This window comes from Plodia interpunctella, chromosome 15, assembly GCF_027563975.2.
Source record: "Plodia interpunctella isolate USDA-ARS_2022_Savannah chromosome 15, ilPloInte3.2, whole genome shotgun sequence".
Lineage (NCBI taxonomy): Eukaryota > Metazoa > Arthropoda > Insecta > Lepidoptera > Pyralidae > Plodia > Plodia interpunctella.
This window is the reverse complement of record NC_071308.1, coordinates 2,476,700-2,613,267: the sequence shown is the minus strand read 5'-3', so window position 1 is coordinate 2,613,267 and position 136,568 is coordinate 2,476,700. Positions and strand designations below refer to the sequence as shown.

Sequence of the window (136,568 nt, the reverse complement as noted above, 5' to 3'; positions counted from 1 at the left end):
CATTCTCAAGATCTACAAAGTTAGATCTACAAAGATCGGCATCTCGACTGTTCTCAAAGTACATTCTAAAGCTGTATTGTCTCACGTACTGCAAGCTGGAACGATTGCATCGCACCTCTGATCTTGCATTGTTGATGCACCTGTACTGAGACAATAGCGTTATCTGAGGAATAGTTTGGTACCATAACAAAAGGTAATTCTGAGACCAGACCTTAGGAGTTGTCAACTATTGTCGATTTTCGCTTAGGAATTTTGGGAAAACTGTATGTCATGAAAATATTTCGATTTAGGCTGTTTATCTATAGAAACTATAAGTAAGTACATGTAAGAGGTATATAAAAGCGAAAGACATTTCTCAGTACCACGAAATCTCGAAAACTACTATTACAATATTATGGCTAAAAGACGTCTGCTAAGAAAGGATTTTTAGAAATTCCATTCCTAACAGGGAGAACGTGGGCGAAGCTGCGAGAAAAAGCTACACATATATACAATACTCTTTGTTACAATTTTAATAAACATTACTAAAAATAGTTAAAAAATATAAAAAGCAGTAGGTATACAATAGCGAACTTATCGCGGCTATTAAAGTCCGCTTTCCTACTTTTGCGTCTACACTTCAAACTGTCGTCGGCATCCCTAGTTTTCAGACCATAATTGGCACTATATCTTAGGTTATATACCAACGGTCTGTAAGTACTTTAAAAAACAAAATATTACATCAGCATTCATAATTTAATTTCAATTAATCCAATGTCTTTACGTGTACATATTATGTAATGATTAGAACTAAAATATAATCTTAGTAAAGTCACATTAAGATAACATTTGTCATATTGCAAAATACTCGAATCCGTGTAGCGATAAATCCGTATCATTATTTGCCTTATGTCTACATACAAATACGGGCGATGAACTAATGATAAACAAACAGGTACCTAAACATTGCATGTGGTTCGTATTTATTTATATTATTATATATACTATTTAGTTCCTATCATCCTAGACATGTAGTCAGCCTTAGAATAGACGCTACTACACACTACTCCATATATGTGGATTTCGTTTGATTGTTTATATACAATAATATCATTCCTAAGGAGGGTTAACGTCAGATAGGCCGCCGGTTGTATTGGAATTTCATTTTTTTTTTCAATTAGGAACAAGCGAAGCGAAAATGTTTAGGTCTATCTTTGATTTGCAAGCTATATTATATTATTGTCAAGCTATAAATGAGTTGTGTTATTGACTAAAATAATGTTGACATTTGCTTTAATTTTACTCTACAACAAAAACAAAAATGTTAAAAAACGAACAATATGCGGCTATGCTTAGTTGCACCCACGAAATAATAAACTTCACATTATTTTTCCGTGGTTGCATCAGTCAACTTTCAACTTTAGATGAAATGGGGTACTTTATCGTTTTTCTGTGCAGGTTAAAGTTAACGTCAAAGTTAATGCTAAGCATCCTTAATGACGTGCGTGGTGAAAGGGTCTGCCAAAATGCACGTCCCAGAACTAATAAGTAACAATTAAATAATAAAACAATTATTTACGGCGTGAATTGTAGTTACTCGTATTTTCATGGCTGATGGCAACAGGCACTAATGCATCAGGATATGGTAGCCAAATAGTTAAATTATAAGCATTATTCGTATATGTACATAGCAAACTAGTTTTAGACCGTGGCTTCACCCTCGTGCATTGCCCTTCTAAACAAAGAATCAAAGTAAAACCTGAGTAATTTGATTGTTTACTTTGATTATCAATATCTCGAGATCTAAGCAACTTATCGCGAAGAAACATAGATCAGATTTTAAGTTATCTTCTATAGAACTATGAATACCGCATCAAATTCCATCCAGCAGTTTTAGTGTTTAAAACATTTTTTTTGTTTCAGATTTGAATAAGTGTCTCATTTTACGCTGATTTGATTAGAAATTATTATTCCAGGACGTAACCACACGCTACACAATCTGGAATGGTTCGTCGAATCGACAATTCTAATTGGAAAAAAAAAAAAAAATTACGACTGCTAATTTGAACACAATAAATAACTAAAGCATAACAAAGCAAAACGGATGTCAATGCGAGATAACGTGGAATCGAAATGCAGCTTACCTATGTAATTACCTGTGATAGTTATTACAGTAACGGCGTAATTATATCGGAAACTGGGACACGCTAATGGATCTATTTGATACCGCTCCTGTATTTGCTTATGTTTATAAATATTTGTGCTTCTTACTGCCTTTAAATAAAAATAGATACATATATGAGACGGAGGTAGAAATGATAATTAAAAAATAAATATATTAGGACAAATCACACAGATTTAGCTAGCCCCAAAGTAAGTTAGAGACTTGTGTTATGGGATACTAACTCAACGATACTATATTTTAGAACAGATGCATATATAGATAAATATCCAAGACCCGGGCCAATCAGGAAAAGATCATTTTCCATTATGACCCGACCGGGGTTCGAACGCGCCTCACGGTTCAGAGGCAACTTTACCACTGCGCCACCGAGGTCGTCAAAGAAGGGACGAAACGAAATTACCTAAAAAGGATCTACGCTAACATCTACGCTAAAAATTGTAACGTACAGTACGCGAAATCAAACTGTCTTGTTGTTCAATAAGTTAACAAAAGAATTAAAATTGGAGATATTTAAATCACGACTTAAGAGAAATATTGTTAGAATAATGTTATTATTAAGTTGATGACTGTCAGTTTGTCTGTCTGATGACAGTTGATTTAGGAAATATGATAGATTATAATTAAGTAGGTGCATATTATTTTGTATGTAATTTTGTTTTTGCTTTATTGGTGTAATTTTATTTAATGTGATCAGTATAATTATTAATTTTAATACAATGAGAATTGTTTATGAATAAATGAATTTTATTATAGGTAGGTGTAGTTAGAAATTTTTTGTTTTTATTTTTCACAATTTGTACTTACAAAATTGGGAAAATTATTTCGCAATTTGTTAATTAATTTTAGATATTATAAACAGTAGCGTTTTGTAGCGAAATTAAAACTAAAAAAAATGATTTTTTTTTGTATTTATTACGTTCATACAAAAGTCGTAGAACAAAAGATGTTAGTCTCTATGTACCTTATGCGCCTTTGAAAGGTTATGCGTTAGACCAGTAACCCTGTATAAATGGTCTAACTTAAAATCTGGTATAGGTTTCATCGCAATATTAAATCCAAATAGTTCTTACGTATTTATTAATTAGCTGCGCCTTCGTTTGCGTGCGCGGTTCTAAATAAGTATGATATGATTATGATAGAGAAAAGCTATTTTAATTTACTGATCTAAGCCCCATTACTAAGTTGCGCCCGGCGTTCTCCGTTGCGTTGACGTCTAAAATTTAAAAAATTGTTGATTTGTAATCTACATCATTAGATAAGTTGGAATAGACTTAGAAATTAAAAAAAATATACATTGTACAAACTTGACCCTTCTTCAGTGTTATAATATGTATTAATTTTGAACGACCATCCGAAATATATTTAGTAAAATGTACTTCAAAATATATAACTTTACGCCCGCATACTCACAAGTAAGATTAATTTCATGACGTGGGAACATTGTTGTTCGAATTGATCCTATTTAGGTTAATGGTCTTAATGTGTGTTGTCGAAGTGATTGCGTAAGATCAGACGTTCGCGCCATCAATTAGAATGAAGCATTTAATACAGAGGAACATACTCACAGACCTATATATTAATCTTAAACTGGTACGGGACCATTTTCTCTGCTTTAGAATAAAAATTAGAACTGGTAAGTATTTTATTAAGATTAAGTTGTGCGGTAAGTGTCAAGTAATGTGTTACAGTAGAAGAAATTTAAAGAAAAAAAAGTCCATCGATTTACAAAAATAAAAATAGGTATGTAATTATAGTATATAATTCTGTTCGGAGGGCGATGTACTCTGGATGCATTTCATTTCTCACTATCGAGTCTATTCGAAGAACCAATCACGTTGCGGTGTGGTTATCGTTGCGTCACAATGGCGCACTGTGATTGGTTAGCTGCGTCGCTCTATCAATCGTCTCGATGGTTCTCACTATCGAGACGAGATGTAGGTTCTTGACGTTATGAAAAAATTAATGTGTGGCTAAAGTTCTTACAACTAAGGATGCTAAAAACAAAAAAGTGGAGAAAATAATGTAGGAAAGCGGATTCTGGGCTCCGACACTTAACGTCTGCTGAATAAACCGTGACAACTGTCACCAAAATATAAAAATTTAGAATTATAATAAATAAGAAAATATACATATTAAGTATAATCTGATTAGCACATTTTATGGATCGCACGTTTCCTTATTAAGACTTATCAAATCTTATGTATTGGATCCTTATCCATGCCCGTAAAAAGAGAGTATTGTATGAGTATCATGATACAATAAGGATAGCTCATTATGCGGCGCTTGCTAGGGTGGTTTGTTCCTCTTGGTACTATTCCTTTGCGTCAAAAAAAAAACAGAAAAGAAATATAGAAAAGTATGTCTCTAAACGTCTCTCTCAGTTTTGTGTGTTCCCAGTGGCTGTGAAGCTGTGAAGCCCGCGGTCAGCGTAAAAGAATAATGTTAAATGAAGATTTGACTGTGATTTTACGTGGCCGTGTGTTAGACGAATGCTACCTATTATTCTTATCAGCTGCCGAAGCTGTGTATCCATTTATTATGTTACCTCCTTTGACATCCACGGTAAGAAATGTAGTGGGCTTCTGTGGCCTAATGGTCATCATGCCGGACTGCTAAACTGGGGGTTCCGGGTTCGAACCCCGGTCAGGTCAACATGGAAAATGATCTTTTTCAGATTGACCTGGGTCTTGGATGTGTATTTATATATATTTATGTGTTATAAAATATAGTATCGTTGAGTTAGTACCCGATAACACCCCCACCGACGGGTTCCCATCTTGTCGCGATGGTGGGGCTTAGTAACCGGGGGGGCTGGTCTGACACAACCAGCCACCCCGGTGAACCAAGAGGAACCCAAGGCCAGAGACTTTGGTGGGTGCTCTGGGCCTGGTGGACGGTCCCCTCGGTAGTACTGCCATTGGCTGGTGACCCGCCACCAGCCTGTGGATGTGGAAACTAGAGGGGACCAGAGGTGGGGTCGCGGGGTTTTGCCCTCCGCGACCACAGCGCGGCCGTGGCGCTGAACACGGTGCGGTGGGGCTGCAGGGGAAGAGGAGAGTCGGTATGTCTCTCGACGATCCCCCCTGTCCTCTGCGGCCGAAGGGTGGCAGCCTCTGTATCGGGCGTAATGTGTGGGGTGTCACCTGCCTATCACCTCTTGCGCCCGTACAGAGGCAGACTTGGGTGCCCTGTGGCACCCAGGATTTTGTTGTGTGTCCTATGTGTGTTGTGACCGCTGGTCCCTTCAGGACCAGTGGTCGATCAGGTTTCTGACTGGTGTGCGGAGTGGGCTTGATGGTCCGCGCCACGCTCGCGGGGCGTAATGGGCGGGTGGTTAGCACTTGTGCTTGCTGCCCGCCCAGGTCGGGGCCGAAAGGCCGGCCGGGGGGGGGCGTCGCAGTGAAATGCCTAGCGACCCCGTGACGTCGTGACGGTTTAGTGGGTAGGCTGGGCCGACTAGCGGCCCAGGAGTCCCACACTCAGTGCGTAACAAGCATTCCTCTGGGTAAACAAAAAAAAAAGTTCTTCTTTTTCAGTCGTAGTCTTCATTTCTGAAGGTCGTGCCCGTTGTGGAAAGCCTTGATTGAGGAATCGACGAGCCCTCTCCACGCCTTCCTATCGTCAGCTTGTCGTGGTTCAAATATATTTGTCCAAAAATATATTGAGAAGCTTAAACTAATTTAAACAGTATTGGTTCCAATTATGCCAGAAAGGACTATTAACCATTATTGCTTCTTGTTCATCCTAAAAGGAAGTACCAAGAGGAGTAAACCTCTGTAACAACAGAGTCTAACAAGCAGAACATCACAGCGGCAGTGTATAGAATGCTCATTTTGTTGAGACTGCCTCCAATCACTGGTTATCGTTTTTGCGATACACTTGACCCTTATAAGATAACTTGATATTATTAAGTAATTCTGCACTTTTTGCACTCTGTTTATTATTCTACGACTTATGCCGGCTTCACTCGAGAAAAACTTCTTCTTGACTCTATCTATTAAAAACTCATATCAATCCGTCGCTCAGTTTTAAAGAGCTAAGCATACAGACAGCGGGAAGCGACTTTGTTTTATATTATGTAGTGATGTTGTTTTTTAAAGCTAATCGCTTCTTTAAATGCATTTGATTTTCATAATGTTAACACAAAGAGCCGAGGTCAAACAAGACTCCAGTGTGTTCAATCCTTCTTCATAGTCGTATTCCTCATGGCTGAGTGTCGTGGTCATTACATGGAAAGAAACACACGTAACAACTTTCTTGTCATTATTAATGGAGTGGTTTGCCTTCTCCATGTGTTCAATGTTTATATAAAAATAAGGTTAGGAATTTAAAGATATCATCATAAATTTATTTGCATTTGGAGTAAGCAATTAACGGTCTTAATCCTTATCATTAGGTACATATTATAAAACAAAGTTCTCTGCCGCATCTGTCTGTCTACTCGCGATAAACTAAAAAATGAAGGCACGGATTTTAATGCGGTTTTAACCCCCGATGCATAAAGAGGGATGTTATAAGTTTGACCGATATGTGTCTGTCTGTGTACGTGTCACCGTAGCTCATAAACGGGTGAACCGATTTGCTTTGATAGCTAATTTTTATGCGGTGGACCTTAGATATGTTTGATCAAAATCGGTTTAGCCATTCAAAACTTATAGCGAAATGAATATTGAAAGTAAGATTTTTTTTTATTTGTCTAACAAATAAATTTGTCACCAAATATAGTGTGATTTCTAAGGAAGGCTTAGGTATATAATTTATTATGTTTTTACCCGAGCGAAGCCGGGACGGGCCGCTAGTATAATAGTATATCTGAGGAACAGAACAAGTTTGAGTTTTTAACCAACTATATGAAGTAAGCCATGAAAATTAAATCGAAAACGAATTTCATGAATGGTCGATCCAATTTATCACAGCGTCTTAATCTGCTCCTGAATAATAATGGTAGCATTGATCAGTTTGATCCCGAATGGGTTATTGCTATCAATTATCTAAATCCAATAAGCTGTTCAGTAGTGCAGCCAGTGCCCAATAATATGGGCTAATATTATCAATGTAATTGGAGATTTACTCAGTCCAGAAATATGTAAATATTAGCTGTTGTTCGTGAATTCGCACGCGGTATTTCCACGGGAACAGTTATTTTTTCGGGATGAAAAATCCTATGTTCTTATCCATATTTCAAACTACATGTATGCAAATGTTCAAGAAGATTGGTTGAGCTGATAGAGCGTGAAGAGGAACAAATAAACCCGCGACTATAATAGAATAGTAATTTTTTTTGTGATTAATGTGTTTACCACCAACATTTTTGTGTTGCCAATTGTGAGTCGTTTTTAGTCGTCATTTTAACATGTTTTTCATACAAACTTTCACCCCCCATTAAAGTTTCGAAGAGAAATTTGTAACTGAATCGGTGAAAACAGATCGGCCGGAACGTTAGAGGTTCAGTTGTGATGTACGAGTAGCTGAAGTTGTCAACGCGGCAAGGCGCCTGAGCCTCGACGCTGACTGGGAAGCAACCGGAAAGCTAACCAAAAATTACATTTGAGAAAGGACAAATAGAAGTCCAATATCTATAATACACTACACATAAAGACTGATTTATTAGTATTGATTCGAGCAGCGATTGTGCGAGTGATTGCTTGACCTGCGTTATCGACGTCCTGTATTGAATGACATTTATTGTTTAGATTTATGTGAGATGGATTCCGTGAGATTTGGAATGTTACTGAGACTGATTCTGTGATTTGATGTGTCTCTCGTCTGAGCGTTTTCCCGGTTTCTTTATCAGCCGTTGAGCGTCGGGGCCCAGGTGATTCTTTAATATAATAAATATGAAAGTGTGTTTATTTGTCTTTCACTTCAAAACAGAGTATTGAATTTAACATGGACATAGTTGGAGAGCTGAAGTGACACGGAATCCTTTTTGCTACGTACGGAGTCGCGGGCAGTTGGTTATCATGTACTTAAACATTATTGATACTGTCTTGTCGGTGGATTGTTTCAACTCAATCATATTTTAGATGTTGAAACGACACGAGACGTCTGTCTTCTCTTTTAGTTCACTCACATAACTCTTTTGTTTCCAAAGTCTAGATTAAGGAGACCGAGATTTACTTATCATATAATATCGATAAATTTCCAAATAGGGCATCGTTTAAAATAAACATAAGAATTAAAATTCCAATGAAAAAGGTACAATCGACAGCACATTAACTTAGAAATTGATTTCAAATTTGCCACTAATACTATAGCATAGAGAGCCATGCAGGGTAACTAAACATGCAGTCGGCTATACAGTTATTGAAATATCAATTCAATCCAAAGATAATAACAAGTCCAAAGATAATATTTCGAAGTACATGTCCGATTGAGATCGATATAAATATCTCCTTGGAAGTATTCGGACAGAGTAATAAAGCAAATTGTGCGTAAAATTAAGCCAGCTCTGAAATATGGCTCCCGGGAACTTCGGAGATGACTTTTATACGGAACCTGCATCTAAGAATAATGTTAGCTAGCTTTTCGTTCAGAATTCAGAATTTTATTTGTAAATTGACGTATATTTCTGAGCATAAGTAGAGTGGTTTGCACCAGTCAACTGTAACCTGTACCGTCGTCGTTTTATTGTGAGTGATTGCTTGCTTCGCCGTCATCAAAAATGCCGTATGTGGTGTTTTTTTACATAATAAAATAATTAATATATTAGAACAAATCTCACAGATTGAGCTAGCCCCAAAGTAAGTCAGACTTGTCGAGACTTGTGTTATGGGATACTAACTCAACGGCACTATATTTTATAACAAATACGTATATAGATAAACATCCAAGACCCGGGCCAATCAGAAAAAGACATATCATCATGACCCGACCGGAGATCGAACCCGGGACCTCTCGGTTCAGAGGCAAGCACTTTACCACTGCGCCACCAAGGTCGTCAAAGTTTTTTTACATAGGTTCATGTTCAGTTCATGTCAAAGTTGACTGGTGCAATATACTCTCATAGTGATAGATTTGGGGGATGATGATTACCCATATTACTGCTTGATAGTTTTTTCAAAATTCTCATGTATTATTTAATTAAAAAAGATTATGTTTAGCTACTATTGCGTGCCGTATTTTCTGAACGTTTAAAATATTTTTTTTAACTTGTGCAAAAAAGAGTTTTATATTTTTTGTAATCGATACCAGGGTGACAGAAGCGATAAGGAATTTGCTGCAAGTAGAATCCGCAGGGCTGAGCCGCGTCAGCGAAGTTGAATTTAACGCTCGACTTAACTTGGTCTGACGGTCAGATCGGTTTAAAGGAACTTTCATGCAGTTTTAATTAATTTTATTTTTTTTTTCCTACCAAATAAGAGTAGTTGATGCCCTATGTTGCTAATAGTTGACCTGACACTTTGAAGAAAAAAATATGTCACACTAGTGTCACATATGGTTATGTTTAATAAATAGTAATATTTTCAACATTTCGCGTATCAAACAAGAAAAAACAGAAAATAGGACCCTGAGCTCCAACTATTGTTGACTAAGGATGAAACTGGTAAAGTAGGTGAGACAAAAACACTCTCCCTCAAATCTGAACGATTTCCCGGTTTCTTTCCCGTCGTTGAGCGTTGGAGCCCAGAGCAAATGTTTGAGATATATATATATATATATATTTAAATAAAACTTTGATGACTGTGTATAGTGTATAAGAGCCTTTACATAGCATCGCGCAGGCATGTCCGTTAATGTTCTGTTCGGACGTATTATTTCACGTTTCGATAAAGTGCCTGATAGCTCGACACTAGCTTTCGAGCGTGACTTTATTCGGAATAGTGTAAAATCCGACAAGCACTAATAGTTATTAGTCTGGAGTTTTGTTAACTTTGCATTTAATTAGCTGATAACATACGATATAACAACATAATTAAGCAGTAGTATAATATTGGTTTGACCTGACATCAATATGGACAATCTACTACTTCGGCCTTGCTCAAGCAAATATTTGGCAAATATATGTCGTCTTTCCATCTCATTTGTGGTCTTCCTGCATGCTTTCTGCCCCAAGGTCTCTACTCCAACAACCATCAAAATCAAAATCTAATCATTTATATATCTATCTCGACTAATCGCGAGACAAAATGCATAAAAAGCTTGCCGATATAAATAAAAAAAACATACAGAAAGCAAAAAAAAAACGGACATAAACATGCTACGACATAAAACACCAAAATTTTAATATAAATCAGTTTAGTTAATATTCCATCGCTCGAACGCGCTAAACTTTTAAATCCCCCTGAATTAATGATCTCCTAAACACTTGAAAACAATCACATTCTTAAGAAATTCGCCTTTATCTGGCTCGAGCGCAGGCCTAAAGGTTCGATTAAAACTACAAAGGTTTCTGGTACATTTATTCAGGAAAGTTAGTTTTGCAACGAGTTTCCGAGTTCTTTGGCAGCCCTTACCGTGGGTTTGTTCATTCTCTCTATCATCTCAGCGTGTCGCGGTTCCTTCCTTAGTCGTAAAGCGTCGGAACCCCGGGTCCGCTATTGTACTTTTTCTTCTCCAAGTCGCACGGTCTTAGTCATCTCTTATGATGCACAAAAATTTGTAGGATTTTTTATTCGCTTTGGAAATAATTTATTCATTTTACTCGTATGTACAGTGTGGCATTCGCATTCAAGAGGAGGTGCTACCTAAGTTCTAATGAAATGTTAATATGTCCAACCAAGTGCAGATGTGTTTCAAATAAATAAATTTCTGCGTTAGTTATATCTTTATTCCTTTTTTATATTTATTCACATACAATATAGAGAATATAAAATATAGTTTTTTTTATACAACGCAAACATAATCTCTTACGAGATTTACGGTGCATCGGAATATGCCGTATCTTAGTTTTAAGCAAATTATTATATTAGTTATGAATACAACACTTTAAAAACATAATATTCTTAGCCTTTTTGCCAACGAATGTCAATGAAATTTCAATTATACCTTCCTATTCAGTTAGTTTAAATGTGAAAGTTTTGAAGTAATTATTACTTAGTTATTCAAGTTTTCTAATAATTATTAATAGGATAAGAACTGGCGACCGGCTTAAAAATCACAATCGAATTTTAAATATTTTTTTAAGTTTTACACTGACCCCGAGCTTCATGGAGTCACAGCCCCGAACGCAGCTGGGAACATACGGAGATGAGACAGGGAGATAAAATAGAATAATAACGATATTTATTTAGTTTGTGGGATAAAACAATAATATTTTTAAAATAGTTTAAAAAATGTTATTTTCAATCTTCAGGATTTTATTTATTTAAAACTTTAGTATAAAAAATATACAAGCCATATGGTATTATCTACCAGTCAATTATAAGACCAAGCAGAAATAACATTGTGATGTGATAAAGTGCATCTAATAAATAGAAAACTCATTCACACAAATAAATTAATACGAAAAATGAATAAACTGTTGCTCATTCCAATGGTAGGGCTTCGTCAAAAAGTTTGCATCCTTCGATGCCGTCGACTGCTCCCCCTGGCGAGATACGTGACCCATTTAAATCTTTAAGCCATCGATTAGGTGTTGCTATGCCAGTTCGAGGAACTAGCCAAGTCTCTAGAGTGTGAAGATTGTTATAACGATTCTGAATAATTTACCCTTTTTTTCACTTTTATTATTGAAATGAAAACATTTTAGCGGCGTTGTGCACGTTTTGTGATGGCAAAAAAATGTTAAACTTGCGTCAGGACATGTGACATCGAAAATTCGTAAGACGTCAAAAATTTACAACGTTAATATTCAAGTTTTCACTCCTGCCGGCACTCCCTGAGAACAATTCGTTTTTTTTATTAAGCAGGCAAATAGTAATGTAGTCTACCTGATAGAAAGTAGTCACTGGAGTCTATGCACGACTGCAACCACCAGGGGTCAACGGTCCTGCAACACTTTTGCTGTCTTTTGCCACTTCACCCTGTAATTACACTGCCTCTCTCACCCTTCAAACCGGAACAAAATAATGTAAGCAAGCGGCAGAAATTGTATATTACGTACTATTAATATTAATACAAGTAACATATACGTACATCATATTAGTACGTTATGCAATTACTAGCAGCGTATAGTATTTACTAAATACTGTCTGCGGAGTAATTCAGCATTGGAATAGGAGCAACTCTAAACCACACACGAATTTTCGAAAAAACCTGACTAAAAATATTACTCTGCACTTAGTCCGCGAAAAAACTTTGATATGCACAAGTTTACAACTCCCCAAGCATGTTTTACTGGAAGCTAAAAAACACCGCACAGGAGCACATTACAGTTCCCAACTGGACTTAGCAAAACATCATTAGCGAAGTTAGGCACTAAAAACTTTCATATTAATCGTAAATAGAAGTGAAGTTGGCGCTGTAAAAACGTACGCTGCCGAATGGTGGCGCCACTTACGTTTCAATTCCGAAAATTTAATTCGGCGGCAAGTTTGTTCGGCAAAAATGCGGCGGCGCTAGTGCGTTCCAATTTCAAATTTATTGGGAAACGTCGTAGTCACTAACGAACCTTTTTGTAACACATACGGGGTGCTAAAATAGAAAGTAAACGACACACACACTCGATGGTAAATATTGTATATCGACTTTTTGAAAGAGACGTTCGGGTAATTTTTGTTACGCAGCATAACATCATTCAGTCAGGGTACCGAAACACTGAAATAAAAATTATTTGTCGTAAGTGGCCTTAAAAAGTCACTATATAAGTAGAAATGATGCTTTATAACACAAATGTGGTATAATTATACCACATTTAGATAAATAGATTTTGATGTAAAGCATCATTTCTGATATATCATCATCATTGCTGATATTCATCTATTAATCATATTCAAATGTCTAAATTGTGAAATATAGTTAATAAACTATTATATTTAACAATTTAGACATTTTAGACAGTAAAATATGTTGCACTATATTTTACTGAGTCACTCGGTATACAATAGAACAATACTTTAATCAGGTGTTATCAAAATTATTGTCTCAAAAATGTAGTCAAGTATTTTCGTTACAAAGTTGGCAGATTTTCTTTGTAAGGTTTGAAAATTTCATTTAGTTCAATGGCAAATGGCAGGCTCACTAACGAAGCTCTTTGTTACACCTGCGGGACCTGCACACGTGAAGTGTGGACACGGCTTTACTACGTTAGTCAGAGAGCACTAAATTACAAAAATAAAAGATAAAAAAAATTAAAGAAATAATTATACAAATACAGTATAAAGAGTAAAATAAAAAAATAAAAAACAGGCAATAAAAAATATACAAATATAGACTTTATCCTTTGACGGGGTTGACAGAGTCAATGGTTGCGAAACCCGACAGATTGCTAGCCCATTGCTTATGACACTTTTACAAAAGATAAAGATAAAAGATATTTTATTTGCACGTGTAAATCAATCTGGCAATACAATCTGCGCGGTATGTTTTTGTTTCCCCCAGACCAGCGTAGAAAGATTTAAATGTAACGTTTAAGTTAATGGTCTGACGAATAAATAAATGAAATTAAAGAAAAATAAAAGCGTCGGCGCTTGTTAAAGTATTTTGTTTGATGACGAACAACTTCCAAATATTTGGCCTTAAATGATTATCAATTTATTATCATTCGTTCATTTTCTTAGACATCAATTAAATAGTACTCTCATCTCATTTGAGCGTTTTATGAACTGCCTGTCACAGACATGATAGGGATCAATACTGTCGAATGAGATTTTTTCGCCGTGTGTTTCGTAGCTTTGAGAATTATAATCACAAAAATTTGAAATAGTGTCTGTGGAGTTTTAATTTTGGAATGAACATTTTATTTTTACTATTTAAAAAAAAAACTTATTTCCTTGGTGAAGTTTAAAAGCCGCATCACGTCTTTCTAACTTGATGGTGACACAAAACCTGGCGCAGCCATTATTTTAGGCTTTGCTGACCATTCTCTCGTTACCTGGCCAGATTTATAAAAAGGCTCCGTGGAACCGGCGGGAATTTCATTTGTCCCGGCCTGCGACAGACTGCAGACGGGTTTGATTTAAAAAGTTAAAAGCGTTATGTACAAAGTTAAACGTATAAAACTAAATGTGCTCTTGACTGCACAATAAATAAAAATGTACATAAAATTATAATACAAGCATCCAAACACGAAAACTATGCATTAAGAGAATTATGTGTGTAGAGGAAGCGAGTGAGATTTGTCAAGTGGCAAATTGAAGTACCTGCCATCGTCTACCCCTATTGGAACAGGCGTGTTATATATAATTATATATGTATTTGTGTATTATAATTTTTTTTACTGATTTTTCAAGAAGATAAAGTTATAGCTAAGTGATTGGCATAGTCATTTTGCAGAGTGTGGAGCCGCGGAAACAGCTAGTTATAGTCAGTTTTAGAAGTTCTAATACGGTGTCTTCTGAAAGTCGATTTTAATGATTCTGTCGTCTTTGTAAGTCATTTGGACATATTATGTGAGTGTTTGGTTTAATATATAAACGGGTTGTATTATATATTATATATTAAGTATAGACGTTTCATAGAAAATTTTGTAACAATCAAAACCTGTCCGCATATTTGAAGAAGCCAAAATTTTGACACAAAAATCGAATAGATACGCCGCATTTTTACCCAAAATTTTCAACCATACATCGGGGAAAAAATGCAGACATTTTCCAATATCGCGTCTGAAATAATATGTACAATTATTGTTTTAATATTCTGTATTGCTGGTATTTTTTTGTGTAATGTTCATTATTTTATTGATAAAGATTTGTATATCACACCATAAAAATATATGAAATTAATGAAATAGAACAATACAAATTATATATACACTTCAAAAAAATTTTATTTTATTTTTTACGGAACTGAGTTTTGAGTTTTAGAAAGTTGAAACAACTGAAAATGTGTCTCGGGAATGTGCTTGATTAGGGAGAAAGAGAGAGTCGAGAGGAGAAAAAGTAGTTTAAAGGATATATATAATAATCCTAAGTTTATCCTAAAAACAAATAACCTTTTATGAATTGTCCCAAACATAACGCAAATATTTTATCATGTCTCCGAGAAAACATCTGAATAAGTCGTCAGCTAAGCTAAGCTCGATCAAAGCGCTCGTGTCAACTCCGAAATTAATTCCAGTTTGTATAAGTCATTTTTGTGCTGAAAATTAAACATTCCCCTTTTAATTTTTAACATGGCACAGATTTTTGTCTATTATCTGTACTGTAGAGGTAATATTTACTCATTTATGTAGCAAACAACGCTGCTTTACAAGAGCGCGCGACGTATTCTTGATTTATAAATTCTTCTGTTTTGAAAAAAATAATCTAGACATATATTTCAATTACTAGAATTTTGAGATAAAAAGTGTTTTCCGTGTCATATTCCGTCCAGTAGATTTTGCGTGAAAGATTAACAAATACACAAACATCCTCCCAAACTTTCGCATTTATAATGTTAGAAAGACTACGTTTAAAACCAAAATCTAAATATGTGATAGATTTTCGGTAAAGTGTACAACAAGAAAAACTAGTTGTGGAATATTGTAAGAAAGTCTAATTAAGAAAACTAAAAGTGTAGATGGATCATTAGACGAAGATTTAAAGTTGGTTGGAAAGTCCATTAAAAAAAAAAAAACTCAATCATTAAACGACCATCATTAAAAACTATAATTTTAAAACAACTTTTGTTAAGAAATGATCACCACAAACTATGTATGGACTCATTTCTATGTATCATTTTCGATGAGTCCAAAATATAATTTCATTATTGTTATGTCTCTGAAAGCATTGTCATTATCACATTAATTTCACTGACAGCCTTCGCCTAAAATAGTCATCGAAACAGATAAATTACATCAGTATAATTTTTTTCATAGTGGAACTTTGATACTCGTATATAAAACTTTTATGCGTTATTCGAAGTGGAATCCATACAAAATGTATATAACAATATAAAACGCCCCCTCTTTTATAACGTGTGTCAACTTAAGATAAAACAAAAACAACTTTATTCGTTTACACACATTCAAACAATAACGACAAAGTAACTTTTCTATTTAATCCCGCCCAGGGGTGTGGTTTTATCAAAGTTTAAAGTTAAGGAGATGGCACGGCCCAGATAGACGTAATACGCGAAGTTTGGTAAGGTGTTTTCTCCGAGGACTGATGAGAATGATACAGAGCTAAATAAAATATATAAAATATATTTATTTCAGGCTACACGCCACATATTCACACAACTGACAAGCACAAATGACGTAAAATATAAATAAACACTCAAATACAATAAAGCAAAATATTACAACAATACCTAAATCAAAATATAGCGAAGAGTAATGAAAAATGTAGGTTTATTTTTAATTGAAATATATTTGTTGTGTTAAGAAATCATCGGGATAATTATAGACTATGTTTACACCCTTATAAAACGGCATTACTCAGTAAATGGCACCTAAAATTTGTAACAAAAATCCGCAACAACAAATTAAAGATCAGAATTTAAATTTATTTAAAAAGCCCCTCAAGTCCTTGCTGATTGATAAATGTCATTATAATTTGATTTTTTAAATGATAGATTTAGATTAAAATTTAGTTAATTCAATTACTTTTATTTATTTGATTTTGTTTTGTGTGATGATAGCAAGCTCTCCTCCATTTTCATGCCCGTGGACGGTGAAACATGTTGTATTAAGTTTTTCATTTAACACCACATTGTAAAAAAAATTGTAAACTCATGTTTTTGCAAATAAATAATCTTTGTCTTTATTATATAGTAACTTTATTAATTGAATAAAGAAACAAGTTATATTTTTGGTGCGAGTTACAGAATCATTGGTTTAATCAGAATTTAAGACTAGATAAGTCACAAAAAAGTGAAATTTTATATAGAATTAGGTTTCTTTGTTTGTGACAATTTACACACAGAATAAATAAATTTATCTTTAAATTTTGAAAACATCCAATAATGTCTAATTGATCTCAAACGTCTAAAGGTACCGTATAATATTAGCCGAGATATGGAGTGGTCATATTCTCAACCAAACGCCTCTAAAAGGACACTAAATTCGACTAAATAAGTAATTGATAAATGCAGTGATATTTTTGCACCTATTAAACATACAAACTACCATAAAACATTTTTTCACGAGCGCTCAAACAAGACAAACGTTTGTCGTAGCATTTCGTAGCACTCTTGTAGCTAGCTCGTAGCACCACTCGTAGCCGCTACAAAGTCAGTTTCCCACTCGCTACAACAGATGTCGCTACTAGTTTCTTATTGAAATGAAACGCACCTTTAGTTTCGCAACACTATGTAAAATATTTGATAGTATTATCAATATCGGTATGCATCAACAAAATAAATGATAACTTATGTTATGTTATATGTACAGGAATTGTATTTAGTACGCTGCGGGCGCCCGTGGCAGACGCACGAATGAACGGGAGGCTTATGCGAATTTTCGGAAAAAATCGTAACAACACGGGGCAAAAATAAAGTAAATCGAAAACATATTACATTTTTTCATAGTTCAGTGCAAAGTGTGATTATTTGGGATTAGGATTCATATTGTGTTATCATTTTAAATAATAATTTGATAGAGTATTTGAAAATGGTAAGTCATTTTTCAATTATCAATAGGAATAAATAATAATGAGTATGAACTATTGTGACCGATAAAACATTTTAGTTTTATTTAAAAATATTTTATGTGGAAAAATATTTTATATTCACATATCGTTCAGTGCATAGTGTATTTATTTGGGAAACCGATTCATATTGTTTGTGTTTCATGTTAAATAATTTTGAAATATTTGTTTCAAGCCAATGCGATTTACTGATATCTAAACTTTTACATTTAAACAAAATCTTCGTCTCGTGATTTGTCCCTATGTATATATTGATATGCCCCGTGGTGGACTAAAAAACGTCAGGCCGGTGGTGGCTGGTCGTAAAATCACAACACTGAGACTTAAAGGTATACTTTGCAACCTAGATTGCAACTGTGAACACGCTCAGTTGACGGAGAAAGAGAGAGAGAGACAGATATATAAAATAATACGGAACAAAATATAACTAGTCTTTGTAAGTTTTTTATTTATTAGTCACGATTTGAGATCTAAATTATCATGAGATAATAGTTTAAACGAGTTTCATTTGGCATTTCTTCTCAGCAGTGGTCACTTCTCGTATGACAATTATTTAGAATATGACGTGAAAAAATACATGTGAAGGCCTAATTTCTGAATTAATGATTTGAACTGATTGAATTTAGTCTGGCATTATTCTGCTATCCGTTACGTGCGCGATCGCGACGACAGCGTACAGATTAAAATCAAAGTTGACTGGTGCAACCGACCCTAGAAGAAACTTCAGAGTTGAACACAGACGTCCCTACAATATTTATGAGCGCCATTTCCTTTCAATCAAACGTAACGACCTCCGTCAAACAACAATATGTAATTGAAAAATCCATATGCTTTCAACCGATTACGTCAATCAAAGTGAGGGTTCGTGATCCATCAATCGGTTTCATTTCTTGTTTCAACGAAATATTGTACATTCAAAATAAATATACTCTTGTGTATTTATTACAGTATAATTACGGCTTGTTTTATCGCTTGATGATAAAGTAACTGATAGTTTATATGTAACATATCTAGTTATATACATATATCTAGTTACATGGCTAGTTGACGTATTTTGTTTTGATGACTGTTGGAAGGCCTTTATTATATTAATAGAAACACCAGTGATAAAAATACTGTGATAATGCCAATGCTTTCAAAGATGTGACAAAAATAGAATCACACATTTTTGGACACGTCCTAATGCTCCATACTACATGACACGAACAAGTGACGTCACAACTCGGTAAAATGTTCGCAAAGGCGAAAAGCTGTTTGTTCGACAGCTACATTAAATATTACGTTTATGGTTATTCATGTTAGTTTTTTTATGAACAAATTTTGTTTCTTATGATGGTTGAGTTTGTCTTTATAATTTCATACCTTTTGAAAATGGACTTTAGAGCATTTAGTGACCTTTTCTATGTACCTATTATATTTTTTTAATTAAAAAAAATATTAAGAAAATTGACTCTCCAACCATCTTATCTGCAGTTACCAATGTATCTGCAGCTTCGTATTAGCTGTATTATTACATCATATTGATCCTAATCCTACAATATATATATTAGTAGAATGTGATAAAACAGACCTGTACTAAGTAGGGTAATTTTTTAACATGATAATATCTGCACAAATTTATTGAACTGACATGGATGATGAAATTTGGATACCGACCAAAGGATTGGACACGTCTTGTGTAGATTGGCAAATTACGTAGGGCAAATAACAAATGCCGTTCCCGATTGGCCCTGGAAGTACAGGAAATCGAAGATGCTATGAGCGAAATAGAGACGAAAAAGTAGGCAAGCAGACCCTGGGCTTCGAGCCTTCGACGCTCAACGTCTAAGGAAGGAACCGAGAAAACGCTTAGATGAGAACACTAGCGGCCAATATATCGGGGTTAGTATCTTCATAAGTCCATTAATTCACCGCTAATTGCTGGAATGACTATATCTGAAAAAGATCAAGACTGTAAGAAGTCTTTGTCTAAAATTTACAAGGTAGCAAAACAACTGGTTATCTAAATGGCTATATCGTTAACCGACCACATTTTAACATCACTGGACAGGCAAAATTACAAGTACACTCACGGTTAAATAAAAAAACAAGCACTTAACAAATCTTTAATTGAAATAAATCAGTTTACCAACTAAACAAACTTAACATTATATTTTATTAAAAACGGGGTCGGCTCGGGTAAAACTATAACAAATTATGCATGTAAATCTTCCTCAGATATCACACTTTCTATAGGTGAAAACCGTACATAAATTCGTCCGGTAGTTTTTGAGTTTATCGCGTTCATACAGACGCGACTTCTTGTTATAATATGAAAATATTTTTTTAATGTTTTTTTGATGATGCATATACTGAACATTTCCTCGAACCTGTAATATATTTGTAGTTCCGGTACTTAGTATTATATTATATTGTACCGGAACCCCAAAAAGGCCCGTCAATAGTGTATTGGTATTCACCTACTCGGATGGTTGGTTCACTAAAGCATAGCACCGAGATCGCTTTCAGAGCCCCTATAGGCCCCCTCCCTTTCAGTCTTTTGTCAGGCCTGCTCACAATTAATATCCGACGTATTGTGTACGCTTATGAAGTTATTGATACGTTGATATTGCTATGGACGGAAAAATAAATGGGTGCATAGATTGTTTTACCGGGCGAATACTGGACAGTATTCGCCCGGATTCTGCACAAACAATCCATCAATTTGTTGGGTTCGCGTTGGACTGTTTGGGCAAATACTAAGCGTTAACACATGCATAGTGTGTAATACAAAAGATAATATTGTTTATCTGAGAATAGCGTGTGTTCTGCTATAGTGTGTGGTTCCGCCCTAGAATAGGACCACTCTATATCATCCCGTGGATGTAGTACGAGGCGACTAAAGGACACATAGCCGAAGCAGCTGATAAGCAACAATATAATTCTCAAGGACTTCAAGCAGGCGGCCTGTTGTGTAATAACAGCCGAATCTTCAAAATGTTAAGGTTATATTTTACGCTGATTCCGGGATTAACGGCATCACAGCCTCGAACGCAACCGGGAACGAACAACGTGAGACAGAGATTGTTGTACAGAATCCCATAAACGTCCCACCTAAAAAGAAAATCGATGTATAAATAAATAAAACATACTTAGAAGAAGCATCGAATGAAATCTTCCCGGGTTATTTTTCGGCGATTTCAAATTAGGGTTTTTTCATGAAAATCTCTTCATGTGATTACGCTATAGGGTCGAGTGAAAAGACCTTTCAGACCCTTGGATTTGTTGAGTGTATGTATTTTGTCGTTTCGAGTGGTCTTTTGGCTTATTTTAAAACCTGTCCTTTGAAAACACACTAAGTAGTAGGGAAAACCCAATATCCTAATGCATACTTCGGATAAATTAATTGAGTTTACAAACATGTCGAACAGATAAATTGGATTAACGTCTGAAGTAAAAAAATAAATACATTAGAAACTGGTTTGTTGAATATAATTATTTTTTTTACATATAGGCTGCATAAATGCATATTTAAACCATTTCTCGTTTAAGATATGGCTAAATCACTCTAATAATAAATACAACGTTCAGGATAAAAAGGTTCGTTTCATTAATAAAAAGATATTTTCTCATGGTTCTGACACAAAAAGAACTGGAAGGAGAATCGATGTGTCATCAAGCATATTATGCATGCCAGTGATCGTATAAACGACTTAAATTTTTAATTCACGTCTTTGGAGAAAAGGCTGCGGTGAAGTTTGTTCTTCTTAACCTGCGCTTTGGAAGTCGGCGGTAGATATTAGTTTAAGTAATTTTCAGAAGTCAATATGTGACGTAGGTATATCATCTTAAATTGAATAAAGAGTTTCGAATTTAAATTTAATGATAAAGTATAGTCTAAGTGAAGTCAGTAAATAATTAAATATTTTTGCGAAAAAATATCAGACAACGTTGTGTCCTTATTAACAATTCCGATGAAATTACTCGAGTGAAAACGAAAAAAAAAAACATTTCGGAAATGATATCTTATTCATTTCTTAAATAACACTTAGAAGGGGAGGTGATTGATATAGAATATCTTAGTGAGATTCGTCAAAACGTCCCCCTCCCCTCTTCGAAATGCGACGAAAATATGAACACAAAAAAAAATATCTTCTTCGTAACCTTTTTTATAATTTTGCGACATAAATTTGTCGTGGATAAATGGTCCGCACGTGATAGGGCAAAATTCTGGTAAAATAGTGACAGTTGAAAAATTGTGCCATTATAAATAATGTAATGATGTGTAGGGTGGTTGTACTACTGGAACGATTTTGTTGACTCAACCGTATTTACACGACTGCGCGAAAAAAGAGTGTTATATTTTCAGGATTCATCAAAATAAAAAAAATATATATTTACTTTACATATTACAATTTGACATATAAAGCTACTGTTCTGTTCATGTAAGAATTTATTTATAGATACCATTGATTTAACTGTTTATTGGATTTGACGTTTGGTTTGCGTGTTGGAGACGAAAACGTAGAAAAGCGGATCCAGGACTCCGACTGAAACCTAGAATACGCTCAGATTAAAGCGAATAACACTTTATTTTAGAAAAATACAAGTCACACACAAAATGGGTTTCGTTCAGCATTGTGTCTTAGCGTGAACCGGGACGCTGGCAGTTTCGCGAATAACAAAGTATAAACTAAAATTTAAAACATTAAAACCAAAAAAAGGAAAGAAAAAAATCTAACATTTTTATTATAAGTTGTAAAAAGATTATATAACACATCGGCCATCTTCACTGTGTGTCAGTTAACAAACAAGTTGTAGCATCTTGATGGAGGATGTGGGAACGCGAGTCTTGACTGCACCATGTGGAGAGCTTGTCAAACACAACGATACGACTACAGGGCAGCTCAAATAGTGCGTGCACTATTTTCTACAATCATGGTCGTTTAACTACTAAAAACTGGCGTGTGGTTCCGCCCTAGAATAGTACCACTCTGTATCCCTTCGTCCATGAACGGCGACTATAGGACTCATAGCCTAACTGCTATTAGCATTCCAAATATAGTAAATATTTATCAAAATTATTAATTACTAACCCCTCGTCCCGGCTTCGCTCGGGTAAAACCATATATCACTCCTGAAGTTTTCCCCTATCTCTGTGTCAAATTTCATCAAAATTGGTTCAGTAGCTTTTGAGTTTATTAATTAGGATTCGATATACATGACTGGATTTTTATTGCAGTAAATAAAAGCACTCATAATAACAATGCAATGTTCGCGCATTCGCGTCGACATATGTCTGAGTTCGGCGACAGTGTGGAGCTGCTATAAAACTCGACTGAGCACTAGCGTTATACTTGCGGGTGTGTAAATTCCGGAGTCCGGAATTCTGATAAATATGATTCTACAAGAAAAAATCATAGATATAGAAAGGGAAAAAATCTCTTCTAAATTCACCAGTAAACCGATGCGTTAATAAAGTTTAACCTTTTTTCTCAGTTTTAAACATAATATTGTTTTGGAATGCGGTAAATTACCGTTATCATAAAATTATCGTAAATATATCCATGGGTAAAACTAGTATACAACTGACATAAACTAAACGCACACAGAATTCCGTTTGCGAAGCCGGCAAACCTATAATTCTTCGGTTATCCTGTACGTCTCATCAAACTTTCACGGTATTTTTACGCAACACATCGAGAATTCTCGATTCGCACACTTCAATATTATTGGAAATACTCGGACCCGAATTGCTACTTTAAACGCTGGTAAACAAAAGCACAAACTAAATAATTTTTCTCTTTTTTATCATACTTATTTATGTGACGATGACAACAATTGCCAAAGACATTCTAAAATTTTTGTGAATTTAGAATGTCTTAGACAGGCTCTAAAATTTTTGTGAATTTGAGCAAATCACAAAAAAAAAACACTTCGTGTAATAATTTTAATTTAAGTAAATACTTATTTTTCGTAAAATAAAATTAATTCAAACAAACATAAATGGAAATTAAAATCATGCAAGATATATTTAGTTTTCTCTTTTCTTTCCGTATGACAAGGAATATGATTTTAAATGTGAGAATAAGTAACATTGCTTTTAAAAATAACACTTGCCAACTCAGAAAGTCGTACGCGAATATAAGCCCGTAGATTCTGAAAGTAAATTATATTATATTACGTGTACGTATTTTCAGTATAGTAGCGACTTAGTTCATAGAGTATATGATCGGTGGCTTATTTATTTATAGAAGCTTTACACGAATGAAATAATATAACTTCTCCTTGAATACTCATAAAAGTATTGAATTACTGAATTAAAATATTGAAAAGCTTAGGTACAATCAACAGCACATCAACGTATCCAAATTTATTGCAAACTCGCCGCTATTACCGCGTCAAGCAGCGTTACTTCATGTACCTGTTGTTTCATTTCTATCGATGGTAGGAAAAAAAAACACCGAAGGATTTCTTTCGTGTTGAGCAACAGACAAAGAAAAAATACGAAATGAGTCTCTCATTATTATGTGTTGGTACTGGTTGTTTTGTTATAATATATATTGTATACTGTAGGCGTATGTTCCATATTATTTATTTTTAGGGTTATCTGTATGACCCAAATGTTGACTGTTAGATAACGCTTTTAGCATTAAGTCAAGGTATCGTACCAACTATCATAAATATATGTACTCTTGCGCAATAATGCTAAAGTAAATAAAACGAGCAAAAATTAAAAAAGAAACCCGTCTGTACTGGAAAAACAAATGCATTTCACAAAGTCCAATTGCGTTGCACAGGCGCCATGTTTGTTTTTAACGGCACCCAACTAAGAACACTCGAGCAGCCAGGACGAATGTAACGATACCTTAATTATGTAAATCAGTTCAGCGGTTTTGGAGATATGAGATTATAAAGAATATCATATGATCTATGCATACGAAATACGCGCGAAAAATAATACCCTTCCCTTGCAGTCGGGTAAAAATACCTTACTAAAGGAGTCTGAAATGATTCTCCGACAATTGCTTCGTTTACGAACGTTTCGTCCACAGAATGTTTCGACATCTGGCTTTAGAACGACAGAAACCTTCGTCTACGAACGATTCGCCGACAGAATGTCTCCTCTATTCTCGCAATTGTTGGAGAACCGTTTCAGACTCTACTAAAGTCTAAAATCACTGATCTGAATTAAATAGTAAAAACTTTTACAATATAACCTTCAATATTAAACAGCTCATACCTATAATGTGCCGTGTGGTTGTATTTCTATAGACGGAACAATAAATATATGTAATAACAATAAATATATGTAATATAAAAGAAAATTTAGTAGATATTGCTTTTTCAAGGTTGGCGAGCAGCTTACAAAAGGGACATATAGCCTAGGCAGCTCATAGGCATCAATCGCATTCCTATAGAGCGGTTGCAAAGTCGATCGATAATCGAAAGCGGTTGATAGCGGAATCTATGTTCATAGTTTTACTGTTTTATTTTTCACGCTAAATGGCATCGCGGCGTCACAGCCTCGAACGAAATGGGAAACTTGCGGGGATGAGAGGGTTTAAACTGCCGAAATATTTTACCCTTTTCGTATTTAACGTGTCTCAATATGTCTCATCTAGTTTATTCTATCTTCTGTCAATGAAACCGCCTCTAACGAGGGAGAATATATGCGCATATATTTTGTAGTGCTCGATTGAATGCCACTGTGGCCCGATTTGTAGGATTATACTGTAGCTGGTTGTCAATCTTGGAGAGAGAGAGAGATATATATATATATATAGTGGTAAAGTGCTTGCCTCTCTGAACCGAGAGGTCCCGGGTCCTATCCCCGATCGGGTCAAGATGGAAAATCATCTTTTTCTGATTGGCCCGTGTCATGGATGTTTATCTACATATGTATTTGTTATAAAATATAGTACCGTTGAGTTAGCATCCCATTACACAAGTGTCGAACTTACTTTGGGGCTTGCTCAATCTGTGTGATTTGTCCTAATATATTTATATGATGCCATGGGGTTCCGACAGCTTGGAAATCTCCAGGCAAATTAACTTTAAACAACTAACTTTTGGATATCGTTAATTTTTTCACACATTTGATTTTCCCGGTTGTTTCCTCAGCCACAAAACATTGAAGTGGGAAGGTTGGTTTTCGAACAATGTCTTCACTATTATACTTCAGATTTCATTCAAGTCAAAGCTAAGCCTCGATCGGGTTTATAGAATATGCAAGTGGTAGATAAATCGGTAACTTACTTTAATCAATATTATTCTGAATAATGACAGAAATCATTCGTGTAGCTATTACGTTACTTCCTACCAGGCAGTCAAAATATGTCTCTTTTTAATTATTAAACACCCATAACGCCTTGACTAACTGGTATTTTATATTAATTTTAATATCAAAACTTTCTTCGCTGATACTGTAGTTAGTTTTCAAAGGAATAGGTGGGTGAATTTCACGAGCGTTTAAAATTCTGCCGCGGGCTGTCACTAGTGTTTATTAAATTATACCATACACAGTAATCAATTTAATTATCCTATTTTATAATAAGTAAAGTACTGGTACAATGTTAATTCTATAAATGTTTAATTTAAAAAAAAATAAAATTAATTCAAGTAAAAAATGCGACACTTTCAAACTGTCGTGAAACTCACCGGGTGAATTTCACGACTGCTTGAACGCGGCGTGTAGCGTTTCATTAGTGTCGCACATTTTTTGAATAAAGAATTATTATTTTTTAATTCATCATTTATAAAATAACATTGTACCAGTACTTTACTTATATATAAAATAGGATAATTAAATTGATTACTGTGTATGGTACAATTTAATAAACATTAATGATAGCCCAAGGCGGCGTTGAAAACGCTCGTGAAATTCACCCACCCGGTGCCTTAAATGTTTTCTCGATTTATAATATTTTTTTGTTGTATAGTTAGCGAATCAAATATAATTTTAAAACAAAATTTCGTCACCAGCACCGGCTGATGAACACGACCGATGTCCAAATGGTTATCGAAGTGTCACACACAACTCGTCCATCCGTAATATTTTTAAACGGCTTTCGGCGAAATAACTGTATTCTGATATATCTTTAGTGGAAAACCGTTGAAGCTTCCATTTTATACGCGTCGAACTCTTGATAAATTACGTGTACAGTCAAAAGTTACCCGGTGTCCTAGTTAAACGATGAAACTAGGCATGACGCTGTGCGTATTTGAGTAATTACGACAACAACATATACCACAAGTAAAGCATTTGACATTCAAACAAATAAATATATGATAATGTCACGTAAATAACTGATTATATGACAAAGACATAATGTGATCCCTATTCGTCATATAAACGTTTTAAATTTTGTATTTAAGTAATTTTACTACGATAGTCGAATTCTAACGTTTTCACAATCAAATTATATGTTTGAGATTGTTATTAAAACATTTGCTTAACAATGGCTTATGGTTTTAAGTTCAATTAAAATGCGCAAACTTCCCCTTTTATAAACGTTTCAAAATCAAAATCAATCAAATAATTTGTGGCCGTCCAAATCAAAAGGGACCTTATGGCGGCTAGCACTTAGGTTTATTGCCGTTGTTGGAATACAAAACAACGGCAATAATGGCATAAGTGCCGAGCGCCATAAGGTCCCTTTTGATTTGGACGGCCATATTTATTTATTAATTAGGCCTTTACAGGCCCTTTTTCACGTCGTATTCTAAATGAAACAATATTTACCAAAGCTACAAACTACTAGTTTGTAATTTTATTATAAACGTTATGATGGCGTTATAAGAAGACATGTAGGTGCACTGCGCCGCGTCAAGTTGCCTTGCCGCGTGTGTCGCTCATCCAGGACCTCGGGTCAAAAGTTAGAAACCGCTCGATTTAACTTCCTACGATTATACATTTATGTGTCGGTTAACTTCGAGGCTTTGAGTATTAATGTGGTATCAAATATTGATTTTGTACTCGTACATTCCATGTTTAATTAACAAACGAATATTGATATTGCTTTGGCATAATTGGACGACCTCGGTGGCGCAGTGGTAAAGTTATTGCCACTGAACCGAGAGGTCCCGGGTTCGATCCCCGGTCGGGTCATGATGGAAAATGATCTTTTTCTGATTGACCCGGGTCTTGGATGTTTATCTATATATGTATTTGTTATAAAATATAGTATCGTTGAGTTAGTATCATACAGGTCTCGAACTTATTTTGGGGCTAGCTCAATCTGTGTGATTTGTCCTAATATATTTATTTATTTATTAATGATTGTAGATTGGTAGATCGAATGATTAATTGAATATAGATACGGGACACAGACACAGGGACAGGACAGCAGAGGGTGGCGTACGCGAAGATAGGTCTATGCTCAGCAGCGGACAGAAAAGAACTAAAATCACGATGATGATAATGATGGGACACAGTACGGTCCATTTATTTGAATCTGTCGCTGACGTTTCTATGGTGTCGCTGGCTTTATAAACGAAAATATTTCATTTTCGTTCATTCTCGGTAATAATCGCGGCTTTGAGATAGCGAGAACCCGGGTTCAGCGTAAAAAAAATACCTTACAGTTTTCAAGATTTGTTTGTGATTTTACGACATGCCGCTTAACATACGTCAACCCTCTTTGGTAATGTTATTGTTGCCTATTTGCTGTCAAGGCTATTGTCCCTTAGTTGCCTCGTACGACATTCATGTGAGGGTATAAAGTGGTTCTATTCTAAAGTGGGATCACACTCCGCTAAATTTATAATTAATTAACTAATTACAGAGATTTGTGGAAAAAACAACGGAAGTCCTTTGCCCAGCAGTGGAACATGGCGACTAAAGAAAGGTCGAGTAAAGTATAAAATATCAAAGACCTGGAACAAATATTACTGTAATATTCCGCGATAAAATACTCAAGGAAATCTCACATCTTAGGGAGTGAAAAATGGTCACGCTGCGAACCCACGCTGAGCCGGGAAGAAAGAGACGGCAAGACATATTACACCTATTGTCATCTATATACAAATGTATTTATTTCTGTAAGCATAGTAGATATGAAAATGGCTTGTAATTTATGTTTGTTTGATTTGTTGTTACCGAAAAATCTATGATAATGTGGGTTGTCATTGCTCTAAAAATGCAAATTACGCCATTTTATCTAAACGACGCCCGCGCAGGTTGAAGTTAATAACATTTTTGATAGACGTAAAATCGACAAATTGTCGAATATGTGACGAAATTTTTATCTTGCACAAAGTATATTGATGACACCTCTTTGCGTCAGATTGAATGCACTACTTGTCGCTTAGATTAAATGGTGTATATAGCGTTTTTGGACAGGTTAAAGTTAACGTCAACATAGACAGGTGCAACGCATCCTAATGATGAGTTGCAGTCAATTTCAGCGTTGACTTTAACCTGCTCGTCGCTGACATTTAGGTAGACAAAAAAGGCGTTTTTCTGCGCACGTTAAAGTTAACGCAACCTAAGTAAGAAAAACAACAGATTGCATTATTAGGAGATTGCCAATTCCCTGACAAAACCTCAAGACATTACTAGTTTAGACATACACCTGTATAAATGTCCCACACATATCACTTTCCACACTGCGGCGGCACACGCCGCTAATTCCAAAACCGAATGTAGGTCGACACTACATCACAAACACTATTTGCAATAAAAACGGACACAATACAGAAGCTTACAACTGTCATAATTGTTATGTATACAGGCAAATAGTTCACAAAGAAATATTGAATCAATTTGTTTGCCGATCCTAACGGGACATGGTCGTATAAATCATGTATGACTGTGAAATATTAGCGTCCGGAACGCAACTCTTTGCTAGGCTATTGTGACGGCGAATGCGATTTGCATTGTCGGTAGATTAGTTTTTGGTTGTAACGGCTTGTGTTTTCCGCCACTCAAATCCGTATAAAGTGTGAGGTGCGTCAATCAAAGACAAGCTTTTAACAAGTGCTTTTCCAAAGCGGCTCGCGAATTTTATACAATTCAGTACACGTGGCACAACATTTTTAATAATATAAAAATTGATAAACAATAAGTTTTACTGTCATCCTTATTTTATCATACTTATTATTTATTCGCCAACCAATCGTTATAATGATCTTAAAGTAATTTGTTATACCTAATAGTACTTATCTTTTGTAAGATATCCCTTGTCAATATATTTTTATACAATTTCGCGTTGTACTAGATTTTAAGACTATTAATACATAATTTGTATTATTTACCACAAATCTAGAATTTTAATTGTAGTATTTGTGAATCGTTATCGATTCAAGATATTCTAAAATTCACACAAAACCCTATTGAATATTTTGCAGTAAGACATAATCGAACTCCATCGAACATAGTACTGCCGAAAACCTATTCCAGTACAAATATCGGTCACATATCATGTTCATTGCACCATATCTCGAACGTGTCCATAGCTTCGAACGTTTAGACGCGACGACAAAATTGGCTGTCCTCTACGCGAAATAGATTGGCGCACTTACAACATTCTCATGCGTACCATATAGTCTTTATCCGTAAGACGTAAAGCTCTGTTTTGTTTGCACAAATGTAGTAAGTAAGTTTGTAGCTGTAACCGTATAATAGGTACAGTGAAGTGTTTGCAATAGGTATGCAAGCTTCGCTTACGAAATCTGTTCGACGAAATGCATTTTAGAAATGTGCTGTTGTTTATATTATTATGGTTATAGGGAGTTTTGTTAATTGAAATAGTTTATAGACACATAAACATACTGGGAATTGTGATTTTGTTTTGAGTTAAAAATGTAGTTTTGATAAGGTACTTATAGAAGGAAAGTAGCCAGACTTATAAAGAGTTTTAGCGCCACTAAAAATACAGATCACGTCTTTATTCCTTACGTGGTAGACAGAGCCGAGAGTTACGAACCTCGAAGGTCACGTTTAGCTGTATGGTGATCTTATTGGTGGAATTGAGATTTAATAGTGACAGGTTGGTAGTCCATGGGAAGAATCTCCGTCGCCATTTTTTAGGCCATTCCCTTGATTAACTTTTACAGCTAGCACTTTAGATTTTTTATTTCGCTCCCAGACCAGCATGGAAGAAGTCAATGAAAATAAGAAATTAACAGCAATTCAAAGCTTAAGTTCTATTCTCAGTCAATTACAATGTTTACGTGATCAACCGTAAGGATAATAAATATCGGTTATCCACACAACGTACAGTCAGCACATCAAGCCATCCTTAATTCCGAATTCGACATTATTGCCATTGTATAGAATTCTGTGCAAGATAACTTGATTTGTACTTGATTGTACTCAGAGACGATGGATACGCAATCTGTGGCGCGACTACACTGAAACAATTTGATTCTAATTTACTCTGTGGTGTTGGTATGCGAGTGACATAGATCAACAAAAAATAAAAATGGTACAAGTAATAAAACTAAAATCTATATTTTTAAAAATAGAACAGATAGAATAGTGAATGTATGGATTTAGTACGGAGTACCTACTAATTTCATGAGTGAATGTTCTTTGTGATTAGGATATACCTACTATAATGTCCTTGATGTTTACTAACTTGTAACACGATATATTGGTGTTATCTATCTTTTGATGTTTTGCTTATTACTCAGGGACAGCTCCCCAGAGAAACCCCCTAGAAACAATTTTTTTACCGTAAATTTGATAATAGAAGGGGACCAGACGTGACTGACGGCTAAATACATATACTATATTTTTTTTATTTTTGTTATATTTTTCTCCATAGTAATTTTCTGTCTTTTACCTTTGTTTTTCTGTAATTTACATATATGACATAACGTTCGGTGTGTTGGTCTTAAAGGGACTAATATAGACTGACGTTTTTGGTCCAACCGGGAGACTAACTGTAAAATTGTACTTTTAAACCGCCGACAGACTCCCGAGTGAAGCCGGGAATAAAAGCCTAGTTACTACTTACTTACACAATAAATCTAAAGTAAATTCCATGTAATAGGTATAACAAAATATATAATTCTGTTGTGTTACCTGGAACCATTCAGAAATGTAACATTGTGTGACGCTCATCGGAACGAAACGAAATAAAATTACCTTTCATTTGGTATCTACCGTTCTCGAATGATTTGCCAGGTCGTTGAACTCCAAAAATGATGAATATCGAAGATATTTGATCGAAATATTTTCCTACGATTTCGAAGTGAATTGGATGTGAATCGAGCGATGTGATGTTCATTTTTTGAATCGTCTCGCTGTTAACAATGGGGGATCGCGTATTTTTTTGTTGTGAGCATATTGAATATGGAAAAGCTAGGATGATTTCAGCAAATTTTTCGCTACAGAAAAAGTTCTTTCAGTATTAGAAATTTTCCCAATATTTTCTTGAATACCCTCAGATTTGTATTGCTAAAAATAACTATGACAGACATCGATTTTTTTTTATGGAAGAGGGTGGCAAATGACCCATCACCTCATGTGAAGTGATCATCTCTGCTTACAAACAATTGAAATAATAGGTATCACAGTGTTGCAAGAAGTTGTAGACACGTTTCTTAAAGATTCCAATGTTTGATTTAAAATTTACAAATTTTGGGGTAAATATAATATTTATTGTCAGGCTTTATATTGCAGAGTTGAATCGATAAAAGATTTCAATGGAGGTGATTAGACAATTTCCGTTGTACCAGTTTCCAAACAAACACTCACAAATATCTAGTGTTATTCATAGGGTCAGTCTTCATTTTGAGACTTAAGGATTATTAAACAAGACTGTGTAAAATCACAATGGATCAATCTCGAGTTAACCAAATTTAACCTGAAAAATCGTCAGATTTCCAAAATGATATAAAATAAATATTATTGTCAAAATTAAGTTTAAGTAAATGTTTCTTTATAATATTGTACAAATAAAACATGCCAAAAATACACAATAAGGAGCAAAATATGCAATGGCGTAATTATCACATGAAGTGAGATAACTCCAGTCAACCAGCGATAGTTAGGTAGGATATAATTTACTCAATATAAAAAATTTAATATAATTTATTTTTAGTACGATTTTATCCACGACTTCGTCTTGAAAAGCGAGTCAACTTCAGAAGCAGTCAATGTTTATGCGACGTCGACATTCCAATTATCAAGTCTATCGATTCTCGTTATAGATGATTTTTATTTTATAGCTTGCGGTATAACAGACAGGTCTAAGAACAATTGGGCTCGAACTGAATGTGACTTCTTTTGTTTCGTTTTTATTTCCAGCCAGTATTGTGGCTGTTTCTTGGAAATATTTTTAGGATTTGTAGTATAAATAGTATAAATATGAACCCTATTAATAGGACGTCGTTGTTCTTCGCTTCATTGGACTAAATGTTTGGAATCATATGTGGTTAGATACTTGAAATATTTCTGATATTTGTCTACTTGCTTGCAAGACGGCAGTAATAGAAAATTTATTCCTTTAGGCGACTGGAATAAAATCTAACACCAGTATCTATTAATACACTACTTATGTAGGATCATAAATGGTACCTTTTAATCAAAATTTCAAACTTTTCTTATAATCAAATTTTTTTACAAAAATTCATTTTTGACACAAGCTCTCCTTGTTGTCAGAGTGTTCTTATTGCATTCAAAGTGTGACAAAAAAAATTATGTCTGTGCAGTAAACCGCTGAGGAGCTCCCACGTCTGGAGGATTTCCTGGGTGCAACATCTGGGCAAGCACGACCTGACCATGATAAGCATATCATAATAATGCATTGTCATCCAAACTAAACGTGTGTACAAAATTTTTGCTCAATCGGTTGAAGATATGTGCTTCAAAATTTCAGCTAAAGGGACAAAGGGACATAGTTACATTGAAAGTTAAATAAAAGCTTGCAAAATTGACTGTTTTAACACTCTCAACTAAAGAGTGAGACGCAACAATACAAATGCAATATTTCTTCAACCCGTCAAGCTTGCAAGCGTTGTGCATTTTTCATATGCACCAAACAGGCAAGCGCATATATCATGGAATTGCGGAGACAGCCCAGCTTAAGTGGTGCGTCGTAAACGGCGTGAAGAGTAAAATATTCATATATCCAACACTCGTGTAGATTATAGAACTTGGGAGATACTGTACAATAATTTAAGCGTTTATTTCGATTCTGGACCTTGTGGGACACTATTTCACGTTAATGGATATTAATAATTCCTCCAAGCACCTAACTATTGGCGTTTCGAAAGTATCCGAAGGCTGTTTAGTAAAAATATAAATAGTAAATAACTCAACAAATAAATACTTACGTGTATGTATAGTTTCAGATAATAATACATCTTAGATAAAATCGTATTTTTTGTAACGTAATTTTTTTAAACGTTTGATACATTTACTAGAAATTGCACCTTTATAATCTTCCACGATAATTACTCTAGATTCTGATATAAAGCTAAATAATAAAATGCCAAGTTAAATTGAAAGTGATCACTGCAGGCTATGGACGCCTGCAACACAAGCCATAAACGAATGATTGACATACACAAATAAAAATTGGGAACATATTTCTTTTTATCTGTAGTCTGAGGACACCCCTCTATTACTAGAGGGCCGTAATATCTTCTGGGGGGTGGGTGGAGTTTAGAAGCCAAGTTCCAGAGTTTGCTCTCGTCATAAGCCCGGGGACTACCTACAGATTTTCAGCGTAATTAGGTAATAGTTGTGGGTCATATATAGTCTTTGTTGTTGGTTTATTTTTGTAGAAATAATTAAGTTAAGAAGGAATTTTAATATAAATAGTGTATACTAGGCGCGTGATGTTAAAAGTGAGTAAATATTGCATATAAGGGTGTGTGAATGTGAAGTAAAATGTATGATTTATCTTTACGTTTCTCAGTTGTTTCGTTCGCCGCAAAGCGTCAAACCCAGGCTCATTCTATTCATTGTAATCGTAATTTATCTTTAATCTATATACTCGTAATATAAAATCGAAAAAAAACGTTTAAGTACTCACTTATAACAAAATCTCACAAAAAAATAAATTTGTCAGGTAGGTTTATTGCAAGTAGGATTTTTGGAAATTCCATCCTTAAGATATGTACGCGCGCGAATCTGGGGCCATAAGCTAATAAACTCATAAAGAAGAGTGTTTATAAATCATGTCATATTAGCAGTGTTTAGAATATGACACGGCCTGTAACAGACCATTAGCCAGCAAAAAGGTTAATCACATGGATTAGCGCAAATGGAGAGTCGCGTGCCTGTAATTGGCTTTTGGAGGTCCTTCCGTCACAGTCTAGCAATATTAGTCAGTAAACAGCGTACTTCACTTACTGGTTATGCACTGCGAGCCCTATCAACTACACACTGCAGTACCTATATGACGGCACAGATAATGCTGTATAAGTGGCGTCGTATTGGTCTACACAACCGTGGCCCTGTCGACACGTTAAGAAGAAGTGCCTAATTAACACCATAATTTAAAAAAAGTTTGTTTTTACAGGGTTATTGGTATCAAACGAAAAACCTCCTAAAGACAATTTGGGTACATCAAAACAAGAAACTTTTATTCTACGAGTTATCGTAATTCTAACTTTGTGATTCTACACATCTTAACTCTATGTAATAGCCAAGCAACACGAGACAGTATAGTAGCGTTATGTAGCGGAATCGAACATAGAGTGAACATTTTATAGAAACGACATTAATACTAAAAAAAGGAAAATTTCTGTATTTATCACGTTTAAACAAAAGATGTTAGTCTCTATGTACCTTATGATGCCCTTTGGAAGGTTATGCGTTTGATATCAGTAGGTACAGAATTAAAAAAATGTATTTAAAAAAATAGTAGTAATAAAAAAAAATCTCACTGAAAAGACAATTTTTTAATTCTGTAGGACAATCGGAAGTACAGTTAACTTGCAAGTTTTGACATATAGACAAACATATTGGACAGACATGAAAATTTATAAGCTTTAGAATTTAATATATAACAGTATCTAAACAACAAAACATAATAATTTTGTGTCACTTTATTTGATCAATTTTATTAATCACGTGATTTTATTTATATTTTGGAATGCTTTTGAAAAGGGCTTAGCTCCGACACCACTCTCATAAAAATATTGAGTTAAGATTTTGAAAAAGTCGAAAAATATATCTGAATCGGAATGGCCCAGTGTTAATAAAATTAACGATAAAAAATAAAGATTTTAAATGACTGGTATTATCCTATTCTATGGCGTCGCTTTGGTCCTCTGGTTACTAGTAAATTTGGTCATGTCATCGACGTCATATGGACTTAAATGGGTCTTACAATTTAATTGATGGCCATTTCAAGGGTCGCCAGAAAAATATCCACTCATTTCTTTTTTAAATATGATATAAACAAAATATGTCGTGCCTTCTATCTTATTAAGGCCATAGTGACGCGTGAGCGGGGCTTGAAATAGACCTGTATAGGTAGAACGTAAATATTTTTTATGGTGGATATTATGTGGATTGATCAGTTGTGACGCCCATCTGAAGTTTGAAGGTTTGAGTCCGACTCATGCCTTGGAGTTTGTGTAATATTTTTTCTCAAGTAACCACATTGATTGTCTTATAAGAACCAGTATAAAACATTGATTAATAAATGCCAACGGTATTAAATAGAGAATACAATATATTTGACCGAGCAACTGAAGCGAGCGAGGTGGTCTACAAATCGACTTTTTGTATATCGCATATAACGGGATAACTTTCGAACCGTTGGTCTTGTTTTGATGAAATTTAAAAGGTATGTAGGATCTGTCAATATAATTTTTAAGTTCTCGGTTCAACAAAATCGGTTAAGTTTTTGAAATATTCACAATTTTGTTAAAAAATATTGTGCTCGCGATGTCTTCGTGTTCGTGGTGAAAAGCTAGTCAGCTGAAGGAACGAAAAAAAAACCAAAATCGAGTAACTCTGTTAGTTACGATGCCACAGACAGACATAATGAATGACACTCCTCTGTTTGCATTGGAAGTTGAGAATAGCTCGATGGATTTAAAAAAAATCCTTTAATATTCCGAAACGGGGATTCCGAACTTCGCTATCGAATGAGAACGGAAATGAATGCCATTTCAGCTAATGAAAATTCTTTGACATTGTCATCGCGTCGCCGAAATTTTGAAATCAAGTTTGGATTAAACACGAAAAGCTTGGATTGCAAATTACATCGATAAATTAGTTTTTTTTTATCTCATTCAAATAAGTAGCGTTTCCGGACGCTTCGATTTAGATTATAGCGAATCAACTGCCTATCTGATACTGATACTGGTATCAGATTTTATTTATGTCACCTAAAGACTTTACATGATATTAGTTTTAGCCAGAGGTTCCGTCCTAATAAAAACAAATTAAAATTGTTAAAAAAATAACAATTTTAATTTGTTTTTACGGATATAAAAACGACAAATTATCACTATTAGTTAGCATATAATTGCACAGTTCGATTTTTCGTTACTACAAGACAAATAATAGAGTATTTAATTAGTTTTTTTCAGAACGAGATGGTCGGATGATCTAGATACGATAAATAATAAGGCGCTGTTACAGCGGACAGGGACGGATGCCGAAGTAAAAGGGGAGCTCTTTGCCCAGCTGTAGGATACCATAAGGCAATTGATTCTAAGAAATAAGTATCTAGCAAGAATAGCTTTACATAAAAAAGTTTTACAAAGATTTCTCAAATTATATATTCTTTAAACCTAGAGGCCCGTCCCGGCTTCGTATGCGTAAATCCATAATAAATTCTACAGCTAAACCTTTCTCAGATATGACTCTGTCTATTTTAGAAACCCGCATCAAAATCCATTGCGTAGTTTCAAAGATCAAAGCATACATAGGGACAGACAGCGGGAAGCGACTTTGTTTTACATTATGTAGTGATAAAAGGTGAATCTGTTTGGTGAAAAAGTATAATAAAATTCATTGAATGCTACATACGTTAATAAGGAATTGAACTGTGACCCTTCAATCGGGTTGCCAACATTCGACCTCCACCCTCAACTGTCCATTGCCCAAATGGGGTAAAATGGGGCGGCTTAGGGCGCTGTTGATAAGAATAGGCCCCTATTTTTGTTCAGTTTTATCTCAAAAGGAAAGGTTAGCTGTGAAACTGAGATAAACTACACCCATTCTTTTAGTTTTTTTGATTGATTTTCGGCAATATTTTTACAAGAAAATTTATTTTTTTTTTCGTTACAAAAGAAAATCAGTAAATAAATGTTTTAATTTATTACCAAAACCAAAAAAAAGTTTCTTTTTTGGATTTGGTAATAAATTAAAACATTTTATTTTTTCAATAATTGTTATGACATTTAATATAGAGATATTTATTTTTCCAAGATTTGTGGTTTCCAAAAGGTACACTATGTCCTTAACCGTACTTCAAACTACATGTATGCGATTTTTATTAATTTTAAGAAGATTGGTAAAGCGTGAAGAGGTAACAAATTACTTTCGCATTTATAATATTATCTAGTTAGAATTAGGATCGAGTTCTAATTACGATATCGGTATATCGTAAATGTCATGTTGGTTCTGTGTTAAATAAATATATCGTTTATATAACTTTATGGTTTATATAAGCATCACTTATTAAATATCACTTATTGACTTCCAAAGAGAAGGTGACAAAAAACTGTGGAGCGGCGCAACAAACTTCACGGCAGTCTTCTCTTCAAAGACAACAATTAACTATGAATGCGTTGCACCAGTCAATTTTGACGTTACCTTTGACCTGTGTTTACTACAGAAAAACGTAAGTTCGCCATTTTATCTAAGGGTGGTTCACAGAACGTTTCGAACGCAACGGCCGCGCTGTCATTACACTTTTTCAAATTTTAACAAAGACAAGACATAGTTTTACTGTCTGACTTTAAAATAATTAATCTGTATTGTGGTAATGTAAATTTTATGAATGATTGATTTTAGAAATGATTCCTTCCTCAAGAAAATTGACAGATCGTATTGACAGCGCAGTCACAGCGGTCGAAACGATCTGAGAACAACCCCTAAACGACAACGGCGCGCAGATCAAAGTTAACGTCAAAGTTGACTAGTGCAACCCACCCTAAGTGAATAAGATGTTACGCGTCCATAGATGATCACAATTTATATACTGCTAACAATATGAAGCAAAAATTCCCGTCTGTGTTGATTGGGTTTTAATTACACTTTAAATTAAAATTACGATAAAATGTTATACATAACCTGACGTAGTACAAAGAAATTAACTCTCAAGGAATAGAGCCAGCCAGCCTGTTATTGAATGAATAATTCATAATTAACAGTTTAAAAGACGAGTGCTGTACTATGTTACTTCCAAGAAATAATAAGCTTTAAAACTTTCCTGCGTCAATAGAGCAAAGCTTATTAAGTATAATTATGTTTAGAAAACAAGCGCTTTTCGCTTAATAGCATAGTTAATCGACGTGTTAATCAAAAAGCTTGTTAAAATGTTACTTATTACGTGTTGTACGGGTAAAAGTTTGGTTAACACTCACGTCTCCGAGTCAGAATTTATATGAACTGCATTTTCATTCTTTTTATCCAAACTTCCATACTAATCCACACTAATCCATACTAATATTATAAGTGTGAAAGTCCGTCTGTCTGTCTATGTCTCTGTTCCGCTTTCGCGACTAAACCGCTGGACCGATGATAATGAAATTTGGTATGCATGTAATTTGGACACACGTTCAAATATAGGCTTCTTATTTTTTTAAATCAACCCCCATGACTATTATGGGGGTTGAAAATAAATACACGCGGGTGAAGCCGCGGACTTACTTTTATGTACATTTTGCTGTCAATAAGTGATTATCATTATACCTAGATGAATAAATAATTTAAATTTTGTGCTCTTTTGGATGGCCAAATGTGAAGCCTCTTCTGAAACATGAAGGTAGGTATATTTTTTTCAAAAGTTTATTATAGCAAATAATAGGTTAAAAATAGATATCCCTTTACAAACGGCTGTGGTTATCGCACGCGATACCACTATTTGTTACATGTGATTAATTTCTTCATTGTTTTACCTTATACCCAGACTTGTTCTTAATACAAAATTAGCGTAGTGATTAAAATGACTGATTAAACACGTGATGTTTCTGGAACAGCATTCCAAAGTATAGTTGACGTCAAGCAGAGGGTTGACCTTAAAACCATAATCCAAAAAATTTAAGGTTTATCAGGCCCTTGGGCTATGAAATTTCTTTAAATGAATGATTATGAATTTTCCTTTTTTTTTGTTAAACTTTATTGCACAAAATTACAAAAAAAGTATTTGTACAAAAGTTGCACTTCACGCCATAATATGGTCCTTTGAGGCGTCACAGCCGTGGACGTAACCAGGACCGATACTCTCGCGATCGAGTTCCTTCAGGTTCCAGCATTTACAGAAAATGCCAATCGAAAAAGGCTAATTCAACGCATCAATCGATTGAATTTATTCGATTGCGTATTTGTTTGAAACTTTAATGTTTAAAAATGTCGAAAAGTTATGATAAGACCTTCGATTGCGTTAGAATCGGGCCACAGATGTGAGAGAGATGTATGTGTGTGTGTGTGTGTGTGTGTGTGCGCGTCTAATGGCTGGACATACGCCAGAAAACAATTCTCTTCTCTCGAAAACAAAACAAAAACTTGATCAAAATCGGTTCAGCAGTTTACTATATACTCAGCAGTTTACTATAGTTTACTATATATAAACCGTGTATATCTTTTAAAGTTGTTAGCAAAAATCTAGCTCACTAATGTGGGATAAAAATACTGTTATTTTTAGCATAAAGGTTAACTCAATGAAAGGAAGAAATTAAAAAAAAATATCTCATTCATGATGGGAATGAAAAAGCGCGCCATGTTTTATACCGAGATAAATAATTTCTTTGACGTAATTAAAAAAAAAGTATTACTCAAACTGCCAAGCCTTTGAGAACTGTATTTTAATTTTACATTTCAATAATGAATATGCTAAAAATGAAACATTGTCTGGTTTGTAATATTTTCTTTTTGTTACAAGTAGGTTGAAATATTCGACTAATCTGTAACAAGACAATACAGTTAAGTAATTCCAAGTTTCACTATTTAGCTTCGCGTAATCTAACTGCAATCAATTTTACCGCTTATTTGTGCGGGTATAATGTCTAAATTTGAATGGAACCGTCGTAATCTATTGGTTAACCACACGCTACCCTTCCGGGAGGGGTGTGTCTTATACAGATTTATACACAAATGCTCTCCGTTAAAGTTGGCTAGGTTTTACCATTCCAATATATTTGTGCAATATTTATTTTTAAGGTTAATCTTTTACAGTAAACTAGCTTCTGCTCGCGGCTTCGCCCGCGTTAATTTTCTGGGCTGAAAGGTACCCTATGTCCTTCTCCATACTTCAAACTATGTATGCAAAATTTCAAGAAGATTGGTTGTGCGTAAAGAGGTAACAAACTCAGTTTCGCATTTATAATTAGTTAGGATTAGGATGTTGGCTATGTCGATCACGGTCATATCTTCCATTTCGCTCATGCAAGAAAAAAAGAGAAAGAAAGGTAATGCGTATTAGAAATATCACGCGGGTTCTTTACGGATTGACGGGTTTTAACTACTGCAAATACAACCGGGATCAACGGCTTAACGTGCCTTCCGAAGCACGGAGGAGCTCAAGATAATATCACCCATTCAATGACCGACCATTGTGAGAGTGTCTTAACCGCAACTATCACGGGCCGAGCGCGCTAACTACTGCATCATTGAGCTCCTCATCTCAACCTAATAATTTCACAATTGATAAAAAAATAAGTGTTACTTCATATTTTTTTAAATTTTGTTACAGGTATTACTCGTTCCGTGACAGTGAATAATGGTGAAGTGATAAAGAAACAAAATTTATGTGCAAAAGGTTTTGATGACTTCAAATATGGAATCACGTAGACAATGGTTCTGGCTGATTCTGCAAACGTTCGTGTTGCTGCCGGCGATTGATATGAAAGGTATTTTTTTTTTGTTTAAATTTAGAAAACTTTGTTTTTCAGTTATTTATTCATATTTTTTGAACACTTTTCACTGTGAAAAATGTATTCGTCGAAGCGCACTCGTTTTGAAGGGAAGCACTACATTAGGTGCGCTTCGCGAGGAATACTTATCGAAAACGAAATTGGAAACCAACTAATCCAAGCATTTTGAAACGATATAACTACATACATATTAAGAACCTTTTTTATTTAATGAAGCTGCGACCACGGCGACTTCAAGGTGGTTGATATATCAGTTACCTACATTAAATAAAAAATTCGTGCCAAGTCCTGTCAGAACGTATAAATCAAGTGAAGTTTTCGAAGCTTGAAAGTTTATAAAACAACAATAGCGTAATAATATATTTGTTTGTTTGTTACCTCTTTACGAAAAATGGTATAGAGATAGTTGAGCAATTTACCTAGGTGCAACTGCGGGCAAATCATAGTAGAGAATACTTAAACATAAAACGTCAACGTGTCCCGTTGCTCAAGTAAAACGCCACAGACTCACTATGCATGCGTAAGTAGGAATTACTTGACGAAGCGACGAAGCTAAAACTTGGCACGGCGGCGAACTTAATTGATTTAGCAATTCAAAAAGGGGGAAAACAATTGCGAAGTCTGTTGCTTTTGGCTCTCAACACATTTGTGATATAAACGGATGGCGAATGGAATGCTTCTCTTGATCATTTAATTATACTATTTGTATGTACAATTTAGATTATGCTAAAATCAGAGGTTCTGTAAGATGTTGAGGGTAAATTTCCCGGCTTCGCTCGGCTAAAATCATGATAAACTATACAACTAAACCCTTCCTCAGAAATCACGCGATCTATTGGTGAGAACTGTACAAAAATCTGTTCGGTATTTTTTGAGTTTATAGCATTCATACAGACAGACGCGACAGAAGACTTCTTTTTCATATTATAAAAATAACTATTCGTATATGAATATAGTTTCATACCAATGTAGATAGAATAGGTGTATACCTATTCTATGTGTATACATATGAAACCATAAAACAATAAATTGAACGTTTTTATTGTACAATGAATGATAATATAAACCAAAAATGGTCACCACTAAGAACTAAGCTTGTATCACAAGTCCGATGAACACAAATACCCAGAACAGCATATATTTTATTTTTACTTATCTATTCTTACAAATACTGTACAATATCACTTCTATTGACCCTTATATTGAGTAAATATATCCTCTCAGACTAGTTAGTTGGTTGACTGGAAGATATCCCTTCATGGGATAAGTCCGCCATTGTTTACCTTCTTGTCATGTATATATTTTTTAACATATGTTCTTTGTACAATAAAGATATTGCAAAGAAACAAATATTTGTGATCACAGGTACATGTTTGTTCACCCGTGCTGGGAATCGAACCCAGGACCTCTAGGTAGCGGACGGGCGTGGTGACCACTATAACGTCATAGTGGTCGTAGAATGATACACCTAGCTTCCAAGTGTTATTGAATGACATGGAGTTGTCAATGAACGAACAGTATGTGACTGTTGGCGGGAAGCCAGACAGTAGCCTTCACTGGGACATATTGTGGTGACTGCCAATTTTGTAATGTACTTCAAAGTGTATTGGCTGAATAACAGTAGCATTGAAACAGAACTGCAGAAACTGAGACTGGTTATAAGTATAATTAATAAATTATTTTTTTTGTGATGCCTGCTTCATCAACCGTTCAAGATGATTCTAGAAGCGATGTTTTGATAAATCGATTTCCGAAATTGATTTCTGAAATCTCGGTATAACCTACAAAATACACGAACGCTTGTATCAAGTCTCAAACTTCAATAAAATTATTCACCCTTGTTTTCCTAATGACTTACTACGGATTTATAACTGGCTATAAGCGCATATTTACTTTAGTAATTACTGAACACATCAAACAATTAGCTACACGAACGGCTAGCTACATGAAATGTCTATTCATATGAGAGTAGCTTCCGTCGCGCTTAAAATACATCAATTAGGATGGATGTTTGTGACGAAAATATTGATTTTCGTAAAAATAGGCATAGGGTATTATAAACTTTTAGACAGGTTTTGGAATGGACAACGTAAATGGACCATTCGAACCTGGAGATAATAAAAAAATGTAGTTGAAAGCTATTAGCTGTATAATGACAATCTATTAAATGCTGCATTTTATGTTTTTATGGCTGTGCCCTATAATTATAGATTGACAAATAATTAAAAAAGAATAACCAATTATCATAACTCAAAAAAAGGAAAAAATCTACCAGTATATGTCGATAACTTTGCCTAGTAAATAATAGAAATATGCTTTTATTCCGATTAGGGCTAAATAAATATTCATGTTATGTGTAAGCCTTTACCTTTCACTTCGATGTTTAAGCAAATTACAGTGCTTTGCCTGCATCATTTACCTGACTAAACATAGAAATGCTTTTGTTTTCGAGTACGTAAACACTGTGTTATGACTTGTTATTAAATAATCAAGTAAAGTACGGCGTCTTTAAATATTTGTAATACTGAATATCTGTAATACTGACTGTTTGTAATACTGAATATTTGTAATACTGAATATTTGTAATACTGGATATTTGTAATACTGAATATTTGTAATACTAAATATTTGTAATACTGAATATTTGTAATACTGAATATTTGTAATACTGAATATTTGTAATACTGAATATTTGTAATACTGAATATTTGTAATACTGAATATTTGTAATACTGAATATTTGTAATTCTGAATATTTGTAATACTGAAATATAAAGAAAACATAAAAATTCATTTAAAATAAAACCCCTTAAACCGTGAAAATAAATAAAACTTAAGTGTGTGACTACAATTTATATAATATTGGCGTTTTTTACATGTTATTATCCCATTTTAACCCCCGACGTAAAAAGAGGGGTGTTATAAGTTTAACATGTCTATCTGTGTATCTATCTGTGCATCGTAGCTCCCAAACGGATGAACCTATTTTCGTTTAGTTTTTTGTTGTGTCATAGATAATTTTATCCCGAGTGTTCTTAGCCATGTTTCATGAAAATCGTTTCAGCCGTTCAAAAGTTCTAGCGAAATTAATATTGAAAGTCGGGGTTTTTTTTATTTGTCTAACAAATAGACATGTAATGATACCGACGTATATATTTTTTGTTTCCCTGTCTATTTGTTCAGGGTAAAGAGATTTTAAGAAGGCACAGTAAAATAAATAATAATACCATCACAAATAAGTACATTTCAATTTCGTATATCCGATAGTTTCGATTTCGACTCCATGACCTATTCTCAAATAAGATTTTGCTCTGTTACGCCGATTAATTAATCTTTTTCCGAGTGATGTCGTTGATTGTCAATTTCGTTTACTTTAAATTCGATTACCTGGAATCTAGCTTTTATTTTTGCTTCTACTGTTAATTCAGTTAATTTTAATAACTGTATTCTAGATTGTTTGTTTGTGTCTTGTCTATATTATTACACATATAAGTAATTTTTTCTTTTAGCCTTGTTGAAGATAGATAAATCATTTATTTGTAAAACAACAACACAATACACACACACATTGAAAATAATAATGAGATGAAAAACATGTAAAACCGATCGGGAATCGAACTTGGCGTGGGTTCGTTGCTTGATTCTACAATACGCCGACGATTTAACGCTTACGTAATTATTCACTAGCCTGTAGTGGTGTCCCACTGTTGGGCTTTGTTGGCCCCTTCTTCATATACTTAGGTAACGTAAAATGTTACCATTTAGCCGATAATTTAACATTGTCTTTTGCGAATTGAAATAACTAAAAAACATTGTGCTAAGAAGTATATTAAAAGCTTGTGTTACTGGTACAACAACCCTCTCACTTTGAAATAAACAGCAAAATAAAAGAATGCTCATTAGGCACTTGATTGTGTATTTTTTTAGTCGTAATTAATTAAAGATTAGATAGTGTTGACGTTATTTAAGCGATAGCGAATATTATACTATAGAAGTTGACATAAAAATAAATATCCTCAGGTCCATTTCAGTAGCGAAACAGCGCGGCCTCACTGTTCTTTCGCACTACGTTGTGTTGACGCAGCGTTGCCACTCCGAGGTTCTATATATACTAGCTTTTGTCCGCGGCTTTGCCCGCGTGAATTTCTTCCCTCGGAAACATTTAAATTTCAAGAAGATTGGTTAAGCAGATAACTATAAAATGACGAAAGGCAGAGGTATCTCGTTTTATATCGATCAAGTCAACCTGATAATATTTTATTTTAAAATCATATAAATCCTTAGCTTTGCCCAACGTTTCGTTATCGTCCAACTTTTTGCCCCGCAACACAAACGGTCTTATCGCTTAATACAACACAGAGCTATATCCCTAAAGTCTTTTTATATTTTCGAGGAAATTAAAACAAAGTTCTGTACAGCGCTCGTTCTTAATTTATTTTAAGCAGATTTCTCAAGATTAGGAAAAGGCAAACGGTCGAGTTTTTCACTTGGCAAATTAAGTTTGAGTGTGGGAAAATTAGGAACGTTTTTGGTTTGAGAAGCCGCGCGCTTTAAACTTTGATTATGTTTCCAAATCAAAACCATTTCTCTCGCTACGACGCCACGAAGCTCGAGGTCTGACCGGTCAATTATCGAATTAGGTTAAGATTTTGTAATACTAACTTAAAATGTTGTAGTTGTCTGAAAGATTTATTCCAGCTAATATTAGAAATGCGTAAGTATGTTTGTTTTTGAAATTTTTTATACATGAAGTTAAGTCTCTTTTCATTACTTAATTAAACTACTGTTTTGTCCCAATTATCCCACTTGCATACCATGGAGGACCACAACGAGGCCAATAACAAATCGTACCCATAGGTATTAGTCTTACATTACCAATACGACTTGAAAAGAAAAGAAATTTTCTAGGTTCTTGCTTGTGTAATTATGCTGATCGTTTCATAAATTTGTTTTATAGTTTTGGAAAAATATTATTTCACTAGTTTTTTGCTCGCAGTTTCTGCGTAAATTTCCCGCTGGAACAGTTATTTTCCGAGATGAAAGGTACACCTACCTATGTCCTTCTCCACACTTCAAACTGCATGTATGCAAAACTTCAAGAGCATTGATTGAATCGATAGAGCGTGAAGAGGTACTTTCACATATAATATTAGTTAGCATTTAGAATATGACGTGAAAAAGTATCTGTGAAGTACTAAATTCTGAATGAATTTACTTTGAAATTTATAGTTTCATTTGAATTTGATAGTTTCATATAATAATATAGGTATAATATCCAAATATAACTGTAACAAAATATAATAAAATAAACTGAAAATATTGTATGTCTGTAATAAACAAATTAAATAAATTAATAAAAATAGAGTAAAATTAAAATAAAATTAAAATGATGTATAACAAAAGATAACTGATGTAAGATATATTGATAGTATTAATAGTCAATTATACTCTAGTATGATCACTGTGCCACAATAAACCTTCATAGTAACGGTGCTCCAGGTCCTCAAGATACAGGGTTTCCCTAGTTTGGGAGGCGATGTTTATATTTACTTTGTACATTTTTTGTCAAATAAACGCATTTTATTTTAATTATTTATTTATTTAATTTAAACTTATGTTTTTTTTTCTAATCAAATCAAAAAGTTTTATAATTTTATTTATGTAGTACCTATTTAATACAATTTGAAATATCCGCCACATCCTTCGTCAAATATTTTATTAATCTAACAGGCCACCCCGCATACCTGGCTCAAAATTTCCCCATTATACTGGCTGCATTTCCACGCTGTATGGCGGTGGAGATTTTTTGAAACAGATACGATACAGAACGCCCATTATTTTCCTAATTAATATAAAATGCATCGAATATTATATTTCAATGAATATTATTGGATTTATTAACTACACGCCAGACGCTAAGTTTTGGCCCCATGCCATTGACGTGTATTGCAGTTTGGGCCAGGTTTTGGTATAGTAAACTAACTTAATGTCAGCAAGATACTTGGTGTATACTTTGAATTACTTGGTTAGTAAGTTTGTATTCGTTTCGAATTAGGGACTTAAAAATCTAGATTTTTTTAATACTACCAAGTCGACACACAGGTATATATACATTTGGAGTCGTTTTTATTTGGGGGCTTACAAACGTAGATTTTTTTAATACTACCAAGTCGACACACAGATATCGAGCCCAACTGACGGTAAGTGGTCACCGCAGCGTATGGACGACTGTAAGAATAAATCTGCATCATACTTACTTACATATATACTTTGGCAAAAGTGCCAAAGTATGTATAAAACAAAATGTGCAAGCGAAATAAAATATGATAAATAAATAAATATATAATGACAAATCATACAGATTGAGTTAGCCCCAAAGTAAGACTTGTGTTATGGGATACTAACTCAGCGATACTATATTTTATAACAAATACATATATAGATAAACATCCAAGACCCGGGCTAATCAGAAAAAGATCATTTTCCATCATGACCCAACCGGGGATCGAACCTGGGACCTTACGGTTCAGAGGCTACTAACCATTGCGCGACCGAGGTCGATGTAAGCAATGTTGTTTTGGCGTCTGACATAGATGAGAATAAAGTATACGAGACGATCCTCGTACCAAGATCTAGCTCTCTGGCAAAGGATGCCAGAGCTAGATCTATTCAATAGAATAGATAGATTCAATACATTTTCGCATTTAATTTAAATTATTGTTGAGATATTAAGAAAGTCAAGTTATGTTTAACAGTAGTGTTTTGGATGGTGAATGCTCAATTTGTTGGAAACTGGATAATTTCTTATCCAATTAAAAATAAAACTATAAATATTTTCCTTCAATGTGATGGCCATCGATATTAAAAGTTAATTTAAAAAACAATTACTATTTAAAATACTTATACGTTTCATTATTTAAAAAGCAAAAGTAATTCAACTATCAATCTTTGAATCACATACCTAGTGTTTGCACAACGTTATTTCAAATAACGTTTAGACTACATTTTTAATATTTTCAACATTAGCACAAATAACCGAATGTGCAAATGTTTTGTGAAATAAAACATCCATCTATCTCTTTCGCCCGCTGCACACAGTTATCAAATTAGCGGCACCGGCGCGCAGCGCTGAATCGCAATTGCTGCATAAAGCGGAAATAACAAATATTGAAAGCGCTTTTGAACGTAATAAAACAGTGCTTACGGAGCGTCATTTATTTGAATTAGGTTGTATTGGTTTTAGCGGACCTCATTATGGATGTAATAAGCTGATTTAATTTTTAGAACCCGTGCGAAATGTTGTTATTATGCATAATTTCAGGAAAAGTTATCATAACTAAGTTAATAGACTATATTAAATTATTAAAAATTACACTAATAATTTTTAAACCATACTTTTTGGAACTTTTGTGTCAAAAACTTCAAAAAGTGCTAGGTATATTCCTGTAAAATCTGTCTACACTGCGTTTTTTACCGGTTGTAACATAGAAACAATTTTCATAGTACCTACTTTTTGATAAACTTTATTGATTATAAATAAAATTTTAGTTCAAACCTTCTTTAGTATTATGAGCCATATAATTCCCTGAGAGTCTATTTTGATTTACATTGCAGTAAAATCATTTACATGGTAAGATTGATAACCTAATTAGACTATTATAATGATTGTATACTTACTACCTACTCTATGTTCATTAAAAAATCTGTAACTATAGTTTTAACTAATGCAACAAAGACATGTAAAACTAAATTAAATCAGACAAAAAAATAAATTAAATCAGATACAATGCCAAACATTCCCGTAGCGTTCGTATGTGTACCCACTTATATCAATTACGATCAACTTCTACACTATCCTATTGAAACATCGAAATATTCGCAATCACGCTAATGCAGTACAACAAAGCGAAGGTGGAACCGAGCTGTGAAACTTCCGAATTGTTCCGGATTCTCATTCGGTAAATGAGCAGAGTGTCGCGAACTATTTCGGGAATGATATTCTTAATTAAGACGGTAAATTATGTCTGTATGTATAGGAAATCAAAATATTTAGCGTAAGTCTTTATATTTGAGATATATAGAGCTAAATCAGATTCTTTATACTCGAGAGCCCAAAATAGGATGTTGGGAGGGTTCACGTTTGTTTGTATTTGTGGGTTTTTTAGTCAAATTAGATGTACTTAAATCCATAGTACATAATGTGTGCGGTATCATTAGATACACTATCCCTGCTAACTTGTACCATTAATGGAAAAAACTTCTAAACGAACAATATAGGCACACTTGACGACCTCGGTGGCTTGTCTCTGAACCGAAAGGTCACGGGTTCGATAACGGTCGGATCATGATGGAAAATTATCTTATTCTGATTGGCCCGGATCTTGGATGTTTATCTAACACAAGTCTCGAACTTACTTTGGGGCTAGCTCAATCTGTGTGATTTGTCCTAATATATTTATTTATTTATAATTTAATAAATAAATAAAGCATCGAACAAAAATTGTGACTGTTCGATATTTTAGCTTGAGCAAAGATCAGAAGTTAGTAGAAGAAAACATATAATTTATCATTCATTCGGGGAACATAAAACATGTTGCACGTCACTGCGTCCACACGTCTCTCCTTTTTTGACACGATGCGTACACGATGGCGGAGAAAGAAACAGCATGTGGACGTTAGCAACTTGCTACGTGTTTGTATATTACGTGGGAGATCTGCCAACTTCTAAATTTGCTCAAGCTAAATTATCGAACAGTTACATATTTTGTTCGATATATATTTTTTTTGCCACAGAGAAATCTGATCCCCCCGCGATTTGAACACCATCTTTCAGGGGGTCAGATTTCTTCGTGGCAGACTGTACCTGTATTGAGAAGTAGATTTTTTTCTTCTAGTTTGTAATTTGAATCAAAAAAGCACTACATTCTTAACTGCCGAGCCTTAACAAATATCAGTTAAATAGTTTAACTGCCGCGATCTGTTTGCAGATGACATTAAGCGCTTTTACTGGTTTATTACGGGTTTATGAGAGGAAGCATTTGCAGACAACACAGTCATGATATAATTTAAATGCGTTAGCTGGTAACACCATATTCTGTGGTAATTATAATAATATGGTTAGCAAATACAGTATTATTGGCGCGAGTTACGCTTGTGTATTATATTAAACTAGCGACTTGGCGCGGTTTTGCGCGGGGTCATTTATGTATATACTTCGGGACCTAAATTGTTTAACCACAAAGTAGCTCTTCGTGTTCTGTCTAATATAGCTAATATCAACTGAGTCAATATTGTAAATTCGTGTGTGGGTTGGTTAATTATTTGTTGTTTAACCCCTAACGCTGAATCTACTCAATCAATCTTTTATTTTCTTAATTTTTTTAGGCACCTGACCCATATAAACATTAGAGAAAACATACTTAGAGCTGAGTTTTAATGCTTAAATTAATTACAGATAAACAAAACATTTAAAGTAAAGCATACTAGTTACAAATGTAATATTATTTGTAAAATCACTTGATTGGATTTGATCTTAGTTTCGATTTTCTTAACTATACGTTCTTGGAACCAACTCGAAAAGCATTTACATTAAAACGAAAAATAAAAGATACGTGCACCTCACATGAAAATATTTCAAAACCGAATGTACTCTTATAGCAAAAAGAAGATCTTGAAACGACAAAGTACAAATTATAGACCGAAGCGAGGCGAAAATTAAATGGCATCTTATTTTGGGAAGTAAAGACGTTTACTTTGCACTAGTTCCAAAGTTAGCGGACTTAACTATTGCTCTTACACTTGATGCAACTACGTCACAATAAAAACTTGAAGTTTCACCGACGAAGTATCCTTAATGAAGTTACGTACTTTTGATAAATAGTTTAAGTTTCATACTGTCGGCTTTGTTACAGGCATTAAGCAGGCAATTATTAAGCATGGTTTGAGTTATTATCATACTTTAAGTAATGTTTTATGAAAAGTTATTACGTTGTATTCTTTTTTCGGTCCTAAGAGGAGAGACAAACCCAAAATGAGATGATTGTCATGCCAATTATGTGACCACAAAAAATGCCATAAATTATGCGAAATCAAGGAGAAAATATAGAAATGCGAATTTTAGCTGCGTTGTTTTATCATTGAGAAACTAGAAGAGAGAGAGAGAGAGAGAGAGGGAGCTACGTGATCTCTCATGACTGAGTCGTGTGACTCCCGCCCTAGACTCCATCACAACATGCTGTGGTTGTCATACGAGGCGACAAATAAACATTTGACAGATGATATTCAATGTCGCTAGTGTCAGAAACAGAGCCAAATCGTCAAAATTAAAATTAATTTCTGACGCAGAACCTATGCATAACAGCTGAGAAAGAACAGTGGACACGCAAAGATCAGACAGATGGAGTGTAATAGGCCTAAAAATGCGTCCCAACGTAAAACAAACCCGTCCAAACAATACCAAAATTGAAACATTAAACTTGTCAGCCGTATTACAATTTACGGCTTTCGCTACCGCATATAATGGCTAAGGTTTTGTCCATTAACGTGTCATTAGCAAATATTTAATATGAACTTAACATTCAGTTTGCGAAGTTGAACTGTTTTATTGCTAATCAAAATTCAACTATGCTAATTTAGAAATGTAGCTATGTGACTGTGAAACGACGGTTTTGCCGCGGGAACACATTTGAACCATTTAATTACGTTCCCCTGACTATTACGGCTGTGAAATACTAAGTGTGGGTGGTACCAGTCTATTTTGACGTTAACTTTAACCTGTGCAGAAAAACGCATAGTACGCCATTTTGTCAAAACGTCAAAGCTGATTGGTGCAAGTTGATAAATATCCAGTTTTTATTTCTTTTTAAGGTATAAAGATAAAGTTGTAAGGATAATTTAAAATATTCTACAGATTTATATTCAACCAGTATTTAGCTCTTCTCAAATTAAAATTCCTAATTAAATTTAGAATGATATATACTAGTTATTGACGTCAAAAAGTTACCTTCAATAGCGCAGGTGTAGAAGAAGCGGCGCGACAAACTTCACCGCAGCCTTTTCTCCAATTACATAATCTCAGTACATAGCCAAGTGGCGAAATTTACAATGTATGCTCACAAAGCATTTACCAACTTAACACAAGTTCATTAAACTTTCCGAGTGTCATAAAGCCATACGTGTTTATTTACTTGTCAACATACCACAATATGCCGCCTAAACATAAAGTTCTACTTAATGTTTGATGTCAGCTAAGTTGGACTTTTATTGTTCAACTGAATTTATGATTATGACTGGCATTGGACTTTTGACCCATAAAATATATAACTATGTTATATGTTATAAATTGAATATATTAAAAAAACTTTATATCGCAGGGTTATCGCGACACAGTTCGCCGAATTTGGCAGTTCGGCATATATTAATGGTTTTTGATTGCGATAAACGAAAACTCTCATGCAAACTACACAATGTTCTTGCATTCGGCATCTGTCTGAGTTCGTCGATAGTGTGTAACAGGCATTATAAATGCGAAAGTACAGTCAATAGCACATCAACCTACGCAAATTCATTGCAAACTCGCCGCTATTACCGCGTCTTAAATTTGATGCGGGGTCACTTGATGTACTGTTGACTGTACTACTACTATTTCCTAAATCAGGCCGATTCTACTGGACGGATTTCGATTTAATATACTGATAGAGGAGTATATATTTAAAAAGCGCATAGGCACTTTTATACGAAATTCTTATATGAGCGAAGTCTTAAGGCGAAGCTAGTTTAAAAATAGCTTAGAAAATAAAAAGATATTTTAACATATTAAGCCACACTACATAAAGAATGTTAGTAGAAAGTATTATAGTCTTCTACAAAACAATGAGGTCACAGTAGACTAAAAGGAATTTAATGACCACAGTTTTCCATTTAGTTTCCATTCAGTCAAATGTGACTACATTGTGTAATGGAAAACTAATTCTTTTTACTAAATTCTTTATCTAGTCTGACATAATCTGTTAATTTTTTTTAATCTTCGTTAAGAAAAAAAAGAAAATTAAAAATAATGTGTGGTGTCGCTAGTGTGCGCGGAAAAAGCGACTTCAGACGATTTGTACCTATGTTTTTTGCATATATCTTTTTTTGTTGTTTTGTTTCTGGCATTTCAAAATACACTTCCCGACTGCGTACACAGATTTTTCAGATTTTTATTGTGTCATAGTAGTTTAGTCAGTCGTATTACGGACTTTTATATTTTACAGCCTTTATTCAGCCTTTTTCTATAGAAACATCTGCTTTAATGCTAAATTACAGTTAAAAATTAAGCTTTGATGCAAGCGAAAAAATAATGGCAGTATTCGTTCATTTCGCCCAAAAAATTAAACGGAGCATCACCATCAAATCCTATAACAAAAATTGAATGTAACACAGCTCGTTCCCTTTACAATATTCGTAACGACATGACCCGGGGAATTCTCACCCGAATTTAATAAATCTTTCGTGTTCGTGTATATTTCTCGTGAATGGGCCGGATACTGCCAGACTCCTGTTTTCATAACAAGCCTCAAAGGATAAAATGAAATATATTCCGCCGTTTAAAGCCAGAGGCTAGGACGCTAAGCCCAATACGTGACTTTAAACAGTGTTTACTTGATGCCTTCCTTTGTTTTAGGGTTTTTTTTTGTAAGATTATATCTTTTTTATGCAAGGAGTCAGGCTAATAGTACTTACTATGTTGCATTTCGAAATCCCCAACGGCGACTAAATATCGTAAATGTATTAAGAATAGTATTATGTTTCTTTCTATACTAATTTCGGGTCGGGAATTGTGAATATTATCATTAATTTTTGGGCTGTTTATCTATATTTTTTATAGTTGCACTATTCATAGGCAGAAAATGACAAATTCAACTCCGATAAAACCTTGACCTTTTTTATTTTTTTTATTTTGGACATTTTCCATAGTATCTTTTAGGCTTCTAATTCTAGCAGGTAAAAGACTTAGTTCTAATAAATTTTAATATTGGCCATATTTTGGGACAAGAAGAAGTCCACTTTACGAAAAGAACTAAAATTTTAAGTGTAGCTATGTAGATTATTAGGGGAACAATGGACGCGTCAGAGAAAGTATGTATTAAAAAAGCCCCAAAATAGTAGGAAGACAGGTCAAGAAGAAAATTGTCAATATAAAAATTAGCAGCGAAATATTAAAATTCGGTAAATAACATAAAGTTCTAAGTTAGCTATAGTAAAGAAAATACGTGATGTATTCGCACAACTTGCCGCTTATATTTTCCTACGCGAAAAAAGGGTGAAAGAAAATATTCAAAATAATGATAATGGACAGTAAAATCAACACGTGACTTTCGCAGCTCACCCCAATTTCACCCTTGCTTTTCATGTGGGAAGGGCTCCAGAATTTCTGACAAAATATTAACGTTTTCTGCATTTGTATTCGAATTTTTTTGTTCATGATTCGATTTATGATAATCAATGTAATATAATTGCTAATAGAATGTAACGCTTGGGCTGTGATTATAAGTCGGCCGCCGTCTGCATTATGCATTTTGTTTCTTTACTCGCCTACTACGACTTCCACGATATATGTAGGGGTCCTACCTCGGGCGGGAGTGACTAATTGATATTTTTTATAAAGTTTAGGGTTAATGAATTAAATTAAAAATAATGATTAAAACAAGACGAATAGATTTTCTTTTTCGAAATAAGCAGCACCTATGTAATGTACATACTTCAGTTACAATTTCTTCAATCTGTTTTGTTTAATGTATACGGATATTTTAAGAAACGATTATATTACTTTTTTAAAGATTAAAAATAGGTACTAAATGCACAAAATATAACTTTCTAATTGTTCTAATGAATTTCTCCCCGAAATAATAAAAGGGCAGGATTTAAAAGGCGAAATTTTCCTATCAATTTGTTTTGTTTTTTCTTCCTGGTGACAGGCCGGAGAGAAAAAAAAAAGAAAAAATCACCCTTCTAGAGTTTCCAGTGATTATCTCAAATAGATGTAATTAATTTGACAGTCTCGGGGCGGGCCTTAATTACACAGGGCCGAATTGAGACGCCTCCGGCCAAATTATCTGGAACATTTTCACTGTCTACTGAGCACTGGTAACTTATCTTGTGGAGCGTACATTGAATGATTTTTATTAATTAATTTATTCGAATATTTTTAAACCGGTATCGGCGGATACCGGATTGTTGCGGCAAATTCCTGGCAACACCGAACTCTGACGGAGCGATGGGAGCACGGAGTACGGGGTGGGAGGCGTCGCTATGTATACTAAAACTTCTTATTCAGTGACCTGGATAAGTAATATTCTATATCAATATTCAATATCCTGAATAAAATATTTAGAGTTTTTTTCAAAGAAAAGCATGTGTGACAAAATTATTTTAAAATATTTTTATACGGTTCTAGCGATTATGAACCACGGAAGTTGTTATTAAATATGTCTCTATTTATTTTGTTCGTTGAAAATTGAATTTTTACAGTATTTCCTTTTTGGTTTAATAACTGGTCTAGTGCGTGTCGCGTCACGCGCAACTGTCAAAATAACTGCCTACACAAAAAAAAATCACTATCATTTTTAGTCATAATGTTTCTCAAAAAAAGTGTAAGTATTTTATAATAATATATTTTGCATTTGTCTTCAATGTCGTTCTTTAGTTACTCCTTGTGTTATCTAGTAGTGTCTGCCTATCTGATATGTGAATTATGTTTTTCTACATAGGAATTAAGTAGGTAAAATGTTTGGATGAAATTCATAACGTATATATCAATTAATGGGGTAGACCAGTATGATCCTATTTGCACTAGGTAGTAACGATCCCGCCATTTTCATGTCCACACTACTGGGACACGTACTGGTGGACAGTATGGATAAATCATATTTTTCTTTTATCTATGGGATAAATAGTGCTTATTATTATTAAAAATTAATTTATATTAAAAATTAATATTTTTATTTCTTCATATTATAACGAGGACGAGATATGAGCTAGCACGCGGGTTTTAATGGCAGGTGGACTTATTTTAAATAGAATATATACGTTCTAAGATGAATAAAGACTTTTGTATTAGAATAGTTTGATAATGTAGGTACTTGTATTGTTAAAAACTGGACATTTATTTAATTAACCCACAGGTATAAAAGTAGGAATCATTTTAATTTACCGTACGCAATATTTATAAAGTTTCAGACTTATTCACCTACAAACACTTGAGACCAATTACAGCTCAACATCCCTTCCACATAAAATTCTCAAAATCGATTAGAATGAACGTTTACATATAAAACAGGACATAATCGTAGGCTTATTACTGCGCATAGCGGAACGGCTACGTCCCACATGAATTCTCTAAAGGTGAGTTGCACCGTCAAATTTGACGTTGATTTTAAACAGCGCGTTTGGTAAAATGGTGTGCTTTGTGTTTTAACGTTAAAGTTAACGTCTAAGTTGACAGTGCAACCGACTCTAAGAGTGGGTTGCACCAGTGAATGAATTAATGATTACTTTATCGAACAAAAAATCTTTACAGCTTGTTTATATAGTTGGCTCCACAGGCTAGAAGCATGTCCTGTCTACAACGTGAAAAATAAGTGGTACATCCCACCCTAAGTACTAACAATGTGCAGATTTAAAATTCCATTTCCGCGTACGTGATCCGGAAAGTTCCGAACAGAATCTGTTTGCGCTAAAGTCCCGCAAATGGGTTCCAACCTATTTTTGCGGATACCATGTGCGGCTTTGTAACGTATTAATAACTTAGTACTTAGATCTGAACGCGAATCGATATCTAATAATGAGGGTTTTGCGTGCCATCATCAGCTATTTTATTGTCCCAACTGCTTTCCTTATGAATGGTAGGAGGATTGATCAGTCTTATATATAAAACCATATTACTCCCGTAGATGCCACACGAAGCGACTGTAATAAAGGCTACAGTCTAGATAGCTTATAGTCAAAAATAGCTTTCCCAAGGAGGGTTGACTTCAGGCAGGTGGCCGTAGGTAAAATAGGTAATAGCCGAGTCTTCAATATTTTAAGGTATTTTTTTGAGTAGACACACAGAGAGAAGCGTGATGGGTTACTAAGCACTACGCTTGCTCTATGCAAATTGCTACATTTTAATGTCTGCTTATAATACAAGTTTATTTGTTAGACAAATGAAAAAAACCCCAACTTTCAATATTAATTTCGCTACAACTTTTGAACGGCTGAACCGATTTTGATCAAACATATCTAAGAACCACCGCATAAAAATTAGCTTTCAAAAAAAAAACGCATCTAAATCGCTTCACCCGTTTATGAGCTACGGTGCCACGTACACATACAGACAGGCACACTTAGCGGTCAAACCTATAACACTCTTTTTGCGTCGGGGGTTGAAAATAAGGTTACAAATGTTCGGGTCAAAACGAGATCTAGCATTGCCTTTAGATCCTCGCAATGGAATGAATCATCAATTCCGGGTTCCACGACCTTCGTTGTACCACCACTGAACTATTTGTCACTGAGTATTATCTCGACGGAGCACGCACTTCTTAACCCATTTTGCCCAAATTAATTGCAAGTAAGATCTAAAGATTTATGCCATAATTTGATAAATGGCACTTGGTGATAGTTAAGTAACTATTGAAATAGGGTTAAAGTTCATTAGGTCTATTATAAATGTTTTTTCGACATTTCTTCTAAGCAGTGGTAGTACAGAAATGCCAGAAAATTCATAAAGCCTTTTGAGAAATATTATGTAACTAGCTTTTGCCCGCGGCTTCGCCCCGCGTTAATTTTCCGGGATGAAAGGTGTATGTCCCTCTCCATTTCCCTCCCTCTCTATTTTAAACTACATATACCTATACAAAATTTCAAGAAGATTGGTTGAATAGATAGAGCGTGAAGAGATAACAAACAAACAAACTTACTTTCGCACTAATAATATTAGTTAGGAATAGGATTGTTGGGTACCATTTGTGGTATACCTTATGTTCAATTTAACTTTATATAATGTAGTATTGTTGGGTATATAGCGGGGCTTCGACTTCAATGCTTAACAACTTGATAACAACAAGAAAAACACTCAGATGAAAGAGAATCGAAATGTATGTATATATTATTTAATTCTGTAAGTCAATTGGAGTCTTCAACAGACTTCCACCAAATCGCTGATTTGGTTACTTCTCGTTCTTTAGGTACCTATTTACATCCTTTTCCCAATTTGGTAATTCTAAATTCCGATGTGATTACTTAGCCCCAATCCTCCAATCCTTGTAATGGACTGTATAGAAACGAGGACCTAATCGGGTGATTCGAAGTTTATTTTGCTAATTCCACTCAATATTCTAATCAGGCACAATTTCTTTAGGACAATATTGAGATTCGCTTAGGGTGAGTTGCAACGTTAACTTTGACGTTGATTTCAACGTGCGCGCCGCTGACGTTTGGACAAAATGGCGTACTTGCGTTTTTTGCGCACGTTATAGTTGACCCCTTACACTGAAGATATTTTTATTCAATTACTGCCATTAGTCTGTTCATGTCATAAATTATCTTCCGTCACTAACAACGAACCATATATAAATGAAAACCATCAAATTACACACTACAATTACACACATGTTTAGCGATGCCGCTTTCACCTGGTTCTGGCAGAATGGGTAAATCCAAGAAATCCTAGCTTGATGTCATGAAACAATACATGTTTACAAAATTGCATCCCAACAGTTCGTTGTTCAAATTCACATCATTTATTCAGAAATTAGACCTTCACAGGCACCTTTTCTCGTTCATTTTTATATTTACAGATATTTCTCACAAGCTACAAACTACTGGCATTTCGAAACGAACGAACGAACGACCACTGCTGAGAAGAAATGCCGAAAGAAACTGGCAGCACCCGTTCACGAGTTGACGCATGGGTCAGCCAGCGTAGCTCAACCATAATAGAAGGAACCTCACGACCCGGGCCCACGACGCCACTACTAGATTGACCATTTGAGTGAGCATGACACACTCGATTCCCTATATTTTATATTCCTCGATTGTATTGAGGTGAAGTGCTCATAAAATGTATTGCAACGTTAAAATAATAATAATTGATTAACACGTTAATTTTAATTCTATGAGCTATATTTCAACAAGCCCTCTAGTCACGAGCTACCTAAATCACCTTTTTGAAGATTAAAATAGCTTATCTGCTGCTGACTTTAGTTCTCATTTTACTGGTGATGCGAGATTTTCACGTTCTATCTGTACCTTCGCGTAAAAAACAAAAACCATATAAGAAAATCGTATCATATACCTAATATGAGTAGACGTGTACCGTACACTTGTATGCGATAATTTATAGCGACAATTAATTCGCCTCTACAATTCATTCGTTGTAACCGCTGACATTAAATTTAATGAATCAACACCCCAGCTATATGCAGGGCTGGCGAATTTAGATTTCTCATTCAAAAATGAAACCGTTTAGTGATGTTATTATTTCTTACAATTACATATCGTTTGTTTAGTTACTTCGATATCCAAGCTAGCCAAAGATCTTTGGCGCGTCTGTTATGTAATAATTTCATATTTAAAGCAATCATCCATGAACAAGAAATGTGATTAGGTAGTTATCTAGTTGCTGGAACGTCCAGCTACCAGCGGCAGCGCTCCAAAACAAGGAAATATAATTTCATTTTCGTGCCGGTAGCGGTCTAGTCCATGGGGCCCTGAAAATTTTAAAGCTAAACTAAATTCAAAATAGGTGACTCCAGAGCTGACAGCTTCCTTGCTTAGCGAGTAAGCCTCGCTATATAGCGAGGAAATGCTGCCAGCATTCTTGATCAGACACGCTCGACGAAATATTTCATTTAAAATACTTATAATTTCTATTTTCAGTTTACTACCAATATTTTTATTTTTTTTTAGTTTTAGTGTTCTAAATATATTTTTTAGTTTTAGTTTTTTAAATATAGATCGATCCGTGAAAAATATAAATCAGTAATTTTGTGTATTTGGCTGTGATTTTTTTACTATTCGCCTGATGTCAACCCTATTGGGATTGCTATTTTTACCAATAAATTGCCTTGCGAGGGATCCGCGTGCGGATATTTAGTAGCCCCTATTTGAAGGTAATTAAAATATTACGGTGTCCTATCATCACGAACCCATATATTATCCTATTCTATCAACATCAAAAAGAGTTAAAGATAAACAGAACTAAATTGCAGCTAAATATGAACAAATCTGCGCACGTTTATTCTAATACACATTTGACCGAAGGAAATTTACTTTGCTTGATACAAATGGGGTCCTGGCGAGAGGCAGCCCTGGCGAGACTGTGACGAATGGAGACACTGCTTAATCTATCCTTGTCCTGCTTGGAATTAGTCTCGTTTCATTCTATTTAACAATGGTATTTTTTAGTTTCAAGTTTCTTCAGTTGGCAAATCAGTTTATTCTAATACTAGCGGCCCGTCCCGGCTTCGCTTGGGTAAAAACATAATAAGTTGTTTTTACCCATGCGAAGTCGGGAAGGTTTAGATGTACCTAAACCTTCCCGGCTGATCCCCGGTCGGGTCATGATGGAAAATGATCTTTTTCTGATTGGCCCGAGTCTTGGATGTTTGTCAGGAAGTCACACTATCTATTGGTGAAAACCGCGTGAAAATCCGTGAAGTAGTTTTGAGTTTATCGCGAATAGACCGACAGAGACGGCAGAGGATTTCGATTTATAATATGTAAGGATTCAATGTATGAACATTGAATAATTACATATTATAAAACAAATTGAAGACATGAGTCTTAAAGCTGGGCAGGTCATAGTACTCGTACTAGAAGAGATAAGTCATGGCGTAAAATTCGACTGGCGACTAAATTAAAGTGCACGGATAGAATTTATAAACTGAAATTGAATATATTGTGTATTTTATCCTAGAATTCCTTGTGGAGTCGGGATACGATGTGGAATACCATTACCCATCATTTTGGGTCGAAAAAAGACTAAAAACTAAAGACTAACCATGTTAAAGATGGGTCGTTAAGACAGTGTCAAGTTCAGGAATCAACTAAGAAAGAACCCAATTGAGAATGAGACAAGTTAGGAAAATGTGAAGTTTTAAACAATAATGAAGTCGTCTTGTCTGGAGTACAACATGTCTTCATTTCTTGTCATAATCGCGTCCACACCTAACTCCTTCATACTATATTTTCGCGCAATTTGATAAAGATTAGTCGAGTAGACGCTTGCTACAATATTAATTGTAATTAGTCAACACATTAATTGAATACGAAGTTTTCTGCCATTATGATGCTAACTGGCCTCCAATGCTAATCTTTTTAAAACTGCATAAAAAAGGGATATTCTGCAATCCAATTGCAAGCTCATCCATCCGAGCGCAGTGTCCCATCCAGCCTCAATTATTCAGGATAAAATTAGGAGCAATTGCCCAGACCAGACTGAAGCAATCTACGTAAAAGCCAGGTTGGATAGGTTATGTGTTATGTGATAAAGATTAAGTATATTTTTTACCAGCCAGTCATAAAAAAATGTTGTTTGCAATTTTTAAATTAAGAAATCTAGCTTATAACCCCCCGACTATAGTCGACCTCGGTGGCGCAGTGGTAAAGTGCTTGCTTCTGAACCGAGAGGTCCTGAGTTCGATCCCCGGTCGGGTCATGATGGAAAATGATCTTTTTCTGATTGGCCCGGGTCTTGGATGTTTGTCTATATATGTATTTGTTATAAAATATAGTATCGTTGAGTTTGAACTTACTTTGGGACTAGCTCAATCTGTGTGATTTGTCCTAATATATTTAATATAATATATATAGTATTCCTATACTATATATATTACATAACCGAGGCATTCGGTCACAAATCCTCATTCACATTCAAATAGGATATACGCGTGCCTCTAAGGAGCCGATCAATCTCCGGTGACATTAGTCGGCGACACATCAAGACGACATCAATCACACGATCCGATCCACGCATATGAGGAAAAACAGAGAGGTGAGAGAAAAAAATAGGCGAGCAAGCGCGAGTCGCGACCGCGCGTTGATGGTTCAACAAGTTTATTTGTTAGACAAATTAAAAAACCCCCGATCTTCTATATTCATTTCGCTACAACTTTTGAACGGCTGAACCGATTTTCATGAAACATGGCTAAGAACACTCGGGATGAAATTATTTATAACACAAAAAAAATAAATAAACGATAATCGGTTCATGCGTTAGGGAGCTACGATGCTACAGACAGATACACAGACAGACATGTTAAACTTATAACGCCCTTCTTTTTCTTCTTAAAACAGAAGTCATCATTGATAATCCTACTGCGCATTTTTTGTATCTCTGTGCCAAATTTCATCGAAATCGACAATAGTTCCAGTATCCAGTAGTTTTTAAGTTTATTCAGTACAAACAAAAGAAACAAAAATCTTCAATAAATCTTTATAATATTACACAAATACGAAGGAAGGGGTACGGCTATCTGAGGGTTTTATCTTACGGCTTTGGCACGGAACCCTAGGCGTAATAGGCGACGATGACAGATAAAATAGGTAATTTGTCGGGCAGACACGACGGATGTTCTCGCGAGGCGCGAGTAAAAACAAACAAGCGAGAGGCGATTTGCCCCGGACGGACGTGTGCTATCATTTTAGATGGCGAAATAAGAAATCAAAAAGTTGTCTTTTTGGAAAATGAACAGCATCAGGCGTTACTCCCTTATTTACATATGTATTAATTTGTAAGTACTATAAGTTGGCTATGTCTGTACATAGGAGATATTAGAGAAAAAATAAATATTTAGGGGTCCTTATGGGACTAATAGAAGCCAATACCTTTTTTAATATATTTTGTCTGCCTGTCTGTCTGTCGCGCATCACGCTAAAATAACTACTGTACATACATGATTCTGATTATATTTAACTATATATTAATATTAATAAATTGTATGGCCGTATCAATCAGTTTGACAATCCACTTTTTCTTCTAAATTGCAAAGACGATTATATTTAGATTTTTTGTGATTGTGGAGTGGTGAATATGATATTGAATTACCTTTTATCTACTGTGTACATTGTTAAAAGGAATGGGTGATTTGATTACGTCACTATAAAAACGAGTTATAATTTAAAGCTACGTCAAATGGTTCCACGTCCTAAAATGTTTGAGAACCACTGTTGTTTATAACGTATTTTACGTAAGAATCACCATTCATATCCTTGTCTCTTTTCCCCATGCGGTAGCCTGGGATTGCACTAGCGATAAGCCTTGTTAAGTACTATTGAAGTATTATGGTTGATTTCTTGTTTTTGGAGCATCAAAAAGTGTTTCATTGTTAGACAAATTAATAAACTCGCAGACTTTCAATATTCATTTCGCTATAACTTTTGAACGGCTTAGCCGATTTTCATGAAACATGGCTAAGAACACTCGGGTTAAAATTATCTATGACATAAAAAAAATTAAACGAAAATCGGTTCATCAGGTTTGGGAGCTACCGACAGATACATAAATACACAGATACACAGACAGACACGTTAAACTTATAACACCCCTCTTTTTGCGTCGGGGGTTAAAAATAACATGAAATCACAAATAAACACAATACAGAAATATTGATAACAACGGCGGATTTATCCCATAGAGGGATCTCGTCCAGTCAACCGACAGGAAAAGACTTCTTTTCAAACGTATAACTGTTAATACTGGTGTCGCCTAAAGGCAATTTGTCATGACCTTTACGACTACCTGCCTCGTCTGGTGGAAGAAAACAATGTATCTTAATTTGTACGCAAAATAAAATAAAAAATATAGTTACAATATACGCTCTATTTTCTTAACAGGAAGCTAATTTCCTTTAGCATTATGGCGATACGAAAATAAGGCAGAGTAGCCATTAGCGAAGACTCTGTCTCGAGGGCCACTCCAGTAGCGAATTAACCCTAGCACATACTTGAAGCTATAATATCTGCTGCTCAGAATGCGAGGATTATTTTCAAACACTCCGTCCGGTAGTCGATGTGAGAGAACCGCTTTATTTTTAACTAAGATTAATCAATGGAAATTATAATACGTCTTAAAAATACTGCAAGTGTTGGTTGTGACGGAATTTCAACTAAAATTCTCAATGCTGTAAATGAACATTTTATCTTCAACTAATATGAATGTAATTGAGTAACTTATAGAACTAAAAATGTATCTACTTACCTCTTTATTGAGAGTTTGTGTCAAAGTTAATAATTGTGGATATGATCAGGTTTTGAAAATAAACTTTTCTTTGCTTGTCCACTGGAAGAAATTCATATAGAAATAAGTGGTACCTTTATAATTTGTTTCCTATGCGTACGTTTTGTATTTAAACCGTTGTGTTCATAAATTAATATTTTGCATTTTTAGTTGCACCGTCAAAATTTGAAGTTGACGTTATCGTACGCAGTATAATGGAAAGTACGTCATTTTGTCTTTAGGATAGGTCTATTCCCAACAGTGGGAAAAAGATCGTTGTCAAAGATAATTATAGTGTTATTTTTTCAACTAAATAAAGTTTGTACATAATGCTTTGTAGTGAGCACCAGTCTAATGCGGCTTGCTCTATTACTTACACGAAAGTGGGTAATGGTGTTGCCAAAATTAACATGTTCTCCTCATTAGTACGGTCTCTGTGAATATCATTGTGAAAGAAAAATACCATATGCCTTATGAATAAATAAAACAATTAATTATGACATTAACTTTTTAACTTTCACCTGAGTTGAAAAACGCAGAGTACTTGTGTACTTTTTACCCAAACGTCAGCGGCGCGCTAGTTAAAGTCATCGTCAGAGTTGACTGGTGCAACCGTGTGTCTCACCCTTAACACTTGCTAGTAGGAAAATGGCTATTCTACTTGCTCGGAATTCTGGTTTTGGATGAGCGAAAAAATCGAATGACATCTCATTAGATTTTTTAAGTAATTCGATTTTTTAACAGTCAAATACCATACAGCCAAAATTACTACAATGATTATAAATAGGAAATTTCCATATATTACTTTTATAGGTACTCCAAATTTGTTTCATAAATTTGAACACTTTTCGTAATATTATAAGACTAGACGTGTTTTAAAAATTTTTATTTAAAGTAATCGAGAGTTTTCACTTATCCCAAAGTAAAAGCTACTTTTTATAAATTGGCCAAGAAAAGCTTAATAAATTTATTGACCATTCCAAGGGTGACCTGGCAATCTTTCTTATTGGATAATCTTGGAATGAAGACAGACGGGTTATCTTTCAAGCTCTTTGGTAAAAATAAAAATAAAACTTTTTTATTCCGCTTTGTTGATATGAATTGATTTGTCATTCTTGTCTATTCCTAGAATATTAGAGATTATTATTCCTAGAGAAGAAATTTTGTTGTAGTGTACGCTCATACGATCGTACATCAGTTCACATAAATTCATTACAACATCTCCGCTATTGATTGCGCATAAAGGTCTATGGGTAGTTGATGTAGTCGACGTTTCGCGTTTATTTGCGACTAATTGTCACTAGATGGCGGTAATAGGTCGTCGTAAAAGATATACTTTTAGTCAATTTGATTAAAATCTGACACCAATATTAGCACTATCGCATTAGATAACAGAAAGAAAATCTAAATTAGAAAAAAAAATCATGACTTAGACGAATCAAATTAAAATTTACCAAAATTAAATTTCCCATTTGAGAAACAGCCAGCGACATCGATACGAACGCTAACGAGTTGAGTCGGGGCCAAGTCGGGGCCAAGTCACTGCAATTTACCGAACCCGCGGCCTTGCTGGTTGATATCGCTTCTTTTATAGCTCCTGCACTATCGACTATCTCCTTACGACAAAAAAGGTAGACGGCGAATTTTGTTCCATTTGTTAAGAAGCGCCATATTTTCTATGTAAGTGTTCACCACATCTTATGGACAGCCTTCTGAGAGCAGGGTCCTTCTATTTATAATATGTAAAAACATTTAATTAATGTAACAATATCCTAAAAGCAAGTTAATTGAAAAATTGCCTAATTAACCACGCTCTAAAGGCCTATTGAGTAACTTGACTTCCAGTGAACTGTACCAACCCTGAGTACCAACAGATTTATATTACCTGAGTACATTATTAAATGAAAACAGACACAAGTGACCACATAACTTGGCAGCGCAGTGGTTACCTTGTTAGTGAACTCTGTAGCCACATATATACACAGTATGATAGACAAGGAACAAGTTGTTATCTATGCTTACATATAATAAAACTAAAGTTGGCTATGTCTGTATACATAGGATATAAAAAATATATTGGGGTTCTTATGGGATTAATAATAAATATAAAATAAATAAATGTATTAGGACAAATTACACAGATTGAGCTAGCCCCACAGTAAGTTCTAGACTTATGTTATGGGATACTATTTCAACGATACTATATTTTATAACATATACATATGTAGATAAACATCCAAGACCTGGGCCAATCAGAAAAGGATCATTTTCCATCATTACCCGACCGGGGATCGAACCCGGGACCTCTTGGTTTAGAGGCAAGCACTTTACCACTGCGCCACCGAAGTCGTCCCGAAGAGAAGTCAAAACATTTTTTTTTAGAATTGTATTCTTTTCCGTCTGTATGTTTGTTTGTTTGTTCGTGCATCACGCAAAAACTTACTCTAGATAGAATTTGATGCGGTTTTACAGCGGATGTACCTATAGCGGAAGGTCTGAATTACAATCTGGTATAGGTTTCATCGCGATACGTGGCTCAGAATCCGAGATAATGATAACAATAAGTTATTAACGGACGCACGAAATAAACGCATATTATATCAGTACCAAAACTTCTGTATTTAGTCTCTCTCTCTCATATGATCGTGTTCCTGGTTACTTCTTCAGCCCTAAAGCGTCGGAGTCCAGGATCCGCTTTTATTATTTATGTTATATACATTGTATATTTAGTATTTGTTAGTTCTATTCTTTACGACTTAAACTAATCTGTTTCTAGTTATGAAAATTTGTTAGTGGCCAATGTTTTAGTCCAGTATTATCTTGTTTTTGATTGCTAAGTTCTAATTTTCGGAATTAATAAGACATCTTTGACAGTCTAAAATGTATTTGTGTCTTTTTTAAAACTCCTATGAACCCAACAAGAGGTAGGATTTGAAAATGTCGCCTTGCTTTTCGCTTTCGTGCAATTTGGGGTATAAAGCATACAGCGATATAACTGACGACCATGAACTACTAGCTTTTGTCTACGGCTTCGGCGTTAATTTTACGAGATTAAAGGTACTCTATGTTCTTTTCCATACTTCAAACTACATATATGCAAATTTTCAAGAATAATTAGTTGAGTAGGTAGAGCGTGAAGGGAAAACAAACTAATGCATTCTCATTTATGACATTAGTTAGGATGTCGCGCGACAGCTATCCTGACACCATGACAGGAGAACTGGGTCAATTTAGGCATCAAGATAAATAAGATAATCATGGATCGAAGGGGACAGAGCAAACAAGACCTCTTGTAAATAGCACGGGGGGAATGCAGGGAGCTTACTGTCTTCGGCTTTGCATATACTTGCGGTAAATTATGCAAATCTGTTTAGCAGTTTACCGTTGCGTGTACTATATTATGACGATACTTTTTATTTTAGAAAATCGACGGCGTGTGGTCCTGGAATTCTTCCGTGGTCTACGAGGCGATTAAGGGACGCATATTATTTTCTTTACTTTATTCAATCAATGAATCATTTATTTGTCAAACATAGGTACATTGATACAGGTGTCAAAAGATAAATAGTAAAGTGCTCTATGTCTTGCTATGTAAAGCATACAAATGTTTGAATGGGTTCAAGTCTAGGAATTCATAATATCAAAGAAATAATATAAAAAATTATTACATGTCAAAACAATAAGAGTCAGTTTAAAACAAATGACAAGCTAAAAACTACAACTTATCATCTAGAAAGAAATCGTTCACAGAATAGTAATATTTATCTATTAGTAGTGTGTACAGTGATTTTTTTAAACATTATAAAATTTAAATCTTTTAAGTCATTAGGTAGTTTGTTGTAGATTTTTATAGAATTATTTATTTTTATTTTATCAATAGAACAATAGTGTAACATATACATTTAGGAAGAATTTAGTATTTACAATTTTAGTAGGCTGTTACGCAACTGTAAATAATCCCAATCCATTCAAAAATCACGACCGAATATTCAAAAGTTTATGGTTGATCTTAAAGTCCAATTTAATTAGTGCTATTTTATGCTGTGTTTGCACTAGAGGTACTTGACTATAAAAGTTATGAATTTTGACAAAGGAAATTCAATTGGTTGTTCGAAACTTAGCTTCAGTTAGCACAGCTCCGGTCGCGTCCGGCCCTGACACTGACCCAAGTAATATAGGACCCCGTTTTGTAAGATTGCAACTCCTATTCACATCCTGATATCTTTTTGCATTTCAACTACTAAGTAACTAGAATAAATCAAATAAGCAGAATAAATTCGGATCGTGTTCTATGAAGCCACTAACAAATTTATTACAATACAAAATCTTTTATTCCACACTAGTCTGAATTTCGAGATAAAAAGTACACTATGAATTATTCCAGTTTAAATTCTAGTCATGTACCAAATTTCATAATAATAAGTCCAGTAGATTTTGCGTGAAAAAGTAACAAACATACACAAATACTTTCAATTTTCACATTAGTAGGATTACTGTAGGTATAATACAAAAATGTAGGTATTTAAAATGTTCGCACAAACCTTAACAAAATAGCAGATAAACTGACTACCTACTTAGGTACTATCCGGACACGGAATGAACCTATGCCTACAACACAAGAGCACGTCACAGTCTGCAGTACGCGCTAGTCTTTTTAACACCTATATAATCCCAATCACAACTAATATTATAAATGCGAAAATAATTTTGTTTGTTACCTCCTCACGCTTTATCTACTCAACCAAGCATCTTGAAATTTAGCATATATATAGTTTGAAGTACGGGGAAGGACATAACATATATCTCGTGGGAAATACACGCGGGCGGAGCCGCGAGTGAAAGCTAATCGACTATAAAGAGGGTAACATACGTATAATCGTTCTTCGTTTTATCGATTAAAATAGGTCTCCGTTAGAAGGCGGTCGTCGTAAGAGGATTAGCACCTTAATAAGGTTAGCGGTACACTGAGCGGGTCAAGCGAGGCTTACTCCAACTTCTTGTACATTGTTGAGGAAATTCTCTGATGTTGTTTATAGCTCGCATAAAAAAAACCACGAGTAAATGTTTCAAGTTTGTTTTATTTTTGTGTTACTAGATTTACCCAGGGGAATTTCACTAGGGAACTGTACTTTTTTAAGGAATGAAAGGTATACTATATAATGTTCTTTTTGTGGTACTCGGTAATTTTTAAATTGGAATCACAAGCAATATTGGTTGAAGATAAAGCGTGAAAATGTGACAAATAAACGCACTTGGACACGTATAATATTTACGTCTATTGTTTAGTCTGTGATATAGATACTGGACTACGGGAATGCAGATTCAGCCTTTATTGCATTGTCTAACCCGGTATCCTAAGTTAGCGACAAAATCGACAAAGTAATCCGAAGCGGTGCGCCGATATCAAACATCTGTTTATATGACCAAAGATTTATATGTGTGACCTTTTGAGCTAAGTTGTCACCATGATTACATAAATACAAATTGTGGCGTCGTGTAGCGTTTCGTCAATTATCCAGGACTTGTACAGCTACTATACTAGTCTGTTTGTGTACACTAGCGGACACGTTGTCTCGTGGGAATTGAAACAGATTGCTTCTTGGCACGGAGTAAGATCACTTTTTATTTGGTGTTAGTATAGATGTAACCAAGTTGGTTTGTATAAGCCAAACTCAGTATTCACTTAATGTATAGAAATGAAAAAAAAAATACGGATTTTACTGCATGTACCTATATAAAAAAATACTTCATTCTCAAGTTCTCAACTTCAATCAATCAAGCTCAATCTTTTCGTTTTTCTGTAAATAACGTCATTGTCCTATGATTAAATAGTACACTGTTAAACCATTATCTCCGGCCGTGGTACGTAACTCAAATAAACGAGTGTCTAGTGTGAGCTTGACCCGCAGGGCTAGGTATCAGTAAACACGTGTTCACAAGGTACCTACACTGAACGGTACCTAAAAACAAGGTACCTAAACTGTGTATTCTTCTTCCTTCCCTATTCTCTATTTATTAAAATCGATAAACGATTGAGATCTGAAAAAAATATAATTTATTTTTTACAAGCTCTCATTTAGTTTCACCTGTACCTTCTATCTGTCTGTAAACAAATCTTGCAAGTATTATTTTTATCTACAGAGTTGAAATTTTTACCCAGAATCATATCGAGGGAACTCTTCAACAATTTACTGAAACATTTTGAATGAAACTAGCTCACTCTTTGATGACAATAAAGATGTCTAAAATGTCATTTTTGTGTGACTTACTATAACTTATTTACTGTATTTTGAAAACAATAAAAACAATTTAATTAATAATAATAATAAATAAATAATTTTATTTCAGGTCATAACATAAGTGCAGTATAAAAAAACCTAATACAAATGCCAGTGACCCATATTATAAATACCTTACAGACTAACATACATAACATAAAATATTTTAAAAATATAATTCAATTTAAAAATTAATAAGTAATCGACTTCTTTTAAATTTTCTTGTCTAATGGTTTATCAATATACTTTAAGACTAGATTTAGTTTGTCAAAAATTACAAACTTTATTGGTTGTTACTTATTTGTTTGTTGAAACTTAGTTTAGTTATCACCATAGATAAAATTAATATATTTATTTTATCTATGGTTAGCACAGCGTTAGCTTAGCACAGCTCCTATCGAGTCCGGCTCTTAGACTGAAGACATTGGGCTGGATGTGTGGACACGGCTTTAACCCGTAAATAAGCGCTAGGCTCACAGCTTATCTTTACGGTAGCGATGACCCTCATCTAGTGTTATGTTTATATTGCGGGCTCTTTCGTGCGGTTACTTTGACTAGTTATTCATTAAACTTCGTAAATGGTCTGAATTTTTGGCATTTTTGTTTGTTTTTCGTGTTGTTAGATACTGGCCGATTTTCAGTAAAAGAGATTTAATCTGTGACGTTACACGGGGTAACGGTTTTTAATAAATATACTTATACGAGTATGTGCAAATAATAAACTCCGCGATTCGTTTTTTAAAATTGTTTGATTTTCTTTTTTTAAATTTTTCGGCGTTTACGAAGTAGCCATAGAGATCCGATTCCTTTTTCAATTAATTATTAATTAGTTGTTTAACTAATATTGCTGGTGCTAAATGAACGTTTTATAACTTGGGAATAAAACACTAGATGGCGCTGTGTGTATTTTAAAAGCGCTATCGACATTTTATTTCAATTATCACAATCCCATTTTAATATCAAGAAAAAACTGTTCCCGAGGGCATTTAATTGAGCGAAGCCGCGGTTAAACAGCTAGTAAATAATAAATTCACAGTACCGTAACTTTTAATTTCTGTAGTATCAAAACTGTGATTAACTCAGTAGTTGGCGAGTATTAATAAAATTAAGTGACAACTGTGAAACTTATTCAATTTGTTTCTAAAGAAAGACTTTTACAGACAGAAGCATTGCACTTCTCTATTTTATCGTTGTAGTATTCCATTGTGAGTACAGATTTGGATAGCACCATGATGTCGGCTCCGACAAGCACTGGTCAATATTTTTTAAGTGCTGTTCAACGAGTAATAGAGGAAAGCCTAGAAAACTTTGAGCTTAGTAGATACTAGTGATACGATCTACCCATTTATTTGTTTTAAAGAAATTTATTTTCTTTTTATTAACTAACACATAAAACAGATTACAATCAGAAGCGTGAAATACTTTGTGGCGACATCTACCACGCCACATGCACGATGCCGCAGATGTAAAAAGCCGACCAAACGCAACGAATAACAAGTCACACCAGTTATCCACGACTCTACGGACAGATGGCACTACGGTCGACTTACTACCAGAAGCTAGCAAGCCTAGACCGCGCAGACAGTGCGTTTTCGATTAGAAGCATAAATATAACCTCCGACATGACACCGTTGGAGCCGTGCGGTTCCTCAGGCGCAACACCTAGCCTGGCGGGAAGATCTTCCCTTTATGGCGGTCGAGCATAATTACCTAGCTCCCGCTACAACTTAATTTGTTTTTTTTAACTTTAAATTTTAGTTCTATAAATAAAATATTTTATCGTATCGTATTTTATTTCTCTTTAAAATAAATACGAGTAGACCCCATTAGTTGTATTATTCGAATATGTGTTATTCGAATCTGTGTTATTCGAATTGTTGCGCAAAACGGAACACAAGAGATATTCCGCTCTGCGCACCGTCTCCACCTAAATAACTCGAAACAATCCACATTAAAAACTTCACAACAAATATTGCGTTCAAACAAGACAATCGTTTATTTTTATGTCCTAACTTTAAGTAACAGAACGTTTTTTCTTTGAATCTCTCTTATTTAATGTTCTTTCTTTAGTGTTTAATAATTTTATGGCTTAACTTTAGCTTTTATACATTACTATTGTAGTTCAAATTGTTATTTACTAATAGTGTAACAAATCACACAGACTGAGTTAGCCCCAAAGTAACTTCGATACTTGTGTAATAGGATATTTACTCAAGGATATTATATTTATAAATGTCCAAGACCCAGGTCAATCTGAAAAAGATCATTTTCCATGTTGACGTGACCGGGGATTGGACCCTAGTCGTCACTGTGATTTCAACTTAATTTAAGACTTCTTTTTAGGGAACTTTACCGCACGACGACGGCGAATTAGTATTATTTTTTTATTTAAATTAATTTAGCATTTATTATTTAGTTTTAATTTTTAATTTGAACTTATTTTTAACTTGATGACCTTTTCATTTTAACTTGACGACCTCGGTGGCGCAGTGGTAAAAGTTCTTCCGACCGAGAGGTCCCGGGTTCGATCTCCGGTCGGGTCATGATGGAAAATGATCTTTTTCTGATCGGGCCGGGTTTTGGATGTTTATCTATATATGTATTTGTTATAAAATATAGTTATATCGTTGAGTTAGTATCCCATAACACAAGTCTCGAACTTACATTGGGGCTAGCTCAATCTGTGTGATTTGTCCTTATATATATATTTATTTATAACTTATAGTACTTAATGTTGTAAATACTTTTATTCTTTTAGTATATATCGTTGTTTCTAATATATGTATATTTAGTGGTCTGTTTAGTAATAGTGTCCGTGGATTATAATTAATAAAACATTGTACCTAATTTAGATTAATAAACAGTTACTAATGTATGATCATAAATCGTAATAATTAATAAGTAATAACTTAAGAGTAAAATTTTTTATTAAACTGTTATAAACGCTTATTTTTAGGCAAACGCTTCTATTCAAGCCAATTTCGTGGCCTGAGCGCCATTTTTACTCCACGTCTTATGGAGAGCTCTCACGCGCTCATTATCTCTCAAAAGCACCCTTACCAGGTGTCCTAGCTGAGCGTTAACTGCAGCGAGACGCGACGTGGCGCGGGGACAACACAAACGTAACTCAAATGTTCCCGGTTTCTCGAAATAAAAAATGTTGGCGAATAACATTCTTTCCATCAATATTCCCCAAGTTGATATCTCACGCATTTCTTCGAGACGTCGACAAATATTCCGAACAAAATTGTTAAGTTTTATTCTTACCCAATAGCATAAAGTGCTGTCAAAAGTTTACACTGTTGTATTATGTATTCGGTAACCGGTTCTGGTTTCGAGAATTGAAAAACCGCAACTGTTAATTCACGGTTTGTTCGCAACAGCTGCAAATTCGCAACTCATCTGCAAGTCTGATGGCTTAGTGACGTTTAGAAGTGCAATGTTGCTGCATTTTAAATATTAATTTTATTATCTTATTTTCAATCCCCGACGATAGGAGGAAGTTAAAAGTTTATCTTGTCTGTGTATCAGTAAGTCCATGGTATCGTAGCGGCCAAACCGCTGAAACGATTTTGATCTACTTTTTTTATTTGAAAGGGAATTTAATCTAGAATGTTCATAGCTATGTTTGGAAAATATTCGTTCAACCGTTTTAATTCAAATTCAAAATTCTTTATTCAATTTAGGATTATATACATCACTTATTGACGTCAAAAAAATTACTTAAACTAAGTCTACTGCCGGCTTCCAAAGCGCAAGTGAAGAAGAAGCGGCGCAACAAACTTCACCGCAGCCTTTTCTCCAAGGACGTCAATTAACAAATATAGGTCTTATACATAATTAGGAGGACGAATTTACATCATTATTAAAAATGTCAAAATTTGAATAAATAAATAAAATAAAAGTTGTATTTCCAATAAAATTATTCAAAATTGTCACACAAAAGATATATATAAATAAAAAGCTAAATGTACAAAACGTACGTAATAATGTCATAAATCAATTACATATGTTATGAGGATACTGCACCAGGCTTGGGCCAAACATTATTGTCGTTAACATAATCATCAGACTTGTAATATGCCTTTTTACAAAGTACTTCTTTTATATAATTTCTAAATTTTTTGTCCGGCAAATCAAGAATCCATTTAGGCAATTTGTTATAAAAACGGATACAGTTCCCAACAAAAGACGTTCTAACTTTGGCCAACCGATGCCCGGGGACAGACAATTTATCTTTATTGCGTAAGGCTCTATCAGTGTAATCACCAACTTTTTAAAATAAGTTTAAATTTTTCCGGACATGCATAATGTTGACAAATATGTATTGAGAGGGTAAAGTTAAAATATTAATATATTTAAAAAAATCTCTAAGGGAATCCCTTCTCCTCAAACCATATATAGCACGGATTGCTCTTTTTTATGTTTGAAAATCGTCAGGCCTTTTTTTGCTGATGCGAATAATTTCGCAGTGGTTGTTTTTATTGTCCAAAGGTTTTATTTAATTCAATTACATTGGACAACACTTTTAAATAGTTGGAATTAAATAAAGCAATGTTCCGGGCTAAAGGTAAAAAGTTATCCGCTTTTAATTAACACACTAGCTAATTTCTAAAACTACTAATTCCACTAACATAGCACACATATTCTGCCGTCATACGAAAAAAGGGCACAACTAACATTTTAAGAAAAATTGAGTTATATACATATTTAGAATGAGGAAAAAAAGGCGCATCTGCTCAATTTTTTGAAGATTTTTAACTTTAAGGAATTCGGAGTTACAGTAGGCGCAAAAGGCACAAATGAGACTTATATTCATGTTTTATTGAATGAAAAGGCATATTATTTAATATTATATTGAAAAGGCACAAATACATAGTTGTGACTATTACTACATTTAGGATTTTACTAAAAACTATGTTGAAAAGACACAACGTACAACATAACATAAAGGAAAGGCTCAAATGCCAGATGTGCCCTGTTTACTTAATTATTCATCCATGCATATTGTAATTATTTACGTATAAAAGGCATAAATAACCAGTTGTGCCTTTTCTTTAAATATTTTACGATGAGAGGTGAGGAAAGGAGGGTAGAGTTTCAATGAATTGCGCCAGTTGTGCCTGCGATGTCGATGCGACTCCACGCTTGTCAGCAGCCCGCCCGCGCTTGGTAAGTTTATTTACATTTTATCCATATTTACATACTGTTTTTCTTTAAGTAAGTACATCACTTTGTGGGTAGGTCGTACACCTACGAAAGCGCAATAGTTATCTGTCAGTTTCTAGCCAGATGTGCCAAACAAAGCCTTTTCACCTTAATTTAACACTATTTGATATGTCTTACTATTTCATTATTATAGTAGGAATATGGTAAACATATGTTATCATTTATTTCACTTGTTTTTCCATTATTTCAGATAATTTAAACAATGCAGTCACGTGGTAAAAGATTAGTAAGCGCCGCTTTACAAAATCTCAAGCGTAAATCCGATATTGATGAACAAATTCCGTCCACTAGTGGTCTACAAAACTGGTCGCCACAATTTCTAGCATCTGAATCAGATTTTGATTCGGACGATTCAGTAGTCGATAAAGATTATGAGCCACCGAAAAACCAAAAAACGTACAATATTGCCGCTCAATGCTCAAAACAATCTGTGATTAAAAACTTAAATATTAGGATTCATAACGAAAACTATGAACCTCGTGAGGCCAATATTTTATTGGATGATTCTGGCTCCGAATCAGACTTCATTCCATGTTCTCAACCGTGTTTGGAAAAAACGATTCCAGAATCGTCAGATGAATCTACAAAAGAAGATGTAGTACTTACAAAAAAAGGGACAGTAAGAAAGCGCAAAAGATATGATGTTAGTCTTAAAGAACGAAAGCAAATTAAAAGAGAAGAAAAAATATGTACCAAATATTTCGTGAAACCCGGATGCCAAGAGAACATTTGTAAAAAAAAATGTTCAATGAAATTCTCAGAGGATTATCGCAAAACCATTAATAGTAATTTCTGGAAAATGTCTTGGTCGGAACAAAAACACTTTTATTTAGCTAATACTATGCAGCAAAAGCCAGTAAGACCAAAGAAAAAAAGTCATGATGATGAGCATGGCAAACATTATGATCGTACTAAGAGTGTTTCGTATTTCTTTTGTGATAAAAACGGTGAGAAAGTTGCGGTGTGTAAAACGTTTTTTATTACAACTTTGGGTTACAAGAAAAATAACTGCAAGGCTGTCAGAAACATTATTGACACTTACTATAAAACACAATATGCAGAGCCTATTATTGACGGCAGAGGTCATAACCCAAACCCATCACAAATAGACAGGACTAAGATAAAAGAACATATTATGTCTTTTCGTCCAGTTGTGTCGCATTATAGGAGAGTTCATGCACCAAATAGGAAATATTTGCCTTCGGATATCAATATCCGCATGATGTATGACAATTACTGTGAGAAAGAGCCTGAAATAAATGTGTCCTATGGGTTTTATAGGAACGTCGTAAATGAGCTTAAAATATCTTTCACAAAGCTTGGACACGAGGAATGTGAATTGTGCGAAGAATTTTCTATTCACAACCCTAACGCAGAAATAAGACACAGAAATTGCAAAGAATGCAAAGAATATGAAGATCATCACACTAGGTACATTTCAGCGAGAAAGAAATATGAAGAAGACGTTCAAAGCCAAACGAAGCAAAAAAGTACTGACACCACAATATTTGCAGTTGATTTGGAAAAGGTAATAATGTTACCTCGCATGGATGAGTTCAAAACGGTAATGTTTTGTCCAAGGCTTATCGTTTTCAATCAGAGTTTCGTTCCTGTAGGTGACAAAAGGTTACATGGAGTTGGCAAAACACTGGGAGTCTTATGGCACGAAGCTATTGCAGGAAGAAAAAAGGAAGATATAATTAGCTGTTTTCAAGCATTTTTTCTTGAAAACCGGGACTACAAACATGTGATTTTGTGGCTGGATAACTGCGCGGCCCAAAACAAAAACTGGTGCCTATTTTCCTATTTAGTTTATTTAGTCAATTCCAAGGATGTAACTATTGAAACTGTTGTACTGCGTTATCTGGAAGTCGGTCATACATTTATGGCTGCAGATGAATTTCACCATAGAGTGGAGCAATCACTTAAGAAGAACAAGCGAGTGTATGACTTTGAAGACTTTTGCAAAGCTGTCTCCGATACTGGTCCAAATACTGTGGTGAAAAAAATGACTGTCCAGGATTTTCACGATTTTGAAGATTGCTCTTCATCGTATAAATTACAAAATTCTGTGCCACGAGCTTATTTGAGAAACATGTCTGAAATCACTTTTCGGCGAGGGAGCAAATCGATGTTCTACAAGAACAGCCATGACACTGAAGAGCAAATAGAATTGGATTTCTTGAGAGTTAAAAATCTTAAAATTGGCATTTCATCGCCTAAGCAGAAGCTTTCTCCACGTGGTATAACATCTGAGAGGAAATCAGCTATACTTTCCAAGCTTGGGCCACTTATGCCTGACAATAGAAGAGGTTTTTGGAAAAACCTACCCGTTAGCGATAGTTCAGCTGATCTCACAGAAATTTATGAAGACTGAAATTTAAGACTAATTTTTAAATTAATATTTTAAGCTAAAGTGATTATTTTATTTCTTTCAACTTTTTTATAGTTATTACTATTGCATTGTGATAATTCAACCAAGTGCGTTATTATATTTGTTGTTACATTTATTTTTTTATAATAATATTGATAATACTTTTTAGAATATTTAACTACGAGAGTCTTTAATAATTATGGCTGTGAGCTATTTAGTTAATGAACAATAAATAATTAGAATAAGCTCTAACATAGGTTCAAAACCAAAATTGATGTTCCTATTAGGTACTACCTCTATTAATATAGAATATTTTGATTTATTTTAATATTGTGATTCAGAGTATATTTACTCTGAATCACAACATTAAATTGAAATTATTATTTACAGATTTTTAAGTTTGGCATACAATCTGTTACTAAAAATAATTGATTTTTACTTTCCTTAGGTATCTAACTTAGGTTTAAGAATGAATTTAAGAATTTTACTGATTCACTTTTTTTTTTCAAATTCATATTATGTTCTATTTGTCAGCCAATATTGTAAGTAGATGCTTATCCCCAATGATTTATAAAAAACTATTGAAGATTAATATTTTTTTTGTTTGAATTTTGGTGTTCCCGAAGGTGACTTGCTAAGTTTTGTTTCAGTTATTTGGATAAGCTAACTAAAGGAATGGCATGACCAATTGTTTTACATTTTATTAAACTTCCTTAACATGATTATTTGTTTTTATTTTTTGTGACACACATTAGTTCTATTTAAATTAAAAAGGCACAATTGGACACATATGTCCTTTCTTTATGACACGATGACAAATTTGTTAGAAATATTAAAAAGAAAGGTGACATTTGGTTAACTATGCCTTTTCTTTGTAGTAAATTGTATTTTTTAAATATTTTTTTCTTTAGTTGAAAATAATTTTTTGAAATTATTGAATAATTTATTATATTTAAAAACTAAAAAGCTAAAAATATAATAGTTCTAACCTTTACGCAAATATAATCAGTATTTTTTTTTCTATAAAGCAATAGGTTCTCAAACTATAGAGCAGAATATGGTGAAAACTTTAATCCTAAATATCTCGGTTTGACCAAAATGATACATGTGCCCTTCTCTCGTACGACGGCAGTATTATAATTCCTTCAAAATTAAAGATTCCAACAGGTATAACGATTTATAGATACGGAAAAGCAAGTAATAAATAAAGAATGAGTCTTGGACTTCGCGGCATCACAGTTCCGGATATTACCAGGATCACATGAAAAATTCTGAAATTATGAATATAACAACAGTACATTTACTTATATTTATCAATCTAAGGGAGAGTTGCACCTATGAACTTGACGTTGACTTTGACCCGCGCACCGCTGACGTTTAAACAAAATGGCGTATTTTTCGCTTTTCTGTGCAGGTTAAAGTTAACGTCAATTTTGGCGGTGCAACCCGCACTTAGTAGTTCTTGCGCTGTCAATACTGAGTGTTATCGAATGTCAAGCCAATCCCCAATAGTGCAGATTGACGACGGAGCTGGCACCCCGGGGGAATGCAGGTGGCATGACTATTCGATTCTGTTATTTATGTGATAGTACATGTACATACACAGAGAGCAAAATGCATTTAATTTATTTATAGTAACGAAACAAAGCTTGAAGAGGGTAACAAATGAACTTTTGAATTTATCATAAAGGTTTAAAGATGTTTATTCCCATAAAAAAAATACATTTCACTTAAAATGAGATAATTAGTCTGGCCATAAATACTGTTCCAATTAAAAAGAAACAAAATATTACATTTGAATTTGGAATCCGTTATTTTTATATGATTTTTCATTGTCTTTTTTTATTTTGGCGCCTATAGATTAAAACATCGCTACTAAACGACATGCATAAATTAACTATGGACTTTAGTTTCGTTTTAAATGTATTGATGCTGTTACAAGTTCTCAGTTCATTTGTCATCAATTTATTATACAGTTGTATAAATAAAAAAGTATAAAGAAAAATGTTTTTTTTTTTGCATAATTAGTCCGTGGAAAAATTAGGTCAAGTTTATTTTGTGTTCGATCGTTTTGATCAGAATACATGAGTTGTACCGATATATTTGTGTTAGATCATATTAGTCAGGATTTCTCAAAAAGCTTTAGACTAATAACATCTCTGGCCTCATTAGGATTAAAAATGAAATTAAGCACCTATCCCCACAACGATTACCATTGATCTTCGTCGTCGTTCCTAACCGCGTCACGTATCACGGGGAACATTTACGATCTAAGTTTGTAAACTCCGGACCCTTCCTTTATATTTATAGTTTGTGATTTTGTTTTGATACAAATTATTTGAAGTAAAAAAGCGGCGGTGGTGTAATTGTTATCTCCTGTCCTGTGGATCGAACGGTCCCAGTTTCGAATCGTACTCGTGCCACATGAGTTTGTTATATAAATCTAAATCATGTTTTGTAGTTTTCATCGACTACCACATGCTTCCGGTGAAGGAAAAACATCGTGAGGAAGCCCGCACATTGGTTAATTTATAAGTTGTGTGTGAAATGGAGAAGGCAGTAGCAAACCAAGTAAGATGTTGTGTGTATTTCATTCCACGTAATTGCCACGAACCTAAAGTCATGAGGAATACAACTGTGAAGAAGATTTCAAATAAGTAAAAATACTCTTTCTTTCGTGTCCTGTGTCGTGAAGGATGATATGCTGGGTCTGACTACCTAGGGATGCCGACAACTTGGCAAAGTGGAGACGAAAAATTAGCTAAGGAAAATGTGCGTTCAGTTGTTTGAAAGTTGTCTGCCCTCGCAGACACGGTGACCCAACTATTTCGCATGGGGGTTTTTCAAATGTCTAATCTAGTTTTATTACATAATAAAACTAAATTAAAGTTAGTGTAGATTTCAACTCGAGTATGATCCAATTGTTTAGTTTTCGACGGATCTATACTATTCATCTTTTGTAACTACTATTGTGTATCTAGTTCCACATAACTTCTGGCTATTGTTTTTCATGTGACACCCTGTTTAAGTGCTTGATCTTTTCAATTTTTTACTTTTCTTCTATCTGTGGAGACTTTTAATTGGCTTCCTGTTTTTAACTTTCATCTCTATTTATTTGTTCCTTAGCTGTAAGTCTTCCTAAATATCAATAAATAATTAATAAAATTGCATTAACCGTTCTGAAAAACACTAATAAGCATTAGAGATTGTAAAATCTTTTAAACCCTAAAGTAATAAACCGTTGTAACAAGCGTATAGGAAATGGCAGAGAGCGCTCTCGATGATACGTGCATGGGGTCGGAATGACCGTGTCGGTGCGGTATAGTCTGCTTGGCTATGATTGGTCAAGATTTTCCATTACGTTTTTTTATTTTATTTATTTACTAGCTGCCCGCCTCGGCTTCGCTTAGATAAAAACATAATAAATTATACTTACATCAAAACCTTCACCAGGAACCACACTATATATTGGTGAACCGCATGAAAATCCGTGCAGTAGCATCAGAGGACTTGATTTTATAATATGTAAGGATTTATTAAAACTTTATAACATCATATCAGTAGATAGTTTAACTAGAAGCATTGATGTTTAGCAAATACTGCAGTCATATAAAAATGTCATCTAAATTCTCTCTCCCAACTGAGCGTTTTTGCGGTTTCTTCCTTAGCCTTTTAGCGTCGGAGCACAGGGTCCGCATTCCTACTTTATTATAATTAATGTATTTTTAAATGATTTGTTATCAAAATTGCATTGCGTGTCCACTGTAATTCCAACGTGGTTTTAGGAAATCATTATTTATAATTATATAGCTAAAAGTGGCTTTTGAGTTACACAACTGTTCGCTTTGTCCGTCTCGTAACAGATAAAGACGTGATACTGAATCTTTATCATAATTAATACATTTAAAAATATATATCAAGGTACACACTATATGATACTGTAATCATTGATCAATAAATTTTAATCTCCGTGAGATCCTGTAAAACACGCATAATGTTTTCAAATTACATTTTAATTAAACTTATTTTTTATGGAATTTTGGCCAGTGCTAGTAAAATGTCCTGTATGATACCTCCGCCTTTTCCAGTTACACTTAGCGCTTTAAGTGGCTTAAATAGCTGTTATTCAGCTATTATATCGATGGAATTGCAATGAAATGAGCGTAGGGACTAGGAGTGCTTAATGCTGTTATAAGATTATGTGTGAATTATATTGTGAAGAGAATTTAATACTGTTTTGATGTAATAATAAAATATTATTTATATTGTATTGCAAAATAGTTTAAGGCCCTCTTTCGCCATTTTCTAATAAAATATTATATTGTAATCAGACAAAGGCGAATGTTTGTAAGTATTTTTGTTAATTTTTCAATTTTAATGAAAATTGCTATTGAGGTAGCTGATACCTTGGATTAATACATAGTTTAGTTTTTATCCCGTAAGTACGCGGTTCCCGTAGGATTTTGTAAAGAAGTTCGATAATTAGCGCTTTATAAAGTAGATGGCGCTACAGTGCATAAATAAGTGTTTTTTTTTTAATAATTTTACGCGAGCAACGACGCGAGATTCAGCAAGTTCTTAATATTCCAAATTCTAATTACATCTACCGTCCAATATTATAATGTCACAAAAGTTAGACCAGGACGCCCCAACATCAAAATTCTTTTTAAAATATTCCAAAGTGCGAAACTTGAAAATCATTCCTTTCTAATAAATTAAAATGCCATTATAGAACTGCCTTCCTTTTTACGCGTCACGGCACTGGAGTTCAATGGATTTTCAACCTTATTAGTCGACGAATTTTTATTGGGATTATTTGGCAAATGAGCATTAGATTTACAACTGACTTAATATTTGAATATCTTTGACTTTAGTATAATACTAATTAAAGTTGAGATCAGTTAAGGTAAACCGTATTATATGTGTTCCATGTAGTGTGGAATTTATAAAACCCCACTAATTAGAATTTTATAAATATGTTGCAAACAGACTGAAGCGACTGTGGATAGAAAGGTCCCAGATTAAAAGTGCCACGTGAGTTTGTATATAAATTTGACTCATTTATAGTAGTTTTCATCGACCATCACTTGCTTCTGGTGAAGGAAAACTGCACACTGGTTGATTATTAACTTGTGTGTGAAATCGAGAAGGCAATGGCAAACCACTCCACCAATAGTTTCAAGAAAGTTGTTGTGTGTATTATATTTCGTTCTACGTAATGACTGTAACCCTCAGCTATGCGAATATACAATTATGAAGAAGAAGAAACGGACTGAAAATTCGACTTTATTGAATTCAGTTGATCATAGTGCGTTATAACCTACAAGCGCACATTTATAGAGAAAGAAGAGAAGAGAAGAGAAAGAAGCCAAATAGTTCCATCTGGTAGATGGAATAAACCTAAGAAATGCTGGCTTGATGTCGTCAAGGATGATATGCGTGCCAATGGTCAAGTATGCCGAGGACCTTGTGTATTGGAGAATAAATAGAAGGAAAGCAGACTCTGGGCTCCGACGCTGAACAGCTGCGGAATCGGGAAATCGTTCAGGTAAAAGAGAGCGAGAAGCAAAACATCAATTCTGTCTATACACAGGTAAGGCAGGCAAGTTTAACATTTTACGCACCACTTTTTCGCAATATCCGTGTGACTATACATAAAAACAAGCTTAAATTCCCGGCACGCCATGAGACAAGTAAATAAAGTAAAAACCATTTCGTGTTTCAACAAAAAAGCAAAATATAACGCGTCATTCCACACGTCGTAGATAAAAAGTTTTCACAGATAATAAATGTGCCGTGTTCACTCGTAGTTTTATCACAATTAAAATAAGTACGGAAGTGTCATTTTAAGAAATATTTTAACACTAGCTGTTACACCGCAGCTTCGCCGTGGCAGCAAAAGTGCGTTTCACACAAATTTCAATCAAATCAATAATTTATTTGTCAATCGTAAATTCAATAATACCGATGTTACATTATTTAGTATAGTGCTCTATGTTGGCACACAAACATTTAGTCGCATACATACTGTTGCAAATATTTAATTACTTATTTCTGGTCTAATAGGGGTGGTAATTAAAAATTTTAAAAGTATATTTTAATTCGGCTGATATTATATGCATAGTTCTAGTGCACTTCATTTAGAAAGTTAGTAAAAGTTCATTTAGAAATGTTGTGTTCTTACTAAAACTTAAAAACATATTTTTTTGTGAAATGAGGCCATGGTGTAAAATTATTAGAATCAAATTTATTAAAATCAATTGTACATCCAAGGACACAAGTTTTCGAAGGGAGGACGAAAGATGTCTAAATAGCAGATGTGGTAGACACCGTATTACGAAAGAAATCCCGTGGCAATATGAGGAACTATCATTATCATATAGAGCACTCATTGTTTACAGCGACAGTAGCGCCACGTTTGCGTGACGTTTTTCTTGGTACGGACTCTAGCATCATTTCTGTAGTGTCTTTAATTTAGGTTTTGTTAACCAGGTGTATATGATAATGTACACGGCGATTTATACAGCGTTAATATCTTAGTCGAAGATCTGAATGTTTGACAAACATAATATTTGAAATGCGGTTTTTTATATTTACAAGAACAATGATGCAAATATTTTGCATAAAAAAAGTATTCTAAACAAAGCGTTCTGAAGAATTTTTCTCCTGGTTGTATACTAAGTTATAGAATGTCGGAGCCCAGAGTGTGCTTTTCTACATTTTTTTTTCCACATAGCCCGGTTGTCGTCATTCTGCTCATGTAGATCCATAACGACAATATGAAGCCAGCATTTCTTGTATTTGGGAAAATTTAATTATTAAACAAAAAATCTGGACCAAGAAGCCTGGTATAAAAGTTCAATAATAAGAATGACTATCTCTACTATTATTTTAAAACATAAAAGTAAATTTATAAAATAAACCTCATAACAATAGTGCAATTACTTACTCATTAACCCCTTAAAATAAGCCCCATACCAAAACATTGGTAAAGAAATCCCGACATAAAATGTCGTAGAATTAAAACTATCTATTAATCAAACAAGTAGTAACACAGTATTTGGATTTTAATTTTCGGAATAATTCGATGGGCGAAAATGTTAATTCTTTAGCAATTATACCCACGGAATGGCTTAACACGAGGTGGATAGGCCGTGACAGGTGCCGGCTGTCACGGTGCGCGTGCACGAGTCCATTGTCGCACGATAAATTTAGCATTAGGCAAACAAGAGACCGCGAGACCATGGGGCAAAAGACGTTCAACAAGAAGGCTACAAATCAGACATCGGACAGACGACATCAAAAAGATGAGAAGTAATTGGCCATGAAATAGGGGAAAGTGACTGAATGGGGTAAACACCAAATATTTTGTTGAGCAAGGATAAAAAAAAATAAGAAGATTTCTTTTCGATAATTTGGTTAAAACTAATGTAAAAAATATACATTATTAATAAAAATATGCATTATTATTATGCATTACACAGTGATGAATAATCCCCGGCGAGGGCCGAGTCGCACTTGTCTTGAAAATAGTTTACTAGTGGACTGAAACTAAAGTCGACTATTCTATTTTATTCATTCACTCATTCACAATCGCTTACATATATACAGTATATAAATAGATGATTACAAAAATGTTAAGTCGGATACAACACGTCGGGTATTGCGAAAGCAAAATTCATCGATAATTTTAATTAAGTATAGCTTAACTTAATATTGTATTTAAGTATTGCTTTTAGTGCTAAACGCGTCTTGGTTAAAGACGTTAGATTATTCCCAAACTGAACATTTCTTGCAAATAGCAGTTTAGTCGTATTTCATTTCTCATACGCACGTACACTCATACACAACAGCAAACCACAATGTCTTTCTTCTGTTACTTCAAATTGTATTTATTTCGATCCGATGAACATGTAAAAATCGTAATGTAAATTGTAAAACGTTCTGGACAGTCCAACTAACTAATAAATTGTAAATCTACCTTCTAATAGTTGGTAGAATCAACTATTATACTTTTTTTTGGTGAATAAGGTTATTATTAGTTATTATAATTGATAATCGTGAGTGACCCGTATATTTCATTAAATAATTTTCTCACTATATTTACCTTAGCCGGAAGCGTGGCGCAATAATGTCAATGGAAACGCGCCGTGAAACAAGGTGGCGTGACTGTGCGAACGAATCCGGGTACTAAACATAGCTCGGTCTCAATTACGGCGTAATTTTAATGCCTCCACTAATTATTATGTTAGCCTTTTGATTGCCCCTAACCGTGTTTCGGAACTTTGATGAAGTTTACAGTCACAGGGAACTGAAATTATACGTTGTAGTGTAAACTAGCTGCCCGTTCTGGCTTCGCTAAGATAAAACCATTATGAATGATATACCTAAACTTTCCTCGAGAATCACACTATCTATTAATCAAACACGCATCAAAACCCGTTGCGTAGTTTTGAAGATCTAGCATACATAGGGACAGAGACAGCGGGAAGCGACTTTGTTTTATGTTAATGTAATGACAACAAAAATGAAGAACGGTGGCGTGTGGAGGACCACTTCAAATCCTCACGTGAATGTCGTACGAGGCGACTAAGGGACTTGGGACAGGGATATGGCTTAACAGCTGATAGGTAACAATAGCATTCCTAAAGAGGTTGACATCAGGCAGCTGGCTGAATATAAAATCATAGCCAATTCTTCAAAATTTAATGGTTGATTTTTTACGCGAACTTTGAGCTTCGGGGCGATACAGCTCCGAATGTAATTGATACGCGAGGATGAGAGAAACAAAATGAATTATGGATTATGCTTACTAAACTAAACACTAAATAGGGACAAATCCCACATGAGTTAGTTTGCTTGAGTTACATACATTCTGACGTAACTATCCACTAGTGAAGACTATATTAAATTTAAAACAACCTCAACAGTTTAACATCTCCTAAACACATAGGTATGTTGAACTAATCGAAGTTCCCTTTAGTGTAGGCCGAAATTAATTTCCAGTTAAACGAGCAACATAAAGCAATTTTCACACAATATAAACACGGAATGCGCAGCCGCTTATCTATCCTTCGGCCATCAAATCAAATGAGGAATCGCCATACTTAAAGTTTGGGTCGATCTGTGTTTAACTTTCGTTAATTGTTTGCACAGCACGGACTTCGGAATAAAAAAAATACAGAAATGTCAGCGTTATTTATCGATATTTTATAACACTGTTTTGAAGGGTAAACTTTGAATTTAACTATAATTTATGCAGCAAAACCTAAAGTACGCCATTTTGTCTTTTAGTCAGAGGCGCGCAGGTTAAAGTCAATGTCAGAGTGACTCGAAAATTAAACTTTCTAGTCAGCATCTGAGTGACAAATTATTTCATGTTAAAGATAGCTTTTCTACATGCTTTATGATTTCAAATTCTGCGTTGCATAAGTACGTCATCCACATGGGTTAACCAGTGTAATAAAACCACATTGACCTCTAACAAATATCTCTTCGTTAGAGAAATAAGGGAACCCGAAAGATCTTCAATTCTGGACAATCCTAACCTAATCTACTGGAAACCGATGTTACGTACATAGAACTTTTAATATGATTTATATTTAATTTGTTCACAGTTTGTAACTTTCGGTGTTGTGTTTGTATTGCCTAATTTTTATATTAATTAAATACACACAATATTGTGACTCTGTTTTTATAGTCGTATTTCCTCATGGCTAAGGGTCGTGGTCATTACGTGGAATGAAATACACACAACAACTTTCTTGGAACTAATAATGGAGTCGTTTGCCATTGCCCTTTTCATTTCACACATAATTTAATAATCAATCAGTGCCCAGTTTCCTAAAGATGTTTTTCTTCACCGGAAGGTAATTTTTTCGTCATTTAAATCTGCTGCGAGAATTGTTGAGGAAACTATCATGTGTCTTTTGTATTATGTTTTATCTGGTATTCCATATAGAAATATGTAGGTTTAGAGGTACAGCATTATAATCCGTATTCCAATCCGTAGAGAATTCAACTCATAACAAAACAGATTTTTCTCTTAAATTCGTAGAGCTACAGCAATCGCCGCCGATTTAATTATTCATGCTAAAACCTTCCCGTATAAGGTCAATTATTGTTTTTCTCATTTAATGGGGTTTTTTAAAAGAAGCTTAAATTATTTATTGTAACACTGTTTTATAACTCAAATAATATTTGATATTTTTTTAAAGATTTGATATTTTAGACCTCATGGATTCCAACTGATGGATGCAGGAAAAGAGGAAGGCCTAGGACGAGATGGTCGGATGACATCAAAAAGTTCGACAAAGAATGGCAAGAGAATACAAAGGATAGGAATGCGTGAACGAAGTTAGGGGAGGCTTTTGCCCAGCAGTGGGACTCAACAAAGTGGGACCACAGCTAATAAAATAAAAATAATTTTTGAAGTGAATTCAACCGAAAAATTTGGAGTGCCCGTGGTTCACCTAGGTGAACGGAGGTGGATCATTGGTAAGAAAAAGTACCGGTGGTCCACCCAAGTGAACTTAGTAGGTGGAACACGACCGATGCTCCAAATTTTGGTTGTCTAATACGTCTAACCGACGGACAATAAAGTTTCTATATATCCTGCCCTCTAAGGGTGAGTTGCACCGTCAAATTTGACGTTGATTATTACCGGCGCGCCGCCGACGTATAGACAAAATGGCGTACTACGCGTTTTTCTGCGCACGTTAAATTTAACGTAAAATTGACGGTGCAACCCACACTAAGTGTGAAATTTTCCATCTGCAAATTAATAGCCACTATACAACAGTTGTAAGATCAATGGCGCTATAAAGGGGGTTGTAATTACGGTACGGGAGTGGTCTCGGTAATTACCTAAACGCGTTAGTGTATAGTGTACGATAACGCATTGGTTTGGATGGAAATAAATGTTTTTTTTTAATACGAGTACACAGGCAAAATCGTAAAACAAGTTATTTTTCAATTAAATTTTGCTGCCGCCTGCACGTGTCAGCCTGACAGATCCATTTCTGCACTAGTGATATTGTGATAGTCGAGTAGAGAATTAAAAATCCGAATGACGAAATGTCATGGCTGTACAAATAAATCATTGAGGAGTTTTATCATTGGGAAGCTTCTATAAAATAAAATATGGGAAAATTCTAGGTGCACCGTTAGGTCAGTTTATAGGTTATGAAACATCATAGAGCCTGAAGCCTATTTTAAAAAAATCGACTTTGTAGGTCAAGCAAAATAAGGTGAAAAGCTTTGAATATAGACATCTGTCCGCATCTCTCTCTCTCTTTCTTTTTAATCTGAGCATTTTCTATGTTCCTTCAGTTGTTAAGCGTCGGAGCTTAGAATTTGCTTTACTACTCATTCTTCTCCACTTCCATTGGCGCGCATATTCTCTTTGAATGACCTGTTTGTTATTTTAAGCTTTTCTTTTGTTTCACTTGTCTGTCTGTCAACTTTACGTACGTACAGTAACATATTGTAACATTATGTCAAAATTCCCATAGAAACTAAGCATTCTTAATAATTAGGTACTTTATTAATATATAATAGATAAAATGCTCCACTCTGATCAAGCAAGCCCTTTTATGTATGAATTGTAGACCATTACAAGATCGATAGCCCTATAATGGTTCTAATTAAAGTGCGGAAGGTACAGTAATTACCTTAGAGGGCTTTGTTTGAGCTGTACTTGAGCCCTTTTGTTTGTAAATGAGGGTTATTGTGATGTATTGTTACGTTTAATTGAAATTGCGAAAATATCACTGCGAAATTAGAAAATTTGACGGTTTTCAAAACAAAGGAGTACATTTACCGCTTCTATGGTGATGTTTTGTAAGTCTATGATTATATATTTCACGTTTATTAATAGCTGTTTTGTATTACAAACGAATAGTTTTAACTATACGTTGTATTTAAAGTTATCTATAAGTTTTTAAACTTATAGATAACAAATATATATTTTATACTAATGCAGGTAAACAGGCATGCGGCCTACCTGATGATAAGTGGTCACCACTGTCTATCACTGCAAGACGGGTGTCACACGCGCGTTGCCTACTTTTTGGCCTATAGATAACATGGTCGAAAAAGTAGTAGCATCGGTTTGCTTATAAGTTTCCCCCTATTTTGTGATGGCTGATGCATGCGTACGAACTCGCGAACGGATTCTAGGGAAACTGGTCAATTCTGATGTGTTAATTTAGTTTAATATTTTATAATATCAAAATCGATTTTTTAACACCACTCGATGTGTTCGAGTGCTGTTAAAAAATCACAACATCACAACATTTATTTTTTTACATCTACTACCAACCAACCTAGCAAGATGAAAAACTGGTTGATTGTAAGAGATTCTTTCATTTATTTTAAACTTTTTTTTGTACAACGATGATTATAAAAAAAGAAAGTGCTATTTATAACCAGCCAGTGATAAAAATCATTATATGTCAAAATAAATTCAGATTCAAACGATGTATCGAGTCTTGACCTGTTCGTAATCGATCAATACCCGTAAATAGCGGGTAAGCTGCATTCATTGCTTATAAAATATTAACACCACTCAGCAGGTGTGCCTTCTTTTATACGCCATTGTTCCTTTTTGATTATGGAGCGATTTAATTTTGGTAGGCCGTCGTTGGTCAAATTTTGAAGCGGTAGTGGTGCGGTAGCGGTAGTGGTTAAGATCGAAAGGTCTCTGGTTCGTATCCGAATCGTGCCATATGAGTTTATATACCAATCTGATTCATATATAGTAGTTTTCATAGACCACCATCGTGAGGAAACCTGCATACTGGTTGACAGTTTAGTTCTCTAGTGTATATCAATGTGTGTATGTGACTGCCACTAGATGACGGTAAGTAGTCGTAAAAATCATGTCAGATGCCTTTGGGCGACATGAATAAAATTTGACAAATTTTGTAATTGTGATATTTTGTAATTGTAATTATTATGTGTGATATCCATACTTCTATACTAATATTATAAATGCTATAGTCTGTCTATCACGCTTTCACGTCTAAACAGCCAGGGCGATTTTCCTGAAATTTGGAATTGGATACTATATCTAATTAGTTTGACTCGATGTCAAACATTAGCTATTGTGAGCGTAGTTAAAGGCAACAGTTAGTAGTATGATATATTTAAAATGAATAAAATCACATGAAGACAAGGACATAGGCTTTAAATGAAACAGGCAACGAAGAATTTCTAACGTTTTTTTTTATAACAAAATATTGTTTGTTACAGACTACGTGACGAACAGGAAAATAGACGTCCCACAGTTTGAGCGTCCGATTGGAAACCACACCTTCCTTGTCGGAAGGGAAGCAGTTCTCGGATGCTCTGTCATTAACTTGGGGAAACATAAGGTTAGTTATATTTTAATTTATTTAAACATCTTTACTGTATTACATTACAAAAATTAAGTACAAAATGTGGACTTGACGCCATATGGCAATCTTTTCTTACCTCATTCGCCTTTACTAGTCAATGGTGCCACAAGTATATACATTTTTTTTATTATTGGAAAAAATATAACACTATATATATTCATTAAAATGTCGGTGTCATTCTCTAAGTCCATATGTAATAGAACAATATGTTTATAAGCCTAAGTTATACACAATCGGCACACAATTCGGCTAACTTTCGGCATATACTGCTGGTTATAAAAGCTGTCTTAGAAATTACGAAATATTCATAAAGTTACGTCAGCATCTGTCTATTATAATTTAGATTTAGTTTATATAAAAACTAGCTGCGCCTCGGGGCTTCGCTCGCGTTAGAATTTCTGGATAAAAAATACCCTATATGTTATTCCAGGATATTTTCTACCTGGGTACCAAATTTCATAACAATCGGTCCAATAGATAATGCGTGTAGAGGTAACAAACAAATAAACTTACTTTCGCATTTATAATATTAGTTGGGATGACGAAGTGAAATGCCTCTATAATATAAAGTCTGGTATAGACTAAAGTCGTTCAGTTCTAAAAGCCCTACAAAAACACACAGGCAGTGTGTGGCCCTTGAATAGAACCTTTCCATATTCTCTCGTCAATATTACACGACGCCCAAGCCAAGACAAGCCAAGATTTCAAGACAATTTTTTACGCGGACCTTGGGCATCGCAGCCTCACAGACGCGAATATAACCGAGCAAAGAAATAAGCAACGATGAGACAAAGAATAAAACAGTAAATAGATAATAACAGTTCAGGTGCACATTACGTCAAGACGGCTGCCTCACTCCCCGCTCCCGCACCCCGCAACTAGCCATAAACAAGCGTAATTACGGTCCGAATCACGACAATTAAAGTTTTAACGCTCCTTGTTATTTGCCGCGAACCAAGTAAGCAGGTTACTGTATCTTTTGCTTCGAAACGGTCAAATCTAAGATGCTATATAATTATTTACCCATAAAATATGCCTTTCATAAATTATGTGATATGAATTTTATGATTTTGTACTCTTATATTCACTCACTACCTACCAATATATCCTACGTGTTGCTATCAAGCCTTGTAGCTTTGTAGTATGTTCGTAAACAGTCATCGCGAAATCGTAGCAAATCTACGTTTTCGTAGCACCTCTACGAATTCGTAGAGGTGCTATTATCTACTATATCCAAAAGCTACTATTATCCAACATTACCTCCTAGTTACCCCTCACACGCGATTAGGTCACATTATTTGTATAAATGCATCATGTTGCGTTTAGAGATTATTTTTTCGAAGTTTAAGAAAACAATATAATATTAGTTTAAAAACCTAAAAAAAGTAGTAAAAACTTTTTCTCAAAAATGCAAAATTTGATTTTTGATTTTTGTAAGCTTTGCCATTATTACGAAAATGTTTTCAGACTTTTGTTGACAACAACAAAATTAAACAACAACAAAACAAAATTAGACAACAAGTAAATTTTGAACTCTTAATTAATTCTTATTAGTTCTTCATATTGTTATATACGAGTATTTATTTGTGGAAAGATTTCTTACTCAAATTGTGTGATTGTTTGTTCAAACACTCACAGCTAAATTGATAATTGTATTTGTGTGTTTATTGTTTATGTCGTTGCGGTTAAACTTTCCCAACGCTGTGGAGTTGGCGAAATAACAGTTTGGCAAAACAGATGTAATAATTTTGCTGAAAATACAGTCAACAACACATCAATTTCTTTGAAAATTCGCCGTGAATAATGATCCGTGCAAATTTTAACACGTGCAAAATTACACTTATGGTGTATAAAAGCTCATACTTCTGCAATTATGATGGACTTTCTCGTGTTAATAATAAAAAAATATAAAATATAACAAGAATATTAAACTATTGTATAGATACACTTACGTAATATTACACTTCCATCATCAGTTTTATAGATTAGACAGAGCAGAGGAGTAGCCGGTTATAACCGGTTAGAACTATAAAACTTCCAGTTTTAACTGGTTTTGTGACATTACGGGCGTTTTCTAGTTTGATGTCTGTTTTAGTAGTTAACGGGCCCTCGGGTTTGAATCGTATGGCTTTAAAAGGCTAAGGCGTGTAGGACACATAACGTTTTATGAATAGTAAAATATATTTTTATAGTAGGTGTTTTAGCTATTAATTCATAATGACATTAGTTTTCAGAAGTCCTTATTTTTTTCCAGCATCTATGTATGTTGACTGAATTTAAATAATATAAAAAATAGCCTTAATTCTTACTTAACATGGATATAAAAATACAAATACAAATACGCTTAATTAAAATAGGTATTTTCTTATATCACTACTACTGAATTTTCAATGCACCAATATGCCCAGAGAGGACTCGACAGTTTGTTTTCAAGCTAAATGAAATTACCGTACAAATTCACGATCTATCTTATACAAAGCGGCAAGATCGGCGTTGTCAAACAGGACACAAGGAACTCGAAGAAGAAACGTTTCATTTTCTAAGAATTAATCGAAATATATTACAATGTCCAAAATTTTCTCCGTCTACGCGTGATAAACTGTATATGTACTGTCAGCTCAGCTGTGAATTGCAATGCGAGGGAATTTGCAATAAATTTAAGTAAATCTGTATGCTGTTGACTGTACATTAATAGGCTTCTTGGCTCAAACTCGGATCAACACAGGAAGCAACAGGCGGAAAACAGTAGTTAATATTTATAGCTTCGTTAACACAAATGAAATTCCCCAAAGTATTAACAGGAAAAATCTCTAACCAGAAAAAACAGCTATTTATATTTATCTACAGCACTTTTCTAATTAAGGAGTGAACGTTAATCTCAATTTAGGACATCCTTAATAATGTATACTATTACGATTGAATCGTGTGTGTTCGTGAATTACTTTTTTGTTTAGAGTCTATAGTTGTGGACACATCTATGAATCTGAGACACCATGCCAATTCGTTGTATTTATTCATACTCTGCTACGCGAAATGAATAAAAACTTACGTGAAATCAATTGTGACAATCATAATTGCTACTTTTTTATTTCACACAAAAACTCTTACGTAAGTGACGGTTCTAATTTTGTAATCGGTTCAGATTGTATATTCGAATATTCCGAATACAATGAGCCTGAGCGCATATTAACATTTTCATATGACAGGTCATAAAATAATAGCCGAATCTTCTCTCTTAAAATAGATAGGTTTATTTTTTACGCGACTCGGGCCACACGCAGCCTACGATACAATTGGGAATACGCGGGGATCAGAGAGATTTTGTAATAAAATTCTAATTATCTTATCCTATATCTTGAAGGTTTATCTATATACACATCTATCTCATATTTGACTGTTTTACCAGTTACTTCCACAGCTGTAAACTGTCGAACCCCGGGGTACTTCTATCCAATGTTCTTGAAATATTGCATACATGTGTATGTCGTATATAATTAATTCATTTGATTTTGATTTTATTAATTATAATTAAATAATTAATAAATTATTGTAATTTGGAAAGAATTTGTGTAGGTATATGTGTTATTCACTACATTAATAGGCTTCTTGGCTTAAATCCACGCAGACGAAGCAACAGGCGGAAAACAGTACTAAATATTTATAGCTTCGTTAACGCTAACCCAATGAAATTCCCCACAGTATTAAAAGAAATAATATCTAACCAGAAAGAACGACTACATATGTGGGTTTTTTAATAGCTATCACATGTCCCACTGCTGGGCAAAAGCCTCCCCTTTCTCTTTCCACGTATTTGGTCTTCTCCATGCAATGTCTGTCGAATGCCCTAAGCTTATCCGACCATCTAGTCCCTGGCGTTCCTCGGTTTCTGTACCCGTCAGTTGGAATCCAAGAATGTGGTCCCATCTCTCTCAGGCTGCATTCGGCAAACGTGACCTGCCCAGTTTCACTTTGTGGGTGTATGTGAGAAAAAAGCAAGTCAAAAGGCAACTAATATTTTATTTAATTCCATCAACACGACATCTTCAGTATCCCTCTTTACACTTCTGACGTCTTTCAACTGATATCCCATTGACAATTCTTCGTTGCCAGTATCTAAACTATTACTAGGTAAATTAAAAAAAATATATTTTTTAACTAAAGCATACCCAGTTCCCCACATATATATTTATTAACCTTACTAATACTTACAAAAAGGGAAAAGGTCATATGTTCGGTTCGTATATTGTTTTTAAATGTATATTTAACAAATTCTTAAGCACTTTTCTATGTAGTTAGAAGCAACCACGATATAAGTAAGCATAGTAAACGTAATATGTAGATGTGTTTTGTTTAGCCGAATAAAGTTTTTCTTTTTTTCTTTCTTTCATGAAAGATATAAGATAGGATTTATGGAAAATCTACGCAGAAAAAACTGATTCCACTACTATGGTAAAATATTATATTTTCTGACCGCAAACAAAGTTCCACTTAACGTATCTAATTTTAGAGGTTCTAATAAGAATCCTAAGTAAACATATAAAATGGCCAACATTCACGCCCTATGGCACGTTTGTATGAGATAATCATATTTCCTCCGGATATTAAGGGTTATATGACGTCATAAAGATACATTAGGCACATGAAAATATACTTTATTAGATAATATTTACGTTTCATTAAAGTAACGATGTGATTACTGAAAATAATTATGAAAAACAGAGTTGACCTTATTATATACATGTGGAAATGACTAACGACCTCATAAAGGTGAACAAGGGTATCTCAAATACACAGGTACAGCGAAAAGCTCGGTGGCTGATCATTGGATGGGTGACCGAGAAGTATCTCGGGCTTTGGTCCCTGTTGTGTTTGACTGTCATTAATACCCGCCAATCCATTAATTTTGTGTGTTGGGTCTTGGACCATCCTCCCTTTTCATTTTTGTTTAGCAATGGTAAAATACTATACAAGTTTATTTGTTATACAAATTTAGAAAAAAACCCGATTTTCAATATTCATTTAGTTACCAATTTTGATCAAACAAACATATTTAAGAACCACCGCATAAAAATTTGCTATCAAATAAAAAAACGCATCCAAATCGATTCACTCGTTGATGAGTTACGGTGGCACATATACAGACAGACAGACACACTTAGCGGTCAAACCTATAAAACCCCTCTTTTTGCGTCGGGGGTAAAAACTAAAACGCAAGCATATTTAGCTTAACGTGAAATAATGTCACAAAGCTTAAAACTGTAGAACAGATTCAAGATTACCCCGTCAAAGTTAACTGTTTAATTCAGACCAGAGAAGTGGAAGGAAACATTCTCGTTCACGGAACCCTAAAAACTGGTTCTGCAGCTTGTAAATCATGAAAGTTCTTGCTCATTTACATAGACATTGTGCACGTTACAGTCATTCGGGGACAGCGAGGGACGACCAACTTTTAGTGTTCAATTTAATTGTTTTTGTCTCAGTCATTTCTTTGAATACTGCAAGATTATTTATTTGAAGAAAATTATCTCTCTTTTAATGGAAGAAGTGATGAATAAGGAAAGATAAAAGATAAGATACAATTTTGGATGCCAGTTATTTTCTAGAAGATTTTTCAAGTTTTTTTATATAATGCTTAGTCATGCGCGATTGCTCTGTTGTGCTCCGTTGCAACGACGCAGCATGTCGCGGCTCCGCTATGCCGAGGCACAAACAAGGGATTGTTTTCTATAGGTTTTGACATTGACGTACGGCGTACATAAGTCAAAACTCCATACAATTTCTGTTTTGATCCGACGACGGACGTTAACGCTAAGTAGGACGGCGAAGCGCAAAATAACAATGAGGCCTGGCTTACAGATACATTTTAGGGACACGTAATTTTGAATCAATTCAATTCAAATCAAATCGTTTATTGCCATTCATATCGTACATCAGTTCTCTTAGCTAGCTAACACTGTTTACATAATAGGTACAATATGAACCCTGCCGGGTATTTGCAAACAAGAATATGGAACGGCAAGCGGATTTATTATAAAATTTAAATTTCAATAGATACATAAATGGATGCAGTTTCTATTATTAATAATTCATGTCATATCATAATAATATTATTATAAAAAGATAAAAAATATACGTCATAATAAGTTAATTAAATTACATAGTTAATAAATATTTAAATAATAGGTCTAATAATAATTAGTAATAAAAATATTAATATTGTGAATCGATATTAAATGTCAAAATTATAGTTCTTTATCGTTTAAAAACTCGTCCAAAGAATAATAGCATTTCTCCGTTAATAAAAGTTTCAATTTTGTTAAAAATATTTTATCTTTTTGTTCATTTCGTGGATAGTCGGGTAGGGTGAACAGATTCAGTTTTGTGGAGGGTACCACCAATTTATTTTTCTTTCTTGGAGGATATCCTCGTGGTAAATCTTTTTTTTGTATAAAATTCAGGATATTTAAGTACAAGTTTACATGCCTCTAAAATATATATAGACGGTAAGGTAAGAATGTTTAATTCTATAAAGTGTGGTCGGCACGTATCGATCGTTTTGATGTTTTTTATAATTCTTACGCATTTTTTCTGTAAGATAAATAGGCGGTCTGCGTCCGTACTATTTCCCCAGAGTATAACTACGTACATTAGCCAATCGCGAGTGGACTGAAAATTTTATTAGTAAAATACCATGTGTTTACAGAAATTCAAAGGTAGGCATTCTTACACGCAGGAACGGAATAGCCATAAGATCTTATATTTTTCTCTCGCAGAAAATCCATTTGACCATGAAACATAACGACATAAGCGAAAAGGAATAACACAATACAGAGACATAACTCTCCCATAATAAGGCCTGTAAACACCATCAGCGAATGACAAATATATCTGTTATCTGCTTTTATTTCTGTCCATTTTATTGCTCCATTGTTGAGCAAGTGAGTGATGGTTGCTTTGTATATAAACCTCCACGTCTCAGGAACGCTCGCGAAATCTGACAGTAACCATTAATTTTATACGCTGTTTGGTACAAGTGTCGATTTGTAGTGGATTTTGTTGGTAAATTAGATAATGTTTATATAAATATTAGTTCATTGAAGTTTGTTTTCCTACTGATATTTTTTAAACTAAAATTTTGACACGTTTTTTTTATTCTACTACAAAGCTTTTTCCCGGTTTCTTCCTCAGGCGGTTTCTAGTTGTCGGATCATTGGCGCGTACTGATTACTGATGTACAGTCTGCCACAGAGAAATCTGACCCCCTAAGAGATGGCGTTCAAATCGCGGGGCGATCAGATTTCTCTGTGGCAGACTGTACATCAGTACGACTGTACGTATGCAAGGATGATTCAATGACGACATCAAGCCAGCACTTCTTGGGTTTGCCGCTTCTACCTGAGACAGGCAGGAACGGCATAACAAGACATTTGTTTAATCGATTTATATTACAATTTATTTTAATGCTTAGTCAGCATTAGTGTTATGAATGAACAAAATTTTGCGTTACTTACTCGAATTGGCAAAGTTGAAAATGGAATGAACAAATAAATGAAAATCAATGCTCGCTGAAACAATACTTAATTATGTTTCTTCGTCACTATGAGGTGTTTTTATACTAACCTCATAACGTACCCGGACGCTACGCGTAAAAAAATATTATACTTTCACATTATTGGACCAATCCCGATTTTTATGACAAGCTTTGTTTGAAGAAAGCTTCGAGGAGCCGGATTATCCGCGATTAATAAATTTGTCTTTCGATCTCTGATGCAAAATGCTGAAATTACAGAAGCTATAATTTTTTTGAAATAGAAATTATAGTTATATTTCTACTGGTGCCTCAGTTAGTACCCTCTCTCCCTCATTTGCCCGAGCGTCAAACTTCGGAGTCCATGATCCCCCCTTCTTTCATACTTAACATTTAGTATCTTTTGAGTGCAGCGGTGGTGGTGTAATGGTTATGATGCTCGCGCTCGCTCGTGGGTCGAAAGGTCTCAGCTTCGTATCCTACTCGTGCCATTTGAGTTTGTATATCAATCTCATATATAGTAGTTTTCATCGACCACCACTTGCTTCCGTTGAAGGAAAACATCGTGAGGAAATTAACCTGCACACTGGTTGATAGTTTAGTTATCTTGTGTGTATGCGACTACCTGCCACTAGACGGCGGTAAGTAGTCGTAAAAGTCATGTCAGATTTCTTTAGGCGACTTGAATAAAATCTGACACCAGTATTAGCAATAACACACTCGATATGATGTTGATGATGAGTATCTTTTGAGTGTATGTGTAATACATGAAGCGTTAGGTAAGAGCAGTAACAGCACTCCCAAGAACTATTTGATCCAAATTGCAAGTATTCCTTTTATCTATAGATGAAAGATCTGACTACACGCTATATCTATGCACATATATACCTCGCACTACATAAGAGAGATCAGATTACCAGTGAAAGAGACAGCAATAGGTATATAATATACCTTGTATCAGAAAGTTCTTGGAAGTACTCCAGTATTATCTATAGCTTCATGGTATAATCATACAGTTTTCACTGTAATAAATGAACAATACTCAACGGCCCACACTAAGCACTAAGTCTATATCGCGGGTCCGATGGACACAAACACAGTAACAGATATAACACACTCAGAACCGCAGATCAATATTAGTGTTCGCAGGTACAAATATTTGCTCGCGCTGGGAATCGAAATCAGGACCTCCAGATAGATCACTACGCCACGGCGGTCGTCAATATATACAAAGCTAATATATAATCAGCTACGTCTGTATTTATAGTTATTTGTTCCAGGGATGTTTTGCTCTGTTTGTTTTTTTATTGTCATAAAGCATCTAATTGTTGGTCGTTATCTTTGGTGTTTTCTTCGCTCAAGCTCGAGTTATCTTTCAATTTTTTTGGTATAAAGTTTGTAGATTTACAGAAAATACAAAGAGATTTGTTCTATGTAATGCTTCGAAATATTTTGTGTTGTATTGGAATATATATTCGTTTGTGTTATCATTATTGTACAAAGAACACATGTTAAAGGTACACACGGAAGGTTATGGGATCTCTTCCTATAGTTCTAGAGCTATAAGTTTGAGATCTATTTTGTTATTTTTAGAAGATCGATAAATTGTCCTAATATGAATTTTCTTATCGAAATATAGCCAGCATGTGCTTAGCAGATGTTCTAGATATCACGTAAATAATTTGTACTATTCATAGTTTAATGTACCAAGTCTTTCTCATTTACAGAAATTTTAATTTTTCAAATCGACGATTAGTTGTTTCATCAGTGTCGCCTAATTAAATAGCCTAAGTCATATGGCCAACAGATATTATTTTTTCTAATTCCAAGCTGAATTACATACACTGTCCAATGGATAGGATGAGTTGCACCAGTAAGCTTTAAAGTTGACTTTAACCTGCGCGCCACTGTAGTTTAGATCAAATGACGTACTTCGCGTTTTTCTCCGTAGTTGACAAATGAAACCCTAATATTTTGTCTAAATAGAAAAAATTAAGACAAATATGTATTGAAAATATTGCCCATCAGAATTTATAAGCAGAAAACACTTACGCCTAACCAACAAAACAAATACCTATCATTGAATTAATTGAGACACGTGCCCGAAAAGATTCAAAACCCGTACATATTCGGGCCTCCCGAGCGACGGGCCCGACAATTTTCAAGTATTACATAACATTAAGGCCAAAAGCGATTACTATTCGCGTCGGCCCATTGTAACTTTTGGCTCACAATAAAACGCGCGTGACTGCGAATTTAAACGCCACTGTTTGGCACCAAATCAATTTGGACTGGGCGTGATTCAAATTCTTCATAGCTCTTTTTGCAGTTAGCTTTATGTTTTGTTTACTTAACTGATTAGGGTGGACAAATTTTGGTTATTGTTCGAAGGCTCTTACATTATCAGAATCTCCAGTGAAATAATTACTGTGATAATGACAATGCTTTTAAAGATATCAATACATATAATAAAATTAAAGAAAAGTCAAATTTGTACACTGGATTTTTTTTTAATTGTCATGGAATATACTTAGTTACTGATATAGATGACGAAAATATAGTTTTGGACATTTTCGTCTGTCCGTCTGTCCATCAGTCTGTCTGCCTGTCTGAAATCTACTGGACCGATTTGCTTGAAATTTGGTATACAGGTACCTTATATACCGGGCTAACATCTTAGATACATTTCATCCCGGTAAATTGTCAGTTTTCCGTAGGATAATTGAAAAACTAATAATGAATCAAAAATACCTCGGAATCCCGGGTTAACGTCTTTTATAGACATTTCATCCCGGAAAATGTGGAGGGAATTTTTGCAGAAAGAAAAAAAGGGTAATTAATTCTTAACCTTCAAAATTGGGTTAAAGATTGTATGGGACTTAATACAATTTTTAAGATAAAAAGTTGAAAAATCTTACTTACTTTTTGTAGTAAATAACAGTAAGTAAAAAAAAATGATTAATAAAAAATCGGGAAGTAAAACGTTATGGAAAATGGGTCGGCACGTGTTGCAGAAAGCGGGAATGCGCGACGGAGCGGGAAATGGGAAGGAGACACGTAATGGGTAACGGGACGGGACACATTGCGAAAAACATAACGGCACAATATGTAGGAAACGGTACGGGATATCTACATTACATAGCAGGAAGCGGGATTGGACAAGTTTGCGGGACGAGAAACGCAGCGGGAAACAGGAAATTGAACTAAAGATGAGAAAAAATGCGAATTTAAATCATATATATTGAATCAAAAATACCTCGGTAGTCTTACAGAGTACGTGATAAAAAAATTACTGAGATTTTGCTATGAAATGCACGCAGGCGAAGCCGCGGGCAAAAGCTAATGACAAAAATAAAATCACACATTTTTGGTTTCGCCCATGAAGGGTTCCGATTGCGGTTTACGATTTATGACATTTAAAACAAACTACTTACTAGATCTCGTGCAAACCAATTTTCGGTGGAAGTTTACATAGAATGTACCTACATCATATATATTTTTGAGTTTTATTATTCTCTTATTTTAGAAGTTACAGGGGAGACATAGACATTTTACCACTTTGGAAGAATCTCTCGGGCAAACGATTTAGTTTTAAAAAAATATTAGAAACATAACTATCATTTTTGAAGACCTATCCATAGATAACCTACACGACGGGTTTGATAAAAAAATGAGTTTCAGTTCTAAGTATGGGGACCCCCAAAATGTATTGTTTTTTTTTTCTATTTTGTGTAAAATCTCAATGCTGTACTCTGTAATCATACCAAGTTTCAACAGTTTAGTTATTATAGTTTCAGAAAAATGTGGCTGTGACATACGGACGGACGGATAGACAGACAGATATGACGAATATATAAGGGTTCCGTTTTTGCCATTTGGCTACCGATTCCAAAAATTCTTTCACCATTAGAAATGTAGGTACATAATCCAAGATTGCTATAGGCTATATTATATCGCAAAATTCCCAGGGGAGTGAAGGCCCGGGCAACATCTAGTATTAACTATAGGTACTAGTCAAAAACATCTACCTGTATCATGAATTAATTAATACTTATCTGTAAAACCAATTTAGAATGTTATCATTTATTTTGTTAGCGAAAATTAATAGGTCCTTGAAATTAATTTTTGAGCTAACCCTTTATCTGTTATAAATATTGTTTGAAGTTATAATTAATAATTTCGCTTCTGCCCCGTTACACGAAAACACAATAAGTACCTACCTACTTAAAATCATTGTAATTAACAGTGCTGGTAATTATTTTGGAATCCAGAATAATTGCTACACTCTCATGTGAATTTCAGAGTTCAGAGTTCATTGACTATTAGTAAATTCAGTGCGTTTCAACTCAATCTAGCCTGATGTGACGCATAGATGAGATGCTAGTCGAATCAGATACTGTTTTATAATCAAAAACAAAAACGTCACAATTTTGAAGTCAATAAGCATGCATAAATATATTTTGATCTAAGCAAAACCTGTGCTGAAATAGTTGAAGGAAAAGAAAATAAACGCGTAAGTTTGTTAGGAAGTTACGCAGTCCTAGGTATACTAATAACGCAGCGTCACCCCAGCCCTTCGTCAGGGACCACCGCCGCACCGCGATTTCGGAAAAGCGACACGTGCGCGTGATTCATCCGACCTTGTGAGATTCCTCCATTGGCACATCTCCGGAGAGTCACTTCTGTTTGTGACGTTTTTTATATTTTATAAATTAATTAGACATACTTTATTTTTTTGTAACTTTTATTAGGAATTAAATTTGCAAGACGACGGCGATTTAGTGTCAATTTTTCATTTAAATTAATTTAGTATTTATTATTTTAGTTTTAATTTTTAACTTATAGTACATATGTTGTTAATAAAGAGTTTATTATTAAATTTTAATTAGTTTAAGTTGTGTTTTTTTTTTACACCCTTTGGCTGTAGCCTTTCTAACTAGGATGTATGTGTGTATGTTTATTATTCTTTCAGACAAAATCTACTAAACGAATTGCTATGAAATTTGGTACACGGTTAGAATATAACCTGAAATAACACATAGTGCACTTTTCATCCCTAAATTCCCACGGGAGCGAAGCCCCGGGGCGCATCTAGTTAGTCCTAATAATGTGTAGTGGTTATAGAACTTTCAAAGATGCATGATATAGATATTGTTGCAAAAAGCTGCTTGTCTCTGTTATTCAATAAATCAATTCTTGATTTTTATTCTCAAAACTACAAACTACACGCACACCTATCGCATCTAGTTAAACGTATGGTAGTTACACAAAGCATCGTATATTCCTAATACTTCATCTCACCGTGCATTTTACCACAGTAATGCTCCCGTGGTTATGGGGCAAATTAATGGAGTCTGTCAAATGGCTCTTCAAGATATGGAGAATAAAGGATTTTGAATGTGGCGGGGTGAGCTATGAAGACGTATTTAGGGGGTTGTAAAGGGGACCGTAATGGCAAGCAAGTAAAATTGTTCTGGATGGGTAGCCACGTATGACTGTTAAAAGGGATGTTAGGTATGTAATAATGTATGTCTTACACTGTCATTTTAACAAAAGATGTTTATTACATTATGACAATAATAAGTTGAGTCTTTTTATAATGATAGGAATATCATTAATCGTCCTTAGGTATTAGTTAAACGTTTGGTTAATAATAAAAATAGTTTTTAAATAGCTACTTTTAAAAAATATGCCTACATAATATGTGTGTGTATGTAGGATATTAGACAGTTAAAGAATAACCAGAACACAGAACATGTCAATACTATTAAGAATCATGCAATAGTAGCCGAGCTACGATATAAGTGTAGATAACAAAAGGTAATTCATCATCAGATTTATGTTACTACCAGTCTATGTCAGGGCGGTAATACTTCTAATTTGATCGCGTTTTAAATTGTTAAAGCGACATACAAGACACGACGTATGTGTCCATAGCCTTGATATTTTCGTATCGCGTCGTTTTATCTCAACGAGGACAACGCGTGATTCACTCTTTGTAACCTCAACCAAATCGCCGAAAGACACACCCGTTTGTGTGTTCTTCGGAGAACACTCATGTTTATTCATAACAGCTATAGGTAAATTAGTGTATTACAAAATATTACCATATTTTAATTGAATGTATGATTTATGCGAACTTTCAAGTTGATATTAACACACTTTTATAAAAAGTAGTATTTCTTGTAAGTCCCGTCCGTATCCTGTAACGAATGCAAAAAAATCATTGCGAGCTTCTTTGAAGACCAGGGTCGCTTTTTCTACTTTTTTGTCTCCACTTCGTACGGTAGCCGGTATCCGTTCCGTTCCAGTCTGTTCTGAGCTCATAAATTCCTCTACACTAAGTTGCGTCGAGCGAACACTTTTAATAATAAAGCGTTAGACGAGATGTGCTCAATCATCTAAGCTGCAAAGACTAAACATTTTTTGCATATTAAAGTTTCAAGCTAGCGAGAGACTTTACTAGTTGTTGAGAAAATCTTTAAAAATAACAAAGGACACTCCTTGCATTACAAAGACTGTGAAAGGAAGATAGCGTTAAAATAAATGCAATATAAAATTAACATATCTTTTTAGCATAATTTATTCATTTACATAATGTAGCGTTAGTTTCAAAAGTAAATAGATCCTATTACTATTCGCATTTTTAATGCGTGTATATGTATGATAATATATTTCTGCTGCTAGCTTCTTCTGACTTGTGTCTGAATTCTATTATTTACCGACCTCCAAGTCAGCCAAGCTTGGTCATGCTTAGTTCTCATTCACTCTCACTCACTCACTCACTCTCCAGGAGGCTTTCAACCAAAAAACTACTAGGAGTTTCCTTCTAGACAATTATTTGTGATTTGGTTGCTTCTCACTGAAGAAGTGTCTTAGATGATAACATTTATGGCTTGTTTCTAACTATATTTTTATCAAGTATGTTTTTTCCTCAGGTGGGATGGCTTCGAGCGGAAGACCAGACGATACTAACCATGCACGACCGTCCAGTCCTCGGGTCACGGTACTCTGTTAACATGGACGACCCCATGACCTGGAAGCTGAGGATCAAGCCGCTGAGAGCTGAAGACAGGGGCTGCTATATGTGTCAGATCAACACACAGCCCAATATGAAGTGGCAGATTGGCTGCATCGATGTTTATGGTGAGTGTAATCCAATAATAATTGAGTTTACAATAAAAGGAACTAGTGTTCTCTTTCGAAAGTTAACAGCAAAAAAAAAGGCTTCCACCAGAAAAACAGTATATATTATGGGCTAGTGGAAACTTAGAACTGGCTACCGAAGTGTGACTATACTTCCTGGGGAACAGTAGAAAAAATTGTAATCATGATATTTTCATTTTCTATGCAAAATTATTATTTATTCTTATCCTACCAATATTTATAAATGCAAAAGTATGTGAGAATATATGTGTATATGTTTGTTAATCTTGCACACAAAATCTACTGGATAGATTGCTATGAAATTTGGTTCACGAATAGAATATTATCTGAAATACTGGCACTTTTTATTCTGAAATTCTCACGGGAGCTAAGCTCAGGGGCGCGTCTAGTCATAATAATGTGAAGTGGTTATAGAACTTTTAAAGATTTGAAATAATAAATTGAGGCTCCATAAATGTCCATTTATTCATTGCGTGTCAATATTCAAAATGCTACTTGTTTAAGTTCAAATACGCGTAAACAAACATAAAACAGAAACTCCATAAATACAGTAAAGAACTTAAGTAAATTAGGGAGTATCAGCCGAATTAGTAACTTTATGGAGGTGTATTCAACTGTAAACATTTCAAAAGAAAACTTCAAACGTTTCTAAACGCATAATAGATAAAAAATAAATTCTCTCTTCGTTTTTTCTTCGGCCTCATTAAATTCTGATTGGCATGAGAATCGACCAATGGCCAAACTAAAGACAGGAATTTTCTAATTTATCTTAAATTGCTTTTTTACATTTTTTTAAATCATCATTTTGTATTTATTTTTTGTCCTCAAAAGCTTTTATAGAACATGGCGACGTCTAGAATTCCAGGTTTTTATAAATTTTGTAAGAAATTGTATTTGAAGTAACAAATGGAATAAGAACAGGTTGATGGGACAATTTTTCATGCTAAATTAGTTATGGAAAGAGAAAGGTCGGCAAAATTCTTGGCAGCCAAAGGGACTTAAGAAAACTTCTTTATTTTATCGTGTCGACTCGGCGAATGATATTTGTAAAGACCATTATGACGCCACCGGTATAGGAGTATCAGTACGATACTAATAGCTAACCTTCACTAATTGAATACGCATCCTTAGAAGAAGAATGAGACAAAATTCTACGAAGTCAGGAAGAATTTTAAAAAATCTATTCGTTTAACACTAACATTGGTATCAAAAAATGAAATATCCCTTAAAATATTATGAAATATTCCTATATGATTCTGCAAACTGTTGCAACCTTCGAGTCAACTTATAAAAAATTCAATATCAATGAAATGCCTCAAACGGATGCTGAAAAGTATTTTCGCGGGGAAAATAAATCACCTTAAAAGTTAGCTACCTCGCGCCATTGGTATCCGTGCCAAGTTTAGTCGCAAACTGTTCAAATTAGTTTTGAGTTTATACCTACTTTTTTTTTCTCAAGTTTTGAAGTAATTTCAATATTGAATTTCCTCTGTCTCTCGGGGCGCGAAGTAAAGGCGCGGTGCGTCGCCTCGTCAGAATAAATTCAATAAAAATGGCGACGCGTGTTGTATCGTTGCCTGTCAATGTCATTGAAATGAAGAAATAAATTATCTACAACTTAATTTAGGTATATAAATATTTTTATTGTATTTTTCAATATTATGAATTAGCTCAAGGTAGTAATGTGTGTGTATAATAATCGACATTATTTTTACTGTTTATGAAAAAAAATAAAAAAATCGTAAACTGAGACCTGCACTGCGCTGTAAACTGCACCTGAACAAAATTTAATAAAGAATTTTTGAGTTGTATATGAATCTTTATATAGGAGAAGTTGGGAGATTTAATATTACTTAAGCTGGTAGCGATATAGTGATATAAAAAGGCCACAAAGTTAAAAGCTAATAAAAGTGACTTGCCAGCACTTGTGTGATATCCTTTATAGGACTATTCCCTTTTGCTCTCGATTAACATTTGAATAACTAATATAATGAAAATAACAATACATTTAAAATATTAAGGAAACATCTGACGTTGATTCTGAAGTTTCCAATTATGATCACACTTGATCATACTTAATTGAAATCTTCAAGATATTTCTGAGAACATCAAAATTTTTATCTAGTTTTAAAATCAAAACAATATCTGATGTAGTTACTGACAATTAATTGAAATCATCACCGAATTTTTTTTATTTTATTGCTGAAGTTTCCAATGATGATCACCTAATAATACTTTAAAAAAAATCTTGTCAAAATTCAACAGCAGCGACGCCTACACTGATACAGAATAATTTGTTCTTCTTTAGTGTATATACATACGTAGCTTAGCAAGACATATAAGACCCATGCTCCATTACTTCATTCTCTGTCACATTGACATCCATTAACAGATCAAAGTAGAAATTGTTTGGAGTTTTGACGTCCATCAACGCAGGTCAGTGTCAAAAACAGAGCATGATGGAGCTGCAACGTGCTGTGTTGTCGCACCGGAGTACGACTGGGCCATGGCATTTGTGGGCCATACTAAAAACAATAGGTAAAATTTATCTATGCTGTTAATATTTTATTGACTATTCAAAAATTCATAAGTAAAGCAGAGACAAGAGGAACATACCTTACTTGAGTTTATGTAAATAGAGCGATCAGAAGGAGCGATACACTTGAAACGTCGTAAATTGTTCCACAGAAGAAAACGCCGGTTAAGGGAAGGGAGGCGATATGGTTATTAGGCGGAGAATATATAATGAGAGTGTGGAGTATTGAATTTTGTATAAGCCTTAATACTTCTACCCGTCGATTGTTTTGGCCTCGGTGATATTTATAAAACAAAATATTTACGTTTACTCCTGAAGATAAATTATGGATATTTTTTCTACCTATCTCAGCCATAAGGAAAATTTAGTATAGAATAAGTATAGTGTTACTCTATACTAAATTTTCCTTATGGCTGAGGGTCTTGGTCGTAACGTGAAATGAAACATACGCAACAATTTTATTGGCACTGTAAATGGAGTGGTTTGCCATTGCCTTTTCCATTTCACACATAAGTTAATAATCTATCAGTGTGCAAGTTTACTCACGATGTTTTCCTTCACTGGAAGCAAGTAGTGGTCGATGAAAAATATATAGTATATATATATGTGTATGCCTATATTCACTTCCTCTCCACTACTGTGATATATAAGTCATATCGCTGCGAGCAAGCGCTCAGTTGTTTGAGAGACGCACAGACGTTGGAGCATCAGTCATGTGACTGTGATGTACAATTACGTACGAGGACGGGGCGCGTAATTGTACATCACAGCCACATGACTGATGCTCCAACGTCTGCGCGTCACGCCGTCTCGTAAACAACTGAGCGCTTGCTCGCAGCGCAATGACTTATTTATCACAGTGGTGGAGAGGAAGTGAATATAGGCATATACTACAATTACTACAAAAATCATACAGTTACGATGCAAACTAGCTTTAACTTTATTTTTATTATTGTCTATTTCTGTGAAGAGAGTCATGTCGTTTTCCAGTATAACAAGTATTCATTTTTTTGATGTACTTTCAGATGACCTATAAGTTCTTATGACTGGAAGAAATCCCTTCCCGGGATAAGTCCGTCGTTTTACATATTTCTTATATAATGTCTAATTATGATGTATTTTAAATAAATATGTGTTCAATATATTACTTGCACAATCAAACAAATAATTATATTCAAAGAATATTTGCTAATTTCTTACAAGTCATAAAAGGCTTTTTTCTCCCCAACAGTGCCACCAGACATCATAAACGATGACACATCGGCCGACGTGTCTGCGCAAGAGTTGGACAACATCACCCTGGTGTGCAAGGCGAGTGGACATCCACCACCAAAGATCACGTGGAGGAGAGAGGATCATGAGCAAATGCTGTTGAAGAAAGTAGGGGGAAGGGATTTTTACAAAGGTAAGTTGGTATATCAATTAAGTCGATCCAATATTTTGTAGTATCATTTGCGGTTATAGATTTGCGATCGATAACAATATGAAGGCTAGGTCATGTCAAAGTCCACAACAAAACAAAGCACACATTGTTTTGTTGTGAACTTCGCCTAGATAGGATTATATTTGTAAGGTGACAAAGACAAAGATTATTTATTTGCAAAAACATGAGTATACATTTTTTTACAATGTGGTGTTAAAAGAGAAACTTAATTCTATATGTTTCACCGTCCACTGGTATGCAAATTTAAATGGAGAGCATGCTATCATGCCACAAAACAATTATCTGAGTCTATCATTTTAAAAACTGTTCAAATTATAATAATATTTATCAATCAGTAAGGACCTGAGGTGCTTTTTAAATAAATTGTCGATGAGACCATATCAATAGACGGATTGGTATAATAGTTGATCAAAGTTAGTGGGTATCGATCGCAAATAATGATTGATTGTACACCTTAAACAGACGTCGATTAGTAAAATCTAGACACATTATCGAGGCAATCAACAAATCGTAATGTGGCATTGTGAATCGATAAGTACAATACGCGTTGGTCCTATATCTAAAATAATATATTTGGTAGTGAAAAATTAACTTAAACCCTGTACGTCGTAAAAATAATTATATCAGCTTTTATGCAGTCGAAAAAAATTAGTAAACGCAGGGTTAGAACATTACATACGACTAACTTCAAAGAATCTGTTATACCTATAACAAATTTATTTTGTTACAGTGGACAGCTATGTCGACAGTGTTCTACCTCTGTGGCGAGTCGACCGCAGACAGATGGGGTCATTCCTTTGCATCGCATCCAATGATGTACCACCAGCTGTCAGTAAAAGAATCACCCTTAGTGTCAATTGTAAGTGCTTTACAAGTTTTACATATAGTAAAACAACTATTGAATTTTTGGCTTCCTTAATTTAATCAAAATAATTCTGCAGTCATGCGAAAAAATTACGCATCCGACATTTTTTTCGAAATGGTTACGTCTATTTTCTATGTGACATGATAAAGTATGATATTCATAAAGTAAAGTAACTTACCAATGAACGTTCGTTCAGTTATTTTGTATATATAATTTCTCTTCTTCCAACAAAAGTCTTGGATAATTACAAGATCTAATTGACAGTTCGAAATGAAGTGCGTTTGAATATTTTCATCATAATATAATTCATTAGACAAAAAATAAAGATCCTATACTATAATTGCAATCAAGAAAATTTTGAATATGTACACACACAGACATGTACCCACGAACAATACAATTCTACAATCGGTGCGAGCCAAACGTAGCTCTTCGATGGCAGTACAATTAAATGATTACTCCTCTCACCCATCGACGTGTGCCTAGCCTTGTGGCTTATATCACAAGAGATGAATCATTTTCGTTTACAAATTAAATAATATTCGGTTAAACAGCTTTTGTTTTTAATCTTAAACGATGTTAATTTTTTGTATAATTATTATTAACCCATGGAGTTCCGAAGTAGGTATTTTAGGCTATTTAATTCATTGACATTGCGACAGTCTTTTATATTGCCATAAAACTTATTTAATATCGAAATGACTATACAATTTTAATGTAAGATTAAATTTATATCTTTCAGATCACATTAATTTACAGTCTGAACAGTGAAGTGTTTATTTGCTCGATATTATGTCCAAAATAATTTTCAAAATCAATTCGAACGTTTCCACTCCAACGAATGTAAACCTATCAACAGGGTTCATCGGTATTGTAAACCTAATACAATCAAATTGAAATTTTCCAAGTCATCGATTCGAAATCGCCTGTCACCGCTCACTTGCACCATCCACCTAAACTGTGATAAACCGAATTGATCTCGCCCTTGTAAGCAGCCCTAGCGTATAATTGACTCTTCCCTGTCATTGACTGCCGCCTGCCAGGTAGAGGAATTGAGGGTCTTGAAGGTCTCATATCGGAATATTTAGTGGTTTATACGGGACGGGGACAAACGTGACGGTGACTCGGCAGGAAGCAAATTAAATTTGCGTTCCTTCCTTATATATTGAAAATTATAAAATTATATCAAAAATGTCTTATATATTTTTATGTCTTTTATTTTGTAGTGGTTGGGTGGTGGTTCTCGACAACGTTGAGATCTGTATGCTTAAACTGTTTTGGTTTTATTACTATATTAATTTATTGAAGCTTTTGCAATTGATGCGTTTATATCAGGCAGCGTTGAAAGTTCTGTAATCAATTAACTATGTGTTTTTTTTATATTATAAAATAACTTACTTAATATTTGTATCAATATGATACGAAGACTATTCAAAAATCTATAGCCGTAACACTTGTGAACAAAACGAATTTGTTCGCAAACTGAAGAAAAACGAATTGAAATCGGCATCTTCTCATCCAGCGAATTTCACGGCCCATCGCGCCGCACCATCCCGGCTCAACTCCGCTTATCAGCAGTCAGGTCCCGGTCTAACCGCCTCGGAATCGCCCAATTTCACTTCAAATCCAAGGTTTAGTCGACTCCGATTTTAATGCATTAAGATTTTTTCGATCAAATTTGTGTGATTTAAGGATTTCAGACAATTTGATTGTGCTTGTGAGAAAATCGCGGTTTTCTTGGGTATCACTTACTTGTTAAATTATATTATGTCCCCCGAGAAAAATTAAGGTTATGAAGGGAAGTTGGGGTACCTTTTCTCCCCGAGAAAATAGGCCTGTGAGAAAATAGACATATTTAAGTAGGCCTGCACGTTGTAAATGTAGAAAAGCTTCATGATATTTACGAAATACCTACTTACTACATGAATTTACATAAATTTAACAGTCATATATTGATCCTTAGTAGAAGTTTCATTAGATTGCGTTGTGTGCAACAACTTTATGTGTAAACATCATGTTTCGCTTGCAGGTGCATTCCCGTCCCTAGCACATACCATGCGCAGTGCAAATTTTGCCACAACGCATGCGTCATATAGACGTATTGTCTAGAATATTTTGTACATAATTTACAAAATAGGGGTTATATACAGTTCAATAGCAAATTTAGAATACGGATTAGGATAAAAACGAAGTTAAAAAAATACGATGAATAAAATTTTTCCATATAGCAACATTGTAAATTCGGTTTTGCAGCTGGCAACACTAAACGGGGCAGACGCTTCATCGCAGCCAGACTCGCAGTAGTCGTTTGGCCGCCGGCGAGGGCGCGCCGGCCAAACGGCTATCAGCACAAATACCCTTGTATCTTATTAATAGTACCTGACTATTGATAAATTTCCAATTATGTCCTTAGAATTAGCAATTACACACATATATATCTTTTACTATTTTCTCTTTTTCATTTATCTTTTTAAAAGATCTTATTGTTTCTGTCTGTTCCGATGTTTGTCTATTTGTTACCAAATCTTGCCAGCTTGTCCTACAGAGTTGAAATTTTCAACGCCGCGTCGCTTCATTTCCCGTAACAATGCATTATTATTAGTAACAATGCATTATTATTAGTAACAATGCATTATTATAATATGCATGGACTGAATTTGCACCGAAGATCGGCTCCCGACGAGGGAGCTCCTCAACTGTTCATTTTTTGCTACACTTTGAATGCAACAAGATCTCTCTGTGATGACATTAAAAGCTAGTGGCAAGAATTACATTTTTGTCAATACGTCGTCTCTTTCTTTCTTCTCTTCTTTTGATTCGTGGATATTTTTGTACAATAATGCAAAAGTGTTTGTAAATGCGAATCCATATTGCATTTTACCGGTTCGCTTGAAGTATTTTCAAGTAACTAGTCAGGTACATTTATTTTCAAATTGTATGGAAGATTAATGGTAGTGTCATACGAAGTTGTATGTGATTAATAATATAGAGTTGTTGATATTTTTGAAAAAATAGTATTGTTACGGTCAAGAACCGGAACTTTTATATTGCTTTTTTAAATGGCCTTTTGGATAAAAAAAATACGAAGATTAAACTTACACCTACCTAAATTGCTTCTTGCAAATGCGTTGTGAGGAGCGTGCATGGCGACCTAAGGGCAGGTGCAGAGGGCGGGCCCGAGGAGGGGCGCGTCACACATCAATCAATTGTTTGCCAGTTCACTCACAAATTAATAACTCTGTTTTCTGGGGGAAACGCGAGCCATTTTACAATTCGCTAGACATTTTGATGTCCTGAAAATAATAATGAGATGAAAAAATTCTGGAATCGACTGGGAATTGAACTAACCACGGACGGCGCGATCTATCCGAGACAGTGCTCTTAACCACTGAGCTATCAAGACTATGCCAATTCGGCCGATTTTTTTAAATTATTACATCTTACCCCGACGTACAGTATTTTCATTAGAAATTATGTTTTTTGAAATTACACAAGCATATGTTTAAATGGATTTCTTATACATGTCACACACGCTTTTAACTTAATTTTGATGTCCTCTTGAAAAAGCTTTATATTTCCAGTTCCACCTACAGTGGTAGTGCCAAACCAGCTCCTAGGCGCTCCACTGGGGACCGACGTCTACCTGGAGTGCACAGTGGAGGCATACCCTAATACCATCAACTACTGGCTTAAGAACAGAGGAGAGATGCTGTTGGATGGGTAACATTTTATTTAACGTTTCAGTTGTATAAGTTACCCTGCGCGTAACAATGATCCAACGGTTTAGCCGTGAAAGCGGAACAATGGGCGAAGTGCGGGTTTGCATTGAAAGCAGTGAACCAATCACATTGCGCCATTGTGACGCAACGACAACCACACTGTAATATGATTGGTTCGCTGCGTCTCACTTCGAATCGATTCGATGGTGAGAACTGAAATGCAAACCCGCACTTCGCCCATTGTTCCGCTTTCACGGCTAAACCGTTGGATCGATTTTGATTAAATACGTTGTATACATGTAGTTAAAGAGTCCAGTTCAAATATAAGCCAAAAAAATGTTTAAATCAACTCCAATTTGCAATATAATAGAAGGCAAAAGTTGCCATTACCTGTGAAAATCCTAGCAATAATAAAAATTCATATTGCAGGCCGAAATACATGATAAGTGAGGAACGTTCCTCATACAGAGTTTCAATGACGCTGGTCGTACGACACTTCGGCAAGGCGGACATTGGTACTTACAACTGTGTCAGCACCAATTCACTGGGAAAAAGTGAGGGCACGCTTAGACTTTACGGTAAGAATTAAAGAAAAACTATTGTATATATAATATATATGGTTCATAGTTCATAGTTCTTTATTGCTTTCAATTTTGTAGAAGCCGGGATCCAAAAAAAAAGCTTAGAGCCAGCATATATTTCATTTCGTGTCCAAGTAGTTTCATACGTCTTTTCTATTTTTTGAACCTCACGCCGCCATCTTAGTAGGTATCGCACAAATAGCGATATTTTTTACATAGTTTTCCATCACCAAATTGGTTCCAGCTCAGCATAATGAACAAGAAGAGAGAGAGAAAGAGAGAGAGTTGTTGCGGAAATTATTCAAATCATCTCGCCATCTGATTTTTGGCTGGCTTGTTTGTTGGGGCCCATGAGGCTAATTGCCCGTAATAAATAAATTAATTAAATTATGCTTCATGTCAATCTATTTTTGATAACCTGTATAATGATGACGTCCCACTGTTGGGCAAAGTTCACCTCCTACATCATTATCATCCTATCGAGCGTATTATTAATAATTACTAACACTGGTGTCAGATTTTATTCAGGTCGCTTGAAGGCATCTAACATGACGTTTATGACTACTTACCGCCATCTAGTGGCAGGTAGTGGCATACACACTAGTGAACTGTCCACAAGTGTGCAGGATTCCTCACGATGTTTTCCTTTACAGGAATTAAGTGGTGGTCTATGAAAACTACTATATATGAGTCAGATACTATACAGATACAAACTAATTTGGCACGAGTAGTATACAAACCTGAGACCTTTCGAACCACAGGCCGGGTCTTAACCAATACACCACCATCGCTTCAAAAGTCTCCTCCTTACTTTTCCATGGTTTCGGTCCATAGCACTGGCCATGTTTTTGAAAGTATCTTGAAGTCATCCTGCCATCTACTCCTTATCGCCATGTAATTTCTTACAACAAAATAAAATTTAACGAATTAGATCGTTTCATGAATAATTGTATTCGTTTTATTTTTTGTCTTCGGAAATATGATCATTTCTGCGTATCGATCGGAGCTTAAATGGCTTCCTATCCGTCAACGTAGACAGCTTCGGCTGCTCTGCACTCTATTCTCAGTTCTTTTGAACCCTCAAGCTCCTGATTATCTTAAATGCTGGTTCAAATATCTTTCTGACTCCCACGAACGGCAACTTCGTTCTTCCAACTCACGCCTCCTTTATATCCCCTTTTCCGGACCTGTTTCATGGCCAATTCCTTCGCCCTCCAATCTTTACGACTCTGGAATGCTTTGCCCGCTGACATTACCATCTTAAACAGCAAATTTTCTTTCAAGAAAAGAGTTCATGCTCATCTTTTGGACTCCTTTTCCTCCTGATTTTCTCTTTTCTGTTTAGCTTTTATCTGTATTTCTTGGACATAATTTTTATTATTTCGGTTTGTATGTATTCATATATTGATATATATGTAGTCTTTTGTATATAGCATATATACATAAGACTACATATATATCAATATATGAATACATACATTATTGTATTTTAGTATGTGGTAGTACTTATTTGTGTTTAAGATATTTTTGCGCCGCACAACTTTTCTCTGTTTCTCCTAATGGCTAGCTGGGAGAGAATGCTTATAGCATTAAGTTCGCCATTTGTTTATAACTATGTTTTTACTTGGAACAATAAAGTTTTATAAATAAAATTTCTATGGCAGTATACCTACTGGGTCTACATCTACAAGTGCTAGCTAGTACGCTTGTACACTTCTTCTGCGGTTTCGACATTGGCTGGCTTTTCCTTGTGCTAGAAAAAGTTTACATACAAACTAGGCAATGTTAGGTACGTTGCGTAGTGAGAAATATTCATTCGCGTTGTTATCTGTCTGAGTTTGCTGATAATGTATATCTGACATCGTCAAAATTTTGCGGATTCGGCATACATCGCTGGGTGAAAATAAAAACTCTGACAAAAACCTACACAATGTTCGTCCATTTGCGTAGCATCTGTTTGAGTTCGGAGATAGTGTGTGTCTATCATAATTTCTTCTAAAGTATTGTATTTTTTGCAGAAATAAAAGTTTATCCGACTGTACAATCAGCGGCCGAGGTGAACGTGGGCGGTTAGTATTAATAATTTCAAATTAAGACTTAAATAAATTATTTTCAATATTAAGAAAGAATCCTGAGCGACAAAATAATTTTTGTACCTATTGTACCTACATAATATATTAATTTACCTACCTTATTTTCGTATTAATTAGGTACTTATTAGCTTAATTCCGATTATTATTTTTTACAGGTCTCACAGAAGGAGGGATGAAACAAAAATCACAATTTAGCCATGCTACTATTAGTCATTGTCATAGTTTAACAATAATATTAATAATTCTTTGTTCATTTCTTTAAGAAAAAATAACATTTTGTAATATAAATTTGACTGATGTAATTTTAATATGCATATCAATATGTTCAAGTTTATAAAAATAGTATAAATAATGCAAATTATATCACCTCATCGAAGTCCAATGCTCTAAATGATGAATGCTCTAATAATGATTTAATTGATGTCTAAAAAAGTAATAAAAAAATAACGATACTGAAAGTTTTAAGATAACATTTTTACAGCATATTTTTTAAAAATTATAGAGATAAAATGAATTATTATTCTTTTTACATATTTTAGTTATGAAGTTTCTAATGTCCTGCAAGAATGTATCGGTTGCACCATTCAACTTTAACGTTAACTTGAACCTGCACAGAAAAACGCAAAGTAGGTACCTATGTAATTTGTCTAAACGTCAGCGGCGCGCAGGCAAAGTTGTCTGGTGCAAGTCGCTCTTAGTAAGTTAACTTAAGTAAGAAATTAATATAATTAGGGAGCTAATTATAATACTTTTAGACAGGGGTGTATAACTGTTGGCTCGTTGTGCAGTGGACTGTTAATTATTAATGTTTTTCGGAGCTGGTTAAATAAATATTATACCGAGATCACATCGGAGCACTTTTTATTGGCACGAAAGACAAAAGAAGATGAAGAATATTTTTACTACTCTCTCTCTCTCTCTCTCTATCTGTCATCTGAACATTTACCCGGTTCTTCCTCAGCCGTTGAGCGTCGGAGACCAGTGTCCGCTAGTTAGCGTTTGCATAAGTCAATATTTGATGTACATCGACAGAGTTGTACACTTTGTAACGTAGAATTAAAAGCATCAAATATTTTCAGTTCAAGACTATTTGAATATTACATTTAAACTTTAACTCGTAGTTAATTGTTTGCATTTATAATTTTGTCCGTGTGTTTGAGTTTCCTATAGAGGTACCGTTTAATATTTAATTTGATTCAGACAAAGTTGCTCATTATTTCGTGTTTAATGCTAAAGGTCGTGTAATATTTTTATTACTTTTTTAAATTGAAAATCTTGTAACAATCGTGGACATGAAAAAGTCTATAGAACCATGTACAATTGGTACTTTTTTCTTTATCATATTAGCATCTTCCTTATTGCTTTCTGGGCTGTGACGCCTTGATGCCCGGGCCAGAGTAAAAAATACCCTTAAAATTTTGAAGATTCTGTTATGATTTCACAACCGGTCGCCTGCCTGACATCAACCCTCCTAGGGAATGATATTGTTGCCTGTCAGCTGTTTGGTCTCTTATTAGTCACCTCGTACGATATCTATGAGAGGATATGAAATGATCATATTCTAGGGCGGAACCACACACCAAAACATTTGTTAACCTAAATGTAGGTATACAACTGTTTGTCTGCTTGGTATTTAAGTGCTTGGTAGTAACTGCTTGGTATTCCAAAACTACGCGGTTCCATACAAAATGTAACCAGAGCTTTACAAGACACTAAAATAGGGGGTCGTAAAGAATTATCTTAGAAGATAAAGCACCGTGTTATGTCCACTTTTATAACTCCGTTTTAAGACTGTAGTTACGGGGGAAAGGATTAGCTATGTTGTGTGGCTTTCACAGTAGACCATATTTTAAGGGTGCTTTGCACCAGTCAACTTAAACGTAAACTTTAAGAGGAAAACGCAAAGTCAGCCATTTTATAAAAAGGACGCCCGACGAGCGGCGCGCATGTTAAAGTTAACTCCAAAGTTGACTGGTGCAACTCACTCTAAGAGATATCATTATCTTTATATTATTAGAAAACAGAATTTGGCACCTTTTTTCTTTGTATAGAAAGTGTTTAAAGATTCAATAAAAATTTTAAAAAAAACATATATTATAAACATAATTGACTGAGCGATCAAAGCGAAAGAGTGAAAGTATGTATGCATGTATGTTTGTATCGCAATAACTATGGAACCGTACATACATACAAAAAATGCATTTTTGCCATAAGTAGATTTGCAGGCCTCGCTCGCCTCGCTCACTCGGTCAAATATCCAGTTGCCGGTTTCAATTTATAAAAATAAATTTCGTATATTTGAAAAAGTATACAGACATTTATGGTATAGTTCGAATGGTAATAGAACTTTATAAAAATCACGGATTAGTCAGCTCACTGGGCGACGTGACAAGTCGATCCTAGTACACAAATATAATCTAGTCAGAATCAAATACGTATTTGGGTAGAATGCACGTATTAAGTAATGCAGCCTGCATTAATAATTCCAACATGTATTTTTGTTCGTATTAATATTAAATATTTACAAATAACAACCGTAAGATGCAGTATCATCAGTACAGAGTATAAAACAATGTCACTTCAGGTTGTCTGTCCCTATGTATGCTTAGATCTTCAAAACTACGCAACGGATTTTGATGCGGGTTTATTTTATTAGAGTGACGCAAGAGGAATGTTTATATGTATAACTAGCTTTTGCCCACAATTTCGTATGTGAGTAAAAATTCGTTTCCCGTGGGAATTTCAGGAAATCCCTTCTTACTGCTTACCCAGAAACCTACACATCAAATTTCAGCTTGTCTGTCAGTCAGCCAGTGACTCAGTAATGCAAGAGTTATATATATATTGATTTATAAAGGTTTTACCCGAGCGAAGCCGAGACGGGCCAGTAGTCAAAGGATGAAGTGTTAAAACCAATGTTAAAGACTTAAGACAGTAGATGAAATCTGTTTAACGGTTGTGCGCCATAACCGACAGAAAAACAGGTTTGTTTTAACAATAGAGTTTCATTGTACGTTGTGTGGGTTACACAACGTACAGTAAAAGTCTGCTTTTTATTGCATTCCCGTCACAGGGGGCCTTAATTTAATATGACCTGCTCGATTTGTTTACAAAGAAAAAAATTTATTCATGAAATTTGTTCGAGGGTGGACCCCTAGGATAAAAATAAACTTTCTACGCGTAAGTTACTTTGACCCGGCCCTTTATTTTGTTCAACAATATTCCTCATATTTTCTTAGATTCGCTCATTTCTGTAACTATTGGAATATGGAGCCCTACTATTTATTTCACAACTGAAATATAGACATGAGGTTTCATCGTATCGCAAAGTATCTTATTTAACTTGATGTCAACTACCGTATTCTTTAAAAAAATATATCAAAATCGGTTCAGCCGTTTGTTTGCTACAATGCCACGCATACAGATACACAGATACGTTTAACTTATAACCCCCCTTCCAATATCGTCGGTAGTTAAAAAGTGGTTTGCACCTGTTAACTTTACAAAGTACGCCATTTCCTCTAAATGTCAGCGGTGCGCAGGTTAAAGTTAATGTCACAGTTAACTGATGCAACTCACCCTAAGTAAACTTATGCGTTGTATAAGTTTGACAGTAGTAGGGGACAAAATGTTTTCAATTTAGCAAAATCTCATACAAAGTATGTTTTGTACGTACGCCGAATCGCGGCTCGGGGTTTATTCAAACGAAAGTACGAACTATTTTATGACATATGTCAAGAAGGTTTGGACGACCCGGGTCTAGTTGACAATTGTATACAGTAATTGTACAGAAATCCATCGTCCCGGATGATTCATTGTTGAGCTGCTTGCTGAGCGTCCTAGGTGAGCGACAAAAGCGGCAAGGTGGCGTGACGCGAAGCGTTGTATTTACATGTCTTTATTTTTCAAATATACAAATTATTTATTCAATTTAGGACGATGTATGTATATTGATGTCAAAAAATTACTTAAAACTAAGTCTACTGCCGACTTTCAAAGCGCAGGTGAAGAAGCAGCGGCGCGACAAACTTCACCGCGGCAAATCCAATTATATCAATTAACAAATAGTATCGGTCTTGTTAGTATATTACAAATTTTTGTTTTACTGTAGTATTTATAGCCGAAATAAATTATTACGAATAAAATACTATGACGATAATTATCGATGTCTTTGTAGCCGGGAGAAATCATAAAACGACTGCAGCATCATACTGCGTTGTGCTGTGTTCCGCACTTATCTCGGTTACCAAGAAAAAATTCGCAAGAAAAATAAATTGTCTGAAACGGTTCGTAGGCTTTAATTGGTGGCTAATGTAAGTTAAGTTATTAAGCAGTTAGTTTATCTGTCAAATAGCTCCGCTAACTGGCAAATAATCAACTTCAGAAAAATAACTAACAGTTAGGTTATAAGACAAATTAGATTTTTATCACGTGTTGTAGGCCTTATTAATGTGTAAAATTTAAACATAAGCCCTTCTTCGGAAATTTGCAAAAAACGGAAGGAAAGTTATAAATATTTATGAAACGAGTTGCAAGTCCAAACAAATCTGTTTCAACCTGTCCACCGTGCTTAAATCTGAATAACAAAAGATACAAAAAATATATATTTTTCAGTCGCGCGTGAAGAAATTATGACCCCCGTTGCCTCCATTTTGTATACGAGTGTACTGATGAAAGAGCTATTGTGTCGTCTATTTTTAGTTTGTAAAGCCATTAGATTCGATGTTATTATTTCAACTTGTTTTTATTACAATTTCCTCTGTTTTTCAATGTCTGTTTGAAAATATTAACTTACCTTAATTTATATTCGGTTATTAAAAGTTCTCAGATGTTCGAAGATTTTTTATTTCTCTTTAAGTAGGTAAATACTTAATAGAGTTGAAAGTAAGGATTGAGGTGTAAAATAATCTATACTATTATAAAGAGGTAAGCACTTTGTATGATTGAGGCGGGTAATCTCCGAAACTGCCGAATCGATTTCAAAAATTCTTTCAGCGTTAGAAATGCAGAAAATTGCTATAGGCTACATTTTATCTCAAATTTCCCATTGGAGCGAAGCCCCGGGCAACATCTAGTACTAAATTAAGATTAAGGCTAAAACATAGGATGTAATTCATTAACGAATTGCGCGGGGCCCTTTAAACCTATGGAATTGCCAATTTGTTGTCAAAATGCAACGATAAAAAACCTTTAAATGAGGTTCTACAAAGCAGAAATTTTGAAATTATTTATAAAAATTCCAGTTTACATGAAAACACTTTGACAGACGAGAACCGTTAGTATAATAGGTATATTACACTTAATAAATAAAATAAATAAATATATTAGGACAAATCTCACAGATTGAGATAGCCCCAAAGTAAGTTCGAGACTTGTGTTATGGGATACTAACTCAATGATACTATATTCTATAACAAATACATATATATATAAATAAATATACAAGACCCGGGCCAATCAGAAAAATATAATTTTCCATCATGACCCGACCGGGAATCGAACCCGGGATCTCTCGCTTCAGTGGCAAGAACTTTACCACTGCGCCACCGAGGTCGTCGTCGTCGTTAATAAATTAATAAAATCAATTTTGTGAATAATTATGAATTTTATTATAACTATTAATTACGTAAGACTAGACAGATATGTCAAATACCAAGAGAAAAAAATAATGGAAGGGAAAATAATTCAAAAAAACTTAATGGCAATTAAGTTTTATTTTTTTTAATATTTCCCGTTTTTGCTAGCCAACATGTACACAGCGGGGGCTGGATACGAGTAGATTATATTTTCAAACAGGATATTGCTCTAGACGGCTAAATTTGGCAGATCCGCGTAAATATTATATGAATATCGGAAGCCATTTTTAAATTTAAGATTTACAGACACAGAAAACGAATCCGTACATTCATTGTTCCACCCAATTTAAATGCAAAAGTATAATTATCTCTCACGCTTTCGGTTGGTTCTCAGTTAATGACCCGAGGTCAAATATAGGATGAAGCTGTAAGCAACAGCTGGTTCTCAGTAAATAGAATCACGAGCATAACTTTAAAAATATTTTCTGAACTATAAAACCAAATAAAACAGTACAGTAGAACGATTTAAACTTTCTTAAACAGACTCGTAGACGACCCGGCCAAGTTGTGTGTGTGTGAACTATTTGAGTGTGTGAAATCTGTGTGTGTGTGTGTGTGTGAAACTTTGATCATCGCTGTCCATTGTTGCTTCGGATTCAACTTCTTTAATCTTTTATAAGTTTGTCCTCTCGATTCAGGATTATATTGCTAACTTTATAGAGATTATATCGGCGCGGAGTTAGAATATGCGTTCATATCACGATATACCTACGTGGCTATAACAGAGTATTCAGTTTTTCTTGATTTGTTTCTTTGATATTATTACTGAAGTAAAAAATATATGCCGTTGTTGGATATTCAATGCATGTCGTCAAGGAGGATATATGCGTGCCCACTTAGGATTGCAGCAAACCGTGTGAAGAGGAGACGAAAACTTACGAAAGAGGACCAAGAGCTCCAACGTTTAAAGGCTGAAGAAAACATCGCAAAACGATCAGACGAGAAAGTCTCCGTTTATAATAAAGGATTTATATTTGCATTTCAAAATTCTCTTAGAAGCGAATCCACAGAACACAATTATTAATACAGAGTGATCTACGAGACCGAGCGGATCACGAACGTATCTATTAATTGGCGAATATTCAGCTGAGTTGGCCTAACTGACAATTAGGATTGTAACAGCATTGATATTCGTTGCTCTCTGACCACGGCGGAGTTGAAAATTACATGACAATCACAATTTCTTCAATTTTAATATTAGATAGTTTTAATTAATCTGTTATCTGTTTAAAACCACTTAATTTTGCGAATGTTATTTTTAAGGTTGCTTTTTACGCTGACTCCGGGCTTGGCGGCGTCACAGCCCAGAACGAAACCAGAAACATGAGATGAGAATGAGAGAGATTAAAATTGCGTTTTTCTAACGTTGGCCTGCCCCAAAGACGTGGGGCAAAAGGGACAGCATATCATTGGTTGATTGAATTGAATAATTAATTTGCTGGAGAAATCCATCTTGGTTCGGCATTATCGGTAAAACAGCACAGAACATAGACAAAGCATGCCAAAATGGCTGACAAACAAAAACATGTTTGTTGCTCTCGTCGTATAATTGTTCAGTTAGTGCATGAATCCCGAATTAGCTCGACTGACGAACTCGATTGATTCGATGTTCGTGCCTGGAATGGCCAAGTTGGGAAGTTTCAATGAAAATGATTTGCGCTTTTGGAGTTATAAATGTCACTGTTAAAATTATCAACACCGTCCGCTTATACCAAATCTGTATCGCGAGATTCGAATCTATCAAATAATTGTGTACCTAAATGAAGTGAGTCGGCTTCCTCGATAGAATATATAACTAAGTAATATTAACAGATGTCAGCTTATTTGTCTATAGCTTGCGGCGTGGCTTAAATATGTATTTATTTTAAGTTTTTTTTTTGTTTGATGGTGCAATTGATCCTAATAGTAATTTTGTTAAATAATAAAGTGTTACTTATTCGTGGGTCGAATCGCACGTTTCTAGAAAATATTTCCTCAAAAATATGTATTATAATACGTATATTTGAGGAAATATTTTCTAGATTGGCATTTCCGTCGATAATTGCACGTGATTGCTCGTATTCTTCATGTCATTTCGTGTTATTAAGTATATTTTTTTCATATTAGTTTTCATCAAAGTATCTAGTAAATATCAATATTAATATTTTTTTTCTGCAGTTAAACCTAATTTGACACTTAAATATAGAAAATTATAATGCTATATTAAACTATGTGTACGCCACTGACATAATTATGCAGCGTGTGGTTCCGCCCTAGAATAGGACCACTCCTCCCGTGGAAGTCGTACAAGGCGACTAACGGACACAGTCTAGACAGGATAGGCAACAATAGCATACCCAAGGACCGACGTCAGGCAGGCGGCCTATTTAAAACCACAGCTGAATAAAGTTTAAAAAAAAAATTTAAAGATATTTTTACACTGACCCCGGGCTTCGCGGCTTCACAATCCCGAAGGCTAATTGCAGAAATTAGAGAGTGATACACAAAGGCACAATTATATTGCTTACAGGTTTCAGGGATCCATATTAAGTGTAACAATACAATACCCTCCTGAGTACATGTGTTCTTTTCATAGAACGTTAAAAATAAAAAAATATTACACATTTTTTCGCACTAGTAGCTCTATACTTTTTTATTCAACGAGATATGGCAATCTTTAAAATCTATAAAAAAATAGAAACGTCAAAATGCCATCTGTCACTTTTTTTAAAATTGCTTCAGAAAATAGACCTGTTGATGTGCTGCTGCGCCAGAGTAAGTAAATCCTCTTTCATCCATTGCAAGGCTGAATTACTTATGCAATATTTTACTAAAAAAGACATATTTGTGTTTCAATGAAATAAAGTACTAGATTATTTTTTATTAATAACTTGGAATGCGCTTGTGACCTTGATATATTTTTTTATGTCCACTGCGAAGTACATCGGAACTATACTTATATTTTCAGACTCTGTCTTCCAATGTCCTGTATGTAGGATGTAAGAGCTTTTCTTTTTTTTTTAAGATTTATCGGACCAAGTAATTGATAACATTTTAAATGAATCCGAGTTTGACTATTTTGGAGACGATTCAGTTGGAGATCCTGAGTTTCTGCCACCAAATTTAAATGAAAAAAGGCAAGATCGTCAAAATAGTGACTCCAGTAGCTCAAATGATGATACCAGTACATTTACTGCTCCAACAGCTTCACCAGCGTTTTCGGATTATTCAAATGACTTGACTTATTATCTTCCGCACATGCAATACCAAGAGGACGAGCCAGAGGAAAATCTCGTGGTCGCACGTCAGGCCGCAAATCTTATCTACATGACAAATTGCAATCAGAAATAGGCAAAATAATTCTGAAATAGGTATAACCACGATAGGTTAAATAATTCTTTAAAATTTAATTCAACCAGTTCCTACTTAGAACAAGCGTACCAAAGGTGCTTTTCGTTTGCCAGATTATGGTCCAAAACAATGGCGCTGCAGAAACAGTGGCTGCTGTAAAAAAACTACTGTTTACTGAAAAAATGCGGTATTTAATTATGTTTCACCCCAAATCGAAATTGTTTTTCCAATTTTCATGAAAATTATTAAATATTTACTTTTTAATTATTTTTCTACCGTACATTTGTGCAGTTTTTTTACGGTAGCTTTTGAGATATAAGTAAATCTATGTTAATTACTGTAAAAAAATTTTAAAAATTGTATGTTAAGAGCTAAAGATTTTCAATTTATTGATCTCGAACAAATTCTATTAGTTATGTTCCTAATATTTCTACTAATTATGTTCCTATTAGGCTAATATTTGATGTATATAAATACACAATATATTATGATAATGTGAAGATTGTAATGTTGATCTCATTTTTTTATTGAACGTTCTTTGGTCTAATTTATGAATAGTGGTAAAAATATATTTTTTGTTGATTTTCAGTTTGATAATATATTAAATTATTACTTAATGATGGATATATCTTTGTTTTGTTTTTCTTAATTTGAAATTAAAATTGTTATAGAATATTTCCATTATATGTCCTATACAAAGCTCGTTATGATAATTATCTGATGTCCTTTATATAGAACATAGTGAAAATCCGTTTTCACCAAAAAATGATTTTTTTCTATAATTTTCCGATATATAATATCACCCAATGATCATACTTTCAAAGTATCAAACAAGAATTTAAAAAAATATATACTTGGAACTCAGGAGGATACTGTCAATTCATCCGAAAATAGATTGCCCATGCACGATCTAGTATTGATAATGTCCTCATTACATGCTCAATACAATACCTAATACTTAGACAAGGCTTTGTCTTTAACATGTGCCTAATAATATTCCAATGCCGGCTACGCAATATAGCTGAACTTAGATGTTGACAGAAATGCATGAACATTGCGTAGTTTGTATGAGAGCTTTACCGCAATGAAAAACCAGCAATGTAAGCTTAATCCGTCAAAATTCAGCGAACTGTTCTGTAATAATGTACAGCCGGCATAATGCGAAAGTTTTGGATTTGAGTACATAATGTAAAATATCTTGAATTAGCACATTATAAATAACTAGAAATAATAAAAATAAAGATTAATATTTTTCATAAACAACTTTTCTAAATATAACTCACAACGTAATTTTCATCAACGATCAATGTTATTTTCAACCAAGTCAAATATTATCTCGAAAATAGAAACGTAACTGCGGTAAAGTATAAAAAACATCGCGAAGCATGTAAACGACGGGTCAATAGTCGTTTCACAGTCCACAAACGGTTAAACGTACATAAAAGGAAAAAAATAAAAGAGCAGTTTTAACTGAGTATTATGTTTAGGTTATGTGCTCGACTGAAATATTGTGAAGCCAAAGTGTAATGTTTTTTTAGATCTAGCACAGTTGTTTCTTTGATATAAACTTTAATAAGTTAAACGTTAAATTTATAAATGTTATATAAGTTTAACTGTATGTCTATGTCCGTGGTATCGTAGCAGCCAAACGGCAGAACCGATTTTGATTCAGCTTTTTTTTTTGAAAGATAATTTAATCGAAAGTGTTCTTAGCTATGTTTGTAAAATGTGCGTTCAGATGTTTGGAAACTGATGATGATTCTTTTCTAGATGAAACTGAAGATGTTTCTTTTCTAGAGTGGGTTGTACCGTCAACTTTAACGTTAATTTCAACCTGCACAGAAAAACGCTAATTACGCCATTTCGCCTAAACGTCAGCGGCAAAGTTGAGTGGTGCAACTCACCACAAGTTAGTCTCATAAATGTCATACTACACACTCAGCCCTTTAGTTCCATTATATGTTCGCCGGGGCAGTCACGAGCTATTTCTGATATTATTAACACCTGAAGGCTTTTAGCAGTATTAAATGACGGCTACCGATAAACGCTTTTAAGTCAGGCGGCTCTGAGTATTCCCGCTAAATCTGATCCCATGGGCCCAGTTAGCAGATTAAAATATTATATACTTATTGCGAAGGACATTTGAAAATACGTTTGTGATTTAATTATTTCTTGATTTTAATTCTTCACAATCTTTATTTGCTCAAACATAATCAAACTTCACTAATAAATTATGAAAGTGAACAGAAGTGTATCCGCAACATGCTTCATCAAAATCTCTTTAACTTATACTAGACTCCAGATATAACAAAAACTTTATTTTGATCTTATCGGCTCGAGAGTCACTTTTCTTATCGAACGGAAAGTGTTAAGGAATTTTCTTTCATCGATGCATTGATGTAGAATGGAGTCGATAAAAGAAAATATCTGTTAACTGGCCCGCGGGCCAGTCCAAATTCAAATTTCGCGGGGTCAGTCGATGGAATACTCACCTATTGTAATGTACAGAACAGCTTGGGAATTATTGAGTATTTCACTGGGACGCTCTAAATGCGGAACTCGGATTTGGCTTGTCGTTGTCATAAAAATAGACCACTTTAAAACTATTTTACTTGCTTAAAACCTATGATCATAACGAGTGGCTATGATCATGTTGTCTGTATCTTATTGCAGAATAATTAGAGCTCACTGTAGGTACCAAACAAACTAGAAAATTTAACTTTAGCATATATCATTTAATTTTTAATAACATAATTTTTAGGGTAACAATATTCATCTTGTATCATTAGCCAGTTTACTGACATAATTTTTTTATACTGTCGCTTCTACCAAGTAACATATTATCGATCCATTTATTATAATAAATAATAATAATAGGCCAATAACTGTGATATCAGTGAACCTTAAGACCTAAAGACAATAATTAAGACTAAAACACAAAAATAATAGAACTAAAATTTAATCTGCTTGCAAGCAAAATAGAATCAATATTGTATACAAATATATATGTCCCTATATGCGGAAGTTCGTATGTTGAGATGTTCGTAAGGATGTTTGTGATGATGACACAACTACACAAATTATACAAGACGGATGTCGATGATAGATACACCGATTATCGTGAATAGAAAGAGAAATATTTCTCTTAAGGGAGAAATCGGGTAAACGCTTAGATGTGACAGATAATTTTTATCCCAAAATTACCACGGCGGCGAAGCCACGAAGCGCTGCTTGTGTAATAAACTGATACAATTGAAACAGGTAATCAATGCAAGCACTGTAAGACTTCGGTAAATTATTGTTTGCCCCCAAATACCTCCTAAATTCATTACAGATATTTGCAATGTCTGTATTCTGTATCGTAATATCGCGATAATTTAATTTATCACCCAAATATAAACGAGACAGAGTTGTTATTTATCGTTCTCATTTCCGATTCACCTTTAAATGATTTTTGTTTCCTTATTCCCATTCTTTATTTGCATTTTGCATCAGGAATATTGAAATATTTGATTTTATATTGATATACTAGCAACACTTTCTTCGCGCTTCGCACGAGGTCTATAAATCTCCGGGAATAAATTGTTGTAAATAACACTGAAGTGCATAAAAATCCGTTTCGTGGTTTTATAGAAAAAAACTTAGAAACAGACAGAGACACTGACGGCGACTACAGGTAGGTATTAGTATGTAGCTAATGATGCATGTCACACATGATTTTAAACTAAATTTAAATATGAGATCATCATCATATCGAGGATGTTATTGCTAACACTGGTGTCAGATTTTATTCAAGTCCCCTAAAGGCATCTGACATGACTTACGACTTGACCAACATCTAGTGACAGGCAGTCGCATACACACTAGGGAACTATGCTGTCCACCAGTGTGCGGGTTTCCTCACGATGTTTTCCTTCACCGGAAGCAAGTGGTGGTCTATGGAAACTACTATATATGAGTAAGTTAGGTATACAAACTCTTATGACATGAGTAAGATACGAACCTGAGACCTTCCGATCCACAGGCAGGCGTCTTAACCATTACACCACCACCGTTTAAATGTGAGATGAAAAGATCAAAGACTTGATCGAGAATCGAACCCATGATCCTGTCTAAGCCAATGCTAGCTGGCTACCGACACCTGGCCTTGCTTATTCAGCCGAGGTTATCGCAAAAGCTAGTAGCTAATACTTTTTATAACACTATCAGCCTTTACCGGCTTCGCTCGTGTAAAAAAAATTATACACTAGAAAAACCTTTCTCAGAAATCACACTGTCTATTGGTGAAAACCGCACAAAAATCCGTGCAGTAGTTTTTTTTTTCGCGAACTGGCGCGGCAGAGAACTTTGTTCTATATGTATAAGGATAGCTTCACAGTGTATAGATTGGCGTAGTTTCTACGAAACGATATTGCTTTCACTCCCATTTCGTATATTTTGTGTTCGGCGATGGCATGTGTACTTAGGGCTGACCGATATTATGATATTCGTAGAGTAAATATTTGTGTGTGAACGTTCGTTCGGGTAAAGGTTACATTCTATCATTTTTGGGGTAAACTTTTGTTTGGAGGCAGTTTGATTTATTGGCGAATGGGTTTTAGAGAGTACTTAGCTATATTAATATGAGAAAGATGTATTTTTAACACACATACGTACAACTGTTTCCCGCGGGAGAGTATAAACAGTATAGGGGAATATACTTAGATTTGACAGGAAGGTGGCAAGCGGGAATCCCTAGTCTCTGCATAGCCTCTTTGCCATTATAAGTTTGTACGTACATTTTTACTTAGTTGTATTATACTCATTTTACGCCATACATTTCCGCAGGAATTTAAGCTTTGGGATGCAGCTGGTAGTGTAAAGTAAATAACATAAACACTGAAGTATACCTCGTTACTAAAAGAATTACTTTGTTTAGAAGTAGATAAATAATAATCGATTTGGAAATATAACACTTATAATTCCTCCCAGAGGACATAGCACCCAAGTAGCAACTGTTCATCAGTTGTTATTTGGGCGAGCTAGGTATTTTACTAGATTGGGTGGCTGTGTGCACATAGCACCCGTACATACATAAAGTAGCAGTTTTGTGCCGTTAGGCACGTGACAAAAAGTAATGATTCGTCCCTTCTTAATGTCTCAACTCAATCACTTCAATACATGCTCCATTTTGACCTGAAAGTAATAGAAATAAACACACTTCCAGATTTGTAATATTAGTTATATTTAGCTTAAAAATAAATAAATAATAAGTTTTTATTGACTTAAATCAATACAGTTTTGTACACGTTCAACCATCCACCAGCAAACTAGGAATTAATCTGTGTCTTAAGGCGTCACGGAAGATCTAGCAGAATCTAAAGTACTTAAGATTGATGGAACATTATGTACATTATAATATCAATGAGTGTTAATAAAAATTAACGTAATACGTAGACGTAACGGGATGGGCCATCAAGGAATGATGTCATGTAATCACAATCGCTCGATAGTTGGTGCTCTACGAAAGTGCTTATTACTTCAAAATAGCCAGCAATTAATCGAAATGTCACAGACGACGTCAGACCTTATCACTAATTGACATCAAATAATTGACACCTTTTAAAAAAAATTAAAAGTCAATTTTCTTGATACCCCTTTTTTTTAAAATACAATTGAATTGACATCAATTGGAAAAGAGCTACAGTAGTTGGAAAAGTTAAATAGATTAAATAGCTAATACAAGCCATTTTAATTGGCTAATTTGCAACTAGTCAAACAAATTTTTTTTTATGTCAATAACAAAAAATAGGTACCTGTATGGAGCTTAGCTTGTCTCATACAATTTCTGTTACCGTGCCAAGATATCTTATACTCTGAATACGATATCTATAGAAACAGATGGGGCCAGGCTTTGTGTGTCTGTCTGTGTGTAATCAAGCTGTCTTGTAGAACTATAGTGTCGGCGGAAATATTGTTAACTTGTCTGTTACTTGGATGCTAAGATAAGAGCTAGAAATCTGACTAAGTATAAGATGATTTTAGTGACTATACCAATAAAGTGCTATCAAAAACTTTAAATCACTTTCACAGATAAATTACTGAACGGATTTCGATGAATTGTATATATAGCATATAATATATAGGTATAGCAATTACCCCATATTCCTAAAGGGGGTAGACGTCAGAAAGGCGGGCGATTGTAAAATCGTAGCCCAAATGCTGGGTCAGTGTTTTACCTCACAATCTTCAGATTGTTTTCAAAATGTATTTTTCTATATACTATAAATTACCTAATTGTTGTCCTACTCTTCTATTGTCAGTCTTAATCTCATCTTCAAAATAAAATAAAACCTTATCATGTATATAAATATGCATATTATTGTCTGTTCCGCTTTCACAGCTAAACCCCTGGACTGAAATTGATGAAATTTCTTATGCATTTAGTTAAAGACCCCGCATAAGCAATTCAAGCATAAGTTACAATTTTCAAAATTAACTTTCAAATTACTATAACGGGGAATGAAAGTTTGCATCATAAATTCACGAGGGCGAAGCCGCGGGCAAAATTAAATATACCTATAGATATAAATAAAAGAAAAAAAAACTAGTTTTCCACCCAAGTAACCCAAGTAAAACTGTATTCTGAAAAGCAACCTTTTAGGACGGTTCACCGGAAATGGTCCAATGTCGTTTATTTCCGCTAACACTACTTACCAGTTTTTACAAGTTCGAAACGGTTTCAAAGTTTCCGAGCGTACCCGAACGATGTTCTGCGGAACACAAAGCTGTATTTACACCGAATCATAACACGAAAATAAGACTTTTTAAAATTGATTTTTTAAGTGAAAACTTCTTTAGCGGCGTTTTGCACTCATTGAATGGGTAAAAATGTTAAACTCACGTGATCATCGGAAATTTGTAAGAGGTCAAAAATACACAACGTTAATACAATGGTATTAGTAGGTACGTACGAAGTACTTATTAAATCCATGGTTAATACTTATTCCAGTTTTCACTTCTACCGGCGCTCCCGAAGTGCAACCCGTTTTATTTAATTTTGTAATTTATTTAGTTTTGTAATTTATTAATGTAATAGACATAAGCGTTCTTACCGATGGTAGACTTTTGTTTTAATATTGAAGCGGTAGTGGTTGAGTCCATAATTAAGGGAAAGTTTCACTTTCATCAGTCAACTTTGATGTTAACTTTAGTTAGAGCGCTAACATTGTTGAGACATGCTAATATTAAAGGATGCATACTAATATTAAAGGAGAATACATTTTTATTCACCCATCCCATGACTCGGAAGTGGTGGTGTAATAGTTAAGACCCCCGCCTGTGGATCGAAATGTCCCAGGTTCGAATCTTACTCGTGTATATTTGTATACCAATCTGACTCATGTATAATAGTTTTTATCGACCACCCCTTGCTTCCGGTGAAGGAATAACATCGTGAGGAAACCTGCACACTTGTTGATTATTAACTTGTGCGTGAAATGGAGAAGGCAATGGCAAACCACTCCATTAATAATGCCAAGAAAGTTGTTACGTGTGTTTCATTCCATGTAATGACCACGTACCTTCAGTCATGAGGAATACGACTATGAAGGAGATCCCATGACCCACTGACAAAACTTTAAACAATCATTCAGATTATGTCATTTAGCTCAGTTAAATAGACGAATACTAGAAAAAAATATTGACATTTTGATTTGATTTTACAACCGGCCACCTGCCGTCAACCCGTCTTGTAAAATTTATTACCTATCAGCTGTCAAAGCTATGTTGAATTCTTTAGTTGACTACGACATCCACGGGAGAATATTGAATGATGCTAAACTAGGCATTAGTGTATTTTATGTACGACTAGCTGCACCCCTGGACTTTGCTCCCGTGGAAATTTCGGGATAAAATATACCCTATGTATTATTCCAGGTTATATTCCAGCCGTGTACCAAATTTCATAATAATCAGTCTTGTAGATTTCGCGTGAAAGAGTCACAAACATACATACCTATCTCACAAACTTTCGCATTTACAACATTAGTAGGATTTAAAATGTTATTTTCTTTATTAATTTTTAATCTTATTCCATTTTGCACTAAAAGATAAGGAAAAACAAATATAGTAGAGGCAAACACACCAGCGCATGCAATCTAAGACGTTTATCTCTAAAAGAGCTCTCCAGAAAGTGTTTTGCAAATTTTCTCTCAAGAATTTCGAGAAAATTGAAACGCGAATCGCTTCAAAACATATACGAATGCTAAATTAGGGTCCCTGTAGATTTAAAATGTTAGTATACATAGCTGATGAGTATGTAAAACAGGAAAGTAAGTTGATAATACAGAAATAATCGCTTTACACCACTCATAGTGTTGAATATAATAATATCCGTACATAATAACCTCAACATATAATAAAAATGTATAATGATCAGGGATGATTATGTAGTCCTACTGATATTATAAATGCGAAATTTTGTAAGGATGTATGTGTGTATTTTTGTTACTGTTTGATTGTTATGAAATTTAGTTCACGGGTAGAATATAACCGGGAGCGAAGTCCCGGGGCGCAGCTATTAGACTAAAACAGTGCGTAAAAAAAAAAATAGAAAATACCAGTTCCTTATCTTCCCGTGTAAAATTGTAAAAGTCAATCAAGGAAACGGTCTCATAAGCGATAGACTAGCAACGATCATATCATTACTTAATCTCAATTTCCATCGACGAGCCGCCCCATACAGCTAAATCGGCAAAACATATCCTTCCAGTTTCTCAAGTCATTGACTCTGTCTCAAAAAAAAAAAACTTTATTCAACTTACGATGATAAACGTCAGTTATTGACGTCAAAAATTTACATAAAACTGAGTCTATACCGCCGACTTCCAAAGCGCAATTGAAAAAGCCGCGCATATACAGCGGTGTCTACCTCGAAACAAGAGATATCATGTAAAAAGAAGACGAATAAAAAGAAATGATATATCTATATTCTGTATGTCTACACTAGTATAGTAAACCATTTAGTCGCTGGCTATAAATTGGCACGCCGAACGACTGTGCGCTACCCGTATCTATCAACATCACATAACTTTTACACACGCGTTTGTACCTCCAAGGAGAGTCGTAAGAATTACAGTTTTAGAGTTTTAGTGTAACGTGCTAGATCCTCCTTTGTTTTAAGGGTACTACACGGGAATCCGATTGAACTTAGTTATTTAAAGATCCTTTTTGCGTCTTTATTTATTACAGGGTAAATTGTACCTTGAGACTCTTTAAACTGTTTGCCTCTTTCAACCCGCATTTGTGACTGTGACGCCACGAAGTTTGGAGTTAGCGTA

At 34.6% G+C, this 136,568-nt stretch overlaps 2 protein-coding genes across 2 annotated transcripts; both read left to right on the top strand.

Moving 5' to 3' along the window:
• Positions 1 to 17,587: 17,587 nt before the first annotated feature.
• LOC128675957 (limbic system-associated membrane protein-like) lies at positions 17,588 to 119,131 on the top strand. The gene is made up of 10 exons (XM_053755798.2): positions 17,588 to 17,798; positions 41,649 to 41,805; positions 92,204 to 92,325; positions 106,816 to 107,023; positions 110,812 to 110,985; positions 111,755 to 111,883; positions 115,471 to 115,609; positions 116,038 to 116,186; positions 118,208 to 118,258; positions 118,438 to 119,131. The coding sequence occupies exons 2-10, from the start codon at positions 41,721 to 41,723 to the stop codon at positions 118,542 to 118,544; spliced, it is 1,164 nt and encodes a 387-aa protein (XP_053611773.1). The 5' UTR covers positions 17,588 to 17,798; positions 41,649 to 41,720; the 3' UTR covers positions 118,545 to 119,131.
• Positions 76,123 to 79,060, top strand: LOC128675956 (uncharacterized). Its single transcript, XM_053755796.1, has 2 exons — positions 76,123 to 76,518; positions 76,766 to 79,060. The coding sequence occupies exon 2, from the start codon at positions 76,778 to 76,780 to the stop codon at positions 78,950 to 78,952; it is 2,175 nt and encodes a 724-aa protein (XP_053611771.1). The 5' UTR covers positions 76,123 to 76,518; positions 76,766 to 76,777; the 3' UTR covers positions 78,953 to 79,060.
• Positions 119,132 to 136,568: the final 17,437 nt, after the last annotated feature.

Excerpts from the sequence above, each read along its gene's own strand:
- LOC128675957 (XM_053755798.2), top strand. The coding sequence starts at position 41,721 with ATGACTTCAAATATGGAATCACGTAGACAATGGTTCTGGCTGATTCTG. Across the intron at positions 111,884-115,470 it reads AATCACCCTTAGTGTCAATT|TTCCACCTACAGTGGTAGTG; the intron begins GTAAGTGCTTTA and ends TTATATTTCCAG. Across the intron at positions 116,187-118,207 it reads GGGCACGCTTAGACTTTACG|AAATAAAAGTTTATCCGACT; the intron begins GTAAGAATTAAA and ends TATTTTTTGCAG.
- LOC128675956 (XM_053755796.1), top strand. The coding sequence starts at position 76,778 with ATGCAGTCACGTGGTAAAAGATTAGTAAGCGCCGCTTTACAAAATCTC.